Genomic DNA, 104,031 nt, shown 5'->3' with positions numbered 1-104,031 from the left:
GCACTCCCACCCCTCAATCCTGTGTTTCAGAACAGAACTTCATCCAATAGGAAGGCCAGGCCCAGAAGCCATTACCCCATAATCCACTTGCTCTGTGATTCCACCAATGACTATAGTCCAGCAGTAGCCACTGACTCCCTTTTTCTAGTAGGCTCTTTTTGGTGATCACAGTGGACAGAGCTGTTCCTCTGTTATCTTGTTGTCTGAAACTACTACCTCTCACCTTTGGGTTTCTTCCTCTGCCTGATTGCATCAGAGATGAACACATGACCTAAGCCAGCCACACAGCATCCTTTCCTGGGACCCAAAGCCAGCAGGAGAAACAGTTCTTTGTGGTGGTAAGCTGCCTCTCCAAAAGGACAGACCGGAGGTTCAGTCCCTGGTCTCAAGGAAAACAATGGAGACAGTGATCTCCAGAGAGATGTCAGAGTGAACCTCATAGGGCCCAAGTTCCTGGGGCCAGGCCACCTCTCTGCAGCTGGAACACAAATCAGTGATTTCCCTTAGTGTTGATGTCCTGAGCTAAGCTGTCATTTACAACTCCAGGTCTTTCCAAAAGTGTTATGGGCATTCACCTGCCCACTGCCACAGTGTCCTCCCCAATATCCTCTCTCATCCACCCAAAACCCACAGGAGCAGCTTGGATACTGAAGAGGCAGGAGGTGAGGCCTCTGATGATTACCTTTTTGAAGGTTTCATCTTCTTTTTAATGTTCTGTAATGTACGTCTCCACCAGTTTGGCCTTTATGATTCCCAGCAGATTTATTTATTCCGGATTTCCCCAATATTCTCAGATTTCCCCATAATATTTTGTTTAACATAGTACTTTGAAGTTCCAGATGTGTGGATTTTCTATATTAGCAGAAAATGAGGTTCCTATCTGGAGGACCATAACTCACAGTAGCTAAGGAGAGAAAATGCAAAAACAGGAGTAGCACAAAGGAAGGTCATTATTAACTGAAAGCCATTCATCATCCAACTACTAACATGGTTACTTTACTACCCCGGCCAGTTTACTGTGTGCAGAGCTCTGTGCTAAATTCTCTCTCACATAACCCTCATAGCACCCCCATGAGGGATGTCCTGTTGTCCTCCCCATTTAACAGACAGGTTAAGAAATCTGAAAATAGCCATTCTGCTAGGAAGGAGAGAATCAACTCAAGGTTGCCCCATTCCTAAGCCCTGTTCTTAATCACAACCCTGGCACTTCCTGACTCTTCAGCCTTGGGGAAAAGGTACAGGGAAAGTGGAGGAGCAGGCACTCCCTTCCTGCCCTTCCCATCATCCCAGTTCTAACATCACTTAGGCCCTTATGATATTAAATCTGATTGACAGGGTAGAATTTTACAAGTGGAAGTGGCCAAGCACGACATCGCCAACGGAAAAGGACAGCAACACGGGCGAAGGCAGAGAGGTAGGAGAATACAGCCACTGGACTAACACGGTCCCCTTGGACTGGACCTAAGGAGCTGCGTAGGGCGGTGCGGAGAAATCCACCAGGAAAGGTACAGTGTATGGAAAGGTGATCAGACATTGGAGTGTGGGAGTGGTCTCTCTAATCAAATCTTGGGGAGTGGAGTGGGGTCTGCAGTTTGCAAAGATATTAACTTATGGTAATTTTATATTGACAAAAGTTAAACCTGTCTTCTGCCACCATCACCACAATCAGAATCTCGGGGAAGTGAAGCCCTGGGGCTGACAGCCACAATCGAGAGAAGACCTGGCTCAGAAAGTTCCACAGACTGCTCCAGTGCCAGGCAGCTTCAAGCGCCCTCAGCAAAACGGTGTGACCGGGGAGAGGAGTGGATTCAAGGGTGGACTTAAGTCAGGCCTCAATTCAGGGCCGCTGAACAGGAATCAGGCAGGACCTGGAGACCAGGGGGTCCCCAGGACAAGGGCAAAGTGAGGTTCGGGGACCAAGCGGCGGCCCGAGTTTCAAGGAGGTCGGGTGTGGGGGCGAGACACGTCGACGGGTTTTCGCGAGCTTCTCCGGGGAGGCGCACCCACGTAGGGTGCTGAGTCACGGTAGCCAGGAAAGCGCAAGGAATCGCGGCTCGCCGGAACGCCGAGGACCTCCTGCCACTGGCGCCCCTCTCCCGAGAGGTGGTGCGCAGGCGTCTACGCGCAGGGAAGGCGGGATCAGCGCAGGTAGTAAGAGGGGCGGGGGGTGCGCACGCGTCTGCGTGTGGGCGCGCACGTCCGGGAGTGCAAATGTGCGCATGTGCCCACGCAAGGACGCCAGCGGGCTGCAGACCTGGGAATTCGCTGACGCCTCTGCTTGCACGTCTGGGATGGACGTGTGCCCGCAAGTGCGCATGTTCGGCTGGGGGCGGGCCGCGCGTGCGCAGGTTGGCAGGGCCGCGGATTGTGGAGTCAGCGCCCCCAGAAACCTGTGAGGTCGTGCTGTGTGCTTTGTGGTTCTCGCCTGCTCAGCCCAGCTTTGTCGCTTCGGGATGTCGCCACATTTTCTCTGTGAATCCACTGTTAGGTCTTTAAAAAAAAAATTTCCTCACTGCACGTGGGCGTGGGTTTCCACCAGAAGAGGAAACTTTGGACTTAGTGAGGAGTTACACAGTTCTGCCCGCAGCTCCTAGTATCAGTCCCTCCTTGCATCGTGTATTCTTTTAGTCCGATGTGAGACCTGATTTACTTTAAGTCTAGTTCTGTTTTTTGCTCTGTATTAGCATTTGCTTCTGACCTTAGCAACACCTCGCTTTGTCTGGCTTGTCTGGAGCTGCTTTGCGCTGTTCTGCACCCTGCACATGTGGCCATGAACAAGACTCACTTCTGGCTTTACTGAGGCCTTGGTTCTGGTGAGAGGGACACATGCAAACACACATTCCGGCGGAGTGCTAACTGCTGTAGTGAAAAACAAAGCTGGGTAGAGGCTGGGCTCTGCCCCAACAGAAATGATGGAGAGGTCCGGCAGGTGGGCACGGGGTGGGGGGTGGGGCTTCCTTGAGGTAGCAGGTGTGTATGGGAAACCCTGAGGCCTGAGAAGGAAAGGCAGGAGATAGCTGAGGACCAGGTTGATGGCAGTGGATATGCAAAAATGTGGTGGAATTCAAATGTGCTTGCAGATACACCTGTAGGACTTGCTGATTAAGTGAATGAGGAGAGTAAAGATGAAGAATGTCTTCTAGGATTTCTGCCTCAGCACCGAGTGGAGGGATAGTGGTATCTCTTACCAAGAATGGGAAAGAGGGGGTTGTCTTCCCTAAAAGGCTGAGTCTTACGGACAGAGACTGCATCTTCTGTGCAGCCCTGGCTCCCATCTTAGCAATGGCCTTGCCTCTAGGTGACAACAGTAAATGCTGAAATGAATATGACACTCCTGAAACAATCCTTCTTCTTCACCTAAGCCCACACCCCCAACTCAGTCCCAATACAAGCCACATCCAGTCCCCCTCACAGGCAAGCAGAGGCCTGTGCCCAGCCAGCAGACCCTTGTGGAATCATAAAGCCAGCTGTTTGTGTTACTTCCAGGAGCCTGTCCCTGGAGGTTCCTCAGACTCCCAGGCACATACGGTTGGGAGCATGACAGTCATGTTGTCCACATACAGGGCTTTTTGGTAATCGAGAAGCTGGCCTCGTCTCCAGATTAGGAAGCGGATCACAAAAGGGATCACACAGTGCACAGAGGGCCGTCCTTTCACAGCACCGTGGTTGGGACGCAGCGTTTCAGCTACACTCCTAGAGCTGGGTGCCCCACTCTCCCAGGATCACCCAGGAAAAGGAGGATCACCAACCTCATAAGGATCTCACCTGCCTGTGTGACCTCCTCCATTTCTCAGCTGAGCCAGAGCCTCCAAGAACCTTCTTGGGGTTCCGGTGAACATGTGTCCTGCTCCCATCCCCACCCATCTGGCATGGAGCTGGGGCTACTGGACTCCCGTCTCCACCACTGTTGTGAATCAGAAGTCAGGGAATAGCACCAGGTACTAGGGTTAAATGGGAACACGTCTGAATTAAATGTGTTTTTCTGTCTAGCATTTTAATATGAACTTCCAGTGTCTTCCTTAGCATACTCACGCGGCATGGCTGTTACTAAGCAAGCATGTCCTGAGGTACATTTAGAAGGCTCTGAGACTAAGTCCCCATGCTCAGCTTCTGGGCATCTAAGCAGAAAGAGGTCTAAGTGGTACTTGCACTGGTAGGTCATATATTAATGCTCACTTACTCCATTTTCCTAAGTTCATGAAAAAAGTTTCAATCAAATGCTGTCCTGCTGTAAATGAAAACAAGTTGAAATTCTGTAACCCACCCCACTTTTGTGGGTCCCATTTCAGAATCTTTCCTTCTCCATAGCAGGATGGCATCATCCAGTGAGACTAGTCCTTCTTGTCCCTGTGGGTTAGGGTCTGTCTGCCACACAGTGGGTCCCTGGCAGAGTTGGGGGAGATCTCATCCCTGGGTCTGCTCCTTGGAAAGCCTGGCTAGGCAGCTCACAAGCGCCCATGCTTGGTGGAATGTGCGTGTTGGCAGATCACAGCCCAAGGAGAGAGTTTGCATCCTTCCAGGTGGCCTCCTTTACCACGACATTGGCTCTGCCCACACAGAGGCCTCTTCCAGTTCTGGCCTTAGGGAAGCTAACAGGAGAGGTGTGGTAGGTTGTTCTTCTTTCTGCCCATCCACCCCAGGTCATCCTCATACCCCTAGTGGTAATATCCTTGCAAGGGCTCAGAATCAGAGGACAGGCAGACCTAAACCTACTTGGGTGCAGCTTTTCAAAGTAACGAATCAGGCAGGGCTTCTGACATGGTATCTGCTGCAGTTCATTTTAAACAGAGATACAAAAAATTATTAAATGTATATTTTAATAAAGCCAATAGTTATTTTACTTATAGGAGCTTTAAAAGTAAGATACAAAATGTAGAGTTCCAGTTTGGAAGCGTTGTAACTAGTCACACGAGCAAGGCAGCCACGCCCGGCCACACAAAGGACACACACACTCACACACAAACACACATGCGCTTTGGCGAGACCCCTCTGCCGAGCGCAGCACCTGGAATTACCAGTGTTCAGAGCAAGGCGGTGCTGAGAACACAGCACCTACAAAAAGACCACACGAACAGCTTCACACAGTCTCATAGCCCATGGAGATGTAATCACAAAATGTCTTCCTTAATTGAGAAAAACAGACTGGAAAGTGACAGTTAGCAATGTTGATGTCACCTGCACTGGAGCATCAAGGACTGACCTCTGTCCAGGATGAGGTCTTTAGGGAGGCACTATTAAAACAGGGGTACTTCAATATAATAGAACTCGAAACACAGGGTACTGTAGACACATTACCGAAGGAAACAGAAAACTATCTTACAAGTAAAACAGCCACGGACAACTTCAACAGAGACTAGTGCACACACTGTGACAGCTAACACAGACAAGAGCCACGCAGGGTTGGTGCAAAGCACGTGCCTGAAAAGTCTATGTACAAAATAGTTCTCTGTAAACATGGTGAGGTGAATGTTCAGAACCCACGGTGAAAGGATCATGAGTACAGGCAGCAATGGCATCCCCACACAGCACAAAAGACAACACCCGAGGCCTGGAAACAGCCTGGCAACACAGTACTAAAAATTCAGATGCTGGGCTCAGACACCCTAAGGGTCCTCTATAATTAGTGTGTATACGTACATATATATATATTCTTTTTGGTATTTTTAAATATAAATTTACTTATATCCATAGAAAAATGAGAACATAACTGTGTTATTACAATCTTTGCTGGAAAAGCTTATATGGAGTTAGAAAGAATAAACCATTTATTAGTAGTTAACATATATTAAAATGGTTTAATGATTTAAGAAAATATAAAAAAAATATTAATACTGTCAAACTTTCATACCAGAAAATATTATGGATTTTTCTCAATTAGACTTTTTCAAAGATGAAATATGAAAAATTTAAATAAGTTTTATATAAAGAACTTCTGTAACCTCAATTAATATACAGTGGGATATGCCTAGTCTATATAGATATACTTATTATTTCTCAATTTAAGCACCATTCAATTCTTCTGGATCCATTCTGGCTGGAAAAATATCCCTAAATCCACAGGATGTTATCTATTTAACAGCACATGTTAACTGAAAATGAGGTGGTTTTTTTTTAAAGAAAAAACTTTTAAATTAATTCCTATCTACATCTTAATTGGTTTGTCTTGAGCCAGCTCACAATGTTACTGCAGTTTCAAGTGTCTCCCTGCAGCCCCTTGACCACACCCCTGTTTGAGACTCTGTCGAAGCCTCTGGCCGTGTGTGGGCGGATCTGGGGACAGAAGGTGCAGCTTTATCCCGCACACGGACAGCAACTAGCTGGCTCGTCTCCATGCACCATCAGGGCTATGCCTCCGATGTCAGTTTTGTGATCCTGCTTTTGTAAATGCCGTGAAGGCTGCACCCCTTGGGTGCTGCTGGGGCGGCAAGGGGCTGTCCACCCACAGAAAACCCAGGTGATTGCTTCTGATCATAAATATTCTGTACTTCGCCCAGATCCTATATGCTTAAATAAAGATAGTGTTGAACAAACCTCCAGCCACTCTATTTGCTATCTTAAAATATTCAATGCATTCTAGGCAGGAGATGTTTTAACTAAAAACCTATATGAAAAATAGCTATAAAATACAGTGATTGGTGTGGTCATCACTCAGTGTGTTAGGGAGGGGGAAGGGGAGGGTTTCAGAAGGATGGTCAGTTTTGCTCTCAGCCTTCAGGCCTGATGCCTTCCCCCCACACACAGTGGGACTACAAACTTGAGAGCTGTGTTTCTCAAAGTGTGGCCTGTGGCTCACCTGCATCAGAATCACCAGAGGTGCTTATTAAACTCAAAGATCCCCCAGCATCTCCCTGAGGAGGGTCAGAAAGCTCTGTCTTCAGCTGGCCCTCCAGGCGTCTGATGCCTCCAAAGTTTTGAGAAGCCAGGCCTTAAAGGCTTGGAGCTGCCAACCACCCCCATCCCCAAGGATCCCTGCCTGGGACAGGGGTGTACTGGTCCTCTGGGGGGCTGGTGCCAGCTAGTCAGCCCTGGGGTGGGGACACTGGCCCCAACAGCTCTGAGCAGGCAGGAAGGCTGGCCCTGGGTCAGTACTGGGGTAAGTAGGCCGGCCTGCGCTCAGCCTTCCCAGGGAAGGCCTTGAAGCCCTTGGGCGCTGCCTTGTGTGCCGGTGGGGGCGGGGGCTGTGGCGGGGTCTGCACGTAGGTGAAGGAGGCGGCGCTGCAGTCGCTGGTGGCGGCCCACACCGGGGACTGCAGCATCTGCATGGTGTCGTTCCACTGGCTGCCGGGGCTGGCGACTGCATAGAGTGGTGCGCTTGGGCCAGGCAGGGTGCTGGGCAGCGGGGAAGGGTGTTGCCAGGGGGCTTTGGGTGGCCACGTTTTGGTTTTGTTATCCTGAGAGACAAGAAGAAGGTTCTTAGTGGCATTTCTGGCAACTGATCATCTTTTCCCACCTCCCCAGATCTCTGGTCCTTGTTCCCAGTGAGGAAACAGGGTGAGAGCCCCAGCCCTCCCCAAGGTTCTGGAGCAGCACGTCCAACAGAACTGTTCTATGTCTGCACCGTCCAGTACAGTGGCTGCTCGCTGCACACGGCCAGTGCAATTGAGGAACTCAAATCTTTCTTTATATTTAAGTAATTTCAATTTAAGTAGCCACATGTGGCTAATGGCTATCATATTAGACAGCACAGCCCCAGACTCCCTCTTCATGTGGCTCTGAGTCAGCTGACATGACTAATCATTTAGACAGAAACCATAGGAAGAAAGTTGTTCACCACAAAGAACCCCTCACTGCTCTGAGGCCCTCTTAAAACTTAAGCTTTGGAACCTTGCTCATGACCTGTACCCATAAAGCCAGCCCTCTGTGGCCAGAGCAGGGCCCACAATACCTGGTTCACATCCTCCACTGTGGTAAGAAGAGGCGGGGAGGGCAGCGTGCTGGTCTCCTGCTCTCCACTGCTGTGCTTCCTGAAAGAACCAAGAGCTCAGTGCAGTGGTCACCTGGCTTCCTGCCCAGTTTCTCTCCAGGGGACACCCAAGCCACTTGGATCAGCTGTCTCCAGGCACTGGTTCTAGGTGGGGAGGCCTTGAGCCCACTGCATGCAGGGGGCTACGGTGGGTCACCATGGAGTGGTGCACCCAGCAGGCTTGTCACAGGGCTGGGCTGGAGCGGGGGTGGTGGGCATGAGGACTGGCACTGGGTGTTTCAGCTGCTGAGACCACCAGCTCCAGCCTTCTGTTAATTTATTCAACAGACACAGATTGATTGTTTACCATGCACTGGGGATAGGTGACAAAAACAAAAGGCTGTTAGTTTTACTACTAACATGAAAAAATTTCTGTTATTATGCTGAATGTAAAAGGCAGGTGTAGCAGGCAGAGAGCCAGGTAAATCAGTCTATCCACGCTCCTGCGCGCAGACAGCAGCCTCTGCAGAGGTGGTGCTATGGGTGACTTCCTAGACCTCTAGTCGGCCTCTCTAGTTTCCTGCTCCTCCTGCAGTCCTCCGTGTCTCGGTCATGGCACCCCCTCTCACACAGATGCTCAGGCCAAAAACTTGCATCTCACCCTTGCTTCTTCTCTCTCTCACACACCCCGCTGCCAGTTCCTCACCAGCTGCTCCATCATTTTGTTCAGCTTTCTGCTCATCAGAGGCCTCGCTGATTGCCATTCAGAACACAGAAAATCCACCTTCCCCCTTCATTCTTTGCCCTCATACCCTGCTTTATTTTTCTTCACAGCACCTAATCCAAACTGACATATCTGGGAATTTTTTATCGGCCTTCAACAGAATATCAGTTTCATGAGGAAGGGGACTTTGATTTGTTTGCTGGTGTATCACCAGTGCCTGGTACGTGATGGGTGCTACTGAATGAATGGAAGTGTCCCTCCACTGCCCAAATTCACACGTTGAAGCCCTAACTTCCAGTACCTCAGAATGTGACTGTATTTAGAGATAAGTTGTTTAAACAACTAATTAAGGTAAAATAAAGTCATCAGGGTGGGCTCCAACCCAATATGACTGGTGTCCTTATAAGAAGAGAAGATTAGGACACAGATGCACACAGAGGTAAGACCATGTGAACATACAGGAAAAAGACAGCCCTCTGAAGCAGAGGAGGCCTCAGAAGAAATCAACCCCGCTGGCACCTTAATCTCAGACTTCTAGCCTCCAGAGCTACGTGACTCGTAGTTTTATTACGAGCTTATTTACTATAAATTCTTGTTCTTAAGTCCCCCAGTCTGTGGTCCTTTGATATGGTAGCCCTAGAAAACACATACAGTGTTTGTGAGAATTAAGTAAGAAAACGTACGCGAATGCTTCTTAGCCCAGGGCCTGGGACGCAGAATGCACCCTAGCTGGTATCAGCAATCACTGTCATCACCACCGTGACTACTCTCTGCACCCTACTCTGTGTGACTCAGGTACCTTTCCATCTTCATCCACCTGCTCCCCACTGCTTATCTGCTGAAGCCTGACGCTGTCACACGAGGGCCGTCCTACATGGCCTCCCTTTCCCCTTCACAGCATGACTTCTGACACCCAGGCGGCTCTGCATGCTCTCTGTTCCTGCCCATGTCCTTTCGACTGCCACCTCGGGGCTTCTGCTTCCTCACACTTACAAGTCTCTCCATCTCTTTCTAAACAAATTCTTCTCTTATTTCAGGGCCCATATTAATTTTTGTGACTGCTTTTGAAAACTTTACATCTGAATATACTATGTAACTACTTTTTTCAACTGTGAAATACCATTCAGAGGTCATTTTCTCCAGTTCCACCTTTGACAAAGAAACTGAGGGTCAGAGAGGGCCAGGCCCATGTTTGGAGTTGCAAAGCCTGTTGGTGAGCCCTGATTAGAACTGGTCCTGCTCCTCCCATGGAAAGGGCTGCCTCCTATAAGGCACAGACCAGTATCAGCAGACCCTGTTCTCCAGAATACTCCCTTGCCTGTCATACTGGTATTTTGGGCTACCACTTGCATGAGACTGTTCTATCAGCAAAAACTCAATCCAACTTTAAGTCACCACACAAGCTTCAGCAAGACAGTACTGGAAGAGGCCCTCTGCCTCTCTCACACTCAGCTGACTGGGAGCGATGGAGCTACTGAGCTTTGCAGGGGAATAAGCTGTGGATCAGATTCATGTACCCCTCTGTCCTTTGTTTGGTTTAAAAATGTCTTCATACCTTCTCTGCTTGACAGCAGCAACGAGGTCAGGCCCTGAAAACATGGAGAACAAACTGTCCCCGTTGGCGGAGGATGTCTCGTCACTCGAGCTGGCCGAGTCTCCCTGAGCACCCGACCAGCCGCTGTGCAGGCCATCCCTGAAAGCCAAAGAGAGGAGCTGGTCCCGGGCCTCCTGCAGCCAGCCTGGACACTGGCTGGACAGCCCGAGGCCAGCCTCCACCCCCACCTCAGCCATAAAAGAATAGTCTTTTCCCTGCACTCATCTCACAACCCAATAGTGCTCTCTTGTCTCTCTCCTTCCTCTAAAAACTCAGAAGCCTGTGGTTTATATATGAAATTCATTTTAGAGCAAACAAAAAGTTGAGATGGTCTTTAGCTGTGCAGAGTTATTAACCAGGTAGCAATAAGAGATGTAAAAAAAAATCAGTCCCCAGATGTCTTTATGATGAAAATTTGCAGTTCTCTCAATACACTGGAATCTGAACTATACACCTTCACTTTTTGTAGGCTACAAGGATCACATTCCATAAATGACACAGGTTTCATAGCCATGCTCAGTTCAGCTAAAGACCGTGTTAAACATGCAATTACTTCACAAACATCACCAAAGAAGATCCTTGTCTAGGGCAGAAGAGCCTGTCTCAAAAATCATCAATTTATACCAATGGTGTGTTCACAGGGACACAACATGCCACCTGGCATCCTACAGTCGTCAAAAACTCTGACCCCTCTGAGGATCTAAACACGTGCCACTGTCTCACGTGAGGGCCTAGAAATGAACTGCCTGATAAGGGTGCACAGAGGCCCCATGGGGAACACCTAGGTCCCAAACTCGGCTTCCCTCCCACACCCAGCACTCACCCTTCTGCAAAGAACTCTGGGAAGGGCCAGGTCCGATGGGCATCATCCATGGGTGGCCAGTGGCCCCGGGGGTTGCCTGGGCGGCGACCATGTTGGACTTGCCGCTTCTGCTGCATTGCTTGGCTCACTCCTGCCACATAGCGTGCAAACTCGGGGTCTGAACCCACTGTGTTAAGACAAAGGGATAAACAGGGTTTGGGGCCAAATTGGCCACTTTCTTCCTTCCCTACCTTCTGAGGATGTCCTCGTGACACACACAGTGAAAAGTGGTGAGAGGTTGCCAGGCTTGTGGCCCAGAGTGGGCTGCAGGGTTTGCCCCGCAGCCTGCTATGGTGAGCTGGCTTTCAGCACATGGTCTGAAGATGGGGTATGCTGGGTACATAGGGACTGTAAGGAAGTGGTATGCCTAGGACAGGGGCAGGCTGAATGTGCACAAAGACAGAAAGAGAACAAAAAGGTTTGCTTCAGCCATGGTTAAATTTTAAAAACAAATACTAGTTACTTTAAAACCTTCCAATGTCTGATGCTGCATACTTAACAACTAAGAAAATCAGATGATGACTTTGGCCAAGAAATAACCTGAAAGTTATCAGAGGATTAGAGTCAGCCAGATAGAGAATATCTGCCCTTCCCCCTTGGGCTCAACTCTGATTCAATATTTTTCTGGATACTGAAGGCAGACCTGCTAATTCAGTCTGAAGATAGTAAGAGTGGTAACAAATAAGATGAAATTTAAGAATGCATTAAGAGGTGGATGGAAACATACTGGACAGAACTCAGTAAGGATGTGCAGGGCACTACAAGTGGGAGGAAAAACAGCACAGGAGGCATTTAGAGAAAGTCAAACAAAAAGATACGGTAGGAAAACATCTGCGAATATGACTCAGCTGTGTATACTTTTTAGCTTCAAGTTGGGAAAGACACTAGGGCTCAATCGCACTCTTAGCTTTTTCTATCAGGCAGCTGCCATGTGCGCACTGCACAAGGATGCCCACACAGTGGAGAGCAGGCAATATGTGTGTCTGTCCAGAGAGGGCACTCTGTTCTAGCTGGTCCTGCCTGAGAGGGTGCCTTCTGTGATTCATCCGTCCAGAATGACCATTCTTAACCTGCAAAAAGGGCTATGTAGATCTCATGTCCTTGGGGCAGCATCTGCAGGAAGCGACTTTAAGGACTTGAAGATCAGAAAGGGACACCCAGAAGGAAAAGCTAGTAGGATTCCTAGGCTAAAGACGTAAAGGCTGTTTGGGCCTCAACAGAGATCAAAGATGTTAAAGTTCTGCCAAACACCATTTATACTCTGGATTTAATTACAGGACTGTCAAAAAATGTAGACTGTTTATCAGCAATTGAGAAAATGTGCCACATCCAGCCCAGCTGGTGGCGGGCAGGTGGGCTTGCTCTGCCATAGCAGGGTGGAACAGTTTGTCCTGCCCCACATCCCCAGGGGTTCCCCACAGTTACCCACCCAAGGAGAGCAAGAACACGAGAGCATGTGCAGCAGTAGGAAGAATTTTGAGAAGACATATGCAAATACTTCTTTCCTTTAATAGTTAATGCTGGGTTCATTTAGTAGCGAATCTCCTCTTCTGGTGGTTATTATATAAATATGTGCTATATTTATTTACATTTCACAGCCCTCATGAATGAATATTTTCCACTTTCATGTATCATTTGCTAAATTAGGGAAAAAAAGTAATTGATTTCTATGTATCCATCTTGCATCTACTCACCTTGCCAGATTCACTTACTAATTCTGGAAATTTTTTATTGAGGAGTCTTGTTTTTTTTTTTTCAATTCTACTGCCAGCAAAGAGATGTGCTTTTTAACCTACTCTTTTCTAAAGCTTATACCACTTGTTTCCTTTGTTTTTGTCCTGTTACATTTGCCAGAAAGTTCAAGACAAAGTTACATGCTATTGGCAGTAGCAACTGCCACCCTGTCTGGGTCTTGACTTTAACTGGAATGATTTTGTTTCACTATACAAAGCAGTACTTGCTACTGGCTTTTGGTAGATAAGTCTTTTTCATATTCAAGACATTTCCTTCTATTCATGTTTTACTTCAAGGGGTTTACTTAAGAATTGCTGGTATCTTTTGCCAAATGTCTTCACAGCATCTACTGCTATGTGAGTTTTTCTCATTTATTGGTTAAAATGATGGATTACTGTACAGGAAGAGAGTTCCTTATACTGAACTATCTTATACTGCCGACATAAACCAGATATAATTCCTTTGATACACTGCTAGATATTCTTGCAACTACCTACTCTCATAAAAAGTTTTCATGATAAAATCATGTTGGCTTCGTAACTCCCTTTCCAATCTCTTCTCCTGGAAAAGATCCAGGCAGGTTTTCCATTTCTTGGTGCAATTTTGGAAATGTATGTTTTATTAGGAAAGAATCCATTTTCCATTCAGTTTTCATATATGTTGTCATCATGTCATATGTGGTAATGTCTTAAAGTTCTTTTAATCTCTCCCATATCTGTAGTTATGTCTGTCTCTTTCCTAATCTTGTATCTCTTTGCTCTCTCTTATTCAGGATTACAATAAATTGGTTTCTCTATTTCATTGGTCTTCTAAAGACCACTCTTTTAGATTTATTTACAATGTCTACTATATTTTTCTTTTAAATTTAATTAGCTTTGGCTTTTATCCTTTTTTTAAATTGGGGTATAGTTGATGTACAATATTATGTTAGTTTCAGGCATACAACAACTCTTATCCTTAATTAATTCCTCCTCCTAGTTTGTTTTTGTTTTGTTTCTAAATTCTTTTTCTGATTTCCTAAGATAACTCGGGTGAATTTTCATACTGTCTGGGCCAGGAAAAGTCATATTCTATGAAGGCAGGAGGATTCCTTACCACCTTTCACAGGTTCTAGAGTTTAGGCAAAAAAGAATCACAGAACAGGTTATGTAATCAGGAAAAAAGCAGCCAACAAAGGGCCAACCATTTTGGCTCCCATGAATGGGAGAGCCCAGATTGGAGCCCTCTTGAGCTATGGGACTTTGAGCCATTCCACTTCTCTTAGCCTCAATTCTGTCCTCTACAAAGTGAGAAAATCAGTTTCACTTACATTCTCAGACTCATTCTAACCACTGCTTCCTACCTCTGATGGAGTTGCCCAATACTTGCCATCAGACAGTGAGAAAGGGTCTTTGAAGGGGGATTAAGTCACTGCCTCTCATAAGTAAGGCTGTGGCAGATGGGCCCTATAAAGTCTTTGGTGATAATATTGAAGTAAGGTGGTGGGGAGCAGGGTTCACATACCTGCAGGATCAAAAGGCAGAATCTCTCCCAGCATCCCAAAGACGCCATCGCTTTGGTCACGGTTTGGCCAGGTGTTATTTCTAGGTCCCTGTGGCTTCTGTCCCAAAACCTCTGACATCATATTATCCATATAACTGCTCACCAGACCCAAGCTGTACAAGTCAGAACTGAGATCAGATATGCCAGGCCACTGGCCAAGGGGAGACAGCCCTGCTCCAATGGGCTGTGCTGGCTGCTGGGATGAGCCATGCACCCATTTCCCAGGGGCCCGAGGCTGGGGCAGGGGCTGCTGCGGTCCAACGGGTTGGAGCAGGTGTTGGTAGTACTGGACCTGGGGTTGTTGTTGCTTTGGGGACTGCTGCTGAGGTGCCAGGCCCGGCTGGGGTGTCAGAGGTGTGTGTGCCCCAGCCTGGGGTGGCCGCGGTGGAGGGGGCACTGGCAGTGATGGCTGCTGTGGCTGCATGGCTCCTGCCTTCTGCTCAGTCACCATGGCTGTGGCAGCAGAATTACGCCTTGTCACCAGCGGGGAGCCCTGATGTGACTGGCCCATGTTAAAGCCCGAGAGAAAATCGATCACCTCCTGCATTTCCTGATCGGTTGGTAAGTTCATACCCTTCTCGTCCTTGCCATCATCCCCTTGTAGGAAGTTGTCACGCCTCTCCATGAGAAAACCATTGGCCATCTGATTACTGGAATTCTGAGCTGACTGTGAAGGGTCTGCAGTCCTAGGGAAATTACCAATGTTCAAAATGCTTTGTAATCTTGAATCCATATTACTGGGCATTTTGGCCTTCTCTTCTGAACACCCAGCTATGAAGATATTTTTGGAAGGGGTATTTGGAATGGAAAAATTTGTGCTGCTGCTAGAGCTGGTACATGAAGCTTTCTTGGTGAACCGGGATGTCAGTTTGGAGAATGTCTTCTGCAGGCCACCTGAAGATTTGTTTCCATTCCCAGAAGGCAAGTCAGCCTGATTTCCAAAATCACAGATCTCCCTTTGAAGCTGGATTTGTATGCAGGGTAAAGCTTGTTCCCTATTTAAAGAGAAATGCAACAAATGCATTGAAAAAGAAAAAAAAGACAAATATACAATGAAAAGGATCTCTTTGGTATTTAAGAAAAACTTTTAAGAATAAAAAGACCTCTTTGTTTGGCATCAGGTTCATTTATTTTATAGATAAACACCCAAGAGTTTTAAGAGTACACAATTTAAGCACTTACTATCTAAATTATAAAAAATCTACTGTGTCTAACACAGGGCTGTGAAAACTACATTAGAATTCTGACCTGAGGATTTTGAAAGAAACCCTCTGACCGCAACAAAAGACAGCAGAGCACGGCTAGAGTGCAAGATGCAATTGGCAGAGGCCAGCTCTGGGCCTGGATGACAGGGACTGGGAATCTGGCAGACCCAGGAGAGGGTCAACAGACAAATCCACACAGCACAGAGCAGGGAGTGGGCAGCACCCAGGAACACTACATAGCACTCTTGTCCTTGGAAGTAATTCACAGTCAGTGCTGTTTTCCCAGTACTGAAAGAAAGCCCTAGACATAGAAAGGGCAGGGGGGTAGGAGCAGGGCAGGTGATGGCTGGTGTGACCCTGGATAAGTCACCTCACTGTTCTGGGCTCATAAATGAAGACATGCAGAGGGCCCATGGCCAGATGTTTAAGGTCTCTACCTGTTCTAAAGTTAATTCACAAAGAGAGAATCTTGCAACTGTCAGCTATTTTCAGATATAAATAAATCTCATGCAAGGTATAAGTAAATTTTCTAAACATTTTCTGCTCTTAGTTCATAAGGAGAATGCGAGTTGGGTTAAACTTCTCTTGATGGACTTAACTCTGAAATGATAAAACAAATGAAGGCAAAAATGTTAACAAACTGGGCAATCTGGGTAAAGGGCAATTCTCTGTACTATTCCTGCGATCTTTCTATAGGTTTGAAATTATTCCAAAATAAAAAGTTGCCCAAAAGTTCCCTTTCTTGCCTTATTTACTCACATACTATCAGGGCCATGAGCCCACATGACCCTGTAAGTGGTCACACTGTCCCTAGGTGTGGACCTGAATGTGAACCAATTTAAGTGCCAGGCGGGGACACCAACCTCCCTGCCCTCCAGCGAGTGAGGTCCAGCACAGCCGTGTAGAGCACGTCCACCAGACCCAGGGTCTTCTCAGGATCCAGGCTTCTCTGCAGCAGGGACATGGTAGCGGGGTCTTCTTTCAGGCACCTAGGTACGAACCGGGCTGCGTGAGTCTGGGCTGCACTTCTCCACAAAAGGGGTTTCAAGCAGGACTCATACAAAAGGCCACAACTTTTGGCACCAAATAAAAATTCAGTAATTGTTAAGAACATTGAGAAGATGACAGGGCTAACACTGGAACCTGCTGCTCCACAAAAGGAGGAGGAAGCAATAAGGCTTGGGGTCTCCATAGTTTTCTGTCTACAGTCTGTCTACAGCAGGAAGAGAAGAGTTCAGTGGAAGGTTTGCCTTCCAAGGGCCCTAACTGCCTCTCACTGTCCAACACCGGCTTCGGCCCTGACTTTCCTCTCTACTGCTGAGATTCCACGCCCTGGCACAGTATGTACTCCTTTGCAAACTTTTTTCATAACGTCCCACCCTCTCTTCCTCTACAGCACTTCACGCCTGTACCTAAGAAACCAAGGGTCAGTGGATGAAAAAAAATCTCAGTCTGCCAACATGGCAAACTTCAGATAAACAACAAACATGGTTTTCCCATAAATTAATCTTCTCCCTTTCCAAGATGACATTTTACCTCCCCTCTCCTCAAAGCTCTGCTATCCCTACCATCTCCCATTCTTTGCCATCTCAACTCTCACTTAACTGAGAAAACATATAAGCAGATGAGATCCATTTCAACGTCCCTCACCACTAATCCTACCAGTTCACCAGTGTCTGTGCCCACACACAGCCTGCCTTGCCCTGCTGTCAGAGCGGAAGACCTGCTCTTGCCACGGGTGGACCCTCCACCTGAGCACCGCATGCTCCATACAGCCTTGTTTTTCCCAAGGACCTCACTTGAGTAATCACCCCATCTCTCCCCTGTGATATTCACTTTGGCAAACAAACCAGTCTCTCCAACTACCTTCTCTTAGCCCCACATTCCACTCCAGATACAGCCCCACTTCTCTGCTGCCCATTTTAACAAAATCACAGTCTCCTCCTCTTCCTTACCTCCTAGTCTCTTCTCATCATGCTCTGAATCATGTGTTCATCCCCATAGCTCCACTAAAATAGCTTTTATCAGACAGCTCAGATCTTGCCAAAGTCAAGGGTCAGCTGCCTGTCTCCACTGTACTTAGTCTCTCAGCAACATCATGCAGTGCCTCCCTCCTCGTGGGGCACTGTCTTCTGCAGCCTCGGTGACCCCAAGCTTACTCAGTTTTCCGCCTACCTGGCTGGCAGTTCCTTCTTGGTCTCCTCCCGCTCCTTCCTTCCCTCCCTCTGCATCATGGCACGTTCCAGGCTTCGTCCCTTCTTCTCAGAGGACTGCATGTGGTCCTGTGGTTTTATAGACCATCCCTACAATGAAGACTCTCAAACTGTCTTCTCCAGTCTAGACCTTTCTCCTGGCCACCGCCCTCACATATCTAAATGCACGCCTGACAGCTCTCCTGCACACCCACCAGGCAACTCAAAGGGAGCCTGGTCAGCACAACTCTTGATCCCTCTCTTTCCGCCAAAACCACTCTGAATCCTATGACTTCCTCAGTGAATAAGCAGCACAGCTATCTACCAGTCACTGGTAGTTTCCCCACTTCCTACATCCAGTCTATCAGCAAATCCTGCCAGCTCTTCTTCCAAAGCACAATCCAAATCCAGGTACTTCCACCGCCTCTCTCGTTACCGCTCTACTCCAAGACACCATCAGTCCCTGCGTCTCAGGACCACCCTTCCATCTGGTCTCCTTTTCTCTAATCTTGTCCCTCCAAGGGCCCACCCTCCACACAGCAGCAGAGTGAGCCTTCTGTAGCACAAATCAGAACACGCCACTTCCCTGTGCAAAATCCTCCAGTGGCATCCTATCACGACTGAAATAAAATCCAAAGCCCTCAAGGCTCTTTGTGACCTAGCCCTCCTGCCTCTCTGGCCACATCTCTCTTTGCTGTCACCTGTCTTCGCCCTGTCCCATCTACAAGGCCTTCTCACATGCCCAGAATATGTTGGGTCTGCCCACATCTCAGGACCTTTGCTTTTGCTGCCTTCGCCTGGACTGCTCCCTGCTGAGAGCTGCCTCCCACTATTCAGGTCCCCACTGCCCACCCAGGGCACCTCCACCAAGAGGCCTTTTCTGAGAGGGAGAACCAGGAAGATGCTATCTGTTTGTTCCTGGGCTCTCTGGGAGTTAAATGGTGAAATCGACACTTGCAAAGCCATCCTAAGGAGGCAGCATCAATCCCCAACATGACTTTGGCTTGAGAAGAAATGTGTCTGTGAGGACGTGAGCCAGTCAGCCTTGGAAACACTAGAAAAAGTCAGCAATGAGGCAAGCTTTGCCAGTGCACAGCCAGAGCCTGGACTCCTGGGAAAGAATCTTGGCCAGTAGACCTGGCCGAGGTTCATGCCCCTGATTCCCTCAGCCGGGAACTGCTGACTACTAGGACATACTTGCTCTCTGTTCCCAAGCCAACTTCTGCTTGTGATCTGGCTGGTCATGTGTTTGCCCACTAGGTGAGCATTCTTTGATCATGCAGAAAGAAGTACTGCAGTTCCTGGTGATAACAATAATTCCTCTTTCTAAAAAATCAACAAATTGGCACTTTTATTTCATTCTTCAGTCTTGAGAGTTGATCAATAAAATCCCCTGAAGAGGCTATACCCATTCTTTCAAAAAATCATCCAGACTGGCTTAAAACCTTCTACCTGTTCTTAGATAAAATCCAAGTCCCTCAGGGACCCTGCAAGTCCTGGCTTCTATGACTCCCCGTCTTCACCACCACCTAGCATAACTCCAGCCACGCCAGCTCACTCCTCAGGCCGTTGCATTTGCTGTTCCTTCTGCCTGGGATGCTTTCCCCATCTGCTCTCTACATGGCAGGCTCCTCTCAAATGTCACATCCTTAAAGAGACCCTTCATGACTGACCTCCGCATCCAAAATAGCCTCCTCCTGCCATCTCTACCCGTTATTCTCTATCAGATGATGTCACTCTACTCTTATTCCCCTCATACACTTGCCAGTGCTTGAACTTAACTCCTATGCTTATTAGCTGTCCCCTCCCCAACCCTATGCCATTACAAAGCCAGCTCTGTTAGGGGCAGGGACTCTGTCCGTCTTGTTCATGATTAAATTCTCAGAGTCTAGAATAGTGTCTGTCACATATTAGGTACTCAGAAAATATTTGTTGAAAGAAAGAATGGGTGAATAGCTTGAATATGACAGTTAAAAAATCTAAGTAAGGTATTACTTTCTTTGGGGAAAAAAACATATCTGGCAGCTAGACATTTCCTTTTATTAAAATCAAAGCATACAGGGACTTCCCTGGTGGCACAATAGCTAAGAATCCACCTGCCAATGCAGGGGACATGAGTTTGATCCTTGGGCTGGGAAGATTCCACATGCTGCGGAGCAACTAAGCCCATGCACCACAACTACTGAGCCTGTGCTCTAGAGCCTGCGAGCCACAACTACTGAGCCCACGCAAGGCAACTACTGAAGCCCGCATGCCTAGAGCCCGTGCTCCGCAACAAGAGAAGCCACCTCAATGAGAAGCCCACACATTGTAACGAAGAGTAGCCCCCACTCTTCATAACTAGAGAAAGCCCATGCGTAGCAACAAAGATCCTACACAGCCAAAAATAAATAAATAATAAAATAAATCTTAAAAAAAAAAAAAGCAAAGCATACAATAAATTCTTGACTAGTTTTGCTAATAAGGTGGAGTAAAGCAATCACTTCTTTTTGAGTTCTTCTCAACAAGCACATATTCTGTAACTTGAAACAAAAGCATGAAAACTTGGCATTTTTACCAATAGTAGCCAGCAGAGGGAGCCTCTCCAAGTAATTGTAGTCTATGAGCTCTTTCAAGGAGGTACAATGAGTTACAAAGGAAATCAATCACACAGGGAGAGTTTGGGAAGTAAACTGCAGTGTTTACTTTTAGTACTAGCTGTTTAGTACACCCAATTATCCAAGAGTTGGAAATGGTTTCTTTAAAACGAGAATCTTGGTTAAGTTTAATATTTCTCAAGAAGAACCTGAGCTGGAAAACAAATTAAGAATTCAGGAACAAAAACATCTTACAAAAAAGTGAGCTTTTAATCGACTGCTTGGGGAATTCCCTGGCAGTCCAGTGGTTAGGACTCTGCACTCTCACTACCGAGGGCCTGGATTCAATCCCTGGTCAGGGAACTAAGATCCCACAAGGTGCACAGTGTGGCCAAAAAATAAATTAAAAAATCTACTGTTTGATAGGAATGAAGATATGTATATAAATTAACATTATACCATATTAATAATCAAATTTAGAAATTTGGGGAAGAAACTCATATAAGGGAGATTTGGGGACATGAAGTGAACTGCCAATCTTTACCTGATATATCAACAAATTCTAAAACTTTCAGCAGAATCTCCACTGGACCGCCCCCCTCACATTTCAAGAAGAAACGATTTGAATACAATTTGAATGTATTACCCAGCTACCACTTTAGTTCACACGGGCACCAGCAGTGCCACTGTTCCTTACTAACTCTATTTCTTCCTACCTAAATGCTTCAAACATTTTCTATATAGTTAAATATTCATTCTGATCATAATTTAATAGCAAAAGTCTTCCAACATAGGCCTGATTTTTCCTGTTTACTAACAAAGCCGTGAGGCTGATCCTTCAGCTGAATCTGTATGCACACCACAAGGATACATCCCTAGAGGTTCAAGTGCTGAGGTCAGCCTTTATTTCAGGCTTCCAACAAATGAAACGGCCCTGCAGAAACGCTGTGTGATTTATTCAACCACACCTGTGCCCGCTTTTATACAATCTGGCCCAAGCTTAGCACTGTTATTCTAGAAAAATCCAACGACATGACGCACGAAATGGCACTGTACTATTTTTCTGCTCTGCCTTCCTTTGTTGGGCGAGGGTACACTGTTCTTTATCTCTTTGTTGACCATGTCTCTTCTGATTTGCCTGTCCATGTGCATTACCCATTTCTTACTGACTTGCAGGAGCTTTTGTCTGAATAAATTAAGAAGAATACTTTATTATAAGTTTATAAATATAATCAAATAATTAAAAATAAAAACGGCTCAGTCTGCCTCCAGATTCACAATTACACTGGGTGTTTGATGACATGAGCTCCAGATCATCAAAGCTGCTGCTGGAGCAAAGGAGGAGAAGAAATTCTATGCTCTGTACTCAGCTTTAGAGAACTGCTGGGTGACTTAGAAAAAATGATATACTCTGTTCAAAAGTTGTGGACTCAGTAACAAAAAAAAGGTAACATTGTTCATTATGACCCATACGTGTGTAACATTTTAGATACATTACTGGTCAATGAGACTATTTTCCAGACATCTTGGCTTCCTTATCACCTACTGATAATCATGGCACACAGCACTAACACTCCTCCACTGACCATAAACCTGCACAAGCAGGAAGACCTGGCATGTGAACTAGCATAGGGTTTATCCAAAACAAGGCAATCTTTTCAAAGATGTGCAAACGTCAATCAGAGCTTAGGCTTGTGTTAATGTAACAGTCACGTTACCATGTGGATGGGACTTGAACCACAATTCTGGAGCCTTCTAAACTGATTTGGGGGGCATAGGCTTCTTTATTTTCAATCTGTGCCGTGTCAACTACCACCTAAGAGAGAAACAAAAGCAACAATCAGCTTTCAGAGAGGAAAAGGGATCATAAAGAAATCAAAATGCATGAGCCTATCAATGCTGAGTGACTCTGGTAAGGACTATTCCCTCAGCAAGACAGATACACAGAGGCCAGCTGGGAGCCCCATGGAGACAACAGCAAGTAATAAAGATGACTGAAAACAGTAATACTTTAATAAACAGAAACCACATTTGAGGTGCAGGATGTACTGAACCTTAGAATCATTTTCAGTACTTCTTCCAAATTGTAAATATGTTAATTAGGAATGACTGTTTCCTATAAATATTTTTTCACTTTATGCACTTGAAAGAAGTAAAAACATCATTAAAAATCAAACCAATGCTTCAGAAAGGCCTATGTGTAACAAAAGAACACAAGCCAGAAGTGTATGAGGCTTTTTGTAAAGACCATTTTACCCTCAACCATCAATAAAAACAATTACTTCAGGAAAAATGAAGAACCAACCCATTTCTCAATGATTTCCTCTTATTTAGAGGAGAGTCTTTATTTTTTATTTTTTTAACTTTTGGCTGTTCCACGCAGCTTGTGGGACCTCAGTTCCCCGACCAGGCACTGAACCCAGGCCACAGCAGTGAAAGCATGGAGTCCTAGCCACTAGAACACGAGGGAACTCCCTGGAGGAGAGTCCTTAATATTGCACAGATGATATAGTATGCCTTGTAATTTAAAGAGTTTGACAAAGTGAAGAATATATTTTCAAACAACGAAAAGAATTTTAAGAAAATAATCATAAAATACTTTAAAACCAAATCTGTAACATTTCAGAAAAGGCAAAGCCCGTGCAGAGCTGCTTAGTAAGATTTCAAATTCAGCCTCTAATAGAGCTGACTTCCATGGCTGTAAAGAGAGTTCTCACAGCTGGTATGCAATGTCCTTTGGAAAAGACTTCCTGTCCAAGTAACAGCCATTGTTGGAACAGACAGGTGCTTCCTCTCTCCTCCCATGCCCAGAACAATAATCTAAAGGTTCTTTGTCAGTCACACACAAAGGTGCCCTGGGATCAAGGGGTAGGGAACTAGGAAGAAGTTTGTGCTCTCTTAATAACATGGGACTTTTTTTTTTTAACCAGTGTTTTCTCAAAATAGCCTTTGGGCGACTTCCCTGGTGGTCCAGTGGTTAAGACTCCACACTCCCAGTGCAGGGGGCCTGGGTTTGATCCCTGGTCAGGAAACTAGATCCCACGTGCATGTTGCAACTAAGAGCCCACACGCCGCAACCAAAGATCCCTCATGCCACAATGAGGATACCGCATGTGGCAACTAAGACCCAGAGCAGCCAAATACATAAACAAACAAACAAACAAATAAATATTTTTTAAATCTTAAGAAAAAAAAACTAGGCTTTGGATCCTCCTGCATTATTTTACACACTCCCTTCTGGAGAATTTATTGCCATGGTTCTCCTAGTTTCAGCTAAAATGGTCTTTGGGAATATGGCTCAATCTACCAAAGGCAGTGGACTCCTCCATACTTCAGCAGGGGGGTCTCCAGTTAGCTCTTTTTCTTAGGGGTTCCTATACCAAGGAACAGATCTTAAGGGAAACATAACTCACCACTGTGGACAGGCCCCCACCTGGCCCTCCATAAGGCAGTACCACCCCGAGCTGGGCCACCTGAGTGCTCACTCACACCAAACAAAAAGACTGCATCCTCCCAACAGCTCCTTTTATGAATAAAGTAGGAATTAAGGTAAGAAAGAGTTCTTTACTTTTCTTAATCTCTAATTAGCTTCCTTTAATCTCTGAAATGCTATAACTCTTCAAAAAGCAGTCATTTCATTCTAGATAGTGGGATAAGTACATAGGTAAAGGTACCTAACAGAAACCTAGATGTTGATTTCCTGACCCCACCCAACTTTGGCAAAAGTTATTCTTCTCACCAAAGGTGAAAAGACCAAACTTACTTCTAGTTCACAGTGTTATTTTATTGCATAAAAGGAGATAAACAGAGAGCTGGGATACAAAGTGACTGGATGGGGCACTACTTATACCATCAGAGGGGGTGATATTTGAGTTGACATCAGAAAAATGAGAAGGGGTGAGTCATAGGAAGATCTGAGAGGAGTATTCTCAGGAAAAAGGAGCATCAAGGGCAAAGGCCTAAGACAGGAAGCAGCTTGGGATGACTGGCCGATAGAAAGACATCCACTGTAGCTCCGGAGTGGAAGGGCCAGGTGAAGGGTCCCATCAAATCGTCACTAATGTAACGGTGTCCTTAAAATCAGGAAAGCCTGAGATATCATTTTGCAACTAGGTCTCCTGCAAATACAGATTATCAATCTATTAAAGGAAAAAAAAACTTTTTAATGCTGTTCTTCCCTTACCTTTTCTATCTGGTCTAAATTCTGCAACAACCAAAGTGCTTTTTAAATTATCCAATATTTTCACATATGTGCCCACACCACATCCTCACATGCTTGAAAGGTCCTTCTCTACACTCTCCCCCAACCATCGCACGTGTTCACTCACCAGTCCAGCTTGGCCAAACAGCAGCTGCACAGCAGTCTTGCAGGCACCCCGCCACGTGGATGGGCACACCTGGTTCAGGACTTCAGTCACAGGAAAATCATCCCTGGGTGTGATTCCATTATAGCAGCCTGCCTCCTTGATCAGCTGCAACATCGTATGCTACAGATTGATAAAAAGAGAGTTCACACCTCAAAACAAAGCCATATAAGGTTCTAAAATTTGTAGAAGTGCATTTACAGGTACACAGCAGTCCTCGAGAGAAGATCATTTTATGCATTCCCATATTATGTCATTTTAATTTTTAAAGTAATTATCATCAATTACCTTCAAAGATTTTCTCAGCCCTGTACAGTGACTGGCTAGATATGGATACACGTGCATTAATACACACATGTGATTTCTATTCTAGCACAAAATACAGCATTATTTAGCAATCTGCTGATGCAAATTGGTTGAGGGATTTTGAAATTCTGAATGCCTCTGAATAAGGAAACAAAATCATCTGGTAAAAGTAAATACCAATGAAAACCTCATCTTTATTATGGATGAACAAGTGGTCACGTATGCAGGCTCTGGAAACAGACTGTATAAGCTCCAATTCCAGTCTACAACTCTCTAGCTGTGTGACCTTGGGCCTCAGTTCCTCTATCTGTCAAATGGGGAGAAGGACAGTACCCACCTCGTGGGTTAGCATTAACCGAGACAATGCCTGCGAGGCAGCTGACACAATGCCTGGTACACATGATGCTCCGCAAGTGGTCCTAATTACTTCAGTGTTATGACAAGATTTCTCCTCTTATTTAATTTATGAAAGTCCACTGAAACATTAACCATAAACAGCATTTTACAGTGTACTTTCAAAACCCTTTATTTTATACATTTTAAACAAAATTATAAATAAAACTAACTTAGCAAATGTCTCATTAAAAAAGTCACCAACCAGGAAGGAGCTTCTGGTTTGGTGAACACATGGAGGTGCTGGGCTAGTGGTGTCTGGAGAGAATATGGACCCTCCCAGCCCTTTCCCCATTCCTTGCCCTAGGCATCTATTCCATCTGGCTGTTCCTGAGCTACGTCCTCTCATAATAAACTGGTGATCTGGAACTCTCCCAACAAGTTGGGATTCACAGCATCAGTGTACTCAGATACTGTAAGGAGAGTATGCTGTGGCAGATACAGCACATTACTGAAGAAGTTCTTTTATGGCCGTATAACTATAAAATGGTCACAGCCTTGGACCCTCTCCACCCACTTCCTGGATCCCCCAGCCACTCTTCTGGCTCCAGCAACCATCTGACTGTGAGGACGCCAGCCCTGATCCCACTTCAGGGCTCCAGATCCATACATGCAATTGCCTGCTGGACGGCTCCATTTGGACATTTCAAAAGTAATCTTAAAATCACATCCAAAAATGTATTCTATGACGACTATCCCCAAGCCTTAATAAATAGCACTAAAGCAGCTGTCCAAGTCAGAAGCCTGGGCCTCATCTCCTTTCCCCTCCCTCTCACAGACAATTAATCACTGAGTTCTGCTTATTATAACTTCTAGATTCCTCTTGAATTCTTCCACTCACCTCCCATTATCACTTGATGGGGCTACAGCCAAAAGCCTTCAGTGCTACTCCCCTCCCAGCCACAGTCCATCCTGATGCCAGGGTGATCTTTCAGAAATGCAAACCTCATTACATGACCCGCCTTGGTGGAATGCTGGCCACCTGGGGATGGAGCCCAGCCCTCACAGAGGGTGTTTTCTGGCCTCCCAGGGCTGATTCTCCAGCCGTGGCTCCTGCCACGTCTCCCATTGTTCTAGACGGTAGCTCTTAAGTCTGACTACACATTAGCATCCCCTGGACAACTTTTACAAAATACCAGAGCTCAGGCCTATATTTTAGGATAATTAAATCTGAATCCCATTAGCAACTGCCCTGGAGGCCAGAGGGTCCCCTGCTACAGCTCTAAGGAAGATCTTCAGCTCTTGGATGGGCTCTCACTTCCTGGCTGTCTCACAGCCTCAGCCCCACCCCCATACTTATTCTTCAAGTCTTTCTCTGCTTAAAGTCCTCTTCTCAAGGGCCACATCTCTTTAATCCTCCAGGTAAGACCCCCTCGTTCTGTGTTCCTATCACAACCTAGTGGGCTGTCAAATCTCCTAGCCTGGCACTAATGGCTGCTCAATAAAGACCTACCAAATGGGGAGAAAAAAAAAAAGTCACCCTAGCCTGCTTTTAGACACCAGCCTGCTAAGGAAGATCAATGCCTCCTGTCTTCACTTCAGTTTTGCTTTTTAATCTAGATTCTTTACAAGCCCTCAGGTTTCCTTAAGAACTCTATTTTCAAGTTCACACCCGGGTTGTTGAAACCCCAAGGAAAGCTACCGTCTTAAGTTTCAGATTGTCGGTGGCCGACTCGTTGAAGGAGACACCCTTTAGGAAGTTCGATCCTATCTGCACGGGGACGGTGGGAAGCTCACACTGCATGGGCTGCGGCGGGGTCTGCCTCCGCCCTGTCTGTTGCGCTTCCGCCTCACTGCAGCAGCCCTGGAAAAGGGTTGAATAGGAAAGGAGAGGTGACCCACAGCTCATCTCTCAAGACATCTGGCTCACGTGGATGGCATGACTGCCATACCACAGCTCCCAGGAGCGACCAGAGGGAAAAGCGTACCTGCAGACTGGCTTCAATCGCCTTTGGATTCAGGTGGAAACCGGCTTTCATTGCATATTCACAGTGACCTAAGCTTTCCAGAGCTATTTTATATGCCTGCAAAGAAATTGTTTTCAAGAATCAAGATTACACAGCAGATTATAAACTGACAAGGTTCAATGAAAATAGAAACTTTAAATTTCTATAGTTATTAAAAGACATGAGTCCAACTACTATCTTATTACTCTTTCCAATTGGTTCAGCATCACAACTTTAACTCCCTCCCTTGTTTTCATCCCTCAGATATTAATGTGCTGGTTCTGAAAAACGTACTTGTAGAGCACTGTCAATTTTTATGTTCAGTTCTTTTAGCTGGTGTTCAGGAATTGCTGCACTTTGAGAACAGAAGAGCTGTTGAACTTCAATTCCTGCCAGGCGGCCATCACAGCCTCTTTCTCTTAGTCTAGATGTTGCCTGCAACAGAAATAGTGATGGTAGGTAAAAGAGGATGTTACACATACTAGCAAAATTAAAAAAACAAAAACCAACTAAAATAAACCAAGAAACTATCTAAGAATTAGACATAAATCAGAAACTCTGGATTATCTGTATTATGAAGTGAGCAGCCAGAAATTCTGAAAGACTAAATCGAGCGTTGCAGAGAAAGCAAACCTGACATAGCACTACCTTATTTAAGAAATCCCCTACGAATCCTTGGCTGTCCAATAGTTAGGTCTCTGCACTCTCACTGCTGAGAGCCTGGGTTCAATCCCCGCTTAGGGAACTAAGATCCCACAAACCGTGAGGCATGACTGAAAAAAAAGGAAACCCTGGAGAAAAGGCTTACCTATCTGTTATTTATTTTATATATACATATATATATAAACACACACACTGTATATATCTTACATATGTATTAAAAACATTCACATTTTAAATTTCTCTGCTTTAAAAAGACAGATACCCTAGTATATTGGCCCTTGGAGTTTCCAGAATTAAAAAAATATACATATGGCTGGGTGGTCCTATACCCCAAAGTAAAAAAAATCACCCACAGGAAAAGAAAAGGAAAAAAAACAAACACTGTAACATTAAAGGAAAAACAGAACTTTTGAAATCTGCACAGAAAAATGAAATAGTTATTGTTTAGTCACTAAATATATGTCTATGAAGAGTACTTAAGACAGAAAAACAAGAAGAAATTAATCTGTGTCTTGTGATGAAATGTTAGTTATCTTTACATATGGGTCAGGACTAGAGAACAGAGAAAAACACGTATTTGATTTATTAGATGGAAGGAAAGATTCAAGATGAACTGTCTGTCAATTTTTCAATGTATATTTTTATTGCAACAATATCTGTGCAACAAAGAACATTTTTTAACAGTTAATTTTTGTTCTTCTGGGCCAATGTAGGAGCTGTACTATTTATCAAAACTGCAGGACTAAAGGGAATTAACTAGCAGCTATAATGCCATATATTTCTAAAGCTTCACAAATTCTGTATGAATACCAACCATTCCCTGAACCTTAGTCTCACAGTTTAAAACCATTTGACTCAATTTCTACAGTTCTTCCATTTAGCCAAATATGTAGCCCACACGGTCTTATGCGAGGTGCCACTGGATAGACAGAGGAGCACAAAACCTGGTCCCTATCATCCTGGAGCTGACAGCTTCATGGGTTGAAAAGGCAAATAAAACATTTAAAAAATATAAAATGGAGAAAAATATCCCAAGGAAAATAGAGAACTGTAACGAGGAGCACCCGAGAAACTGAGAAATCATCATTCAGGCTAAGTCTAAGGAGGAGGAGGCAGTCAACAGAAGTGTGAGGTGGGGGCAGGGGTGGGGGTAGGACAGGCAGAGATGTCGGCAAAGGAACCAGAACCCAGTGCGCAGGGGATAGCGGCCACTGATGAGGCTGGTGAGGAGGCAGGAGCCAGACCATGTGGGACTAGGCAGGTCATGGGGACAGGTCCACACTTTACCTAAGGAAACAGAGAGACATGAAGGACGGCAAGACAGGAAGGGGAGAAGCAAGTCCAGCTACTGAAGCTGTCAGGGGAGGGTAATGATTCCCCAAACTAGGTTAGTGATAGTGGACACAGAAGGAAAGGCACAGATTTGCAGTAACATTTTGGAGGTAGGATCTGCAGGGCTTTCTTATGGATTGGATGTAGATGTGACAGAAAAACTGGAGGATAAATCTCAGGTTTCTTGCACAAAGGACCCAGTGTGGGATGGTACTACTTGCTAGCACAGGGAAGACTTGGTGTGTGCAGAAAGCCTAAGGGCTGAGCCATCTGAAGACCTGAGGAGGGCAGCAGCTGAATACAGGGGCCTGAGCCCACAGGGGAAGTGAACTGGGCACACACATTTGATGGCCCCAGCACACAAACAGTCTTTAAAGTTCCAAGACTAGATGGAGACCCCCTAGGGAAAAGGGCACATAGAACTGAGCCTTGAGATACTCACATTCATAAGTTATGTTGAAGAGAAGCTAGCAAAGTGGATAGAGAGGCTAGCCCAAGAGGTAAGGGGGTCACTAAGAGCACCTGGTTCTCCACAAGGAGAGAGGATTTCCAGGGCCCATGTCACTGTGAGATGCTGAATGAAGTCAACGGGATCCTGGGATTTCTGACAAATTTTTTTGGCAACATGGAAGGCACCAGTGACCTTGACAAGACAAGGCATGTTCTTGTGTAGGAGTGGAAGCCAGATTTTAGTGAGCTAAATGATGCCATTTATATAAAGTTTCATATTCTGCAAAACAATACATTTATGGATAGATACATATAGAATATAAATATAAAAATATGCATAGGAGTCACAAAGTCCAAAATCAAAAGAGGTTATCTCTAGAGAGAAAGGAATATAAATAAGATAGTGGAGAAGTACAAAGGGAATTTGACTGCATTTGTAGTAATATTTTTCTGTTAAAAATAAAACATGAAGCAAAATGTTGCAAAAAGTGAAGATGCATTTGACAAAGCTAAAAGGAAGAGAGATGGGGATGTATGACATTTCCTATATGCTTTCCATTATCTCTTTTAGAGTGAATCAAAGGTGAGGTGAACAAGTCTTTCAAGAAGTTGGCTATGAAAAGGGCAGAGAAACAGGGCAGGGCAGGGAGGATTTTTACTTGTAAGCATATTTGTGTATTGGTGGGAGCATGCTGAGGAGGAGGGAGAGAAAACACAGGGTCCCACCACAGAAGCCCTGAGGGTGGATGCAGGGTGAAGATGGCAGACCCCGGACAGGAGGAGAGGGTACCTCCTCTGCTGTAATGAAGAGGGAAGAAGAGAAGAGGGTCTGAATGAGGGGAGGGGTGTCACTTGAGCAGACATGAAGAAGAGGGGCTGCTGCCAGGTAGATTCTATTTTCTCAGTGTGTGGGTGGTAGGGTTACTGGTTGGAAGCAAAGTAAGTAAGGCAGAAAGGCCTGGGAAGACAGAAGTTGAGGAAGGAAAAGGTCAGGGCGAGGCGGTCAAAGGAGCACCAGGAGGCCTCACTTGGGCTGGGTTCTCAGCTTGAATGAGGCCAACGGGTGGAGTGGAGGAGACCTTGAGTCAGGTATGCAGGGTGTGAATGTGAGCTGCGTGATCAGGAGTTTGCAGCCAGGAGGGCACAGAGGGCTGTAAGATGAGAAGGTAAAGGTGCAGACCCCACTGCCCCACCACCTGCAATGAATTCAACAGGTCCCAATCCCACATTCAACCCCCAATTAGCATTTCAGGGCTGCTCTGATAAACACCAAGAAAGCAGAGGAGAGGCTTTAACATGAAAGAGACCAAAACAGACAGACAAACAGGAAAAAGAAATTGAAAAGAAATAACAACAATGCAATGGAACAGCATAAAACTGAAGAAAATGAGAGAATGTACACTGGTAAAATGTTGAAAAATCATGTTTAAAAATCTGATTAAAGGAGATCTCTAAAACAAAATGAAATAGTTTGCCAATTTAATTGAGGAATGTTTCAAACCAAATATTATATGATATAAATTCTCTTTTACTCTGTGAAATGGAACAGTAAGTCCTAGTTAAAGTGTCGACTTGGAAGGCTTTTCTTCTGCCCTTGGAAACAAAGGAGTACCAAAATGCCAACAAGAAATGTGTCATTGCCAACTATATCCCCACCTAGCTACCTGGCTGAGCGCTTACCCTCCACATACCCTCCAGCCTCTTCTCCCTGGTCCCTCTTCCCAGAAGCTCTGCTGTACTTCTTGTCGTAGGCCAGGCCCCTCCCCTGGGCTCCTGCACACCTCCATCATGGCCCCTCAACCCTGTTTTTGTGAGCCCTTTCTCTTTCTCCTAGGAGGCTGTGAGTAGAGACTGTCACCCCAGGGCCTGGGGCATGCCTGGCACGAAGTGGGCATTAACAAAGACATTCACTGTTAAATGAACGAACAATCTAATTATAACAGTTTAAAACTCACACTTCTAAATAAAATTGCTCTTTTAAGAACCAACAGGCAAAGGCCCTCTGGAGCCTCTCCTATCTGAACAAAGGGCACCAATCTCCCCAAAGTCAGGGTTACCTCAGCAGCCCCTCGCCAGGATCGCACTGCTTCCTCCAGCTCTGGCGTGTGGCCCATGCCAGATAAGCCGCCACCACTGCTGTTGTTCTTTTTTTCTGGCACAACAACCTCGGCAAAGCAAGAGTGAGCCACTGGCTGGACCTTCTGCAACGCCTGGGTCAAAAACTGGAAATGGACCTGCACCACTGTCAAGAAGCATCGCCCCAACACCTGTGAAGACAAGAGAGCCAGGGATTTTTAGGTTGTGGGTTGCTACTGCATTACCGCAATAAATTCTCAACTATAATTTGAGTAGAAGTAACAAATCTGAAATCATATGAAGCTAAAAAGTCACCAAGCTTTAAAAGGATCTTTGTTCTCATGTTTGGACGTGGGTGGCCCAATGCCTAGAAGTCAAAACATTACAACCAAAGAGCAAGCCCCAAGGTTCAAATGGGCCTTCCCACTGCCCACCTAGCATCGCCCACTCCTGTTCTCCATCCTGCTCCACTGGACCCTGGCTCACATCAGCCCTGGTTGTCTCTGAGCTCCTGCTGAACCAGAGCAACCCACAGTTCCAATTCTGTCCACAGAGTACTCAGAAGACAGAGTAAAAGCCAGGTGACTAAAAATCTGAAAGGTCAGTTTGACTATAAAAAGACATTCCATTGGAAATGGAATCCAAAGACACAGGTTATTTTGGTAACAGTGTTATTAACATAGTTATTACATAGTTATTACCATAGCTGTATGTCATATTTCCAGTCTTACAAAACAAAGCTGACAGACCTGTCTTCTAAGAGTCAACAAAACATACTGGTAGGTCCCTTGGTCAGAACAGTAGAAACCCACTGACCGGATACATATTAGCAGTTGGTTGATTGATCCATTAGTCCATTAAAGTAGAAAATTCATTTTAAAAAAACCATATACATGCTATGTTAATATATACTATTATATGTAATTATAATATATGTACTAAAATATACTACATACCATAAACGTTTTAAGATAGACAAATGTGCCTTTATCTGCCAACCTCTGGCATTGGCTAAAGCTGTTCTCTGACATTACTTGTTGTTCCCTGTTTGCTTTCTTGTGTTAACTCCAGCTATGAGGTGTTCTCTATGATTTCCTACTTCTTTTTTCTTTAAAAGACAACAAGAATTTGCTACTTGCAAAGCAACTTGAGCAGACACTTTCCAGATTATTGACACTTCCATCTAACCTTTTACAGTTGTTTCAGCCATACCAAACTTGACAACAGCAACAACAAAATCTTTTTGTAACTCTTTTATCATTGTTCCGTAACATTCAAAACATTTTTAATGGAAGGTATTTCATATTTCATTGGCCTATACAGTGGATTACTAACAAAAATCATTTATTTATTGAGTTTGTAATCCAACTGGAGCACAGCTGAGAGGGCCCACTAGCTGCCCGCTCTCAGGGTACTGCCTTGGGGAGGTGGTGAAGGTTTCCGCTGCCTTTTACAAGGAACTAAAATCCGACTCCAGTGCCCAAACTTTGGCCCAGTTCTGTCCCTTGAGCAGCCGAAAAGAAGACAACCTTGGACCTCTCACTTCCCAGCACACATTTCAGATGCTGCCCTTTTCCACCCCCACCAGGCAGAGCTCTTCTTCCTGGAGAAAGAGAGTCAGGCAAGTTCCCAGTGGTGACACTTATTGCCTCTGATTATTTTCCCCTGTGGAAATCACCAGGACAAAACTAAAACAAATGCACAAAACTCACACCAAAGTATCCTCCCTCTATAGTGAACCATCAGAAATACAGGCTGAATTCCCACCCAAATCTCCTGGGTTTCCACTTACATCTCCCTCAAAGTTCCTCTTCATCAAAGATGGGGCAGAGTGAGCCACAGAATAAGCAGACCTAGCAACCTAGGGCTTGTGCCACAAACAGTAAAACAGTATTAATTAGCATCGTACATAATATCAGCCAGCCTGAATGGAACACTCCACATGTACCTCACCTATGCTGAAGATTTCACATGGATTACCTCATTTAAACCCAGGAACAACCATGAACTAGGTCATTCCCATTTCCCAAACACTAAGACTAAGGCACAGAAAGGTTATGAAACTTTGTCAAGGGGACACAAACTGGATGTGGCAGAGGGCTCACTTGACTCAAGTGTTTATGCCCTTAGCCGGTGTGCTTTCAACAGGCTCTACAGACCTGGAGGCAGCTGTGGGCTGACAGCACTGAGACCAGACACATGACACAAGCTCAACCTTAACTGGCTTAGGCCAGAATGATACGGTGTCCTGAAGCTCCACACAGAGCAAACCCAGGAGGAGTGAAGTGGGTCCTCAGGCACACAAACTCTTCCTCCTCCTCCTTCTTTGGCCTCTTGCCAGGTTGTGGCTGAGGGAGGAGGAGGGAGAAGTGGAGATGCCATGTGCCATTTGCTCTGGGCTCACATTCTTTCAGCTTCTGAGGGATACAACTGAGTCATTTATTCTTTCAACAAATGTGTAATACGTGAATGATATGTACAAAGCACAAAAAAGTCAGAGGATACTACAAAAAGACAGTGAACAACTCACTGTCCTCATGAGGGTTACCTTCTGATGGTGGGGAACAATAAGTAGATATGCAAAGTCAGGACTACTGGAGAAGGAACACTAAGGAGTGAAAAGGGAGGAAAAGGCTCTCTGAGGAAAAGACCAAGGGAGCAGATGGAGCAACCCCTCTCCCTTCTAAAGGAAAATTCTGGGAAAGGCCTCTGAAGGCCTGATGCAGGGTCCTGGGCCCAGAATAGGGCATTGTCTGATAATGCTGGTCGATGGTAGGCTGGGGGTTGGGGGGGTCCTCTTGTTAAGGGGTAGAATAGTGGAAGGAGGATGCAGCTGTTGTAGGAATAAATGGGAGGAGAAATGGTGGACAGTTATAAAAGGCAGACATTCGGAATGTTGTCTCCACTACTTATTACACGCTTGAGCGTAGATGAGTCATTTAATCTAAATTTCTTCCCTGTATATAAGAAATGATGCAAACAAGAGTTCAACATCTCCCTCCTCCCACCCATGAGGTATATAACACAAATTATGGTTGTGACAAACTATCTGTGTCATAAACAATTCTTTAAAAGCCAATCAAACCAGGCTTCCTAGGTGGCGCAGTGGTTGAGAATCCCCCTGCCAATGCAGGGGACACGGGTTCAATCCCTGCTCCAGGAAGATCCCACGTGCCGCGGAGCAACTAAGCCCGTGCACCACAACTATTGAGCCTGTGCTTTAGAGCCCGTGAGCCACAACTATTGAGCCCATGTGCTGCAACTACTGAAGCCCACGCGCCTAGAGCCAATGCTCTGCAACAAGAGAAGCCATGGCAATGAGGAGCTTGCGCACCATAACAAAGAGTAGCCCCCACTCACCACAACTGAAGAAAGCCTGCGCATAGCAAAAAGGAGATCCAACACAGCCAATAAAATAAATAAAAAAATTTAATTAAAAAAAAAAAAAGCCAATCAAACCAATGGTTACCCTGGACCGTGGACGAAAAGCTTTTTTTAAAAAAATATTTTTGGCTATGCTGCGTGGCATGCAGGATTTTAATTCCCTGACCAGGATCGAACCCGTGCCCCTTGCAGTGGATGCATGGAGTTTTAACCACTAGACCATTAGGGAAGTCCCTGGAAAAGCTATTTAAAGAATACCTATTCTACAACTTTCGCTAAAGTAATAGATGTATAAACACCACCTTTTTCAGAGAGCAGACAGAGCTCAACCTCCAGCCTGCCTCTGCCCACCTTTTCTCTACAATATCTCCTGTCTTAGCCCAGTTTCCCTCCTGTAACAGACTCCATCCTCCCCGTCATAGGGATGAGCCAGTCCTTGAGGGTCTTCCTGAGAAAACTGGAAAGAAACAGAGACTCTAAAATTATGCATTTGGAAGCATGTGACCCAAGGGCTGAGAACAGCTACTTTCTCTTTCTTAGGAAGAACACGTCCTGGACTGCAAGATGCAGTGAAGTTGCAGAAAAGATGTGGCAAACTGGGGGACAAATGAGTGGAATGGTCAAAGAGAGACATTTTAAATGTCAATGAGTTTAAAATGTCAGTGGAGCTATAGAGTTCCAGGTTTATCAACAGCTACCATCTATTCAGTACTTAATCCACACCAAGCAATTTACATGCAGTGAAGTGACTGTCGGGTGAGAGCAATTCATCCATTTTATAGATGACAACACCGAGGCTTAGAGAAAGAAACTTGCTCCAATGTCAAGCATGTAATAAGTGGTGCAGTACAAATCTGATGCTAAGTCTGTTTGACTCCAAAAACCGTGTCTAACCACCAGGCTGTGCTATCTTCCTATGACAAGATCCAGGATGTAGTCATGATAGTGGCTAAGGATGCCAAGAAGGGGAGAGGAACCCTGCATAGGAATTCTGATGTCTCCCATACAGTGTTAGGCCCTGGGCTGGGAACAGAGACTGAGAGGCATGGCTCAGTCTTCTCTGACCATGGGAAAGGTACTGCGACAAGAGTAAAAAGTGGGGTAGACTGTGGGACTTCAGTGTGGCATGAGTCTCAAAGTTTATGATCTATACAGCAGACTGCTAAGACTGGCTGCAAACAGCAATGATAAACTATGAGAGGGCACGCAGGGCTTGGGAAAAGGAGCAGCTTCTCTTACCTCTTGAGGAATTCCAAACCCCAAAACATCTGTTCAGGTCTTCAGCGCATCAGTCCCATTCAAGAATTATGAAAAAGGCAACCAGATTTAATCTTAGCCTTGGCGTCTGCATTTTAAAAAAAAATCCATTCACCCCAAGGCATGCCCAATTTGATGAAATCTGGGGCAATATAAGGCTTATTATTATTATATTATTATCAGACTTGCATTAAGAGAAACATTTTGGGGACTTCCCTGGTTGTCCCGTGGTTAAGAATCCACCTTCCAATGCTGGGGACGCGGGTTCAATCCATGGTCAGGGAACTAAGATCCCACAACTAACCCCGTGCTCTGCAACTACTGAGACCATGCACCCCAACTAGAGAGCCTGCATGCTGCAAACTGCAGAGCTCACACACCCTGGAGTCCAAGTGCCACAACTACAGAGAAGCCTGAGCACTGCAACAAAGATCCTGCGTGCCACAACTAAGACTCGATGTAGCCAAATAGATAAATAAATAGAAACATTTTGGTGTGACTTAAATCCCTGATAAAGGCCCAATTCCTGAATATAGACAATAAGTGACCTTGCCACTTCTGACTCCAGATATCCATGGCGTGTTCTGGATTACTATAAACAGCCACTGAGGATCTACTGAAATGAAACCTTCTTTTCTGGGAATCCCTGATGGCAGAGGAAAAGGATACATGTTCACTTTCTCACTCCCTTATAAACGTACCACATGTGCTACTAAGGGGGTTCACGGATATATGTTCGTGGATATAACCAGGAAACCTTCTCTTTTCTGTGATTTTTATGTTTTATTAATTAAAACCGATTTTAGTTTAAGGTCATCCTATTTTGAGCCCCAAAAGACCACCCTTTCTATACCACCACAGTCAACTCTACCTTCCTAGAATATTTTCATAATTTTAGCTACTCCTCTTCTAGGGCCAGGGCCTGACTCAGCCCTTACTATATCTGCACGTGCTGAAATTATGGAGGGCCCAAGTCCACACCATCTACCACACACCTTGTGATGTTCACATCAATATACACAATGTCAAAGTTCATTTTCTGCTCGACCTCACTGAACAATTCATCTTTCTCACATCCCTGCAGATGTGAAGAACAAGTAAAAGCGTCACATATACCATACTGTCAAACATTTCCAGGGGTTCTAGCACTTATTTCTGATCAGTTTAAAAGTTGAGAATGAATGAAATGAAGTCAATCTGGATTGGCTGCTTTTGTTAGAAATTCCAAAGTCATTCAATCATTTCTTTCTCTTCAAAACTTACTTGTACCTTAAACATTACAGTTGGTTCCAAGCGTTCTCAATCTTCTGTTCTTATGATAATTCCACAGTTATTACATAAAGACCTAACCAACAGACCGGAATATGATACAAAGACCTAAATGTGTCTCCAGAGAATTACAGAATGCAGTAGACCATGCCTGGAGTATGGAGATTAAATTACAGTATAAAAATGTAAAAAACAAGCTTACTGAAACTAACATGTATAGTCTGACCTAAAAACTGATCAACAGTGAATGTTCAAATATTAAAAAAAAAAAGCAACTAACAAAACAATCATCTCTTTACAGTCAGTATTAACCTAGAGCTCAAAGAAGCTGCCATGCTACATACAGAAGAAAGAACTGTGAAGAGAGAAAGCTAACACATACCCAAGGGCGGATGAGCCAACACACCAAATGTTAATCATTCAGACAAGATTACATTCTGCCCCCGGACATACTGCTTTATTGCTGGGAAAAATATCAACAGTTTCTGAACTCCTACTTCACAGGCCAAGCATTGTGGTACACAAAACCTTTTACACCAGTAACACATAGTCACTGCAAATAAATTAGGGGGAAAAAGATCACCTAAATAAAGAAATAAACAGTATCAAATATTACTAAACAGAGAGAACCACTGATTACATGTTTCTGATACAGCCTACATTTGTATCTATAGATTTCTTTTTTTGCAAAACTAGATGTTGTATATTGTTTTATAGCCTGCTTTCCAAAATTAAATATATCAAAAATTTATTACCATGCAACACACACAGGAATTTATTTATTTATTGCTGCACCACATCGCATGCAGGATCTTAGTTCCCTGAACAGGGATCAAAAACCGTGACCCCTGCAGTGAAAGCGCAGAGTCCTCACAACTGGACTGCTAGGGAATTCCAGGAAGTTTTATATTTCAGCTACATTGCTATAAATCTTAATATAACTAACAAGGAAAATTATAAACTATCATCTAGGACATGGATAAAAAAAGTGAAAGGTCATTGAGTGGAACTAAGTCTATGTTAGTTATGGTAGACAAAGGAGGAATGGTAGTTATTGTTCAATGGTACAGGGTTTCAGCTTGGGAAGATGAAAAAGTTCTGCAGGTGGATAGCAACTGATGGTTGCAAAAAATATGAATGTACTTAATGCCACTGAACTGTACACTTAAAAACTGTTAAGATGGCAAAATTCATATTACGTATAATTTACCACAAAAAAAAAAAGTACAACTGCTTTTAGTCACCTCCTCTGCTACCATTCTATTCCAAGCTACAATCATCTCTTGCTTGGATTACTATAATAGCCTCTTAACTGATCTTCCTGCTTCCTCTCAATTAGGATTAGTTTTATCTACACAACAACAACAACAACAACAACTGCAGTGGCTTAAATAAGAACCACTTATTTACTTCTTTCTAAGGTAAAAATAAGTCTAGGGTTAGGCAGTCCAGAACTGGGATGGAGGCTCCCAGGTATCACAAGGAGCCCCGTTCCCATCTTTTTGCTCTTCCTCCTCACACCAGGTTTATATACTTAAATCACCTCATAGTTCTAAATGGTTAAATGACCTTCAGCCATTTTGCCTGCATTCTAGATAGTAAAAAACTGGAGGGGAAGAAAGGAGTACCCGTTATCCCTCTAAGGAAACTTCCCAGTAGTCTCATCCTAAACCTCTACTTACATCTTCATGAACTAGAACTTATTCAAGTGACCACTCCTAGTTGTAAGGGAGGCTAGGAAGTATAGTCCTTTTTCCATGCACAGTATTCCTGAAAAAACAAAACAACCCCCGCTCCCCCACCTCCAGTTCTACCGTTGCTGTTTTTTGGCTGTGCCATGGTGACTTGCAGGATTTTAGTCCCCCGACCAGGGATTGACCCTGTGGCCCTGACAGCGAAAGCACTAAGTCCTAACCACTGGACAGCCAGGGAATTCCCCAGAGTTTTGTTATTAAGTAAGAAGGTGAGACTGGATATTGGGAGGCATCTAGCAGAGTTTCCTCTCTCCCCCAGAAGCTACTTTCCACACAGGAAGTCTTATACAGGAGTCAGATTATTTCACTCCCCTGCTCAAAGCATTCCAATGGCTTTCTATTACCATCAGAAGAAAATCCAAACTCCTCATTCTGTCTTACAATACCCTACACGATGTGGCCCCTGACTGGTCTCTGAACTTATCATTTCCTATCCCACTTATCTCTATCTTGCCACACCAACCTTCTTGCTATTCCTCAAAAATTTTGACCACAGCTCCTGTTTCAAGTTTTTGCACAAGCCAGTTTCCACTACCTCAGGGTTTCTTAACATCACCACTAATGACACTGGGGGCCAGAGAGTTCTCTGTTGTGGAGGGCTGTCCGATGCAGGGCAGGATGCTGTCAGCAGCGTCCCTGGCCTCAGCTCACCAGACACAGCAGCACTGCTTGGGAGATGCAGCCACCACAACCCCTCAGATCATACTGTTATAAATTTCCAAATCCTTACTGTTAAACAAAAAAATTAAAATTAAAAAAGTGGAGCGAAATCTCTTCCCCCTAGGGTGACTTTTGAGACAACAAATGCTCATTTTTCTGACAGTCAATAATACTTCTAGACATTGCCAAGTGTCCTCTGAGGGAAAGCCCACCCTGACCCCAATTGCAAATGAACCATAACCCTACCTGAAGCATCCTTCCCCCGGAATCGTATGGCTACTGCTCTGATAGGCACTGTTCAAATGTCCCTCTTCTGCCTCTCTTTCTTCAACATTCTTTATTTCTCTTCACAGCACCTCTCACTACCTGACATTATGTTTGTATGTGCCATTTATTTTTTGTCTGTTTCCCTACCTAGGAGTTGAACTGGATGTGGACAAGGTCTTTTGTTTTGCTCTCTGTTGCATTCTCACTGCCTGGCACACAACAGACAATCCTTCTATACATATTTGTTGAAAGAGGAAAAGAAAGCAATTGCTACTCTCCACATAAAAGCACCAAACTAGGCCAAGAGCAGCATGGTGACTGCAGAGCTGAGGGCAGGACATAATGATGTCAGCATTTATGTGCAAATGACAACTCATTCTTCCTCAAAACTCTTCCTGCTTTCCTTCTCTGGACAGCTCTTCTGCAGCCAGCCCACAGAGACCAGCTGCAACCTCGAGCTTACTTTGAGGGTGATATCACCAACAGGCATGGGGGAGAGCACGAGTCTTCTGGAGACAGAAAGTCCATAAACCATGCAAGGCTTTCCTGCAAGTGACACACTCATCCACTGAATGAAGAATCAGGTATAACACTTGTCATGCCTTGGAATTGTATGCTTATTCTTTCAAACCAAGAATGAATATCATAATTAATGGGTATGCTGCTGAGGAAATAAAGAGTATATATAAAGGAATAAAAAGATGTATATTCCATATATGTTTGTGTATGCATATCTATTTGCTGCTATCTGCATGATACAGAAAACAACCAATTGTGATTCTGTCTGGAACTGGGATGGAGCTGGAAGAGAGAAGCATTACCTTTAGAGAAGGGGACTTTTGCCATTCAGAAGCATTTGAATTTTTTACCTAAGCAAGCATCATATATAAGAGAAACTAATTTGTTAAACTTAATAATCAACAGTAATACATCCAAAGTATTCCCATTCAAATGAGGACCAAAACAAGGATGTTCATTCTTAAAGTTTTATACATTAAAACCTGTGATCAGGGAATTCCCTGGTGGCCTAAGGGTTAGGATTCTGGGCTTTCACTGCCATGGCCCGGGATCAACCCCTGGGTGGGGAAGGTCCTGCAAGGTGCAGCCAAAAATAGATAGATAGATAGATAGATAGATAGATAGATAGATAGATAGATAGACAGACAGACAGACAGACAGACAGACAGACAGGTAGACAGATAGAAAATTAAGAATCGAAAATAAAAAATAAAACCTATGGTTAATGCAGCAAGATATATAACTACTGGAAGGGAGGAGATACATGTAGGTGACATAACCACATATTCCAAAAAACCCCAAATAAACCAACTGAAACATCAGAATTACTGAGTCCAGTCACACGGCAGGAGACAAGACAAAAATATAAAAATCAATGCTGCTTCTATGTTATAGAAAAAACTTTAAAATATTTTATTCATGATACCAACTAAAATAAAGATTATGTAAGAATGTTAAGAATATACACAGCCACTAGAAAGGAAATTATGGAACTTTACTAAAAGACATAACAAAAGGCCTCATAGAAGACATAATAAACTGCTAAAACCCTAAAAACAAAACAATTTAGCAGGTGTACCCAGGATCATAAACATGTTCCCCATCACATCCTCTGACATGCTCCAGCCGGCATTTGCAGTGTGGCCTGCCCAACATCTAGTCCCATGGCTTTGGAAGCAGCCCCTGGAGAACCACTCACCCTGCACTCTCAGTCTGGTGGTACCCCAGTCCCAGGAGTGGGCACACAAGTCAGGCCTGACCAGTTGGTGAATTAGTTTAATCTTTCTGGCCACAAGGTCCAAGGACAGGCAAGCGACCCAAGCCAAGCCCAAAGTAAGCCAAGCCAACCAGACTGAGTTCCGGAACTTCTGTGAGAATCTGGGGGAAAGCAGAGGTGCTCTTTCTGCTGTGTTGTTGGCATGGGTCTGTTCAGCACTGTGTGAGCCCCTGGATCCAGCCAGGCCCAAAGAGCTAACTTTCTTCAGTTTCACGCAGTCAATACAGTGTTTTGTTGAGAGAGAGTATGGTGCTATGGTCAAGAATATGTACTCTATAGAGTCAGACTGCCTGGATCTAAAGTTTGGATCTGCCACAAGGCTTTTGATAAGTTGTTTAACCTCTCCACACTCATCTCTTCATCAATAAAATGGGAATATGAACAGTACCTAACTTACAAGGTTATTAACAGAATTCAGTGAGTTAATGTGTAGAGTCTCAGAAAAGCGCATAGCATAAGGGCTACATAACTATTAGCTTCTTTTTTGCTTTTATTGTTGTTTAAGTTATTTTGAATTTGGTTTCTGTCACTTGTAGCCATAGTATTTTTTTAAAAAACCAACCTGGGGCTTCCTAGGTGGTGCAGTGGTTGAGAATCCGCCTGCCAATGCAGAGGACACGGGTTTGATCCCTGCTCCAGGAAGATCCCACATGCCACGGAGCAACTAAGCCCGTGAACCAAAAAAAAAAAAAAACTCTTAAAAAAAAAAAAAACCAACCAAATCATATCGGTCAAAATCCCCCTTTAAAAAATCCCATCTCATTCTGTATAAAATCTAAACTCTTACCAGGGCCTATAAGGTTCTCTCCCAGCTTAGGTAGGCGGTTCTGGTGTGAGGGCTGGGTCCCCTCACAGTGAGCTGGGTAGGGGAACACTGAGTCCACAGTCAGGCTTGAGGCTATTTTCCATTTGCATCACAGCACTCCTCACACCTACTGTCACGGTCTACTTGTTTACCTGTCCTGCCCGCCAGGACTGGAGCACTTTTGATAGTCCTAACTCACGTTTGTCAGCTTGCAGCCAGCTCATCTGTACTTAATCTTGGAGAGTGGGTGGCAGCAGCGAGGTGAAGAAGAAAGCAGGCCAGGTGACTGGGGCCTCTTCCAGGAGCTAGCTGGGCTTCAGAAGGGGTCAGGAGTGAGCAAGGACTCACAGGAGTTCCTTTATCTTCCCATATCTGGACACTTCAGCATTAGCTAGGTCAGAAAGGCCAGTCTCCTGGAGGGATGGACGCTACAAACAAATCCCTCCACACGAAGACTGCACTGGCCTGGAACAGTGGAGAGGTAAAGGACACAAACTTGTGTGTGCTGGGCCCAGAAGGATTTTAGGCAAATGTCGTCTTTACAGATACTCAGATTCCTGATCTATAAAGATGAGGGAGGCTGCCAAAACAGGTTACTATCCAATTCTCTGAAATCTCAGAAGCTGACCAGTATTCATAAAAATTTAGAATAGGAAGTAATTAAGGAAAGGTAGTTCTATGTTAAATTACATTCCGTGAACTGTTTTCTTTTTTTTTAAAGATTTGTTTTATTATTTATTTATTTATTTATTTATTTTTGGCTGTGTTGGGTCTTCGTTGCTGCATACGGGCTCTCTCTACTTGTGGAGAGCAGGGGCTACTCTTCATTGCGATGCATGGGCTTCTCATTGCGGTGGCTTCTCTTGTGGCGGGGCAGGGGCTCTAGGCGCATGGGCTTCAGTAGTTGCAGCACGTGGGCTCAGTAGTTATGGCTTGCAGGCTCTAGAGCTTAGACTCAGTAGCTGTGGTGCATGGGCTTAGTTGCTCCACGGCATGTGGGATTCTTCCAGCCCAGGGATGGAACCTGTGTCCCCTGCTTCACAGGTGGACTCTCAACTGCTGCGCCACCAGGGAAGCCCTGTTTCCTCTTATTGCCCATCAAACTTCATTTTTCCCTTACATTCACTCAAGGCTTATTAATAACTATGAAATGTTAAATCACATTCTCCTAAAAAAGAGCAACATTGCCATTTCAGTCACCAAAATTACAAGCACAGCATTCTTTCCTTGACTCCTACCTACTGCTGGGGTCCTGCATTCAAAGGTATCTTTTCTCTATTCTCATTTTTTCCCTTGATTCATTTTTTTAAATTAATTAATTTATTTTATTGGCTGTGTTGGGTCTCCTTTTTGCTGTGCATGGGCTTTCTTTAGTTGCGGTGAGTGGGGGCTACTCTTTGTTGTGGTGCACAGGCTCCTCATTGCTGTGGCTTCTCGTTGCGGAGCAGGGGCTCTAGGCATGTGGGCTTCAGTAGTTGCAGCACATGGGCTCAACAGTTGTGGCTCACGGGCTCTAAAGCGCAGGCTCAATAGTTGTGGTGCACGGGCTTAGTTGCTCCACAGCATGTGGGATCTTCCTGTAGCAGGGATCGAACCCGTGTCCCCTGCATTGGAAGGCGGATTCTTAACCACTGCGCCACCAGGGAAGCCCTTGATTCATTTTTATTGTCTTCATTTTTCTGAAAAGCACCTGCCTTTCTTCTCATCACTATACCTTACTCAGTGACACTCTCTGTGATATTGTGATTTATAATAAATATATATTTTGGTCTTCTTCTAAGGTTCCTGGCACACAGCTCCTAAAACCCTTGGAATTTTCTAAGTGATAAGAAAGAGAAAGTATCTTTTGTTATTCACAACAAGCCTCTTTCAACTGTACCTGAGTTTATGTCAACGAGGTGACTTTTGGAAAGTCCCTAAGAATGAGGGCTAGTTGCCAGGGGAACCAAGTTTGAAACTTTCAGACCAACTCCTCTGGAGAGGATATGAGGCTGCAGAATCAATCACCAATGGCCAAAGATTTAATCAACCACACCTGTGTAATGAAGGCTTGGAAAAAGCCCAAAGGATGGGGTTCAGAGAGCGTCTGGGTTAAAGAACAGGTGGAGGTACTAAGAGGGTGGCACACCTGGAGAGGGCATGGAAGCTCACACCACTTCCCACATACCTTGCCTTATGCATATCTTTCATGTGGCTGTTCCTGAGTTATATATCCTTTTATAATCTAGTAAGTAAAATGTTTTTCTTAGTTCTGTGAACTGCTCTAACAAATTAATCAAAATTGTGGAGGGGTTCATGGGAACCCCTGATTTATAGCCAGTTGGTAAGAAACACAGGTAGCACCCCGAACTTATAACTGGTATCTAAGGGGGCAGGGCGGGGTGGGGGGGGCAGTCTTGTGGGACTGAGGCCTTACCTGTGGGATCTGATGCTAACTCCAGGTAAAAAGCCTCAGAACTGATCCAGAATTGCTTGGTATGGGAAAACCCCCCACCAGCAAACTTATGACGAGAGTGCCAGAGGTGGAGTATTCTGTGAGTAGACAGAAAACAGAGGAATTTTCCGAAATAGTTCCCTTTCTGTTAGAAGACCACTTCACATGCACAAATCACTCATGAGATGGAATCACTTACTGGGTGTTCCTGATACATTATTCCTATCACGTGGTAATAAGTTACTGTCTCCCTTTTTTTAAACTTGGAAAATGTGCAAATATACACAAAAATAGAGTACAACAAACCCCTGTGAACCCATCAAACAGCTTCAATAACTACAAACATTTTGCCATGTTTTTTTCATCCTTCTCCCCAACTCCACCTTTTTCTGCTGGAATGTTTTGAAGTAAATCCCAATCAGCCAGGACCCAGTACATGTTCAAAGTTCCCAACTTATCTTTTTTTCTTAATTAATTTTTATTGGCATATAGCTGCCTTACAGTGTTGCGTTAGTTTCCAATGCACAACAAAGTCAGCTATTCATATACATATATCCTATTTTTTGGATTTCCTTCCCATTTAGGTCACCTCAGAGCATTGAGGAGAGTTCCCTGTGCTGTACAGTAGGTTCTCATTAGTTATCTATTTTATACGTAGTATCCCAACTTATCTTTTAAAAATGTCTTTTTTTTGGTTTGAATCTCAACTCCAAAGAGCTCATGTTATTTGGTTGTTTTCTCTTAGCTCTCTTTTAATTTACATCTCTTAACTCTCTAATTTTTCTTCATGCTACTAGACTTGCTGAACAAATGTCAACAGCCTGTAGAATGTGCGACACTCTGGATTTGTCTGATTGCTTCCTTATGGTGCTGTATAACCAGTTCTACCATAACCCTTATTTCTTGTAGATTGGTAGTTCCTTCTAGAGGCTTGATTAGATGATTTCAGGGTTCACCCACCCCAGGGTATGGCGGGGAGAGGGATAAGTGCACGAATGTATTATGGGAGTGCTGTGTAGTTCTTATCAGGAGACATGATCATATAGTTGTCTTGTATCCAGTGATGCTGAGGTTGACCAGTGGATTCAGGTGGGACAGGCCTGATTCCTCTCTTAGGAAGTTCCCCAGCAGCCTTTCACCAAACGACTGTATCCTTCCATTGCTGATCACCGCCCGAGTCAGTTAGTTTACTGTGGTCTGCAAAACGGTGAGTTTTCTAATTGTATCATCCTTTCTACACAGAAGAGTACTGAGAGTCTTCTAAATAGAAAAATCTTCTCTCATCCACTAGGACTATTTGGTTACCCTGAAAAAAAGTCTGTAGTGAAGAAGCAAGAAATTTGCTTAATTCTCCATTTTTCTCCTTTTAATTAGCAATTTTCAGAATAAATGAGTTGGTTGCATAGCATGTCTTAACAAATGAAAGTCAAAGGGTCCAGACCCTCCAGAGTGGCTGACGCCCTATGGCCTCAGTGGCTTCCACCCACACAGAATGGGCTAGGCAGGCAGTAAATCTTATTTGTGGTTCACAGTGAAGTTGCACAGGATCACCCAAATTCCAACTGCTTAATTAATTATAGCTTCTTCTAAAGGCTAAGATTTGAAGACAACTTAGCAGAAAACTCACCTCAATAAAAGAATAGCCAAAAAGAATGACCAGAAATTAGCAACAGCTGGAAAACCAGATTTATATAAGTTTTTTACAAAGTGAACTTTAGTTTCTGATTAATAGCAGCAATTTGAATTGTCATTTGGCACATATAGTTAGGAAATATTTACTCCATAATCTGTTAGGAAAGATCAACTAGCCGAAACAAGAAAGAAGTAACACTGAATTTTACCTTTAGGCAAACAACAACAACAACAAAAAAAACAGTATGCAAATTTAATTCCACTAGGGTTAATGAAAATCACATTTTGAAACTAGCTTCTAATATTTTCCATTACTGTTGCTCTGCAGTATTTTTGGCATATATCTATGCAAAATAAATGTTAATATGCCTGAATATGTCTGTCCTTAAAGAGTCAGTCAGGACTTCCTAGGTGGCGCAGTGGTTAAGAATCTGCCTACCAATACAAGGGACACAGGTTTGAGCCATGCTCTGGGAAGATTCCACATGCCACGGAGCAACTAAGCCCGTGAGCCACAACTATTGAGCCTGTGCTCTAGAGCCCATGAGCCACAACTATTGAGCCCAAATGCTGCAACTATTGAAGCCCACAGGCCTAGGGCCAGTGCTCCACAACAAGAGAAGCCACTACAATGAGGAGCCTGCACACCACAATGAAGCGTAGCCCTCGCGCGCAGCAACTAGAGAAAGCCTGTGTGCAGCAACGAAGACCCAACGCAGCCAACAAATAAATTAAATAGATAAATAAATTTATAGAAAAAAAAAGTCACTCATTGCTCACAAATAATTTCAAACAGATTCACAGGTACACAGTACACAAAAGACGTCTGTCAATACACCAAACTGAAAGCCAAGGTTCAATTACATAAAGACTTGATTTAAAGTCTGTCTGTCTATTTACAAGGTGGTGATACAGTAGGGCCCCTGATCTGCAAGTTCCACATCTGCAGATTCAACCAACTGCAGATCAAAAATATTCGGGGGGGAAATATTTCAGAAAGTTCCAAAAGCAAAACTTGAATTTGCCATCCAGGCAACTATTACAAGTATTTACATTGTATTTACAACTACTTACATAGCATTTACACTGTATTAGGTATTATAAGTAATCTAGAGATGATTTAAAGTACACACGGGGTGGGGGGGTACTTCCCTGGTGGCACAGTGGTTAAGAATCCTCTTGCCAATACAGGGGACACGGGTTCAATCCTTGGTCTGGGAATATCCCACATGCCACAGAGCAACTAAGCTCGTGCGCCACAACTGCTCAGCCTGTGCTCTACAGCCCAGGAGCCACGACTACTGAGCCTGCACACCACAACTACTAAGCCCATATGCTGCAACTACTGAAGCCCACGCACCTAGAGCTTGTGCTCCGCAACGAGAAGCCACTGCAATGAGAAGTCCGCACTACCGCAACAAAGAATACCCCCCGCTCGCCACAAGAGCCTTAGCACAGCAACAGAAGACCCAGTGCAGCCAAAAGTAAATAACTAACTAAATAAATAAATAATAAAGTACACAGGAGGATATGCTTAGGTTATATGCAAATACTACACCATTTCATACAAGGGACTTGAGAATCTTCAGATTTTGATACCCACAGGGGGTTCTTGAACCAATACCCCACGGATACTGAGGGACAACTGTACTTGGAAAGTCACTAAAAATGCTGGAAGATATAAAAATATAGTCTCTTTAAAAACATACAACTCTTAGGAACCCTGTACCAACAGTGAGGCCCCAAAGTGAAACCAGAGTCCCAGAGCTGCCAAGGGGTGAAGAAAGCAAGGGGAGAAGTGTGATCACTTCGTCTTGCTGCCCTCCCTTCATCTTCCCTTCAGAGGATGACCTCTTTACCTGTCTGACCTCACCCCTAGTGTCTCCATTTCACTCACTGTTTCAGCCACAACAGGCCCTCACTGCTCTTCCAACGCTCAAGTTTGCTCCTTCCTCAGGAACCCTGCACTACCTGTCCCCTCTGCCTGGAATCCTTGTTTCCTGGTTATCATCGGGGCCTACCCGTTCATCTGCCTCACTTCTTTACTCAAATATCACATTCTCAGTGATGCCCTTTCTAATCCTCTTATCTAAGATCACAGCCTTCATCTATCTACATGAAGGGAGGAATTTCTGTCTTGTTCACCACTGTACCCTCTGTGCCTGAAACAGTCCCTGGCACAAACAAAGTGTGCAATAAATATTCGTGGAATGAACACATGAACCGCAAGCCAATTTGATTCTTTTATTTACATCTGCACTGAAAAAGTAATTTTATTTAAGACAAGTGATAGATGTTTGTACAAAGAAGCTGACATCTATGACTTTCTAATAAATAGACAACCTAGTTATGGGGTTGTCTATACTTCTTTAATATGAAGTACATGTTTTACTTGCAAAAGAACCTTAGTTAGGATACCAGATTTCTAGGACAAATAAAACTGAGGTAGATAAACTCACAGCCACTCAATTCATGTAACCTAGCATTCTACAGGAACACTGGAATTAACACACCAATGGAGATGCCCTTAAATTTGAAAGACAGAAACAGCAGGTCTTGTGTGGTCTACCTCTAGAAGATGTTGTGGGATGTCAAAGCTTGGTATAATGAACAAATTCAATATGGGAAACCATATATTTCCTGAGTTCACATTTTGGCTGGACTGACAGTTCAAGACTTACACAAAGCAATCCCCATGAAGCACTTGATTAAGATCATATTTCTCCAATATGATCTTATTCCAATTCATATGTACAATGTAAACTATGCATTTTCCATAAATCCGGGGCGGGGGGGGGGGAACCTATCTAAACCATCAATTGGTTTGCTCAAAGATTCCTAGCTACTACACGTGTACTCCGAGACATCCCCCGTGTCCCCTTCCACTTCCTTCCCTAGGTACCCCCATTCTAGGTGCAAGGCAAATAGAGCAGTGACTATTAGTAGAAGAGGTCCTCTAGGGGAGCGGTCCCCAACCTTTTTGGCACCAGGGACCAGTTTCGTGGAAGAGAATTTTTCCACGGACTGGGGGGCAGGGGATGGTTTCAGGATGATTCAAGATCATCACATTAATTGTGCACTTTATTTCTGTTATTATTATACTGTAATATTTAATGAAATAATTATACAACTCACCATAATGCAGTGATTAGTGGGCGCCCCGAACTTGTTTTCACTTGCCACTCACAGATAGGGTTTTGATATGAGTCTGCAAGCAATTGATTTATTCTGGTCTCTGTGCAGTCAAACCTCTCTGCTAATGAGAATCTCTATTTGCAGCCTCTCCCCAGCACTAGCATCACCACCTCAGCTCCACCTCAGATCATCAGGCGTTAGATTCTTTTAAGAAGCATGCAACCTAGATCCCTCCCGTGCACAGTTCGCAGTAGGTTTCGTGCTCCTATGAGACTCTAATGCTGCAGTTGATCTGACAGGAGGCAGAGCTCAGGTGGTAATGTGAGCAATGGGGAGAGGCTGTAAATACAGATGAAGCTTAGCTCACTCACCCGCCCACCACTCACCTCCTGCTGTGCGGTCCAGCTCCTCACAGCCCATGGAGGAACACCAGTCCCTGGCCCAGGGGTTGGAGACCCCTGCCCTAGGCTTTTATCCTGGCTGTTTCTACATCAGGCAAGGTAATACTTTTGCCACCTTATGACACCAAAAGAGAAGACAACAAGGAAGGGAAAGGGAGGTATCTACCTCAAGAACCAGGAAAGAAATGAGCAGAGCAAATGTTCTAGGAGTGGCAACTTTTTCCACCTACAAGGGTTCCAGTGAGAAGACTAACCTGCTGCACATTTCTCTCTGATGTGGGCTCTGTACATAACTGTGCTCTGTACTTCAGAGGAGGATTAACAGCCCTTTCAAGCCATGTTGGAAGCAATAATAGTAAGTGATGGTGATGACTACTAACTGGATACAGTGTTTCACACACACTAATTGCTTTTGGTCTTCACAAGAACTCTGGAAGGTGGGTGGTAATTGACCTGCAAACTGAGGCTTAGAGATGTTAGAAGATTTGCTCAAAGCCATAAACGCAATAAGAAGCAGAGTCATTTTCCAAACCCACATCTTCTGATTCTATGCCCCATAATAAACAGTGACACAAACACTAGTTAACTAAAAAACACCATACTCACAACTTGTTTCTCTTAACAGCGAGATTATAAGGTTGAACCACCCAGGTTAAGGGGCAAAGTCACTGATGAGTACAGACAGGACAGCACTCATGTATACCCTGCCTGCCCCAGAGCACACAGTCAGCAACTGCAGTTCCTAGACATAGGCACCAGGATTTGTCAATCAATGAGAATATCCCAAACCTGGCTATAAGTAAGGGAGGATTAGAAAAGCATGTTTTGGCCACCTTCCAGGGTGGGACAGAAGAATTGGTCCTTTGTCTTAGGTTTCAAATGATCAAGCATTTGAATACTGAATTCAGGGCTTTTCTCAACCACAGTCCTGGGCTAAGCTCCTAAACAGAGGTCCTTGCCTAGCCAGTCAAGCTTATCAATGTCAGGCCACAGACTTCTTTCCCCAAGAATGAATGCTAAAGAGCTTCTCTGGGCCTTACTGATAAAATCTTAAAAAAACAAAAACAAAAACAGGAAAAAAACCCCAAATGCCTAGCTACTCCATCTGAGTTGGTGAGAGACAGACCATGGCAGTACATAAATTCCAGAAACAACAAATACTGTTCTGTGGAAAGAGCAAAATGTTAAGTCTGCAGAGCTACAGTTGGCAATCACATTTCAGGTTTTACTTATAAGTCAGCAGTTTGAAACCCAGAATACACACACAGATTCTAAAACCCATCAATAGCACTTAGTTTCCAGTTTAGCCTCTGAAAGCCTGTTTAGCCCATTACATACAAAAACATGGTAGTATTCCAGCTATCTTAATCGCCTTTCAATGGGGCGAGTCAAGCCAAAATTCCAAAACACAACAATAAGAAATATTTCCCCTTCTCAGCTCAAATGGTCCGTGCTGGTCCCAGGAAAGCAGAAGGGACAAGGTAGATGTTACTGAACATAGTGGCTTTACTAAACCCCAACTTCTCAGGGTTGGTTCATCCTTCTCTAGCTGTCCTGACCTGGGGAACAAGGGCACTTGCCCTACAGGGTTGGAGGGCAAATGGCCCTGGAGGCCTCGCTCTGTCTTCTCCAGCACCTGAAGGCACAGCCTGAAGAAGAGCTCAATAATGTTCAGGTTAAAATAACAGGCTTTGGCTTCATTTTTCAAACTACTCTTGCCTGAAATTCTAAATAAAGCTAAAGGTGCTTGTGTCATTACAGGCTGACAGATATAACAGTCTGGGTCTAATATTGTTCAACACTTTCTGAGAGGGCAGAGTCCCTAATTGCTCTCTTGCCACTTCTCTGCACAGCAGCGCCCAGGCACACTGGGGGCTGAACATGGTTCTTCACATAAAACAAAGTCAAAGCTGCACATCTGTGCATGTACACACAGTAGTCTGGAATGGCACACACCAACCAGTTAACAGTGGTCTCCTCTGGGAAAAGGAATGGGATGGGAGAGTAGAGCAGTAGTTTTAAGTTTCACTGCTTGAATTTCTTTGGAGAAGTACATTTTTTAAAAATGTGCTTATATATGGTTTACATGTGTAATTTAAAAAATACTTTAAACTATGACAAGCCATTTTAAAAATACTTCAAAATCATAATTTCTCTGAATATACAATGTGATCATAGAAAAAATTAGAAAATAAAAATATACTTGGATAGGTTCAAAATAGAATGACCCAAGGAGGATATTATACATTTATACCAGCAGATTTAGCAAATTATAGCCCATGGGCCAAATCCAGTCCAACAGACAGGTCTACAAGGTAAAACTGGCTTTCTCATTCTTAAAGGGTTATTTTAAAAACACAAAGAAGAAATTTGTGAAAGAGACACATGTGGCCTATGAAGCTTAAAATTTACTTACTATTTGCCCTCCAGAGGAAAAGTGTGATGATGACTAATGACTGATTTATACCAAGACTATTGTGTCTTTTCAAAAATTGTTTTAAATTCCACTTGGAAATGCCTTCAAAATCACAACAGACCTTTTAAACACAATAAAAAAGAGTCATAATACTTAATACCCTAACTTTTTTCTTAAACCCACAACAGTATAAGTCAGCTTATTCAGCCACCCTGCAATCATCAGATTTGGTTCAGAAGACTGGTGATTTCCTAAAATCAAACACAACCCCAGAATGGGAAAAGGAACATTCTCCCTCCCAGCATCCAGAAATCTAACCTCTGATGTGCTGCTAAAATGTGCAAGGACACATGAAAAAATCAAACTCAGAAGAACTCTGAGTGGGTAAAAATAACTTTAAAAATCTAGCAGTGAAGCTAATTTAAAAGATGACAGTTTAATAAATTATTTCCTAAATGAAGGAAGGAAAAACATCATCTTTATTCTGAATGAAATTTGTATTCTAATCATATACTCTAGTACCCTGAAAAAGGGAGAATATTTCATTGTGACTATCAAAGACCCTAAGAAATGTAGTGAATAAGAATCAAATGCATCCAAACGTAAACAGCTGTAAATTTACAACTGGAAGAATAATTTACCCTGTAAACATGTGTAGAACTTTCTACATTAAACCAATGGTTCTATATAATGACAATTCACAAATAAATCTTCATAATCATATTTAGAATTCTCAGTCCCTACTATGTACTTTAACAGTATGTTGTTTGGAAATTAAGTTCTAACTTGAAAATTTATAGAACATAAAATATAGGCTGATTTGTTTGTTTCATAATCTTTCATCTTATTTAATTTGGAATGAAAGCAACCCAGAATCTGGTATGCAAATTTTTTTACAAGGACAGAGCGTCAGTGGAAAGAGGATGAAGGCCATCATTTCCGCAATTTGAGAAAAAACTAAGACAACACTCTCACTTACCTCTGGAATACATTTTCCTACCCAAGTGTGACACAGAAGATACTCTACCTCAATGTCCTGGAGACTGAACTCCTTCTGATCTGTAAAGTTTGCAGCCCCGGCACTAAGCTCCATCAGCATCTTGGCGATCTCGGGCTTTATGGCTGAAGTCAGCCGACTGGCTGCTTCCATGACGTGCTCCTGCACATCTCTGAGCTGCATGGCTGCCTTGGAATAGTGAGAGTTCCTGAACACAGTGCTGAAGAGATCTGTGAGGAAAGTACTGGCACGGCAGAAGACGTTGAGGGCGTCCAGGTACTTGGAGATGCCCTGCTGGATGTCAGCGATGGGAGTGGAGTGGGGCATGGCATGGTGGCAGCTGCCTGCAGCAGTCAGACTGCCCAGGGGGGCGGTGGTAGCCGTAGATGCCAGGGGAGCACTCAGTGCTCGGCTGAGCTCAGGCATTGGGTACTGCTGGTGCTGCTGCACCTTCTGCTTGGACCCGCCAAGCAGGAAGCGCCGCTTGTAGTCCATTTTACTGTCCTGGGCACTGCAGCAATACATGCGGGAAGGGGAACTGTCCCAGTGACCGTGAGAGCGTCAGGGTTCTGACTCCTTTTTTCTCCTCCTAAAACTGTAGCTAAGTATAAAAATAGTGGAGTTCTGCACATCTAACTTTTAAAATAGGCATTTCCATGAGGCAGGTGACCATGTGATCCAATGTAGATGTGAAAAGGACAACAGGTTTATATAATTAATATTTTCAGTGTAGGTAGGACCTCTGATGAAAAATAAAAGCGTGTCCAAAATGCTATATAAGAACTGTTAGCATTCCACTCTCTTAATAAAAAGATATGCTTGCTGAGAAAAATGTTTACCTAGAATTGCTTTGCAAGAATATTTTGATACTTGTATTTACAATGGCAAAAAAATAACTTAACTTTAAAAAATGTAATATAATGTTATATAATGTATCTTCAATATACCAGAAAAGTTAGAACCCAAAAACCCGCAAGCTGATCAACAGCAATTTGAAAAGCAGTACAGAATTACTTCACACTAAGTCCTTAGGAAGGAAGATCAAATCTCGGCAGAATTTTGACAGAGCCTGCCTGCCAAAGCCATTTACCTGTAAAGCTTCTTCTCAATGCGAAAAATTTCCAAATTTCCTTTAATATTTTCTGAAAACGAGTTGGTTTTTCTTTTTTTAAAAAAATGGCATTTGTTATTTTAAGTCTTCCCCTTCTTTCCTTTTGTTTGCTGAGGTAGCAGTTTCCTTGTAACATTAATAAGAGGTGCTTCCAGACTGGGTTGGCCCTTAATTTTAAAGTCTGAAGCAAGAATGCACAGATGTATTTGTAAGGCTTCTAAGTCATTTCCTGTAGGGGGGAAAAATAAGATAGAGTTAGGAAAGTTACAGGACAGTGAGTAATTCTGGAACATTAACTCCTGAAATGCTATTATCCACAAAGGTGGGCTCCAAATGAATAAGAAACCATAAAAAAAAAAAAAACTTACAAAAGCAGGTACAATATTGAGAGTGGAACTACGATATGATGACTGTTAGAAAGTTCCTCAGGTTGTAGTACAAAAATAACGCAACAAAAAATTTGATTCCACACTAACCACTCCAAAGCTCAGGCTGGCAAGTGACACATCGAGCAGGGCCTGGACTCACGTTCATGTTTCCTCCTCAAAGAGCTCACAAATCCACAAGAGGATCAGAAGAGCACCCAGATTAGGTGAGAGGGCTGTTGACAAGTACAGCACTCACAAAACCTTAAGGGGGATTGGGAGATGGAGCAATGAGCAAACACTGAAAGAAATCAGGAAGGTTGTTATGAAGAAAATGTTACCCGGACGTAGGCCTTCACTGTAGGACAGGTTTTGATAAGCAGAAAAGGGATGGCTGGGAATCACCAGGTGAAAGGACCACCACAGCAAAGGCCCTGAAGCAGGATGGCTTAACATCTCTTCAGGATACCAGCTGGGCTGAGGTGCAGCATACAGAAAGACAGAGCCTGGAGAGGTAGTGGCGGGCAGGTTTGCAGAAAGGATGATTCTCATCCTTACCAGGTACTAATTTCCCCTCCAGATGTTCCAAGGGAAGCCTGGGAGGGTGTGCAGGTTCTTACACCCTGGGTAAGCTTTTGTAAACCCCTGGCTCTTAACATCTCTGGTTGTAGTTTCTGAGCTTACAATAGTAGAGTAGTGTGATTTTTCCCACATAGCTAACATTAGGTTTACACTTGTCTGAACTATCTGTTTTCCCAAACATAACAACAGTTCAAATATGTTTTATTGAATGATACATATAGTATATATTAAACTTCAATCTATATGATGTCTGTATATAGTTTGGTCTGCTTATTCATAACTAGGCTTTATTTCTTTCCATTTTTCTTTTTTTGGTAGATAAAAGTAAATATAAGTCATACCTTATCACTCATCATAGCCAACTACCATGCTTCCTTTACGGCTCTACAATTGCATTTGGAACCCAGGAAGGCAGGCAGGTTATAAGAGCAAGAGATGAGAAAAGTGCTATGGATACAAACACTTGCTCTAAAAGTATAGCAACCCTAAACCACCTAGCACAGAAATCCAACTAAACTGGCCACCATTTGTAGTTCTGTGTTTAAGAGAATCTTGATTCTTAAAAACTCTCATAAACTTTTCAAGAAACAAGATATCAAAGAGATGTGTAAGAAATCTGTTCCCAGGACTTTCTAGGTGGCACAGCAATTAAGAATCCGCCTGCCAATGCAGGGGACACTGGTTCGAGCCCTGCTCTGGGATGATTCCACATGCCACGGAGCAACTAATAAGCCCGTGTGCCACAACTATTGAGTCTGTGCTCTAGAGCCCGTGAGCCACAGCTATTGAAGCCCACGCACCTAGAGCCCGTGCTCCACAACAAGAAAAGCCACTACAATTGAGGAGCCCGCACACCACAATGAAGAGTAGCCTTGCTCACAGCAACTAGAGAAAGCCCGTGTGCAGCAACAAAGACCCAACGCAGCCAATAAATAAGTAAATTTATAAAAAAAAAGAAAAAAAGAAATCTGTGTCCAAACTTTCATCTTCAAATTCATTACAATAAGGCAATCGTATCTATCCCTACCCAAATGCTCCATTGTTATCTATGTGGCTGTACAGATTCTGATGCACAAAAGCAGCACTCAGCAGGAGTGCTTAAGGACAGAAGGCTGATCACACAGAAACTGTGTGATCTGTGAAGGAAAACCATCACCTTGAATTGGCCACAATGAGTGTCTTGAGCAACCCTGAGGAGCACCTTTTTTTGTTCTGTGTTGCACACTGGAAGAGAGTCCACCTTCACTCCTCTGCCAGAAGATCCTAGAAGATCATCAAATGTAAGGTCCCTACACTTACTTAGTTTTTTTAAAAAACATCATAAACATTAAACTTTTTTCCACTTTACATGCTTCCAAAGTTTATGTAAATGAAACTTGTAATAATATACTACTTCAACCAAATTCATCCACAAATTCAATGCAATCTCTATCAAAATTTGAACTACCTTTTTTTACAGAAATAGGCAAGCTGATCCTAAAATGCATATGGAAATGCAAGGGACCCAAGACGACCAAATGAATATTGAAAAAATATGCTGGAGGACTCACATTTCCTAATCTGAAAACCTGCTGTAAAGCTATAGTAATAAAGACTGCAGAGCACTGGCATGAGAAAAGACACATATATATCAGTGGCATGCAACTGAGAGTTTAGAATAAATCCATATGTCCGTGGTCAACTGATTTTAGACAAGGGTGCTAAAACCATTCAGCTGGGAAAAAATAGTCTTTTCAATAAATGGTGATGGGACAACTATATATCCACATGCAAAAAAAGAAAAAAAAAAAGAATATGAACCCCTATCTTATAACATAAAAAAAAAACTCAAAATGGATCAGATTTCAATGTTAGAGCTAAAATTATGAAGCTTTTATAAGAAAATATAGGTGTAAATCCTCGTGATCTTAGATTAGGCAATGGTTTCTTGGACATGACATTTTAAATCACAAACAACAAAAGAAAAATAGATAAACCTGTACTTCATCAAAACTAAAAATATTTGTGTGCATTAAAGGTCACTATTAAGGTAAAAAAACAACCCACAGTATGGGCAAAAATATTGGAAAATCTTATATCTTAAGGGTCTAATATCCAGAATACAAAAAGAACTCTTAAAATTCATCAATAAAATGACAACCTATTCATTCAAAGCTGGGAAAATGAGACAAACAGACGTTTCTTGAGAGATATACAACTGGCCAATAATCAAATGAAATGATGTTCAACATGGATAGTCACTAGGGAAATAGAAATAAACTACAGTAAGATACCATTTTACACACGCTAGCATGGCTACAGTAAAAACAAACAAAAAACAAAACAGAAGGACTTCCCTGGTGGCACAGTGGTTGAGAATCCGCCTGCCAATGCAAGGGAACAGGGGTTCAATCCTTGGTCTGGGAAGATCCCACATGCCTCAGAGCAACTAAGCCCATGTGCCACAACTACTGAGCCCGTGTGCTGCAACTACTGAAGCCCAAGTGCCTAGAGTCTGTGCTCTACAACAAGAGAAGCCACCACAATAAGAAGCCCGCCCACCACAGCGAAGATTAGCCCCCACTCTCCACAACTAGAGAAAGCCCATGCACAGCAATGAAGACACGACACAGCCAAAAATAAATAAATAAAAATGTAAAAGGAAAAACAAAACAGAAAATAAGTGTGGGTGAGAATGTGAAGAAATTGGAACCCTCATAAATTTCTGGTGAGAATGTGAAATGATGCTACTGTGAAAAGTAGTTTGGCAGTTCCTCAAAATGTTAAACAGAGAGTGGCCCTTAAGACCAAGCAATTTTACTCTTAAACATATACCTGAGAAAACTGAAAACATATGTTAATATGAAAACCTGCACATGAGTGTCCATAGCATCATTATTCATAATAGCCCCAAAGTGGAACAACCCAAGTCTATCAACTGATGAATGAATAAACAAAATGTGGTACAGCCATACAATGGAATATTATTCAGCCATAAAAAAAGAATGAAGTATTGATAAATGCTACAGTGTGGCTGAACCTTGAAGACATTACGGTAAGAGGAAGAAGCAGAAACAGAAGGTCATATACTGTGAGAGTCCACTGATACGAAACATCCAGATAAAGCAAATCCATAGAGACAGAAAACAGTAGATCAGTGGTTGCCAGGAGTTGAGGAGAAGGAGGGAATGGGGAGTGACTATTAATTAATACAGAGTTTCTTTTTGAGGTGATAAAGGCGTTCTGGAATTAGATGGTGGTGATAGTCATACAATTTGTTAATGTACTAAAACCCACTGAATTCTACACTTTAAAATGGTGAATTTTATGCTGTGAGAATTATTTATCAGTTAAAAAAGAGAGAGATGGGGGAAATATATACTACTGGCCTCCAGGAATGTCTATTTAGGGGACTTCCTAGGTGGTGCAGTAGTTAAGAATCCACCTGCCAATGCAAGGGACACAGGTTCGATCCCTGCTCCAGGAAGATCCCACATGCCGCAGAGCAACTAAGCCCCCACAGAGCAACTAAGCCCATGCACCACAACTACTGAGCCTGCACTCTAGAGCCCATGAGCCTCAACTATTGAGCCCATGTGCTGCAACCACTAAAGCCCCCAGGCTTAGAGCCCATACTCCGCAACAAGAGAAGCCACCAAAATGAGGAGCCCATGCACCACAATGAAGAATAGCCCCCACTCTCCACAACTAGAGAAAGCCTGTGTGCAGCAACGAAGACCCAATGAAGCCAATAAATAAATAAATAAATAAATAAATTTTTTTAAAATGTCTATTTATAACAGGTGAATATCTGCTACATCTGAAAAATGATTTACTGGGTAGATGGTCAGCTCTGTGGGTGGCTACCCACTAACAGGGGTGGTTGTTATCAGGGTGTTTACCTGGAGATAATAAATCAAGCACACTTCCTCTAATTTGTGCACTTTCCTATGTGTTATTCTTCAGTAAAAGTTTAAGGAAGAAACAAAGGATTAACTAGCACAGAAAGGAGGGAAGCTTGCGTAAGGAAACTTTCATTCCAAGTGGAACAGCATGAGAGAGGGGAAACCTAGTAGGCAGTACTGCAGAGACTACCAAATGGCTGGTCTCAATCAAATCTCCTTCCTCCCTTACAATAAGCCAGTGGGGCCAAGAATATGTGCACTGTGCTACTCTGAAATGTACATGCTTACATGACTAACTGGGGTATAAGAAAAAGTCCTAGATGAAAAGCCTTGGCAAACTTAAAGATTCAGATCTAACCCAAACTATAATTTCAGTACTAAAAAGGGAACAGCAGATTCATGAGAAGAAAAACCTAAAAAGAAAGGGGAGGGAAGTGATGGCATAAAAAAATGGCAGAGTAAGGACCTCCAAAAATTCTCTCCTCATAAAAACAATAAGAAAGCTGGCCAAAATGGTCAGAATCAACTTTTTAAAAACTCTAGAAATTAACAGGCTTGCAGCAAAATGGGGAGCATTTATTCAAGAAAAACGGCTCAATCTCATTAAGAATACAGTAATATCCCCTTATCCTTGGGGGATATGTTTCAAGACCCCCAGTGGATGCCTGAAACCTTGGGTAGCATATACAGCGTGGATACACTGGACAAAAAGACGATTCATGTTCCAGGCGGGATGGAACAGGACAGCATGAGACTTCATCATGCAACTCAGAATGGTGTGCAATTTAAAACCTATTTCTGGAATCTTCCATTTAATGTTTTCAGGTTGCACTTAACTGCAGGTAACTGAAAAGGCTGAAAGTGAAACTGTGGATGGGGTGGGGGGGACTACTATAGTCAGCTTTGTAGCATTTTAAGTTGATCTAGTTCCATTCTCTGCTCTCTAATGCTATGGTAACCCTGAAAACTAACAGCTGCATTTGCACTGAAAACCAGAAGGCAGGCAGCAGAACTGGGCTAGAGCTCCTTCAGAGTTTCATTTCCAGAAAATTATCGTTATCTGACTTATCCAGTGGGTCCCTGGAAGATCCCACTTGCAAGGATCTCTATTTGACTTGACCTGGAACTCACTTGGAGAGGGAAGAGAATCTGATTTCCAGTTGCCACGTTATATCATATAAAATGTTCAGTTTTCAATTAAAACTTTTTTTTGTAATACACTAAAACCTTTTAAAATTTTTTAAAGTTTACTTTTTTAAGAACTTTTATCGAGATATAATTGGCATAAAATAAACTGTATATATTTAAAGTGTACAATTTGACATTTTTTTTCTTATTAGTAATGTATATATGGCAATCCCAATCTCCCAATTCATCCCCCCACAACCGCTGCCCCACCCCCCAATCCCCACCCCAGTTTTCCCTACTTGGTGTCCATATGTTCGATTAAAACTTAACAAGATGTGCAAAGAAACAAGAAAGTATGGCCCATACACAGGAAAACAAATAAACAAAAGAAACAACTGATGAGGAAACCTAGATGTTGGACTTACTAGACAAAGACTAAAATCAGCTATTTTTAATATATTCAAAGAACTAAAGGAAACCATATCTAAAGAACTAAATAAAGGAAGTCAACTATATTTCAATTTTTTTAAAAAGTAAAATCATTAAAAAAAAAAAAAAGAGGGACTTCCCTAGTGGCGCAGTGGTTAAGACTCCAAGCTCCCAATGCAGGGGGCCTGGGTTTGATCCCTGGTCAGGCAACTAGATCCCACATGCAAGTTGCAACTAAGAGTTCACATACCACAACTAATGAGCTGGCAAGCTACAACTGAGGAGCTTGCAGGCCACAACTAAGGAGCCCACCTGCCACAACTAAGACCCAGCGTAACCAAATAAATATTTTTTATAAAAAGGAAAAAAAAAGAACTAAAGAAAAATATGAGAATGATGTCTCAGCAAATCTAGAATACTTATAAAAGAGAAATATTTTAAAAAATAGAACCAAACAAATTCTGGACTTGAAAAATACACTGACATAAAAAAAATTAACTAAGGGCTCAACAGCAGAGTTGAACAGAAATCAGTGAAACTGAAGATTAAACCAATTGAGGTTATCCAGTCTGAGGAAGAGGAAGAAAAAGAGTCTCAGAGACCTGTGGGACACCATCAAGCAAACCAGCATCATTTAATGGGGTTCTCAGAAGAGGAGAGGGAAAAAGGGACAGAAAAAAAAATTTTTTGAAGAAATAAAGGCCCCAAATTTCTCAAATTTGATGAAAAGCACATGAATCTACACAACTATGAAGCTCAACAAACTTCAAGTAGGATAAACTCAAAAAAAATTCAGCCTAGACACATTATAATCAAATTGCCTAAAGCCAATGAAAGAATCTTGAAAACAACAAGAGAAAAGCAATTTATCATGTACAGCTGATTCTCATTATTTACAGGTAGTTACATAAAGTTGTAATGTACACTGAATTAGCAAATACTGAATCAGTAATCCTAGATCCTGTGAGCCTCTGGTCAAAACATTTTCATGAACCAATCAATATATAACCTTCTTTTATGTGTGTTTCTGTTTAAAGATACCTTGGTTAATATACACTGTTGCTTCAATAACACTGAACTCACAGGCAATAGCACTATAACTCATGCCTGAATGAAGCTCATCTAACACGTATTTTCTCTGTTAGATACATCACAGCCTTCTTGGACTTAGGAACACTAGAGAGCACTTCAGCAAGACACTTAGGGGCCATTTTAAACAGAGATACTGCCAACAAAAAGTATAAAAATGCAAAAAACGTGGCACTAAATACACCATGAAAAGAATGCTTGTTTATAGTCTGAGAGCTGAAATGAGGAGGCAGAGCATCACCCTATTCGACCCCAGCTGGGGGTGTGCATGTTGGGCAATTCAAATTTTCTGCCACTCTGCACATGTCTACAACTAACCACAAGAGCTCCACAAGGATTGATTTTGTGTTGCAAATAAATTTGAGCCAGTAAGCTAATCTGCAAATACAGGATCTGAGAATCATGAGGATTAACTATATATAATACTACTTGAAACACTTGTGTTCCCAATATAATGGGTTACTCCTCTTCTTAAAAACATCAGTCTATGAAACAAATAATCAGAGGGTTACTGACCATCTTAAAAGACACACAGAGGCTCCTTTAAGTAGTGAATCCAGGGTATATTTAACGTAACAATTCAACAATTCCATTATGTATAACCTTTCAGGATTTCATTGTGATTTTTAAAGGCTCAAGCCTATATATTTAAGGTACAATCTATCTGACAATTTAGAAATATATAATTTATAAAGACAAATTTATGCTTCAAGAGAAAAATCACACGTGGTGAATCACATTTACTCCTTTTTCACCCTTCTAGAATGCATTATTTTAAAAATAAAAAAAAAAAACATTTGTAAAAGCTAAACAAGTTGAGGAATTATGTTATTATTCACTAAACTTTTTATTTTAGTGCTAAGCTCATGCTGAAAATTTTTATTAAAATGCCAATGGATATTACAACTGCTTAAAGAACACCCTAACAAGGTAAAATATATATCAGTATCTCTTCACTGACCGGTTGGCATATAGCTGCTTCATGAAAGATGATTACTTCAATCAAAAAGACAAACAATAACACGTGTCGGTGAGAATGCGGCGAAACTGGAATCCTCATACTTGCTAGTAGGATTGTTAAATAGTAGAGCACTTTGGAAAACAGTTTGGCAGCTCCTCAAAATAAGTATAGTGTTACCACATGACCAAGCAATTCCACTCCAATGTATATATTCAAGAGAAATGAAAAATATAAATCCACACAGAAATCTATACATCAATGTTCACAGCAGCATTATTCAAAATAGTAAGAAAAAAACAGAAACAACCCAAATGTCTATCAACTGATGAATGAACAAAATGTGGTACAGCTATACAATGGAATAGTAAATATATATGCTATGTACATATAAAGGAATGAAATACTGATACATGCTAAAACATGGACGAACTTTGAAACCACTGCGCTAAGTGTGAAAGAAGCCAGACACAAGAAGCCACATATTATATGTTCCCATTGATAGGTAATACCCAGAATAGGCAGATTTATAGACACAGAAAGTAGAGTTGTGGAATGGAGAGTCACTGCTAATGGGTACAGGGTTTCTTTTTGGGGTAACTAACAAGGTTCTGAAGTTAGACAGTGGTGACTGTTGTACAACTCTGAATATACTAAAATACATGTGGTATGTGAATTATATCTCAATAAAGCTGTTGTTTTCCCTATGTAACTTTGTTGCCATTTTCCTTATGTAACTTCTCATTTAACAACAAAAGGTACATAATAAAAAATTAGTTTCCCAGGGAAACCTTTAATGCCAGACTTAGTTTCCTTTTCATACTTCAATTAGAAATCTGGATTTAAATGCTGCTATGCCAAACCTGGGAATGTGAGTACCGAAAAGACCCTTAAAGATTATCTAATTTAAGCCCTTCAATTTACAGATGAGGGGGAAAAATTTCAGGATACTAAATGTCTCGCACCAGACTATACAGCGCCTATACCTGCACTCTCAGAACTCTAAACGCGTACATAAATGTTCTGTCCAACTCTATCCAGACTGAGACATTAAGCTATACTACAGGAACAAATCCTGAAAGGAGTGGCCTAACCTAAGAAGATTTATTTTTTGCTCACATAAAGTTTAAGGCAGCCCTTCAAATTGTAGAGACATCACTGGAACTTGTGTTTTCCACAGTCACCTTGGCACAGGAAAAGAAACTCATATCCACTCTTCAATGCTTCCCACTATAAGTAACACATATCACTTCCCATCACAGCCCTTTGACCAGAATTAGTCACGAGTGCTAATGTAACTACAAGATAAACTGGGAAATGTAGGGGGACACATGGAAAATCAGGTAAGCAATATACCGTCGGCCACAGCTGTCCACCCAGCCCAGCTGTAGATTGCGTAGTTTTTACCAGATAGTGAAAACAATTCTGATTCCACACAGGAGAGGCTGTTTTGCATTGCAGAGTCCCTACAGTTGCTTTCCAGAGGCCAGGTGATTCTCACACAGGCTGCTCCAGGACATGGTTCTTTGCTGCGTGTATGTATGCAGAGTTGGGGAGTGGAGGGAGGTAGGGAGGGGAAAGTCACAGATTCCTTTGAGAAACTGATAACAAAACACTCCATAGTCAAACACAGGTATCCAAAACACCAAAGTTTTCATTCAGTTTTGGATTTGGAGCCTCAGGTGAAGAACCACCTGCCGTCCACACTCCCCGTGCTTCCCTTCCCTACAGAGGAAGGATACACAGAGCTGGAGGCAGCAGGTGACTTCATCAAAACTGAGCTTCACTTCCTGCATTTAGTGTTGCTCCAGCAGATAACCAAACAGGGGAGGTCAAAGGTCAACTAACACATTCAGGGGGAACCAAAGAGAAATACATATTGGATCCCTTGTGGGGTTTTTTTCTGCTTTTTTGATTTTTTTTTTAGCTTAATTTTTTGTTTGTTTTTTGGCCGTACCACATGACTTGTGGGATCTAAGTTCCCCAACCAGGGATGGGAGCCATGCTCCCTGAAGTGGAAGCACACAGTCCTAACCGCTGGACTGCCAGGGAATTCCCATATTGAACCCTTTGTGTGCATATGACTTACTACCTATGAACCTGCATTCTCAAGGTGTGGTCCTCAGACAGTGAGCATCAGAATTGAACTGCTAAACACCAAAGGTGGGGCTTCCTAGGTGGCGCAGTGTTTGAGAATCCACCTGCCAATGCAGGGAACACGGGTTCGATCCCTGCTCCAGGAAGATCCCACATGCCTCGGAGAAACTAAGCCTGTGCGCCACAACTACTGAGCCTGCGCTTTAGAGCCCGTGAGCCACAACTATTGAGCCCATGTGCTGCAATTACTGAAGCCCATGCACCTAGAGCCCATGCTCCCCAAGAGAAGCCACGGCAATGAAGAGCCCGCACACCCACAATGAAGAGTAGCCCCCACTCGCCGCAACTAAAGAAAGCCTGCGCACAGCAAAAGGAGACCCAACACAGCCAATAAAACAAATAAATAAATTTTAAAAAACAAAACAAAACAAAAAAAAACTAGATAGTGTTGAATTCAAGGAAATACCATGGAATTGAAATACCATCCAAGTCCTACCATTTTCAAATGGGATTTTGCCAGAAAACAATACACAAAAAAGGTGGTGACATCCACCTAAGGAGTCGTCTTCATGGCAGTGATCATACCCCAGTGTCACATCCCCTGACAAAATACTACTGGAAGCCTGGTGATGGGTACACACGAGGTCCATCATATTATTTGCTCCACTGTTGTATATGATCAAACACTTCTGTAATAAAAAGTTTAAAATGCACACAAACATGTATATAAGCAGCTGGATACATCCCTTTCATTTTTTTTAATAAAATTATTCTCAATGCTTGCCTTATTTTTTTTTGAAAGCTTTCCCTGAATATTTATCTCCCTGAAGGACTAAAATATGTTCAATCCATTTAAGGACATTTCTGCTATGTATTTTTTTAAAAAGAATTTTCACTGGGAAAATATTCACCATTTATGAATCCACTATTCATGCTACATGGAAATAAATACGCATTGTGAAAGATCTGAGAAGTCAGTTGCAGCCAAGACTTGTAAGATTTAAGTGCTATATTCATGTTTTAATGCTGCCTAAGTTTCTCAAACACATAGCAGAAAAGGACATTTTAGTAGATGTCACATCTTTTCAACACTACAATAATTTGCAAAAATTCTCAATAGATTAAAATCGAACTCAGACCTGATTACATCATTTAAAACATTCCTTTCTGCAATCAAAGTCAACAGCAATTTGTATTTCAAACAATAACAAAGAACATGCTTGAAACTAGACAAAAGTTAAGTATAAAAGGGTTTTCTTGTACCCATAACCGATAAGATTTTTAATAAGTGATCATACTGAGAAAATCTGAAGAGCTTCCCTTTAGAAACTGCAGTGGAAAAGAGAGTGGCTTTGGGAACTGACTGACTGGGTGAGATCCTGGCTCTGCTATGTGACCAGCTATGTGACCTTGGGCAAGTTCTTTAATCTCTCTTTGCCTCAGTTTCATCGTCTGTAAAACAGGGACAATAACAGTAACTACTGTTATTGAGTTAAATGAGTTTATATATATAAAGCACGTAGAATAGTGTCTGACACATATTAAGCACAAAATGTTTGGTGATATTATTATTATCATTCCAATAAGTGAAAGTAAGCAGGCCTTATCATCTTGTCTGGAAAAGTTACTGATAAACAAGAAAGGTCTTGTAAAGTCACCCAATCCCTGAACTAAGCAGAAACCTATGTATTCTAGGGTGGGTGGCATCACATGTTTCAGTGATGTGATAGTTATTATATCTGAATGCAGAGAACAATTTTAAATCCATTTCAGTCATTAAGCCAATAGAAAAAAAGGAGTGAAAAGCAGTCCTGTTGTCAGAAATGGAATGGCACAAAGTAGCTCAATTTCAAGATGACAGGCTAACTACACAGGCACATATACTTATCTCCCCACCTTCCTCAAGTCCCAAAGACAAAACATAAAGATATTTACAAAGGAACCACAACATAACAGTAATGAAAACAGCTGAGGGATATAGTCTATTTGAATGCTGGCCACTTTCTAGAAGACAGAGAGGAAGGAGAAGAAATTGTAATGACAAGACAGACCAGAGCAGAGCCAGACACTTTTCAGAACATGTAAAGCCAAAGCTGGCGGAGAAGCAGACCCCTTTTCCGGGAGGAGCTGGATAAATGCCCAGCTTGAGTCAGCAGGTACAGTCAGGAGCGGGAAATAGGTTCATCTACCTGATCTTCTCCATACTTCTCACTCCGGGTCACTGAATCAGCCAACTTCTATTAAGGAAAGAGGACTGCTGGAAAAACAGGAACCTCTTGTCAATACCCTATATAATCGGGACTTCCCTGGTGGTGCAGTGGTTAAGAATCCGCCTGCCAACTCAAGGGACACAGGTTTGATCCCTGGTCGGGGAAGATTCCCACATGCCACGGGGCAACTAAGCCCATGTGCCACAACTACTGAGCCTGCACTCTAGAGCCTGCAAGCCACAACTACTGAGCCCGCATGCCACAAATACTGAAGCCCTCCCGCCTAGAGCTCATGCTTCACAACAAGAGAAGCCACCACAATGAGAGGCCTGTGCACTGCAACAAACAGTAGCCTCTGCTTGCCACAACTAGAGAAAGCCCATGCAAAGCAACAAAGACCCAAAGCAGCCATAAATAAATAAATAACCTATATAATCGACCTGGTTCTTCATTGATAAGGATCACTAGATAGTAAAAGAAAACCAAGAGGACAAAAAGGAAAATTAAGATGAAAAGCAGATCAGACTTCAGAAGAAACATACATTTTAGGTCCCAGAAAAACACCTGAAAAGAAACTCTAACTGGTATCCTCAGAGAGATTTGAGAAGATAATGCATCCTTAAAACAAAAGCAAGAAAATCATAAATGAAGCAGAAATCAAGGAAGAACTCTTGGAAATAAGAAATATGATTGCCAAGATGAAAAACAACGGAAGAAATAAAATGAGAGTGGAGTAGCGTGTAGGGGACACACACCCACACGACTTGCTTATATTTTTTAAAACAAGCAATGGAAGAATAAACCAAAACCCAATAAAACTGTTTATCTATGAGGTACAGAGAAGAACAAAGGCAAGGAAGGAAGCCATACTTCTCTCAATCTACCTTGCTTTATATAGTTTTATCTTTAGGAAAACGTAGGGCTTCCCTGGTGGTGCAGTGGTTAAGAATCCACCTGCCAATGCAGGGGACACAGGTTCGATCCCTGGTCCAGGAAGATCCCACACGTGCGGAGCAACTAAGCCCATGCGCCACAACTACTGAGCCTGGGCTCTAGAGCCTGCAAGCCACAATTACTGAGGCCCGTGCTCTGCAATAAGAGAAGCCACCACAATGAGAAGCCCACCCATCGCAACAAAGAGTAGCCCCCGCTCACCACAACTAGAGAAAGCCCGCCTGCAGCAACAAAAACCCAATGCAGTCAAGTCAAAAAAAAAATCACATAAATATTTTATATAATTATAAAACAAAAGTAAATAAAAAATAAAAAACAATCCCTAAAAATAAAAAACAGATAAGTGAACCTAAATTATTTATCAAATTGGTGGCATAACCACACAGAGAAGGATTATTTCAGATTAAAACAGCATCTTGACCGTACCTCTCTGATGTTATTGTCAACAAAGGAGAAGAGACACAAATATAAAATCAAAGAAATAAAAATCCTGTGATCCTATCAAATTTGAATCTTTTTTCTTTCTAAAAAGTATACATTTACTTTACTCAAAAGACCTAAACTCACACCCCAGTTGCAATTAATGCCCTTAATACTACCAAATAAAATAAGAACTCCTATAGAAATGGCTGATTCTAGATCTGGGGTCAGAAACAGAAACATAAGCCCAGGAATTCTTAAGCCAGAAATCAGGGAACCCATCTAATACTACCCAGACCATGTCATAGGAACCAGAGTCAACCTGAAGAATAAGCTTTATTAATAGCCAATAATGGTAGAATTTAAGAATCAAAAGAATAACTCTTCTGGAGCAAAATTCATTAAATGTATAAAAATTAACGAGTTCAGACTTGGCAATGGTTTCTTGCATATGACACCAAAAGCAAAGGCAACAAGAAAAAACAGACAAATTTTACTTCATCAAAATTAAAACTCCTTGGGTTTCCAAGCTAAGAATCCGCCTGCCAATGCAGAGGACACGGGTTTGATCCCTGCTCCAGGAAGATCCCACATGCCGTGGAGCAACTAAGCCCGAGCGCAAAAAAAACAAAAACAAAAACAAAAACCTACAACTTCCGTACATCAAAGGACATAACTGAGAGTGAAAAGAGAACCCAAAGAATGGGAGAAAATATCTGTAAGCCATATATCTGAAAAGGAATTAATATCCAGAATATACAAATAACTCATATAACTCAAACTCAAAAACATATAACCAAACAATCCAATTGTCAAATGGGCAAAGGACTTTTTTTTTTTTTTTTTTGGCTGTGTCAGGTCTTAGTTGCGGCACATGGGATCTTTGCCAAAGCACACAGGATCTTCGCCAAAGCATACGGGATCTCTGGTTGCGGTGCTCAGGCTCTTTGTTGCGGCACTCAGGCTCTTCGTTGTGGCATGCGTGCTTCTCTTTAGTTGTGGCACACAGGCTCCAGAGTACGTGGGCTCTGTAATTGCAGCACGTGGGCTCACTAGTAGAGGCACGCGAGCGCAGTACTTGCTGCTCGCGGGCTTAGTTGCCCCGTGGCATGTGGGATCTTAGTTCCCTGACCAGGGATCGAACCTGCACCCCCTGCATTGGAAGGCAGATTCTCTACCACTGGACCACCAGGGAAGTCCCTGGACAAAGGACCAGAATAGACATTTGTCCAAAGAAATAAGACAAATGGTCAATAAACACATGAAAGAATGTTCAACATCACGGATCACTGGGGAAATGCAAAACAAAACCACAATAAGATACCACTTCATATGCATTAGAATGACTATTATAAAAAGAAAAAAAACAACACACAGAAAACATGTTGGCAAGGATGCAGAGAAATTGAAACCCTGTTCATTGCTGGTGGAAATGTAAAATGGTACGGTCACTGTGGAAAACAGCATGGCAGTTCCTCAAACAATTAAACATACAATTAATTACCATGATTCAGCAATTCCACTCCTGAGTATATACACAAAAAAACAGAAAGCAGGGACTCAAACAGATATTTGTACACCAGTGTTCACAGCAGCATTATTCATAATACCAAAAAGGCTGAAACAAGCCAGATGTCCATCAACAGATGAATGGATAAACAAAATGTGGTATAACCATATAATGGAATATTATACAGCCTAGAAAGGATGGAAATTCTGATACACGCTTCAATAAAGATGAACCTATGTGGCAAGCAACCTTTCTACTTGTCAGGCCATAGATCTGCAGAAATCTGGCAGTGGTTGCAGATTTCTTAAGTGGCCTTAAGACAGGTGCTGTGGGAAAGAAGGTGAAGACCATGGTCTTTACTTCCAAAGTCACAGCTAAGTAACAGGATCATCAAGTACCCTGTTTCTCAAGCCTGATATGGATGAAGTGTGCTGGTTATTTCTCTGGGGAGCCTGTCCTCTATCTTTTACCATCTGCTTACAGCATCTTTCAACACACACACAATTTTCCCTCATTTCTCTAGTCAATTATGTTCATCTGTTCTTTTACAGGGTCAGGTTTTACAAGTTAATCTACTTTGCCCAAACCAATATCAAATATAGATGAACCCTTTGAAGAAGACATACAAATGGCCAATAAGAACATGAAAAGATGCTCAACATCATTAGATGTCAGGGAAATGCAAATCAAAACCACTAGGATGACTATAATAAAAAGAAAGGCAATAACAAATGTTGGCAAGGATGTGGAGAAACTGGAATCTGTGGGAATGTAAAATAGTGCAGATACTTTGGGAAACAGTCTGGCAGTACCTCAAAAGGTTAAATAACCAAGTAATTCCACAACTGTGTATACACCCAAGAAAAATAAAAGACACGTCTACACAAAAACCTGTACATGAAAATCCACAGCAATACTATTCATAATAGTAAAAAAGTGGAAACAACCCGATGGCTGACAACTTAGTGGTACAGCCATACAATGGAATAATATTCCTCAGGCATAAAAGGAATGAAGTATGGGAATTCCCTAGCAATCCAATGGTTAGGACTTGGTACTTCCACTGCCAGGGCCTGGGTTCAATATCTGGTTGGGTAACCAAGATCCCAAAAGCTGAGCTGTGCGGCCAAAAAAAAAACTGTGTGTGGGGGGGGAACGGGACGAAATACTGATATATAGAATATGGATGTGCCTTGAAAACACTACCCCAAGTGAAAGAAGCCAGACACAAAGTTCCTATATTGTATAATCCTATTAATATATAATATCCAGAAAAGGCAAATCCATGGAAACAGAAAATAGATTAATGGTTGCCTAGAGCTGGGGCAAATGGGAAGAATGAGGAATGACTGCTAATGGGTACAGGGTTTCTTTTTGGAGTGATGAAAACATTCCGAAATTGTGGTGGTAACTCTACAAATATACTAAAAATCATCGAATTACATTTTAATAAAGCTGTTATTTAAAAATGACTTACATTTTAATAAGTAACAGCTTTATTAAAATGTAAGTCATTTTAATAAAGCTTTAATGTTCTTTAAAAAATAAACATGGGGACTTCCCTGGTGGTCCAATGGTTAAGAATCAGCCTTCCAATGCAGGGGACGATGGTCTGATCCCTGTTCGTGGAACTAAGATCCCACATGCCGTGTGACAATTAAGCCCAAGAGCCACAACCATCGAGCCTGCATGCCAAAACTAGAGAGCCTGCATGCCGCAACTAAGACCCAATGCAGCCAAAAATTAAAAATAAATATTTTTTTAAAAATAAAAATAAAATAAAAAATAAAGTTGTACCATTCCATAAACAATTCCCTCTTCAGAGAAAAAAAATACAGAAAATTCTCTGTCCTCTCTAACCCACGACAATGTAAATCTAAACATCCACCCTTGATAATCTGGGGACACTACAGGAAGTTAGGGAGGTTAGTGAAGTTATTGTCCATGAAGTTCAAAGCCCAACCATTTCCATAGTGTTTTTTGGTCAGTTCAGAGTGACACAAGCCATATTTAGAAATGCACTCCAGAAAAATGCTTTGAAGAATTTTATTCTCAACATTCACAAATTTAAAGTATTTATCTGGACAAGAGAAAACGAAAGATTTAGTTCTTAGTTCCCTCCCTCCTTCGGACTCTACTTTTTTAGCTCCCCTTATGTAACCACATTAAAAAGAGTGACATGAAAAGATGCTAATTCTCCTTGCTTTGCTCCTGTCCCTCTGGCCATTCTTAGTTGCCTCTTTGAGCCACCCCCCTCTGACAGACCTGAAGTGCTGTGGTTCCTCAGAGCTCTATGCTGTGCCCTGGCTGTTTCTAAGCTCAACATTCTCACTGGGAGGATCCCCAAATCCATCTCTCTAGCCCAGATCTTTCTCCTGCTCTCCAGATCCCAAATATTCAACTGTCTAGTGGACAGGTCCCCGAATCAAATGTTCAAAACCAACTCTCTCCAGTCTTTCCGTATTCCTTCCCTGTCTTGGTGAATGGCATCACCATTAACCTACCTGAACAAGCCAGAAACCTGGAGTTACCCTCCACTCCTCACTCTCCTTTATATCCAATTAATCATTTAGTCATATCCTTTCTGCCTCCTTAACATCTTGCAAGTCTTTTTCCTTCTATTTTCACTGCCAATTCAAAGTTCAAACCACCTTTGCCCCCTGCCTGAATTACAGAGGAGCCTCCTGAGTGATCTTCCAAATGTCCGGACTGCTCCTCTCCACATGTCTGTGTGATTAATCATGCCATTCTCTTGCTCAAAGTTGATTATGGCTCTCCATTACCTTCCAAACTTTCTCCCAACTTCCCACCTCCCCCACCCCATTTCTGCCTATTTCTTGCTTGTGCCATCTTTCCTCTCACCACCTACACATTCAGCTCCATCTGCATGGAAAGCTCTCCCAGCTCACTCTCACTCCACCTGGATGTCTAGCTGAGATACTACCTCCTCTGGGAAGTCACCTTGACAAAGACTGAGGTAGGAGTGCCTCTGTGTGCAACCATAACGTCCTGTTTTTAGCCCTGACTTAGCATTATCTTTGCTGCATTGTGATATACTGCATCACATCTGTCAGTTTCCCCTATGTTTCTCTGCCACCTCCAACCACCAAGATCAGCAAGCTCATTCAAGATATTCGAGAGTGCTAAGCACATTGTGAACATTCAACACATATTTGCTGAATGATTAGTTCATCCTCAGTATTTATTTAATGGTTATTTCTATACAGCATTCATATGGTCAGCCTTGCTGTCCACAGAGGCAGTAGTAAGTGCTAGGTAAAACATTCTGCTTAAAAAAAATACAAATGAAAAGCTGACAACATGCCATGTTCACACAAGTACTCCTCAACAAAACTGACCGTTGTTAAATGACTACAATGTGTCAGGCATTATATTTGGAGCTTTGGATACAAAATCTCATTTAATGCTCACTAGAACTGTAAAAATAAAAATAACTGACATTCACTGAACAGCTACTATGCACCAGGCACTGTGCTATGCATGCTACACTTGCTACCTAATTTAACGCTCACAGGGGCCCTGCGAGGCAATTAAAGAGCCTGAGTAAGTTCTTCAAGTTCCTGCCACACAGGTAAGGTAGTAGTCCCCTAAAGAGCTGGGTTTGGGGCCTGAGGGTCTGCCACTAGTGGCAGAGGTCTCCATCACTGCATTATTCCACCTCTGTCAATGATCTAGACCAGGACATTCTGTTTAATCACCCTCAGGAGATCGTTTCAAGCTGTAGGATTCTTGGCAGGAATTGGCAGGAAGTTGAGCTGAAGCAATGAAAAGAAAGGAAAGTGGTCTCCCTTTAGGAGATCATACCCATATGCATTGCTGATGACCCAAATTCACCTCTCCAGTCAAGACCCCTCTCTCCTGGCACTTGACTCATAAGACATCTCCTCAGGTCCTTCAAATGTTACCTAGTCATCCTTCCATTCCGCGGTCTTCCTCTTGCATTGACTGTCTTGGTTAAAGGCACTATGAATCCTGCATCTAAACATAACGTATTATCCCAGATGGTTCCTATTCTGTTCCCTTTCCTTACAATCCTTTACATTCAGTCCTGCCAATCCTGTTCACCACAGTTCACGGTTCAATTCTGTTCACCTGGTCTACCGCAACTGCTGCATAAATGTTGGCTTATTGTTACTGTTACATCCTAAATGCCTCTCTCGCTCTCTCCTTTACACCAGCACTGTTCAGCTGCAAAGAACTAGCCTTCAGGAGCAAGCATTTAGGGCCAAGAGAGAATACCTTCTATGAGGACCAGCAACCAAGCTTCCAGATGCTCAGGCCCCAGATCTTTCAGTGAAAGCCTAATAGACAAAAGCAAAATCTAAGTAGCATGTTAAAAATGTGTGAGAATGTCAGACACTGGGAGAGAAACTAATAGCTCCAATCCCAAGGAACCAAACATTTTATTTTATTCCATTTCACAAAATTAGTAAGTCAGCATTCAGTCTTTTAACACAGTGCCTCTCAACAAAGTCAAGATGATACTACACATACACACACACACTCACTCACTCACACACACAGATGTCTGGCCAGGGGACATTCAGCAACGTCCAGAAACATTTTCTGGTTGTCACAACTGGGGGAGTGCTAGTGGATAAGGCCAGGAATGCTGTTAAATATCCTGCAATGCAGGGGACAGCCCCACTGTCCACCTAAAGACAAAGAATTATCCACCCAAAAGGTCGACAGTAACACTATTGAGCAACTCTGCTAAACAAATTCCTTCCATATTCAAGTACCTAATATATAAAAAGTTACTTCTTTCTGGGAAGATGATGCAAACTTTCCCCATAAGTTAAACTACAACAGGTCCTTTTGAGGTATTACTGGAAAAGAGGCAGGTAAATGCTAAATACCTAGTTGAAAAACAAATGCCGTGAGTTGGGAGGAAGGAGAGCACCATAGAGGCCTTGTCAAAGATCTTGGAGAGCAGATGGGGCTCCTCACTTCACTCTAAGCCTGCCAGTCAAGGCCCCCCAAATCCAGAATCACCTCTCCAGCCTCACTTGCAACAGGTCGCTTCAACACACCCTTCGCTCTTGCCACACTGTCCACCCACAACAGCTGCTTCTCCACAGGGCCACTATCTCCTATTGTTACTACTGGAAAAACCTCTCACCTACTTCACAAAAGCTCTGTCCTCCAGCTGAGCAGCACCCAATTTCCCCCAACCCCTGGCTGACAAGGACATGCCGTCATCTTAACCCAATCACCCAATCATAAGAGTGTGTTCCTACGATTCTTGCAGATGGAGACAGTGCAAAGACAAAGGCGGAAAATGATTTAAATGGCTCAGGCCCTAAAGCCTTGTCCTCTGCCACCTAAAATCAGAGCTTGGCAGCAGCCAGCCAGGAGCTGCCTCACTTCCTGTAGTTGCTCAGTAAAAATAGGAAGTGGGGGAGGAAATTCACAAAGCAGAAACAAAAGTAATCACTGCCTAGCTTCCTGAACACAAATCACTGAGCAGGGAGGGTATCATTAAACCATCAAAACGGAAGGGGAGGCATGGAGAGCCAAGGCCAGAGGAAAGGAAGTCACACTTCTGGGTCCACTAAGCTACTACTTCTGTGCCCAGGAGACTGCTCCCAAAGAAAAATATGTGCAAAACTGGACACTAGTTTATACAGAAAATCTTGAAGGAATACTAACACATGTTAATTTGAAGAATCTTGAAACAACTCCTGAAACATTAAAGTTCTATCAGAGGGTACCTCCTGGTGGCGCAGTGGTTAAGACTGCACTCCCAATGCAGAGGGCTGGGTTCAATCCCTGGTCAGGGAATCAGATCATACATGCATGCCACAACTAAGGAGCCAGCAAGCCACAACTAAGGAGCATGCCTGCCACAACTAAGATCCAGCACAACCAAATAAATTAATTAAATCAAATTAAAGAGAAGTCTATAAAAGTAAAAAAATACCAATGAAAAAGTTTTAAGGAAGCCAAGATTAAACAATACTTTTCCTAGTCAAGAAGTGGCTACTAAAACTGCTATTAAAACAAAACAAAAAAAGTTACTAAATAACTGGTTGACAAAATCTGAAGCCCATGCTCTCCTATACTGAAGTATGAAAACTTAAGTAGATAGAAAAAACCCTACTAAATACAAATTCTATTCATAGAATTCTAAAAAATTCTAATCATAGCTAGAATCTATATCATAGTTAAAATAAAGACGTTTCTACACCTGTGCCCAGCAGCACGGGTCAACCCTGTAAGTTGTGCCTGAATGCTCCAGGCACCGAGGATGCAGAGGTTAACAGCGCTGGTATTAAGGAGCTTCCAGTCTAACGGAGGAACACACTGCTTCCATGCGGTGACACCTGCCTGCCCCTTGTACTGACACTTGCTCTAAAGCAATTTATCATCACAAAATATGCCATTCCTCTATAAAACCAAAGCAAGTTATCATTAGCAGATTTGAAGAGATTTTATATTTGGTAATCTACAAATAACTGATAATTTCAGCTAAGTAAAAGAAATAAATTTTCTAACCACAAAGTGAACAGAGTTGAAATTTAGTTTCAAAATAACACAGGTTAAAAACAAAATAAGCCAGGGAATTCCCTGCCATCCAGTGGTTAGGACTCTGTGCTCTCACTGCCGAGGGTTCAGGTTCGATTCCTGGTCAGGGAACTAAGATCCTACATGCCAAGTGGCACGGCCAAAAAATAAAAAAAAATAAGAAAAATAATAATAATAATAAATTTGCACATCAAAACGCACCCAAGCACTAGGAAAACATTCATGACACCAAACAGTGCTGCTGATGGAAATATGAGTATAAACCACGGAGTGAGAATAACTTAAAGTAAATCATTAATCACAAAACATTGATGTAATTTTTCAAATCCAATTTGTTAAAAAAAATTTTTTAATCTACACCTATTAAAAACCTGCAGTTTACTTATTGTTCAGTGTGTTACAGCATGAAAAGGCCTTGATCTACTCAGCTCTAAGTTTAGTTTTAGCTCAGTTATCCAAGTTTCCAAACTTATTTAAAAAAGTTTTTTTAAAAAAAAGCATGTTGAACTAGTGAAAACTAATGTATCCATTAGAAATTAAGAAAACAAAGTTCTACAGCACTACTCATTCTTAACTTGTACTGTGGAACCTACCCAAAATTAACCTCAAATGACGAAAAACAAGTATTTATCAAGAAGCTTGTATACAAATGGGTAAATTGAACTGTAATATGGAAATTATTTCTCTTACTACAGAGGGGAACTATATAAATTTTAGATAAATACACTTCAGATTCAGGACCATTTCTGAAAATTTAAGGTACCCATGAAAAATTTCATCAATGGATATTATAGAAGCTTCCTCCTCCAGGCTGGGAACATTGACTCCAATTTTGCACACCCAGCAAGACTTTCCATCTCTCAAAAAGAACAGCAAATCAGAGTTACAGCTAGGGAGCTTATTCTTCTCCACAAACATTCCAGCAGGTCAAATATTTAGCAGTGAGGACATTCGAGGAGCCTCCTCCCCATCTCACCCCCACCCCCCACCCCTTCCTGAGGCAGGGAAGACAGCACTGGAGAGCAGGCCTGCAGTGGCTCATGTACTTACCTTGCAGTTAAGATGAAATCTCTCAATATTCAGAGATTTCATGGAAACATGCACTGCCAAAGTGCAATAGTTATGAGTATGGGTTTGGGAGACAGACTGACCTAGATATGAAATCCTGCTCTCAGTAACTGTCAGTTGAATGAATGGCACTTACTAACTCGATGACCTCAGGCAAGCTACCTGAACTCTTGTGCCTCAGTTTCTTCAGTACTGTGGTGAGGATTAAATCCATAAAACAGCACTCAATAAATGGAACTACTGCTCTGAAACAGGCCAGGGACCAGTCAGAGGGCAGCATTTTCTCTTTTTTTGAAATTCTTCATTCTGGCCTACTATCAGTAAAAATACAGACTCCCTCCCCCCACCCCCACCCCATCCCCAAATACCACACAGTTACAACAACTTTCAAAAACACTTCTTACCTACTTGCAGCTCTGGCCCCAACTCCCAAAGTCCTGGCAACAAACTAAAAGGAGCGCTGCCCTGTGTTCTCCAGAGGGGAAGCAGGTCATGGCTCCTCCCATTTCCCTGCCTACCACTCCCTCCTCTTGCAGCCCCAAACTAGAAAAAGAACAGGGACAGTGCTAAGGAATGAATCACCTCGCATTACAAAGCACGTTACAAAATGACTTCAGCACAAGGACACGCACGCACACATACGCACGCACAGTATATCCTCTCCTACCTTCAGACCCAGGGACAAGATAAGTCCTTGTGAGCTGATGAGAGGAAACACGTTCACCTCTCCCTGCCTAGGTTACCAGCACTCAAGTCGGGGAGCCAAGCCAGCTTTCCTCTACGTGTTCTCAGGCATACACATTCCCCTCTGGGACCTGGGAGTGGCGTAGGGGAAGACTCAGGTATTCCCAGGTTCCCCAGTCATAACAACCATCTCACTAGCACCTAATCCCAAAATCATTTTCAATAAGAAAATTACATTTTTTTTCCAGGCAATACCTAGCTCTAATTCCACACTCAAAAACTTTCACATTGATTCTTTGCAACTACCAACTTGAAAAAACACGTATCTGACAGTGGCCTAGACACAAGGAACATACTCTAAATGGTTAAAAAAAAAAAAAAGAAAAAGCAATACCATCTAGGAATGAATCCTAGAAATAAACTCAGAAAATGTAGAGGCCTGCCACTGGCTGCAAGCACCAACCTGGAAGTAACCCATATGTCCTGTATTAAGGGGTCCATTAAAGAAAATTACACAGCAACACTTCACAACCACTTGAAAGGTCAAGGTAGAACTACCACATTTCATCAAGCCTAAACTGTCATCATTATAAACCCTATCATTATTTTATATATGCTAAGAAAAACTCTGCCAGCTAACAATGACCTGCCACAGCACGACATATCCCAGTTTCAGGCTCCCTCAAGGCTCTCCGCCATCTTATTTCTTTCCCTCAGTCCATCTGGGACACACATCACGCCTGGATCATGCCTCTTTGTGTCCTTTTCTTTCACTTTTCCTAGAAGTTACCCATATTTAAGATCCTCTGTTTCAATGAAACCATCTTAGCCCCCTTCAGTTCCTACGGAGCCCTTCTGGAGCTCCTGCTGCCTCCACCGCCACTGCTCATCATTAGCTCTGTGTGTCTTCCCTTTCCAGGTAAACTGCAAGCACACAGAGACAGAGACTGGACACATCTTCACATTCTCTTCAGTGCGTGACACAGGTGTTTTACCACCACCACCAACAAAAACTCACACCTGTCCGGAACTGTTCTAAGGACCTCAGAAATATTAACTCCTTTAAGCCTCACTATAACCCCAGGAGGTAGGTACTATTACTTTCCCCATTTTCAGACAGGGTAAACTGAGGAAAAGAGAGGCTATATGACTTAGAGGTTAGTGACCAGTTAAGTGGTAGAGGCAGGACTTGAAGCAGTCTGGATATAGTCCTTGCCCTTAAACTTTGAACCTACTTGCTCCTGGGTGCACTGACAAAGCCGAGAACCAGAGGTGGGTAGTCGTGACAGGTAGGCTCTTCTTTCTGAACTGCTTGTTCAGAGAACCAAGCTGCAGTTGTCAAGGAAGACTTCCAGGTGAAGGCTGTGCTTGAGCTGAATACTGTAGGAAATAGTGAGTTCAGCACCACAGGAAGGGGAGAGGACTTTTAGGCAGGGCCATGACGGCTGTAACAGTGTAGAGCTGAGCAAGTTGGAGGTATGTGAGCTGCAGGAGATTTAGGGTGAAGGGTGGATACATATGAATATGGGGGTAGAGGGAAATAAGACTGGAAAGTGGGGCCAGGTTTTGAAGATATAATTAATAGCAGTCTCTAACTTATTGGGCATAACAATGTGTCAGGTGCTGTGTTCATCCCTTAGACTCACTGTGCTAGCCAGGTTTGGTGTGAAGTGCTTTGTGTATATTACCTTGTTTGGTCCTCATAATAACCCTCTGATGTAGGTATTTACTACTGTAAGAGAAGTGACATGTTGAATGGCCCCTCAGTTCAGCCATTGAACTGTTTAGCTTCAATGTGTTCAGCCTCACAGTGCTACAAGGCTAACCCTTGATATCTGCTATACATTTAAAAGCCTTGGGACTTCCTAGGTGGTGCAGTGGTTAAGAATCTGCCTGCCAATGCCGGGGACACGGGTTCAAGCCTTGCCCCAGGAAGATACCACATGCCGCAGAGCAACTAAGCCCGTGTGCCACAACTATTGAGCCTGCCCGTGAGCTGCAACTACTGAAGCCCACGCACCTAGAGCCCATGCTCTGCAACAAGAGAAGCCACCACAATGAGGAGAGTAGCCCCCCACTCGCCACAACTAGAGAAAGCCCGTGTGCAGCAACGAAGACTCAGCACAGCCAATAAATAAATAACTAAATTTATTTTAAAAAAAAGAATTTTAAAAAAGCCTTTTGTGACTCCTATTTCCTGATGAAGTCCAAGCCCACCAAGATTCCAGAAGGCCAGTTACAAAGTTCATAAATACTCATGAGAGCTAATACCTATTGAGCACTTACTGGGGGCCAGATAGCAAAGAGGAAGGTGATACTATTATCCCCATTCCTCAGATGGGGAAACAGAGAGGTTAGCCAGCATCCCAAAGCCAGGATCTGGCCAAGCAGTCTGGATGCAGACCACTCACAACAGGAAATCTCCATGTGAAGCCATGTGCTAATCGAAGGGTATTAGAACCATGGAAGCAAAGCAAAGGAAAGATTCTCCTCACTAAAGGCATCAATAGAGATGCACCCATCTGCTTCGAAGTGCAAAGGTCCAGTGGAGGACTGCACAGAGCTCCTCTGGCCCAGATGGTACTACAGACACATCACCCAATTCTTCTCTTGGACTCACCACCCCAATTTCCACAGACATCATCCCAACTCTCTCCTTCTAGAATCAGTCTTTCTTCTGAGGATATAAAATTAAGTTTAAGCAGCTGGCCACAAACACATTCCAGTCATGCCTTCCTAGGGTTATAGCTGGGTCATTTTGGTTAAACTTAAAAGTTTTCCCTGAAATTCTCAAAACTGCATTTACAAAATGTCTCTTGGCTTGTATCTTTTTCTATAGAAAGCTGATTTAACACTTATTCTGATTTCATTCTCAGATGATCACTGATTCATTCAACAAATACTTAACTGATCCCAAAACACTGTGTTCTAGGCCCTGGAGATAGCAGCAGTGAACAAGACAGGCAAGATCTCTAAAACCTGTCCCCTGCTTCCAGGCACTTACAATACTTGATGGCAACTGCTTATTTGGTTTTCTTTCCTAGGCTGTGCCTTCCAGCTCTGTATTCCAATGTTTCAGCACAGTAACTGGCCTATACTGTAAATACTCCATAAATGTGAGATAACTAAATTCATGACTAAATCCACTGGGTCTCATTTTTCTAATCCAGGGTGGGATCAGATTATGTCTTAAATCCCTTACAGCAAAGGTACAAGTTTAAATCAAACTGCAGGGATAGAAAGCAAATGGCAAATACAACCCAAATCAAGAAGGAAGAAGAGGGAATTCCCTGGTGGTCCAATGGTTAAGACTTCCAGGCTTCCACTGCGGCAGGCGTGGGTTCAATCCCTGGTCGGAAAACTAAGATCCTGCACGCCGCATGGCATGACCAAAAAAAAAAAGAGAGAGAGAAGGAAGAACGGTTGTGGTAGGTCAGCTGGTAAGAACTTGAGAGTCATGAAGTACAGGCCGCCTCGGTAAGCAATGAAGGGCTTCAGCACCTGAAGAAAGTATGGCCTCAGGAACAAGTCCAGGGATCAGCTAAGAGTAAGAGAAAGAAATTACTTGCAGCAAAGTCTGAGCTGGGGTCACTGAGTGCAAACAGGATGAGCGGGTGAAATGGGTCTCTACCAGTAGAAGTCACATACTGGGTAAGTGGCAAGGAGCATGCACTGGGGGAAAGAGGTTGAGATACTAAGCTAGGCCTTAGAAAATGCTCCCAGACAGATGTGGGACTAAGAGAAACAGCAAAGACAAGTGAAACAGCACAGTCACAAAGTTAAGACAATGACCACGATAGCCTAAGTCAAGAAGGCCAACCAAGAGGAGACGCGCAACAGCAAGAAAGTGTGGCTCACCATGCCAAATACTTATGGTCAAGGTCAAGAGAAATGAGCAAGCAGCAGCCACTGCATCTATCAATTATGGAACCCTCAGAAGGACAGTTTCAGTATGGATAAAGACATCTGAAGCACAACCCCTGACACATTCAGGCTCTCAGTGAACTTATACTAAGAGAAAATGGCATCCTGCTTTTTCTGTAACTCCAAAAAAGCAATTCCTTATTCAAACTAACATTCTCTATCCATCTTGGAAGGTCATCGTTTTCCACTAAGCACAAAGTCACAAGAGGGAAAAGGAGAGAGTGGACATTCAATTCATGTGATGCCCCAGTCTACTAGCTCTCAGAAACAATCATTTTCCTATAGACTAGTTCACCCAGCTTGACAGAAAGCTTCTGGTATATTAGGCTTTGGGTTTTCAACAGAATAAACATTTAGTAAAATTCTCAGCAGAATCATGTGCAATTTGTTAAAAATTTTTTAAAGAGGATGCTTAAAATATGTTGTCTTCCAAAAATCCAGAGATAATTTTAGATTGAAAAATCCAGGCTTGCCAAGGGAATCTGAGAACTTTTCTATCTTGGTCTCCGATGCTAACCTACGTATTCATGTGCAAAAATAGAGGAAGATTAGAATCTCAAATGCCAGACTGAAAAGTTGCCACAACAAACCTGAACTCTTCATATGGAGTTTGTTACCTTGTCAGCAAGAAAGCAAATGGAACAGCAATAACTAAACTTTTTTTACTTCAAAAGGTAAAAAGAAAAAAGTCTCAGATATGAAATACATCCTGCACTTGCAAAGGAAAATGATTTTTAAAAAAGATATTGTAAATGGAATTTGAAAACAGCATACACAAAATCTAAATATCAAATTTGTAAGTAGTCCTTTACAAACACACAGGACTTTAGGTCTAAAATATGATAAAATGGCAATTATAGCTTATTCAATAAAGTTGGAAAAACTAACCTATTTGGAAAATACTTCATTCTTAAAACCAAATTTTAAGTAAATTAAATAGCTAAAAGTAAAACAAAATAAAACCATGAAATGAGAAGCAAATATGGATGGATGTTATAAATACTGGGATGGAGAATAATTCCTGAGGTGCCAACAAAAGGAAAAATAACAATTTGTATTTTTAAAATGAATGTTACCTTTGACCTCATTTATAAATTTATCCCTAAACAACAATCAGACAAATCCTTTTGCCAGAACTGTCTATCTTGTGACGAATTGGAAACAATCTACATGTTCACCAGTAGGGCTTGGTTAACTTATGATATACAATGGTGTATTATGAAGTCCATAAAAGTGAATAATATATACCTGTATTTATTGATGCCACCAAAATGTTAGTAATGGCTGTCACTGAATGGTAGGCTGGCGGATGACTGTCACTTTAAAAAGTATTGTCACAGCACTATCTGTGCTGTCTTGAATATGAAGAAAGGAGAACGAATTGCTTTTATAATGGGGGTGAGGGGCGGACACAAGCTAGTTTCAAATTAGCCGCCTCCCCGCCCCCCGCCCCAAGCTGAGTATTTATCTGGCAAAAATTTGTGAGGAGAATAAACAAAATTCTTATCATGCCAACCAGGCATGCTTCTTTCTTCGCCCCGCGCGGAGCAGGAAGACACACCTCTGACCCTACGCTCGCCCCCCAGCCGTGGGTCCTTCGTCCTCAGCCCCGGCCCTCCGGGGGTCCCCGCGAAACCTCCCCTGGCCCGACTGCGCCAGCGGGCTCAGCGAGGCCGGAAAATCGTATTCCTCGGGGCTCGGCCGCGCAGGGAAGGTGCGCGCAGCCGACCGGCAGCCGCGCGGCGGCGTGAGGGCCGCGTCCCTAGGCAGTCCCGGCGGACCCCGGGACCCACAGGCCGCCGTCCCTCCGCGGACTGTTCGGCGGGCTTCCGGGAGCGGCTCCCGGCGCCAGCCCGACCTCCCCGGCCCCGGCGGCCCAAGGGAGCGCCCCCCGCCCATCCTGTCCCGCGTCCGCGGGGCCCCAGCCGCGCCCCCGGTCCCAGGCACGAGCCAGGAGGCCCCTCCAGGCTTCCGTCCGCTCGGCCAGCGCTCCCAGAGCTCGGCGTCCTCCACAGCGGACGGGCAAGGGGCGGGAGCCGACGGCCCCAAGCCCTGCGGCCCCCAGCGGAGCGGCGCCCTCCGAGCTCGTCCGGTCGCCAGCCCCGGCCGCGGCCCACCGCCCACCCGCCACCCCCGGAGCCCGCCCGCCTGCGCCAGGCAGCGCCCACTCGCGCCCGCTCCTCACCTGCGACGCGCCCCGGCCCCCAGCGCACCGCCCGGACCGGCTGTGTACACCGGAAGTGACGTCGCCGGGCCGGCCCCGCCCCCGCCCCAGGCGGATGCCGGGTGGCTGCGGACCGAGCCGCCGGGAACGGACTGCCCCCCACCCCGCTGCGCGAGCGGAGCGGAGCGGGGGCGGCCCTGCACCCCCTCCCTAGGGACGGAGGACCTCCAAGTGGGACAGCCAGGGTGGGGGTTGAGGACCGGCAGCCGGAGCCCTCAGGGTCGCCCTGATTCTCCACTGTGACTTGGCCTCCGGGCGGGAGGGGTCAGCTGCATCCTCACAGATTTATGATGAAAATTAATTACTGAAAAATTGAGCTCTTACCTAGATGCCAGGTTCTGGCAGGAGCTGTAGGAACCGGATAATGCCCTCTCCCTCATACGTTTATTCTCTACCCAATAATTGTTATAAATGCGCTTGATGATATACTGCCAATTGCGACAAGGGGTAGGAGAGGAAAGTGGAAAAGGGAGGGAGAGAGTCCCTTGACCTAGGGAAGGAGGGTTATCAGGGAATTCTTCGCTCAGGAAAAGAGCACGAGTTGAGGTCCTAAGAGCGGGGTGGGGGTGTGGGAAAAGTTGAAGAAGCGGGAGGAAAGGATATTATGGCAGAAGTAATAGCAGTTGTCTTTGGTGGCTTTGTGTTCAAGAAACTGAGGTGGTGAGAAAGCCTCACCTGAGAGCAAGGGGTGATTTTACCATACTTGTGGCTTTAAAGGGATTACTTGGACTACATTGTGGAGAAGGACTAGAGAGGAGAGGCAAGAGTGGATGTAGATTTGTATGCCCATGTCATAGTAGCATTATTCATAAAGGTCAAAAAAGTGGAAGCAATCCAAATATCCATCAATGTATGAATGGATAAAATGTATATCCATACAAGGAATATATTCAGCCTTAAAAAGGAAGAGGATTCTGACACCTGCTACAAATGGATGAACCGTGAAGACATTATGCTAAGTGAAAGAAGCCAGTCACAAAAAGATATATTCTATAATTCCACTTACATGAGGTACCTAGAATAGTCAAGTTCATAGAGACAGAAAGTAGAATGGTAGTTTCCAGGGACTGGGAGGAGGGGGGCGCATGGGGAGTTTGTAATTAATGGGTACAGAATTTCGGGTTGGGAAGATGAAAAAGTTATGGAGATGAATGTGGTGATGATTGCACAACAATGTGAATGTACTTAATGCCACAAAACTGTACACTTAAAAATGGTTGAAATGGTAAATTTTATGTATATTTTACCATGATAGATAAATGTAGAGATCAGTTAGGAGTCTATTTCAATTGTACAAGCAAAAGATGATCCTGATGTAAACCAGGACCTTCACATTTTTTTGTTCTTGAATGTCTAGCAGGAAAAATGTTTGCATATCATCCAGATTTATTTTACTTATAATTTATATTATATGCCCTACACTACTAATGTACTATTTACATCATAAAACATACATAAAAAGAATTTTAAAAGTCTTAAGTTCTAATATTTTCTTCCTCTACCCCAATAGATTGCCTTCTTACATTTGTTGGTGTGTGACTCTCACTTTGAAAGCCATTCACAGACTATGGTAGTGGCAATGGGGAATAAAGTCAGTGATTGAGCTAGACGTGGACGGTTGGGAAGAGGAGGGAATCCTAAATCTCTCCTGGGTCTCTGGGATGAGCCGTTGGAGTGGTGACACTCAGTGCTGGGAAGTACCTGAAGACCACATTTGGAAGAGAGGAAGATAGGAAGAAGGCCATGAGTGACACTGTGAACATGACATCAAAGAGGAGGCACCAAGTAGGCAGTTGGGGATGGAGGTCTGGAGCTTGGGAGAGAGCTGGAGATGTTACTGGGGCTTAGGGGGCCGTTGAAGCTGTAGGAAGGAGCTGAAGGTGGGTGTAGATTGAAGGAAGGCTTTTTTGTAGTTGGTTTTTTAAGGTGGAAGAAACTTAAACATGTTTCAGTGTCGGAGAGGAAGATCTGGTTGACACAAAGAGGCTGAATATACAGGCGAAAGATGATATTATTCACCTTGTGAGGTTCTGAAAAGGCCAGAGGGGGTCTAAAATGCTTGGCCATGGGTATACCTCAGGCTGCAGTAAAGAGTGAGGGGAGCTTGGGGACAGAGTTGTGAGGAGACTGAAAAAGGTCTGAAAGCAAAAAGGAAAAATGTAGTAGAATTTCCAAATTGTACTGAGGATCTATTTCAGGTTGAGAGCCTTCTCTCCTATTAAGTGATGTTGACTTAAAAATATGTATATATACATGATGTGAGAGTGGCGAGTTGTTTCATCTGGGGCAAGATGAGAACTGCAGCCTGGGAGACAGCATTTCAGATAGCTCTGAGAAACTGCTCCAAGGAGGCGAGGAGAGGAGCCAGGATATATAGGAGTTTTGAAACAAAGGACAGGTAGTCAGGAACATCAAAAGATTATTGTTAATGAAAGGAAACCAGATACCTCAAGTTAAGGAATTTAGCTCTATTCTATATATGGGAAGATGCAAGAGTCTGGGCTCATATCGTTCCTTGGATATGCACCTCAGCTATCTGGGCCAGTATCCTGACACATCCTGAGTTTCCTCAGGACTCACGACAGGGAGTAGCTGCAGTCTGATGGCAGGTATTCTTTTCAGCCAGGCTGTAACCCTTGATGACTGTGACATCCTTGGCTTATTGATATGGCAGGAAATATTCCATTTATAAATATTCTACTTATCAGTGACTTGCCCCAGCAGCTTTCAGGTAAAAGTGAAGAAGGTGGAGAAAGGATTCACCTGGGGGTTGAATAACAGAGAGAGGGGTGAGTGTTACTGACATAATGGGTTGTGGAACCCAAACCACAGGAGAAAGGGATGTGATGTGGATGAGGACAGCTGAGTTGGAGGAAGTGTCCCTGGGTGCTGGTGTCATCATACCTATGTAGGCTGGAAAAGGGATCAGAGATGTTGGTGCCCGGCTTCTGAGTGGGCCAAGGGTGGCTCCTGCAGTCTCAGGACAAGCCCATCTCTTGTTTGGAGGTTCTCCTAGCTCCTACTACAGGCCCCCAAAACCTCCAGTGGCCATGCCTAGAGGCACCTGGTAAACACTGGATGGGGCCTTAAAGGGGCCACACACCCAACCACTGTTGCTCACCTCACTCCAAACCTCATGGTCCCAGAGTAATGTCTGGAAACCACTCACGTCTGGCTCCAACTGGGCCCTTCTCTAGACCTCAGTCCAGGGCCAGGAGGTTCTGGAGATGCATTCAGCCATGCATGCACTTCTTTCTTTTATGTTTTATTTTTTTAATTTTTTGGCCATGCTGTGCAGAACGTGGGATCTTAGTTCCCTGTCAAGGGATCGAACCTGTGCCCCCTGCATTGGCAGCGTAGAGTTTTAACTACTGGACCACCAGGGAAGTCCCTTGAGCACTTCTTATTGGAACTCAGTATGGACACTGCCAACCTTGGGGCCCCTTTGGTGGCCTCTGTGGTGCTCTGAGCACCAGGCTGTCTTGGACCTCTCAGGCTTACCTGAGGACATTTTGTATTGTGGATATATCAAGTCTGCTTTGTCAGCACATCCATAACCGTCACACCCACCTCCTGGAGGTTTGAACTATTTATTTTCATTCATCAAACACACATATATATGGAGAGGAAGGAAAAAAATCCCGTGTACCCAGCACGCAGGTTTGAGACACTTGTCACTTCATGTTACCTCTTTATTCCAAGCTCCCTTGCACCAGAGTGCCAAAAAAACGTGGATGGAGCCCCCAGGTCTAGAGGTGGAGGCTGGGCCCTCCTGAAGCCCCCCAGTCCTCAGGTGTGGAAGCTTCGATCCTCCAGCTCTGCAGAGAGGTCGGTGGTTGAGCCTCAACGTGCACAGGGGGATGGGATGGTGCCTCAGGGACCACCAGGCAAACACCTCAATTTGCCACTCAGAAGAAGGTCCAGGCCAGGAAACAAGGCCTCCCCCTGGATCCACCCGCCCTCCTGTGTTTTGGTTAGAGGCAAGGTGGAGCCAGATCCTGTGGAAAGGATGGAAGCCTCAGAGGTTGTTCTCTGGGAGGAGTGAGCGGAACAGGGTTTCAGGAGCTCCTCAGTGACCGAAGAGCCCTGCATTAGTGAGATCGATCTCGGGTGGCCGAGGCCCACAGTGCCTTGAAGCGGAGTTTCAGCTCCCAGTCAGTGACTGAGGTCGGAGAGCGGTGGTGAGAGCACTAGTCACCAGACCAGGGGTCAGTGACAAGGCCCTGGCCCTCCAGCTTTGCAGAAAAGAATTCCCACAAAGACGAAAAGTGCTGAAACAAGTAAAGTGTTTATTAGGGAAAAATAAGCAGAATACGTGTGGATAGACACATGGACGGGCTCAGAGAGAGAGTCGCGCCGTCATGGCAGGTTGAATCACTTTTATGGGGCATTTCTTCCATGTTTCCTTTCACCAATCATTCTGATTTGCCTGGTTCAAAGTCCATATTTGGTGTATCTCAGGACTTGCCCACGTGTGCGTGCGTGTCTCTTAGCCAAGATGGATTCCACTGAAGAGGCCTGTGGGTAGGTTTGACCACTTGGCATCACTTGCCTTTTGACCTCCAAGGAGGCTTTCTGCGCATGTGTGGCCGGGGGAGGGCTGCTGACTTTGAGAACGAGGCATGTGTGGTCTCTTATCTTGTATCTGGGCAGGGCCCAGCCTCCTCTCCCGATTGTCCTGTTATTCCTGTCTCAGAGTATTGGTCCACAGGGAAGGAACTCAGACTGTTTGCCCTGGGAGCCCATCTGTCTCCTGCCTCAAGATGGGCCAGAGACGCACCTTGGCCTTGACCTGAGATGCCTCCCCTTGCTGAGGAAAACAAAGCTGATTTGCTACATTTAGCTTTCCTGAGGGCTCCACATTCCTAACCTCAGAAGAGCTGCCGAATAGGAGCATCCCACATAGAGGGGCTCATAAGGGATTAGAGAATTGATTTTCCTAAGCAGCCAAAGTTATTACTGTTGGCTTGTGCACTCTTTATGCAGTCAAAGCCAGGGCTTGCAGGCTGGGCTTTTACATGTTAGTTTCAGTGGGTGTGTCTGAAAGAAGAACCTTCAGGGAAGGGGTTTCCACAGCCCAGTGTTCTTGGTGCTGATGGTTGGCAGGTTGGGGGTAGGCAGGGGCAGTGGGGTTGAGTTTGGAGAGTAACTTTTCTCCTTCACCCTTCTGGTCTCCCTTGGGCAGAATGTGAAAGCTGCAAGATGGGCTGTGAGCCCCAGGAAGGGTAGCTGCATTCCAGAATCCATAGGATTTGGGAGCCAGTCTGGAGAGGTCTGGCCAGACCTTCTGGACACAGAGCGACTGGCTGGCTGTTGAGTACAGAGAGAGACTGGGGCAAGGCCAGTCTAGTCTATCAGGTGGCGTGGCCCAGGCAGGAAAGGGGGTGAGGGCAGCATGAGGCATGTGCCAAAGGGGAACCTTCTCCCCCAGTCTCCAGATTGTCTCCCTGAGGAAGTTGTTCCTCACCCCTCCCTTTCCCGTGTAACCATTTGAGCGTCCTGTTGTTCTTTCTCCATTTCCACCCTCCGCTGGCTGGAAATGGCGTGCTGTGGCCAAGAAGCCCTTTCCAGGCTGAGCCATCTGCTTCTGTCTCACCCCCACCTCTGAGATCCCATGTTGCCTTTGATCGTTCTGAGGGTCTGGGGCTGGCCAGGGGCCTGGAAGATCCCTGATGGGTGGGCTGGAACCAAGGAATCCAAGCCCCTGCCCCCGCAGCCAAGACAGGATGCCTGGTACCACCGTAAGGAACATGTAAGATACGTGCAGGCAGGAGGAGCTGCTGGGGGACTCCCTGAGGGCTCTCCAGGGTTTGGTGAAACAGAGGGGGCTGGATGTATGTGGGGCTGGGGAGGGGAGCTGCTGGATGCACTAGGGACCACCCTAGAGGCTATGCCCACTGCAGTTATCAGCTGTGAAGGTCTGTACAATGGAGACGGATATTTTCCAGGACTCAAAGCCTGCCAGAGGTCCAAGGACTTATGACCAGGAAAGGAAGGAAAGGTGTGCTGGGGAGGGAAACAGGCAAGGTTCTGGTGCTGGTGGAGCCAGAGGGCTGTACAGCTTGAAGTCAAGTTATCCTGAAAGCCAAGGGCAGCTCTAGTCCGTTCTATAGCCAACAGCCAAGGTCCGGCTCTCCTCAGATTCTAGTATGTGGACCTGGCGATGGGCACCACCCTAGCTCGGAAGGTCTATGCTGCGGTCTTGGTCCGGAAAGATGCGTCTCCCAAGAACCACAGGAGGGTAGTTTGCAGAGTTGGTTCTGTGGCCTTGTAAAGAGTTCCAACTTGAGCACTTGGAGTTCTGGACAATTAACTTAATGGGCATCCCCTCAGATTTGTAAATCTACAAGGGGGCCAAGATTGAGGGGCATGAGTCCCCCAGATGGGTCCATCTGGTTGAAGAAACCAGAGTTCTGTCCCTTTTCCTGAGTGTGGGTGGACTCTCCTTTTGGTTATCAAAATGTAATAACCCCAACTCATTGTCACTGAAACAAGAGGGGATTTATTAGCCCAAACAAAAGGGGTACTGTGGCCACTAGAATGGCTGTCCTTGGCAGCAGTCCTGATGCCTGGGAGTAACTTACATACAGCCACCCTGCAGCTTGTCTGCTCCCTCTGGGCTCGGTGGGAAGGAGCACCTCAGGGGCTGGGCCATTTCTTCCGTTTCTTCAACATGTAATGCCAGAGTCCTCTAACCCGACCACTCGGAACTTGTTTAGGCCTCCAATTAGAAATTTTTACACGTGGTTTACCCTAGTTACAGTTCATTTAAGGCATCTCAATTGGATCTTCAATTTCTAGCAAGCAGGGACAGTAAAGCTGCCACTGGCTAAGTTTCTGTTGTCAGTGGTGACTTGTGCAAACCTGGGCACTGTTCACAGAGCCTGGACTCCCTCCCAAGATAGCTGGGATACTCAGCTCATGTTGGATACAGATGCCGGATGGCAGGACCACAATAACTGACTCCCCTCCTCAGACAGCTGGCTGCCTCGCATCTGGAATTCAAAGCACCCAGGTGTTCCAACCAGGTCAGAGAGCAGTGTGTGTGCGTGGTGAACAGCGGAAGGGCTTTCTCCCCACTCACTCCACAGGGAGAGATGGGCTCAGGGCCCAGACCTCTAGTTTTCTCACTGCTCGGCAATGTTGTGCCTAACCTTAACCCTAACCCACGCGGCTGCCAAATATTCGTGCTTTCCATTTAGGGGCAAAACTGGGCAGAACCAAATAACATTTTAAAGCCAAGTTACTAGAAATATTTGAGAAAAGGCTGAGTTTATAAACTAAAATTTGGCTCTTAACCTACAATGATTTCACTACCATGAAACATTGCTGTTAAAGTGCAAAATAATGAAACACGCTCAGGCTACACTGCAACAAATGAGTCTGGGCAGCTCTATCCGGTTCTGAGATTACAAGGAGACTCTCTGAAGGAGCTGATGAAACTAAAAGCCATCTTTGACTTACAAGCCAACACTTATAGGAATCACCAAGGAGGGAATTCCCTGGCAGTCCAGTAGTTAGGACTGTGCGCTTTCACTGCCGGGGCCTGAAAAAAAAAAAAGGAGATTGGGCTTATTGAAAGGGAGCCAGGTTGCCTTAAACATATATGGAGAAATCCTGAAAGTAAAACTTTGTCTCACATAAAGCCTATTAGATCAGCAAGAAGAAATGAGATTACTGCTGAAAAATCCTGTGATCTCATCAAATTAGCAGTTTCCACATCTGTACAGGCACAGTCACAGGCAAATCCAAGACAACCGTGAGTCCAGAAACTGTCACAAGCTTGGTCCCCTCCCAGGACAGGCCTCTGGTTGTGGGGCTCTTTAAGTTGTTTGAAAACATGACCTCATGGACCTCCTCTTCCAGGAAGCCTTCTGTGAAAGCCCCAACTCTATATTTTCCCAGTCATAATGTTTATCTCACAAAACAGTTAAGTTTTGCCCCTCCTGGACCGAGAGCTTGAACGATATTCATCTCATACTCAACTGTATCTCCAGCACTTGGCACTGCATATAGAAAACAGCAGGCATTCACAGAGTAACTTGCTTGTTTATTCAACAAGTTTCTAAGCACCTACCACAGGCCAGGCATGGTGCCAGGTACTGGGGATGGAGTGGTGAATAAGACAAAAGGGATCCTTTCCCCAAACAAAAATAACAAAGATAAACAGAAACATGCAAGCACCATGAGGACACGTTGCAATGAAGACAAGTAGTCAAGGAGACCTTAACACATTCTGAAAGGTCCTGAAAATGTAATGTTTAAACTGACATTTGGAGAATGAGAAGCAATTAGTCGGGGAAGAGACCTCCAGGTGAATGGAATTGCAAAAGCCTTTGGAATTTGGCTCATTTTGGAATTTGGAGCGAAGGGAAAGCTAAGGGTAGTTCCCCAGGGACTAGATCATATAAAGGCAGGCTGGGAAAGACAGAACTCTTTCTTAAGAGAAACAGGAAGCCGCTGGAGAGTGTGATGCAAAAATGCATGTTTCCATAGTGCTGGAGTGGGGAGGGCAGAGGCAGAGGGAGTTAGCAAGGCACTCAGGCGTCTGTGTGTGGTCTCAGAGGACAGAGCCATGGAGAGAATCTGAGGTCCTCCTCCATATATCTTTTACATTGATGTTTAATTTACATAAAGTATACAGATCTTAAGTGCACAGTTCAAGTTTTCACTTATATACTGTACCCACCACCACAGTCAAGATATAAATACTTTAGCAGGCCCTGCCTCCTCCAAATATAACTACTCATCTCCATCACCATAGGTTAGTTTTGCCTGTTTTTGAGTTTCATGTAGGTGTAATCACACAGTACATGTTCTTCTGTGTCTGGTTTCTTTCACTTATCATGATGTCTGTGAGATTTATTTATGTTGTGTAGAGCAAGTGTTTATTTTTTCACTCGATTCCATTGATAAATACACCACTATTTATTCATTCTACTGTTGTTGGACACTTATTTCCAGGTTTTGGCTTTTACGACTTACACTATGAACATTCTTACATGTCTTTTGGTGGAGGTAAGTCAAGCACTTCTACTGAGTATGTACCCAACAGTGAAACTGCTGGGTCATAAATATACATACTTAGCTTTAGTGGATGCTGCCCATTAGTTTTCCAAAATGGTTATACCGATTTACACTCCCACCACTAAAGTGTGGAAGCCTCAGTTCATCCAGGTTCTCACCAACACTAGACATTATAGTCTTTTTTTTTTTTTTTTGGCCATATAGCTTGCACGCTCTTAGTTCCCTGACCAAGGATTGAACCTGTGCCCCCTGCAGTGGAAGCGTGGAGTCTTAACCACTGGACCGCGAGGAAAGTCCCGACATCATGGTCTTTTACGGCATCTCACTGTGGTGTTTTTTTTTTTTTTTTGGTGGCACTCCATGGCTTGGGGATATTAGTTCTCCGACTAGGGATGGAATCCGGGCCCCAGCAATGAAAGCACTGAGTCCTAACCACTGGACCGCCAGGGAATTCCCTCACTGTGGTTTTAATTTGCATTTTGTGACGACAGAAAGTATTAACAACCTTTCCATACGTTTGTTAGATATTTGCACTTGTCTGCTCAAGATTTTAAAAATTGAATTGTTGGTCCTTTAAAAAAAAACTGATTTGTAGTTCTTTATATATTCTGGATCATAAGCCCTTTGGTGGTTAATATTACATCATGCAAGTATCTTCTCCCAGGTTGTGGCTCCCATTTTCACTCTCTTGATATCTTTTGATAAAACAAATTTTGTCTTAATGAAGTCAGATTTCTCTTTCATGGTTATCACTTTTTTTGTGTCTTCTTTGCCTACTCTGAGGTCTTTTTTATAAATTTATTTATTTATTTTTGGCTGTGTTGGGTCTTCGTTGCTGCATGTGGGCTTTCTCTAGTTGCGGTGAGTGGGGACCATTCTTCGTTGCAGTGTGCAGGCTTCTCATTGCAGTGGCTTCTCTTGTTGCAGAGCACAGGCTCTAGGCTAGAGGGCTTCAGTAGTTGTGGCACTCTGGCTCAACAGTTGTGGCTCACGGGCTTAGTTGCTCCGCGGCATGCGGGATCTTCCCGGTCCAGGGCTCAAACCCGCGTCCCCTGCATTGGCAGGCAGATTCTTAACCACTGCACTACCACGGAAGCCCTACTCCGAGGTCTTGAATATATGCCCTTATTTTTTCTCAGAAATGTTTTGTAGTTTTCAGTGTAGAGGTCTTGCACATCTTTCATTACATTGCTAGATATTTGATTTTTTGGCTGGGTACTATTATAAATGGCAATATTTAACTTTTCATTTTCTAATTAACTTGTTGCTTGTACATAGAAATGAGTGATTTTTGAGGCTGTTGATAATTCACTTATTAATTGCAGCAGTTTGTGGATAGGTTTGGATTTTATACATACCCCACTGTATCATGTTAAAAATGATAGTTTAAAAAAATGATAGTTTTCTTTTTCTCAATCTGTATACCTTTATTTCTATTTCATTGCTTATTGCTCTAGCTAGGATAGCCAATACAATGCTGAATGTAAGTGATGTGAATTGACACCAGTCACAAGAGGAGCGTTCAACATTTCACCATTACATGTAATGCTGTTGTACATTTTTCGTAAATATCTTTTATTAGATTAGGAAGTTCTCATCTATTCCCAATTTCCTGAGTTTTAAAAATCTCTTTCTTTTTGAAAGGCTGAAGACTGTGCACACACCATTTGTTCATGGGGGGGTATAGAGAGGATCAAATGTAAAAAGCTGTCAGCCTGCTCCATTAGGTACCCTGGGGCTTATGCCAGCAATTGTTGGGATACTGCCAGCCTTTCCACCAATAGTCTCTGTGGGCTCATCACTGCCAGGTCATCTGTAGCTGGCTGTTATAGACATTACTTACATCTACGGGTACTTGATTCTGTACTTCCCTGCTTCCTTAAGTGAGAACAATGTAAGTTCAAGTTGGGATAATGCAAAAACGGGCATGTCTGACAGCTCCTTTCTCTTCCTGGGAAAAGAAAAAGCAGCTATCTTCTGACTGTGCTAGGAATAGACACCAGGACAGTAACTTATCTCAGTTCAGTGGAAGTCTGAAGATTCCAGGATTTCCAGATTTAAACCAAATAGCAGCTGGAAGGAAAAAGTAAGCTGGCCCAGACACTAAGTATGTTTTGAGCATAAGTCGTGACCTGGGATGATGAAAGCTGCAGAGCAAACCCACTGACAGTCTGGAAACCAGACACAGAGAGGCATTTGACTCAGGGATACATCCAGGGAGAGGTTATAATAAGAATGCACAGCTTGGCATTTCTTGCTTTGTCAAGAAGCCCTTTAGATACTTGCAGAGAATAGGCCTGAGGTTCAGATCGTTCACAACTAAAGATAAACGCAGTGCCAGGTTATGAGCAGCTCCAAGAGATCTCCTCTCCAAGAGATCTCAGCTCCAACCTAAGCCAGATCTCCAGGTTTCCTGGAGCAGTAGCAGTGCTGGACATGGACTCACTGCTGCTGAACACCAGCTAGCCACAGAGCCAGAGGTGTGCTGCTGCCCTGCTCGTTCACAGCCCTGTGACTTATTTTTACATCTGTGACTCAGAGGCCTAGACCAGGACTGAGGCCTTGGGGAGAGAGAGGCCCTGCTCAGGGGTTGGATCTTGCAAGTAGCATGAGCCTGGCTGTTTGACACCATGTTCACACCCATTTCAGACCATGGTTACAGTGATACAATTTCCAGTAGGACACAATCTCTTGAGGCCTGTGCCTTCTCTACGACATGTGATATAATCTGGTAATCAAACGTGTTCATTCTGGCTACTGCATAGAAAATGAATTGGAAGAGTGTAGTATGGATGGAGGGTGACCAGCAAAGAGGTTATTACAGTGGTACAGGCAAGAGTTGATAGTGCTTCACATTAGAGGCAAACAGATTTCTCGTTCAAGAAGGTAAACCAACTACAGATGTTTACTGTTTTCCTTAAGACTACATTAAATTGTCAGTAAATGACTAAACTGATATTTATAACAAACAGAATTGGGCAGGGAGGAATCTGTGAGTATTTTTCAACAAATTTCTAGACTGATTAGAGTAGATGGAAGAAGTATGGTGACTCAGGGCAGAACAGAGGATGCTGCCACCTGGGCCATACCCAGGGGTGCTATTGTGCAGGAGGAGCCACTTCCCTGAAACTCTGAAATGCTTCAGACTCTGAAGCAGCACGCATGAGAGAGGGCAAGCGTGAGAAGGGGGCTTGAAAACAGGAAAACTAATCTCAGGTCTGTCTGTACAGCAAGCAAGGAACAATCTTGTTTCTCACTGCGATTAGAATGACGTATAATTAGGCAACACACTTGTAGGGAAAACAAACAAGTAAAAGGAAGATTCTTTTCTGCAGGTACAGTGCATCTGTAGGATCTGGAAACATTGGCACCTCTGAACAAAGCCCTCCAGAATTCAGAGACCTCAAAGATAAAGATCACACCTTAGAGCATTTGTCAGACAAATTCTGGCCACCCCCAGAGCTCCAGGGCAACACTTTTGCTTCCTTCCAGTAAGAGGTAACCAAGAATTCTCAGACATTTGAATAAGGTTTAGTATAGCGGGACTTCCTGGTGGCACAGTGGTTAAAAATCCACCTGCCAATGCAGGGGACACAGGTTTGATCCCTGGTCTGGGAAGATCCCACATGCCTCGGGGCAACTAAGCCCTGTGCACCACAATTACTGAGACCACGGGCCTAGAGCCTGTGCTCCACAGCAAAAGAAACCACTGTAATGAGAAGCCCATGCACCACAAGGAAGAGTAGCTCCTGCTCGCCACAACTAGGGAAAGCCTGTGTGCAGCAATGAAGACCCGATGCAGCCAACAAATAAACAAAAATAAAGTCTACTATAGGAAGTCTACTACCAAGACTAACAATATTGGTAAAGAAACCAAGAAACACAAAGCTTTTTTTTTAAACTTTATTTATTGTTAATTTACTCTTTAAAAATTTTTGGCTGCACTGTGGGGCATGCAGGATCATAGTTCCCTGAGCAGGGATTGAACCCCTGTCCCCTGTGGCGGAAGCACAGAGTTTAACTACTGGACCACCAGGGAAGTCCTCCTCAATTCAACAGCTTATACATTTGAGTAAGAGGGAGATCTAGTGAAAGAATAGGGTGGGTGGCATCAAAGAAATTACCTAAGCAGTAATAAGAGAAAGAGCTAAAGGAAAGATTACAAATCTCTCAGTCAAAAGGGTCTACATGGGAGTTTCCTGGTGATCTAGTGGTTAGGATTCAATGCTTTCACTGCTGTGGCCTAGGTTCAGTTCCTGATCGGGGAACTCCCACAAGCCCTGCCCCAGCTCCCCCATCCCATTCCCCCCCCCCAAAAAAAGAGGGAAAAACACATCATTTATCAAGGGAAGAAATTAAATTGGCTGCGCAGCACGTGGGATCTTAGTTCCCTGACCAGGGATCGAACCTGCACCCCCTGCATTGGAAGCGCAGAGTCACAACCACTGGACCACCAGGGAAGTCCCAAGAAATTAAATTGGTATCAGACTTAGCACCACTGCATGTTAGGTGAACAGTCAGCAATTGAGCTAAGAATGATTTTTATATTTTTAAAGGTGGTTAAATTAAAAAAAAAGGGGAAGATGTGACAGAGACCTTACTATCTGGCCCTGTATACTTTTAAAGAAAGCTCCCAAAGTAGGAATTCTAACAAGAAAATGGAAAACATGGCATCCAGGAAACTGTGACTCCAACCGAGGAGAGCAATGAAGAGAAATCCCAGGATCCTAACTTTCCTTAAGATCTCAGATAACATGTCTGTATAACCTTTGGGTCTCTAGGAAAAAAGGAGACTTCACAAACTAAATCAAATGATAGTTAAAGGTTAAAACTTTATCATATGATAAAGGTATCAAATACAAGCAAAAAAGAACATTCAGAAACTCCAGGAAAATCGAAAAGCTGTAGGGAAAATAATGGTCCAAGGAAAAGATGGTCTAAATGAGATTTGAAAATTGGTGAGCTCAAGAAGAATGGAATAGATTCCAAGTCATAGAGAATATGCGAGAGAGCAAGAGAGAACCAACACACACATGCAAGAACCAATCAGAAATTCTACAGATGGACTTCCTTGGCGGTTTGGCGGTTAAGGCTCCATGCTCCCAATGCAGGGGGCATGGGTTCAATCCCGCGTCAGGAAATTAAGATCCCGCGAGCTGCCAGGTGCGGCCAAAAGAAAAAAAAATTCTACGCAAAAATATTGTAAACAAAAACAAAACCAAGATAAAATACAAACTTCAGGATAGCGGTTTTCTTTTGGGTGAAGCAGCAATGGAATAGAGGAGTGGTAACACACAGAAGCAGATTGTTAGTAATGCTCTAGTTTTGGGGTTAAGTGATGGGTTCAGTTATTCATATTATGGGTCACATATCCTTTTCACATATTAAATGTGAAAAAGGAAAAAGATAATGGAAAAACAACTTAAAAATGGAAAAAAAGCAAGGTCCAGTCATGAAACAAATTTAAATGTAGATAATATTAAGAAACTGAGGGAATCCAGAAAAAGACAGTTCATTTAATCTTTTTTAAAATATTTTTTTTTTGATGTGGACCATTTTTAAAGTCTTTATTGAATTTGTTACAATATTGCTTCTGTTTTATGTTTTAGTTTTTTGGCCTCGAGGTATGTGGGGTCTTAGCTCGCTGACCAGGGATCAAACGTGCTCCCCCCGCATTGGAAGGCAAAGTCTTAATCACTGGACCACCAGGGAAGTCCTATCCATTTAATCTTTTTTTTTAAAAATTTATTTATGTGTTCAATTATTTATTTATTGGCTGTGTTGGGTCTTCGTTGCTGCACACAGGCTTTCTCTAGTTGTGGTGAGCGGGGGCTACTCTTCATTGTGGTGTGCAGGCTCCTCATTGCCGTGGCTTCTCTTATTGCAGAGCATGGGCTCCAGGTGCATGGGCTTCAGTAGTTGCAGCACATGGGCTCAATAGTTGTGGCTCACGGGCTCTAAAGCGCAGGCTCAATAGTTGTGGCACACGGGCTTAGTTGCTCCGAGGCATGTGGGATCTTCCTGGAGCAGGGATCAAACCTGTGTCCCCTGCACTGGCAGGATTCTCAACTACTGCACCACCTAGGAAGCCCCCCATTTAATCTTGATTGTATTAATATATATTTTTGAAAGGTACAGTATTTATGGTACTGAAACTGTAAAGAAGACATATCACTTGACTCTGGGCAGAAGAATTCTTATAAAATCATACCAGAGAATTATTGGTGTTCAGCTTTTAAAGTCAACCAACATGTGAAAATAAGGCATTGTTTAGTGGCAGGGCAGGAAGAATAAAACATTTTGTACAAAGGAAACAGACAGGGTTTATACTACTTGGCTCATTCATAAAAAACGTTTACTTAGTTGTAGTAAGTATTACTAGCCATAATTGGTATAGTAAGTATATTAAGAGGACACAGAGCAAGGATATGAGTCTCTGCACGTGCGTGTGTGTGTGCGGTGTGTGTGTGTGTGTGGGATTAACAGTAAATCTATGTATCAGGACTGTAGTTGATAAACACATGAAAATAAAGACCAGTTTACACAGGTTCTTCCTACTGATATATTAACAAAAGGGGGGAAGTGGGTATCGTGCATGCACGCGCGCACATGCACACACACACACAGGATCTGGAGAGGGACACTTTCTGGAAGAATACAGATAAACTGTTAATAGTATTATTTGTAGTAACTACGTACAGGTAGCATTGAATTAAAAAAAAAACCAAACTTTTTTCCCCTAATAAAAAAAGAGCTCCTGTAAATAAACAAGAAAAAGACTAACATCAGGGGAGACAAATAATCAAAGAATATTTATAAAAAGTTCACAGAAGAGGAAATATTAATACCAAACTTATTTAACAATGCTCAACCTCCCTCAAAGTGAAGTGCACGGGGTACTGAAATAACACTTTTCGTGTATCAGACTGGAAAACATTTTCAAAAGTTTGCTAATACCATACTGGTGACCACATAGGGTAGTAAGCACCCTGAACAACCAGCTGAAGTGTAAATCACTACAATCTCTATCGAAAGGAACACAGGAATATTTATTAGAATTACGAAGTCATGTCTCCTGCTCTCCAGAATCTCCAGTTATTAGCTTACCTTAGATACATTCACCCATTTGAGAAATGACTCATGAAGGGTCATTCCAGCATTGTTTGGACTAGCAAAAATTGGAAATAACCTAGCTCCACGTGAAGAGGGTAACTGTAGGTCTGAGCGACAGTGAGAAAAGGGAAGCAGCTTTTGATCGGAAATCCTATTAAATTATTTTTGAACTGTTTGAATGCATACATTAAAGCCTTGGCCAGAGGAACAATCCACTGAGGAGACCAGACTGGTCCCCACACTATAGGTCTCTGCCACAAAGGGCTCTGCAGCAGATTCAGTGCTGGAAGTCTAGGTCACGTTTCAACCCTCAGGGAGCAGGGAGAACTACTCTGGGTTCCTGCTCTGGGTTCCTAACCAGCCTCCCTGCGAATTTATTCTCAACATAGCGGCCAGAGAGTCTTTTTACTGTTTAAAATTTATTTATTTATTTTAAATCCAAAGACACGCATGCGGAGGAGATTCACTGACACTTGTAACAGAAGTGTCTATCATTATTATTTTTTTTTTGGTAGGATCTTGGTTGCCTGACCAGGGACTGAACCCAGGTCCACAGCAGTGAAAGCGCTGCGTCCTAACCACTGGATTGCCAGGGAATTCCCCAGAGATTATTGTTACTTTAAAAAATATATTTATTTATTTGTTTATGCTGCACTGGGTCTTAGCTGCAGCACACGGGATTGTGGCTGCGGCACACACGCGGGATCTAGTTCCCTGACCAGGAATTGAACCCAGGCCCCCTACATTGGGAGTGCAGAGTCTAAGCCACTGGACCGCCAGGTAAGTCCCAGAGATTCTTTTTAAACCTAAGTCAAATTGTCACTCTTCCAGTCAAAACCCTACAATTGCTCCCCATCTCGGAAAAAATGACAATCATTACAGTGGACTCCACAATGCCTTCCCTGTCCAGTCTCCACTGATGCTCTAACTTCATATCCATATTCAAGCTTCTCCTCCCACACACCACGCCAGCCATACTAAGTTCACTCCTGCTTCAAGGTCTTTGCAGCTAAAACTTCTTGTGCTTGAACATCCAATCAGCTTCTCGAGTCATTTCTCAAATGTCGGCTTCCCTAACCTATTTTAATTATTTAATTTTTTCAGCTGCGTCAAGTCTTAGTTGCGCCACACAGGCTCTTTGTTGAGGCATGGCGGATCTTTTTCATTGTGGCACAGTCTCTTCATTGCAGTGTGGGTTTTCTCTTCTCTAGCTGTGGCACTTGGGTTCCAGAGCACATGGGCTCTGTAGTTTGCATCACGTGGGCTCTCTCGTTGAGGCGCAAGAGCTCAGTAGTTGTGGTGTGTGGACTTAGTTGCAGCATGTGGGATCTTAGTTCCCCGACCAGGGATCGAACTGGTGTCCCCTGCACTGTAAGGCAGATTCTTAACCACTGGACCACCAGGGAAGTCCCCCTATTTTAAATTGAAGCAGGGACTTCCTAGGTGGCATAGTGGTTAAGAATCCGCCTGCCAATGCAGGGGACACGGGTTGGAGCCCTGCTCTGGGAAGATTCCACATGCCACAGAGCAACTAAGCCCATGCGCCACAACTATTCAGCCTGTGCTCTAGAGCCCATGAGCCACAACTATTGAGCCCGTGTGCTGCAACTATTGAAGCCCACGCGCCCAGAGCCCATGCTCCACAAGAGAAGCCACTACAATGAGCCCGCGCACCACAACGAAGAGTAGCCCCCACTCGCAGCAACTAGAGAAAGCCTTTGTGCAGCAACAAAGACCCCACAAAGCCAATAAATAAAATAAATTTATTAAAAAAAATTGAAGCAGCAATCCCCCCTCAAGCCCCTACACCCTTTCTAGTCCCCCTCCTAGGCTTTATCTCCATAAAACTTCAGCATCTTCTTCTTTTTTTGGGGGGGGGCCATGCCACTCGGCTTGCGGGATCCTAGTTCCCCGACCAGGGCTGAACCCTGGTCCATAGTAGTGAAAGCACCAAGCCCTAACCACTAGACCGCCAGGGAAATCCCTTAAGCATCTTCTTAACATACTACAAATGTTACTCACTTGTCTCCTCCCACAATACAAGCTCCAAGAAGTGGCAGGTTTATTTTGTTCACTGTTGCTTACTCTGCAAATGAACTACACCTCTTTCACATAAGGGCTCAATAAACATTTGTTGTACAGTTTCCCCCTTTCTACAGAAAATTAGTAAAACTAAAAGCAAAAGACTATGGGTAGGAAGGGATGACTGTTAGCATGACTGACAGCTTTCATTATAAGCCTTTCTGAGGCATTTAAATTAAAACACATGCATACATAACTCTTATCAAAATAATTAAATATTTTAAAAATAAAAGAGGTATTAGATATATTTAGAAAGGGGAATTGATAGAACTTGGTAACAGGCATGAAGCTGGTGCAGAATTGAAAGAAATGGAGTATCAAGGGTGACTTCCACATCTCCAGCACAGTCGGGTTAGTAGAAAGTGTTGCTACATACTGGATTGAGAACACTGGAAGAAAAGCAGAGGGAAGATCATCACTTCCATTTGGGGAACATTACATTTGAGAGGCTACCATAAGACCTTCAAGAAGTCAGATCCAGGGACCTCCCTGCTGGTGCAGTGGTTAGGACTCGGCACTTTCACTGCTGTGGCCCCAGACTCAATCCTTGGTTGG

General features: G+C 43.6%; 1 protein-coding gene across 5 annotated transcripts; it reads right to left on the bottom strand.

The window, feature by feature from the left end:
• Nucleotides 1–4,790: 4,790 nt before the first annotated feature.
• GARRE1 (granule associated Rac and RHOG effector 1) lies at nucleotides 4,791–85,273 on the bottom strand. Of its 5 annotated transcripts, none has more exons than XM_057711455.1 (14): nucleotides 85,216–85,273; nucleotides 54,099–55,408; nucleotides 31,844–32,053; nucleotides 27,636–27,776; nucleotides 27,324–27,419; nucleotides 27,038–27,199; nucleotides 24,661–24,819; nucleotides 22,051–22,148; nucleotides 16,428–16,553; nucleotides 14,321–15,354; nucleotides 11,045–11,210; nucleotides 10,183–10,320; nucleotides 7,886–7,964; nucleotides 4,791–7,391 (listed from the first exon to the last, which is right to left on the bottom strand). In XM_057711455.1, exons 2-14 carry the CDS (start codon nucleotides 54,591–54,593, stop codon nucleotides 7,083–7,085), a joined length of 3,213 nt encoding a protein of 1,070 aa, XP_057567438.1. In that variant the 5' UTR covers nucleotides 54,594–55,408; nucleotides 85,216–85,273; the 3' UTR covers nucleotides 4,791–7,082. The 5 variants fall into 5 exon arrangements, with proteins under 5 accessions (XP_057567438.1, XP_057567441.1, XP_057567439.1 ...); XM_057711458.1 differs by lacking the exon at nucleotides 85,216–85,273 and adding an exon at nucleotides 84,279–84,337; XM_057711456.1 differs by lacking the exon at nucleotides 85,216–85,273 and adding an exon at nucleotides 78,827–78,978.
• Between the last annotated feature and the right edge of the window lie 18,758 nt (nucleotides 85,274–104,031).

The sequence above is a fragment of the Hippopotamus amphibius genome, chromosome 16 (assembly GCF_030028045.1).
Source record: "Hippopotamus amphibius kiboko isolate mHipAmp2 chromosome 16, mHipAmp2.hap2, whole genome shotgun sequence".
Taxonomy (NCBI): Eukaryota; Metazoa; Chordata; class Mammalia; order Artiodactyla; family Hippopotamidae; genus Hippopotamus; species Hippopotamus amphibius.
This window is presented reverse-complemented; position numbering and strand designations above follow the sequence as displayed.

Coding starts and splice junctions, on each gene's coding strand:
- GARRE1 (XM_057711455.1), bottom strand. CDS start 54,593: ATGTATTGCTGCAGTGCCCAGGACAGTAAAATGGACTACAAGCGGCGC. Junction 22,149..24,660: donor TGTTTGGCCAAGCTGGACTG/GTGAGTGAACAC, acceptor TTTCTCTCTTAG/GTGGTAGTTGACACGGCACA. Junction 7,392..7,885: donor CAGTGGAGGATGTGAACCAG/GTATTGTGGGCC, acceptor CTTGTCTCTCAG/GATAACAAAACCAAAACGTG.